Source organism: Lygodium microphyllum, chromosome 18, assembly GCF_053477565.2.
Source record: "Lygodium microphyllum isolate KBCC chromosome 18, Lygodium_microphyllum_v1.1.10, whole genome shotgun sequence".
Taxonomy (NCBI): Eukaryota; Viridiplantae; Streptophyta; class Polypodiopsida; order Schizaeales; family Lygodiaceae; genus Lygodium; species Lygodium microphyllum.
Genome location: NC_141152.1, coordinates 80919234 through 81063412, shown reverse-complemented (window position 1 = coordinate 81063412; position 144179 = coordinate 80919234). Strand labels below are relative to the sequence as shown.

Sequence of the window (144179 nt, the reverse complement as noted above, 5' to 3'; positions counted from 1 at the left end):
TTCGGGCCATCTTCCGCGTACGGACTCCGATCGTCGGTCTGAAAATTTCTATGAGCTCGTCTCGACATCCCGCACTGACTGGCAACTCCACTGACTGGCACAGGCGCACGGAAAAATTATGAAAATTCTCGAAGTGTCGTACGGGCGCCCGTCAAGCACTTGACGCTTAAAATCGTCCTAGGTCGAGCTGCAGCCTTCGTGGTTGAGCATTTTTCCCCGCATTTCCACATTTTTCTCCTATTTTTAGGCACGTTCCGGGGCCTAAAATCCAGCCTTCATTGGCGACCACGGGATAGGACGACTCAGTCCGTTGAACCCACGAACATATCTGCACATAAACAACCAAAGAAGCATCAAACTGATACAAAACAATTATCATCGTGAAACTCAGCACAATGCTCCCCCTACCCCTGGGCAGAACCAAGGCATAACATCCACAAGGAGTAGGCCTAGCATCATCTAATAGAAGATCCGAAGCGAGTCACTAACCAACTGCTCCAACACAGCCAAACTAAAAAAACCTATCAAAGAGGTTGCCCTAAATGGTAGTCTGCACTACTTACCAACTAAAGACAACACAACTAGGAGCTCTTACAAGGTGAGGTCTCCTATAGCCTGATCAAAGAGTATGTTCCTTCAGTGCATGTCTTCTTTTAGGGTTTTTATTTAATCAATATACTTGGGCATGTAAAAAGGAGGGAGCTGAGCGTAGTGACCCAAGGAGAACAGGGCATCGGTCTCAGGACCCGTCTCGGCACCCAAGAACCTACCAAGCCCTCGCAAGGCGATACTTAATCCTTTTCTAACGCTCACTTTTATTTTCGCTCCAACCATCCTTGTTTTGTCATTATTTTTCCAGCAAGAAGCCACCCCTAGGAAGACAAGGTATCGGCCCCGGGTCTGATTCGTCCCCAGGAACCTACCAGGCCTTCACAAGGCAATGATCAACTGCTTATATCCTTTCATTTCTTTACTTTTCTTTGATAGGGGTTAGAACCCCTTTTTACACACCTTCGCATTTATATTCATCTTTTAAGATGTACAGAGTTTCTGGCATCATCATTGTTATCTTCTGTCAGGCTTCCCTAACTGCCTCACTACTAACAAGGACTCCTAGAACGGCTGCCTAGCAAGCTAGCAGAACAGGGCCATTAGGGCGTCCTTCTAAAACAGGTCTTTCAATGTCTAACAATGTCGTTGCAGGAGGTGATGACTACTCCGACCTCCCTCAAACATACTCAACCTAAACCTGGGACTTCATGCCTTGGTTGCCGGTCCCCAACAAAAATGCGTCCCCTCGACAAGTACACATACACATATAGCAGGAAAGAAAGGTACTCATGAAAGAGAGATATCACCTGGATTGGCCACAAGAAGCTTCCATTGCAGCAAAGGCTCCTCCAGGCTCCACAAAATTCCACGAACCACGAAACCTGTCCAGCACAACACTTAAAACAAAAACCCGATTAAGCGCACCCGCACTAGACAGGGAAATGGCCCTCTTGGCCTAATGAAATCAGACATGACTTTGCTACAAAACTGAATCGGCCCTCTTGGCCTAATGAAATCAAACAATACTATGCATAACATCCTCCTGGAAACAACCATGATAGACAACAAAGCATACTATTCCCAGGGGAACAGAGGCTCGTAGCCCTAAACTAGGTGCATTAAATTATGACCTATCCCTCCTGCGTATATCGCAAGAGGTGTTCGCATCACATGTCGTCGAATCAGTCTGTGGGTACATGATAATAAAGGCAGATGAGTCTCGCTTACCCTTTGCATCACCCAAAGCAACCATCGTCTGCCAAAGAGAGCATGTTCAGAAAGCATACCCCACAAACGACCGGGTCCTGTCTCAGCATCAATAGATATATCGGGACAAGGGCCACAATTAAAGAAGAGGTCTTCTTTATACGCAAAATTAGCCAAAGAATCGGCAAACTGATTCCAATTCCGTGGAGTCAGCTGAAAAGACACTCTATCGAATTCGTCTAGCAGGGCTATGGCATTATGATGGTACATACAAAGGATGGGGTTCCGTACCATGTACGTCCCATTGAGTTGATTTAAAACCAACTGAGAGTCCCCTTTCACCAATAACTGACGGATACCACCCTTCTTTGCAATATTCAAACCCATTATCAGGGCTTTGTATTCGGCCATATTATTGGTAAAATTCACCCCGAGATAAACAGCTAACTTCATGACAATGCGTCGTCGGGGGTCTTGGATGACAACTCCTACACTTCCTTTTTTGCATGGACCCCTGGACGCCCCATCAAAGTACAAGGTGTACGTCCATAAACGGTTTACATATCCCGCCATCTTGAACTCTACTCGTAATTATGGTAATCGAAATTCAGCATTTTCAACGGGTGGACTGTAGGCTCCATCCCTCCATCATCATTGAATTCAACAGGGATGCTCGTCAAAATTTGTAGGCAGTGATGGCAGAAGACCTTGATCTCCCAAATAAATGTCCCGCCTTCTTGCTCAATCACCTTGTATCCTTTGCTCCACCAAATGAGCTTTCCCTGATGATACCTCTGTTCCAAATATGGGTGTTCTAAATAAGGGATTAGATGACCCATCAACCTTTATCACGATTTCCTTACAGATATTTGATCGATCTCGCCTAGACCTGCAAGGCAGTCATAGCATTAGTGCAATCAGAAATAATAAGGTTTAATCTTATTAAGATTAACCTTATTTTTAAATTCTGTCCCCTCAAGGTCAGCTAACAAGACTGTGGATTTATTCTTTCCTATCCTAACAATCCTATAGGGCCCATCCCATTTGGGCTCTAGCTTGCCTGGAAATAATTCACGTCGTGCATCATAATACAGAACAAGCTGTCCTTTCTTGAAGGTGTATTTCTTGGCTTTGAGGTCGTGTAGCTGCTTCATTCGGCGCTTCGCCACTTCTTGGTGTAATAAGCTCTGCAACTTAAGCTCATCTAAATGTGCCAGTGTCGTCAAGCGTTCAAAAAGTGCGTCTTCATCGCTCAAAGAATGATTGATGGCAAACCGAATAGTCGGCAGCTCAATTTCTAAAGGCAAGACACACTCCTCCCCATATACTAACTTGAACGGGGTATGGCCAGTGGCTCGTTTGAAGGTCGTATTATAGGCCCACACTGCCACGTATAACTTTTTATCCCAATCCCGTTTCTTTTCCGACACAATTTTGGACAGGATGCCCACAAGCTGCTTGTTGGTACTTTCAACCTGCCCATTGACTTGCGGATTATAGGGGGTTGTCTTGTTATGCTTGATTTGCCACATCTCTGTCAAACCTTTGATCACCTTATTCAGGAAATGGGTTCTGCGGTCCGACACTAATTCTTTCGGCGGACCAAACCGGCATATTAGCTGCTCTAAAAGGAAACTAGCAGTTTCTTTAGCATCATCTTTCCTTGTTGCACGTGCTTCTGACCACTTTGTAAAGTAGTCAGTTGCGACAATGATATACCTCTTTTGCATAGTCAACGACGGAGTAATAGGACCCACAAAGTCTATTCCCCACTTCTCAAATGGAAGTATCGCCATAATAGGGGTGAGTGGCCGTTTCCTGTTCTCTCGACTATCATGTCGTTGGCAAATATCGCATCTCTTAACATACGCAAACGCATCCTGGAAGATGGCAGGCCACCAATAACCTGCTCTTAAAGCTTTTTGTGCTGTAAGCCGTCCAGCAAAATGGCCACCGCAAGCAGAATCATGGCACTCTTCCAAAATGAATGGCACCTCGTCACGCATCACACATCGGCGATAGATGTCATCAACCCCTTGCCGATATAATGTACCTGCGATCAAAGCAAACTTTAACGCTTGCTGCTTAATTTTCCTTCTCTCAGCTTTAGATAATTCGGATCCCGCCTCTCCTGTTGATAAATAATGCGTTATTGCAGCATACCAGGAGGGAATAGATGCCGTATCTATCTTAAGTAACAACTCCATGTCACTACCTTCAGCCACAGATTCTTTCGGCTCCCCAAAGTCCACTAGACATTCCACGATGCCTTGCAACCTTGGTGGCTTACTCTTGATTTCATAATCAAATTCCTGCAAAGTGATTAACCACTTTGCTAGATGATCAGGCGGCTGAAGCTTATTCATCAATAGTCGAAGGCCCTCCCCCTTTGTATAAAGCACGACTTTCTCATAGAGAATGTAATGCCTGAATTTCTTGGTCCCAAAGACCATCGCTAGACACAGCTTCTCCATGTAGGTATAATTAATTTCAGATACCCCTAGCTTCCGACTAGCAAAAGCAATCGGGTGGTACCACTTCTCTTCCCACATTTGGGCTAAACAGCAGCTGATACTATACATGGTGGCTGCCGAAAATATATAGAACACCTCAACTCTTTTAGGTGCTTTTAAAACGGGCGCTCTTGCTTCACATCCTCGAATGCTACCTTACAAGGGTCACCCCATACAAACGAACAGCTAAAGGACAATAAATTTGTAAGCGGCAACGTTCTTTCTGCCAAGGCATTTATGAATCTACGATAGTAACCAACCGAAGACAGAAAGCTATGAACCTCCTTCGGAGTGCGTGGTGGACCCATGGCAACTATAACTTTGACCTTCTCGGGGTCTGTCGCAATTCCTACCGAACTGACCACATGACCCAGCAATAGCCCATAAGGTACTCCAAAAACACACTTCCGTGGGTTTAAGGCGATGCAGAATTGTCTACAGCGCTCAAAGCATTTTCTTAGAACGCTCAACTGCCTTTCTCTCACGGTGGCAGCCCCTAAGTCATCAATAAACACCTTCAACTCCTCAGGGGATATGTCACCGAATGTCTTATCTGCTGTTCATTGCCACGAACCAGGCGCATTGCATAAACCAAAGGCCATCACATGGTACGCAAAAGTACCAAATACAGTGATAAAAGTTGTTTTCAACTTGTCTTCTTCTGCAATTGCCATTTGGTTGTATCCTGCAAAGCAATCCATAAACGAATATATCTCCCTACCCGCTAATTGATCCAAAATCTGGTCAATAAATGGCAACGGGTAGTAGTCCTTAACTGTCTACTTATTCAGCTCCCTAAAATCTACACATAAACGGATTTGATTATTCTTCTTCTTTCTAATCACAACCGGCGAACACCATTCCGTGTGTTGCACAGGAAAAATCAAACCCGCTTTTCGAAGCTTCTATAGCTCTTCAAACAGGCCGTCCCTCAATTCGAAAGGCATACGCCTTACTTTCTGCCGTACAGGACGACTGCCCTCTTTCAACGGAATTGTATGAACAGCAAGGCTAGGAGGGATGCCTCTCAACTCATCATAACTCCAGGCAAAGATATCACGGAATTCCTGGATCAAGGCCACATAGTCCTTCCTTTCTGCTGTGCTGAGCATAGAACCTAATTTGATTGGCCACGAATCATCAAGCGTACCAAGGTCTAGCTCGATAACATCTGCATCTCTTATACGATCTTGGCTCTCTATCGGCTCGTTCAAAGTAATCTGATAGATGTCCTCCGTGGTGGATCCCTCTTTGGACTCATCACTCGATGATGTCTCACTGGCAGATAAATCTTCTAATGTCTCCAATTCTGTAGAAGATAGAGGAGCTCTCTCACTCTGCGGGGACTCAGGATAAGCATCAACTACCACACGTTGGGCACCTCTGCCGAATATCAGTCGACCGGCGGGTATATCTACTTGGCAATCCGCTTGCAAGATCCAAGGTCGTCTGAGTAATACTTGGTAACTTGGCCGCCCTGCAAAACGAATCACCCTAAAGTCCAACATGCATTCTACATTTGCAACAGTAACACGGACCTTAGTAATGCAGCCTTCTGGCTGTCTCAAACTATCATCTGCCATTCTGAGAATTGTGGAGGTATCTTTCTGGATCGCAAGACCCAACCTTTCCATCAGTTCAGAACTCATAATGTTAACAGATGATCCCGTGTCGACAATGGCATAATCTACTAATATCCCATCGACATAGGCTGCAACCCTTGGGCAATGCTTCTCAGCATGCTCGAACCAGTCATCACCAACTCGCGCAATACCCAAAGGTTCTACGATATACCCGGTACGTAGGATCTTTCTAAATTCCTTGCGTACTCCTGGGAAAAGCTTAATAAGCTGTAAAAGATTCATATCCGGCTTGACTTCACAGAGAGAGCTCGCCAAATCGAATTCATGATAGTTCGATAGAGCTCGCTTTTCACGCCAAACCATCCGCTCTTTAGGTCACTGAACCGGCTTTATTGTCTCTTTCTTAACTTTCACCTTCTTCTTTGGTAGCTCCTTATCGGCTTTACTTTCTACGGGCTTCAAAGGTTCCCCTTCCATGGAAGGGTCCAAAACTTGCGTTCTTTTGTCGCCTTGTTTAGGGTTTCCATCGACAGGCTTATCCTTATCGGCTTCTCTACCCTTTTGACCTCTTGTAAGGACAGCTCGCAGATTAGAGGTTTCAGCATCATTAACGCGTACAGCCTCAATCAAACTAACCCCACTACCACTAGGTAGCTCCTCCACTGTAGTCTTTGGTCGTTGAAGTATTTGTTTAGGCCCGTCCTCTCGCTAGGAATCATTTCCTTGGGCACAATGATTAACAGGCCCTGGTTGTCGACTTCCTCGCTGGAGGGAACTGATCTTACTCCAGCAAGTGGCTGCTAAATGGCCAGATTTTCCACAAATGTCGCACTTAACATTTGGGCAATTTCTTGGATAGTGTTGCCCGCCACACCATTTGCAACTAAACCTCGAAGGTGCACCCTCATCTGGGTATCTACTTCCTATCAAATTTTGTTGTTTTTTAAGGAAGTTGACATCAACGGCTATTTGTCGATACTGCTCCGTAATCATGTCGGTATAATGCTTCATCATGTCCTTAACCTCGCCAAGAACATTGGAAGAACTCGACTCATAGCCTTGGTCATTACCATGTCGTTCAATCGGCCTAACAATTCGATTAGGCACAGGTTGTTGAGCCACAGGCATGGTATTAGAATTAACCGCCTGGCCTCCACCATTTGGAGCCATTTGACTGCCCGTAGGCATCGACATGCTAGGGGGAGCTGGTAATAAAGGAACATTCTGCATCATGTTCCCTCTCCCATTAGGGTTAGCCATTGCTATCCCTTGGCCACTACTGCCATTGGCCATTGCCAGATTATTTCCCAATACTAAACCCATGTTCGAATTGCCTCGAGAAGCATAGGCTGCTTGTAGTCGGGATTCCACCTCTTGTGCTCGTGTAATGGCAGTATCTATATCCCCCAAGGGGACACTACTCAACTGCAATTGGATATTAAAGTCCAAACCATGAAGGAAATATTGCAATTGGGCAGCTGCGGGGATAGGAATAGAGGTGTCCAACTTACGGAAAACCTCTTTTATCTTCTTCGCATAAGCACGAATATCCTCGTGTGGATCTTGGCGGGTCACGTTGAGTACACGCAACCAATATTGCCCACCCCTTTCAGGGGCAAACTCCCTTCGAAAAGCTCCATAAAATGCATCAATGTTCAATATGGTTCCGGCTTCTAAACCATGATACCATATAGCGGCTCTTCCTTTGAGAGTCATGTTGAAGAACATCATTAAATGTCCTTCTTCTTGAATGCGACAGTTAAACATCAGCTTTTGAAACTCCCTAATGTGGAGTTCCCCATCTTCCTCAACTAACCCATTAAAAATGGGTAGCGGGTAACCTAGAGCCGGCAAATCCGTCGTTCCTGCTGGAATTGCAATAGGCTGTGCCATGACAAGGATTGGATTTGCACTAGGAATAGGGGACGATGGGGTTACACCTCCCGTACTTGACGTGGACTGGCTTATAGAAGGAACGGGAGCACTAGAGCTTCCACCTTCTCCTAACTTACTGCTTGTGGCCCCAAGACCACTAGATCCACTCCCTCGTAAGGGTTCAGTGCCGCTACGCTTAGGAGAGTATCTCCTAAAAATTTCAGCACGTCGCCTAGCTCTTTCGTCTCTTTCTTGCTTTTGGATTTCTGCTAGACGATGCTTATCAATAAATAACGGATCAATCTCAGTATCCTTTGGCATAAACTGCTAGTTGGTCCCTAACAACCAGGATTCGAGAACCGCCACTTTTAAGCGGCTCCCGGCAGACGCACCACTGATGGACCTAAAAACGGGCCGGCGCTGGCTCATGCACTAGCCAGGCCTCGTCACTACGCACAAGACAACCCCTCGGCCTCGCGGCCAGGAGCGTCTATCGGAATCTCTGCCTTCCTAAACATTACGTTTGTATACGTTGTAGTCCAACTGATCCTAACCCAATATTACTCCTCAGAGGGAGTCCCTTTCACATAGCCAAATAGGCTCAAATCACATACACATGGGGTTCCTCCTACGGCTGAATGCCGTCAACCCTCTGCGACTCTCCTACACCTTGGGGATTGGCCCCTCAGTGCGTCGCTCAACAAATAGACATTTCGCACAAACGTCGCTCAGGGTACCAAATAAACGTGTCCAGGCATGTACCATTGTCCTTACTTGATTTCCCCTTTAGGATCCCACGACTAGCCTACAGCACGGGTATCTCACTGCCTCTCAACGTAGGTCATGTCCTCATAAACCAATTGCAATGCATGTCCAGGAGCTGATCACACTGATACTTTTAAAATCTTTTTCATGCTCCATGCAGTTGGTGGATGCCTAGTGCTCAAACATTTAGCAAAACAGTATCGTGCACAAGTGCAAAAACATCCCTTTCATGGTTTCTTTCTAACGATTGTATGCTTCGTTGCATGGCATTTTACGGCTTTTTCCATTATTTTTCATATCAAAAGCGGACAAAACCGAACTAAAACACGGAAGCAAGGATGATCTGAAGCAAATCTTCATGCCTCAGCCTCACTATACATTCACGGACATTACTCATAATTTTCCTAATTTTCCGAAGCCCAAAATATAATTTTCCCCTATTTTAAGGGGTTTTTTCCACCATTTTCTTGCAATTTTCCCCATTTTTCAATTGCTGAAAATTAAGTTCAGTTTATGGGATGTGGACCTTAGTTCATTTCAGCAGAAAAAGAATTTTAGTAGGTGTGGATTAATTTATTGCATCATTTTTAGCCCAAAAAACCCTATTTTCCTTCATTTTTATGGTTTTTCGTGTCTCGGTTTTCTATTTTCTGCTATCCCACACATGTTTTTCTGATTTTTAAATGATGAAGAGCCAGAAAACAACTCAAAGCACAACATACTCATAACTCAATCCATATGAACACATTTTTATCAACCAAATTTGCACCAAAAGGCCATTTTCTTTGTAAAAACAATTATTACCGTGTCTTGCGGGTTTTTCCATTAAATTTGGCACGTCCCATGACTGATTTCCAGCCATGAATTCTACTTGGAATCAGCAATCTACAATGATTTGGCATTGCCCTTCAGTCTCGTCAAGAATCGGCATCCACCCGGCCATCCATTTCCATTCTACTCTTCCACGCACGAACGGGGGTTAAGAGGAGAGAGAAGGAGGAGAGAGAAAGACTGATTTTCTCTCTCTCTCTACAGTCCATCATTGCGGGAGCGGAGACCGGCGATACGGAGCGTAGGATAGATGTAGAAGCCTGGCATAATAATCTTCATAGCTTGCTTGTCAAGCCTCATCATGATTGGGGGGGGGGGGGGGAAGGGGGGGGGGGGGCGCGTTTTTTTCGGCGGCTGAAAACAGCCGCCGCCCCCCCCCCCCCTACATCACATTTTTTGAAGGGGGCGGGGTGCCAAAGGTCACCCCCCTCTCTTACACCTTTTGGAATTTCAAATTTCGGCCCCCTTTTGGGCACCCCGGCCGGTTTCGGGCCATCTTCCGCGTACGGACTCCGATCGTCGGTCTGAAAATTTCTATGAGCTCGTCTCGTCATCCCGCACTGACTGGCAGCTCCACTAACTGGCATAGGTGCACGGAAAAATTATGAAAATTCTCGGAGTGTCGTACGGGCGCCCGTCAAGCACTTGACGCTTAAAATCGTCCTAGGTCGAGCTGCCGCCTTCGTGGTTGAGCATTTTTCCCCGCATTTCCACATTTTTCTCCTATTTTTAGGCACGTTTCGGGGCCTAAAATCTAGCCTTCATGGGTTAATCTCCTCCTGCCTCTAAAGCTGCCTCCACACTGGCCCTATGTATTTGTTTCATGCCAGGCATTCTGCTGATGTTGTCCATAAGCATTTCGAGTGTCTCCTCGACCTCGAAAAGAGCCACCGGCTCTACCACACTGGCTAGAGTAAAGAACAGTGTCTCTCCTTTGAGATGTACTAGAACCTGTATTCAACCCAAGCTTAACTTCCTCATGTAGCAGTAAAGCAATCAGTTCATCCCAATCAGGGGATTCAACTATGATAGAAATAGACGTATCAAATGCTTTATTGCCAAGTCCATTCAATGTCACTACAATCATATCATCCTCAAACACTGAAGATCCAATGGTAGCAAGCTGATCCGCTATATTCTTGATCTCTGTAGTGTAGGCCAGAATGCTTCTGCCATTCCTAGACATGTTATTGAATTGTTGCTTTAGCTGAATCTTTTTTGCATGTGTTACATTTTCATGATTCTTCATAAGTATGTCCCATGCATCCTTTGGGGGACTGCATCCAGTAATCTGTATAACCATAGCATCTAATATACATAAGGAAAACCAATGTAACACCTTGCATACTCTCTCAGTCCATAGCTTATGAGCTCTTTTCTAATCATTTGTCGAATTCCTTTCATGTATTTCAGGTTCAGCCTCATCACCTGTACATAAGTCCCAATGACCTCTACCAACCAAAAAATTCTTCATGCAAAACTTTCATAAAGGAAAATTTTTGAGTGATATTGTAAGTGCCTTGAGCATTTCCCATAGTTGTAGCTTAGGTATTCGGTGATGTATATAACCTGTAAATATCTGACTCCTTTTCCTACAGTTTAAGACCAATTTCTTGCTATTCATGACAGTTTCCTGCAATTCAGGACAGTTTTGCTAACAACCTACTTGTTGTAAACTACATTCCAACAATTAAAAAACACAGTCAAATGAGCATAAACAAAGCTCAAATCATTTCAAAAAATTCTATGGTAGTGGCAAAACATCCCAACAACAAAGTATGTCCATACAAGTATCAACGTTTGTACTATATGCAAGTAGCAGTACCAAATACAGCCAGCCCACTACTATAACCAGCAGTATTTTCTCTATTAAAACAAGATTATTCAGACCTCAAAATAGTCCCAAAATATCTCATTCAGTTGCCACTCTATGCAAGAGTTGATACATGTCCAACCGGTTAGAATATATTACATGTATGTCAAGTGAAGATGATAGGTATCCTTCCTGCAGACAATAACCAGTCAATACCCTGGTATAACCAGCAACAAATCAGTCCAAACTTTGGACTTTCAGCACTCACAATATCCCAAAAATCATCTACCACTCAAGTGGTATGATCCAAGCATTTGTCAATAGTAAATAAGCATCATAGATACTTCAACCCTGTATGTATATTGTTTCCAAATTCAGGACAACAACCGGTTCACTATTTCCATCCTACAAATAAGCTCCAAAACTGAGCATTTAACACTCCAATATCATACTCAAAAGCATGATAATAAGGACATATACATTGTTAGGATAAAAGCCACCAGTGTCCTGAAATCACCTGCTGGTTATTCTAGTAAACAACCAGTCTGCACACGTCTGTGCTGAATATCTCAAAATCTGTGAGGAATTTGAAAAAACTATCTTTTGCAAAGTTGTAGAGCATGTCGAAACAGTTGAGGCTTTAATGGGTTGTTTCTCCAAAAACCATTTTTGTAGCAAGATATAGCTTCTGCAAAAAAACGAACTGCAAGCACAGTCTCCTTTGATGATGTTTTCTTCAGATCTGATGTCTTGATGTCAAATGGCCACTGCCAAGCCTTCAAGCTTCAGGCGTTCAAGCTCTAATACCATATTGGAAGAGAGGGAGAGAGACAGAGTGGAGTGAGATGAGCCTCAACTAATTGTTGTTCTTCTTTCATTATTCTTCCATCATACTAACTGAAAGAGACTTACACACATAAGTATGACTAACCAAGACTAATTGTGGTTAAGTCACTGACTACACTGATTTATTGAATGCCACACATGTGTACAGTTGTATCCAGCTAATGTCGGTCACACACATAAAGATAGACTGACTGAAGAGTAACGGGAGCTTGATATTCTAACAAATGAGACTTGCCTTATCTTACTCAATCAAGTCATCGACTATAAAGATAGGTCGTGGGGTGTTCCCTTTCCTAACTAAATTGACCTCTTTGACCTTGGCGGGCCCCTCGATTGGTTCACTTGCTTGCCCCTATCGTTTGGCTTCCATCAAGATCCCCACCCTATCTCCCTTTTTGAACTTTGTGAATTGCTTTGGCAAGTCTTGTAGTTTTTGTTGTTCTTCTATATGTGTTTCTCTCTTAACCGTCGTTCCTCTCTTAACCGTCCACGTCTTAGGTGGACAAGTAGGTCCCCCTTAGTGCATCTAGTCTTGGGAGGTTGAGGCATCTCAGGATCACTATCTGAGCTAACTTCTGACTCTGAATCAAACTCTCTGTCTTTGCTAGAAGAGGGGCTCTCTCCTGGTGGTCGTAGCTCAAAAGGTGAGTCCATTTGCAGTAGTAGTGCATCACTCGGTTGGGTTAGGTCTGCCTGCTTGTAATCGATTGCGCTTGTGTGCTCCAACCAAGTTCTTCGATCATAGTCCTTGTGTCTAACTCCTTTCTCTACTCTAAGGGTGCTCTACTTGCATGATCTGGAGTCTACTCGTATTTTTTCAATTATACGCCCCCCAGTGTCGTATTCTATAGTATCAATTTCCCTTTCACTCTCATCACTGAAAGGACAACAGTCCTCATATTCGTCATCAAAGCTGTCTTTGTCTGGTTGCTCATCATTCTTCAAGTTTTGATATATCTCCTCTTGCTGGTCAAGGATTGAAGCCCAATTGTATCTCAAGTTTAAATCATGCACCTTGGACTATCGCCATTCAGGTTCGTCGAAGAGATCTTGGAGAGGCTTGAGATTCATTGCTAGATTGTCTGTCAGATATCCTAGGATCTCTAGGAGCTCTCGTTTATTGTTCGAGACTCAAAATGTGAAGGGGTTGGGTCTTCCAAGTCGGCTTCCAGCCATCATGCAGACTAGTACTAAGGGTGTGTCCTTGGGTTTTCCAGTTGCCTTGATGGCTTGCTTGTACTCCTCATTGTTCGAGAATGGCAGGTCAATGGTAGCAAGAATATGCATCCAATCTTGCTCGTCCTTTGGGCATGGGATATACTTGGTAAGGGCCCCATAGGATCTCCTAATCTGTCCATCACCCTTCAGCATGGTGGAGATGGCATCTAGATCAACCGGCGTAGTCTTCCAAGTGTCCATCTCTACTCTTACAGCCTTCATTCGATTGCTTAAGAAGATTAGACCATTGCCCCAATCTTCTATGACTCTCGCATTGCGCATCTAGGGTTGGCCTAGCAGGATGTTGTATTCCACTCCCTTCATGACTATAAAGTCGACAGAGAATTGAATTTTTGTGATCTTTAGTGGAAAATTTTTAACACTCTGAATGGTCTCACCTTCATTCGGTTAGCCAATCTGACGTTGAACCTAACAATCTCGACCAGTGGGTTACCCCAAGTTTGGAGTACTGCATGGCTTAGCACACTCACTCCTGCCCCTATGTCTACAATCCCCTTTCTTGTGACATCCCCCAGAGCTAAGATTGGCAGGACTGCATGCATTTTCGTGCCTTCCTAAACAAAAAGCATTGACATGCAAGGATTTAGGCAAGGAGTGCAACGTTAGACTTCGTAGTTGTGGTTCTATGTCATGCTCAAGCAAGTCTATGGTAATTGGCTCATCTAATTCCTCGACTCACTATTTTAGCTCCTGCCATAGCATTGGATGCTGCCTAAGTAGGTCACCTAAGCTTAGAGTCATAGGGGTGGTCACCAATGTATTAAGGAGGTTGCTAGCCGCTTGCCTTTCTCCCAACAACTCTGCGGTTCTTGGCCAATGGCCCTGACTGGTTTGCTGGCCTGGAGCATTTAGACTTTGTCTAGGCGGCCCTACTTATGGTGCCATCGCCTCCCTTGATTTTGGTCATGGGAGAGAGACTTGGCGTGCTTATGCTTGAGAGATCATCAATCTTGTCTTCTAGTATGGCCTCAGTGTCTTCTAGGTGCTCTTAGGCCTCCTTTACCCACTTTTTCACCTTCTTGATGGCTTCAAGTTGGAGCTTTGGGTTGGGGTACTCCCCGGCCTTAGCACTTCCCTTTTCGGCCACTCATGGAGCCAACGTTTCTTCCTCTGTGTCAATGACTTTCCTCCCAACAGGCAATGTTGTGGCACTTTCAGTTTTGAGGATGACCTTAGCATCTAGCCTTTTCTTCCTTCGTCTCTGACTCTTCTTTCCAACCGAGGTTGCGTCAAGGTTGCTAGGCCCTGGCAATGATATGCCGGCCTACTTTGTCTACGCACCAATCATGACATGCAATGGGGTAGGCATGGCCTCCCCATCGAGTGTCTCAACACTAAACAACCCCAATGGAACCAATGGCTCATTTGCCGAACTAGAGGATGGCCTCTGTCTAGGGAAATTGACAAAGAGATGAGTGATTTTACACTCAATGCATCTCAATTCAGCCTTATCTCTATTTGCTTGCTCCCTCTCGGGGCAACATGAAGAAATGTGTCCTAGGTGATCACAAGTCCAACACACAATTGGCTCTTGGGTCTGTGCTCCTAGGCCTCTGCCTCGCCCTCTACCTAACTCCATCACCAGTACTAGTTAATAGTCCATAAGGACTCCGTTGCCTTCTTCATCGTATGATACATATGGGTTTACATAAGGCTCATCACCATTCGGCTTCTCCACATAGTGGATTGGAGTATCACTTGGTGGATGGGTTACGTAGGGTCCCAATGGTCTAGGGATACATGTAGGATTTATCTCCATTCTAGGGATGGATGGCTTAGCGTCATTAGGTGCAGGAAGGGCCAATCGGACTCCCCTTCCCAAGAAGTTTGATGCCTTGTTTGAAAGGTAGGGTTGACCATAAGGCGCAGGGGTAAAGGCTATAGGTATGGGAGTCTCCAAGGTAGTCGACAATGCATGTCATCATGGCCGAACCTACCGCAATTAGCACAAGGTCGTGACCTAGGGTCCTAACACTCGGCTATAGGTAGTTCCCGCCACAATGCATGCATTGGACATGTGGACGAGTTGCTCATCTCATCATTTCTTGTAGTTTAGCTATTTCCATCTTCATCTCTGCTAGCTCTTGTCTTGAGTCAGTGCCCTTCCCTTTGTCTTGAGCACTTGGGCCTGATCTCTCACTCGACATTGAAGCCCTCTAGAAATCCTTGGCAGTGAACTCTTTCCGACTCAAGCTCCTGGAGCTTCTCTCTTTGAGCTGGTCGTCCACTTGAATAGCTTCTTCAAAGACCTTTGCCAGTGCATCTTACTACAAGCTCGAGTTACCGACCAAGGATTTGTAGAGCTCTTCACTTCGTATTCCATTGATAAATACCATCACTGCTCTTTTGGTTAGTCTCTCACCCATAGGGATTCTCTTGAAGAGGCTCCTCACATGGGTCAGTAATCCCGGATGTCCTCTTTCTCTCTTTGCTTGATGCCATGAGTCATACTAGCAGGTTATCAAAGTATCCAGGTTTGGAAAATCTCTTAATGAATATATTTTTTAGGCCGTTGAAATTAGCTCACTCCGCAGCATCTAGACTTGTGTACCAGGTCTGGCTCTTGTTGCCGCCTAAGCACAGTCCAAAATCTTAGGAGTGTTGAGTAGGATCAATGAGGCTGTTGGCCTCACAAACCTGCTCAAATTGCTCCACAAAGCTATATGGGTCATCAGTTGCTTGGTATTTGTCCAGCTGCTTTGCTACGATGGGGATTTTTTATTGGCTCTTAGAGCCTTGGTTGACTCCAACACTGCCAATAGAGATGTAGCCAATGCTGCAATGCTCTGTTCTACTACCGTGTTATCTAGCAGTTGCTTTGTTAGAAGCTCGCTCAGTGTGAGGTCTCCTTGTAGTGCTCTCTCAATCTTTGATTGATTTCTACCTGCTAGGGCTAGCACTCTCTAGATCTCTCGCATTTCCATGCTTCACGCAAGCTCCTAGTTTGTTGATCTTGGTTGTATGTGGTTAGGCCTTGCAGAGCTTTGCTTGCAAGCTTCCTCTCCTCCTCAAGGTCTGCTATGGTATCCTCTATAGGTCAACCGCGGTGTTCTAGCCAGGTTTGAGCATTGTATTTGTTCACTAACTATTGGGCGGCCTCAAGAAAATCTCGTAGGTCCAATTTCGTCATTGCTTCTATGGCGTGAGCTGCCCTCTTCCATGTCCAAGGCTTCCTGTTCTACCAAGTTGTCGATCAAGTCGATAAGGCCGGGTAGATCCACTTCCATGATAGTGTCCGTCCTTGTTGCATCTAACTTTTTTGTTGTGTTCTTCACTTGGTCCTACTTTTGGGGATTCAATCACCCTTCCATGTCTTTGGATCTTCTCTTACTGGTGGGTTCCTTTAAGTTATTATGTTTGGGTGAGTTCCTTGTTAATTACAACCAGTCCTCAACTTACCCTCACTCTATGCATGTGTGCATGTGTGTGTTCTTTTTTGTGCACTATGCAAAATCAAGCTTTTAGCTCTTCTCAAGTATGTTTTAAGGGCTAAAAATCAGAGTGAGTGAGAAAACAAGTGACTGGACAACTCTAGCACTCTCGTCATGGGTTTAGCCTGACAAGCTTGTACACTCGGTTTTTGGATGTCCTCACTGGTTCATAGGGTTCTCCGCTATGCCCTCCACTCAGTCATGATTCATTTGGGCTCCACAACTCCGCTTGATATTGCTCACAAACCGGATCACTAAAATGGTCAACTAGTGTTGCCTCTACGCCGCCTGCATCATCTCACTGATTCCTTTGTTCCTTGCTCTAGCCGCCCTAGCTCTAGGACCTAGTGGATATAGTGGCCGGACGGGCCTTGTTCTAGTGAATTCAAACACCTTGAGAGGATGGCTGGACAGGGGTGAAGGTTCAACCCAACAGGTCCGAATTGCAAGGGCCGAGTGACTGATTCGGACGAGCCGAGCAGTCGAAGGCCGAGTACCTAATCTAGTCGAGTGGATGACTCAAACAGGCCAAGTCTAGGTGGGTTGAGTGCCAAATATCCAAATGTGCATGGGACGAGTGCAAGTTGGTTCGAGTGGTTGATTCAGATGGGCCAAATAGTGTCTGAGTCGAGTGGGTTGAATGGCCAAATGCAGGAGGCCGAGGGCTAAATTTTCATGCGACCGAGAGTGAGTAGCCGAACAGCAGAGGGCCGAGGGCCAATTATGGGACTCAACCCAGAATCTGCATCACTCGAACGAACCGAACATGGCACGTTTTTTCTGAAGTGACGAAAAATTCATCACGCCAAGCAATTGTGGGCTTCCCACTACTTGAGCACTTCCAAATCCTACCTATGCATGAAGGAGAAGGTGTGGGTATACCTATAGTGGGCAACAAACTCGTCAACGATGCAATTGAAGCGCATCCACGCAATGGATCTCTCTCTCTCTCTCTCTCTCTCTCTCTCTCTCTCTCTCTCTCTCTCTCTCTCTCTCTCTCTCTCTCTCTCTCTCTCTCTCTCTCTCTCTCTCTCTCTCTCTCTCTCTCTCTCTCTCTCTCTCTCTCTCTCTCTCTCTCTCTCTCTCTCTCTCTCAATCGGGGTTTCAAATGAACTTCCCCTTCGTCTCCTGGCTATTAAACCCCTCCCCCACAAGGTTCTTGCAACTCCGGCCCCCTCGCTTGTCGACCTCAACCCCCTTTAGCATTCCTTTTTCCCTTTTTTTTCTGATTTGTGCCCTGTTTAGCCTATTTTACAGCAGCAAACCCTACACTTTTCCAATCGACCTCTTAACCTTGACCTACTCTAAATGCAATAAAAATCGAAAGCAAAGTACTGAACTGATTTCTCCTACTCAACTAACCATCAAAAACCAAAAATACTTACTTGTAGCATGGATTAAAGACCCAAAACCTCCTATCTATATCTCAAGCTCGGGTTCGGGGATGAAACCCTTACTTTGATGCTTGATTTGAAGTGCACAAGCACTCAAGCTTGAATCCCTTGGTCCCGACAAACATAACCAAAATGTAGAGGTGAGCTTAAGCAGCTAAGACCCATGAACCACTTATTGTTCAAGTGTTTCAAGAAACCACTAATGGCTACCTCTCACATAACCGATGTGTTATCCCTCTCTACGAGTGTAGTGAGCTTACCTTGATTCCTGATTGAGTTGCTTCCTCTCTCAAGCACTCCGATAGCTCCACAATTCATGATGCAAGCTCAAGCATCCTCGAGCCTCTTTCTCCAACCTCCATCCTCCATAGCCACGTGCAAGACGAGAGAAGAGAAGAGAAGAAGACGAGAGGAGATGGTGGAGGGCTTCACCTCCAAGATACCTCACCCTCACACACTCCCTCCCTCAAGCACTCACAAGCAAGCAAGCAACAGTAGAGAAGAAGAGAAGAAGAAGAGTCTACTTTGCCACATACCAAAGAATGAGCTCTCATTCACTTTTTGAACTTTATATACATGCCCTAAAATTCCATGGGCATCCATCTCCTTTTTACATGGCTGAATCTTCCTAGCTTCCTTCCTACTGCCCATCTACCTTTACAATTTGCACGGGTGAGAGTCCAGCACTCTTAAAATAATTCATGATGCGCCTGGTGCTCTTTTACAAAAGTATTGACTTGCGCTTTTCCTTGTGTGCCTTTCTCCTTAATTTAGGACTTTTTTGCACTTTTTGTGTTTCCATATTTTTCTTGGCGTGCCTTCGTCTTCCGTTTCACTTTTACCTTGGCCTTGTCTTCTGCTTTAGATTTTCTCGATTTTCCATCTTGTTCATCTGAGGGGTTAATACTCTTACAATTGCACCAATCTTATGAGCCCCAGACTGTAGCATCACGTTCCATGTGTATATAGATACATCTAAATTTTCTATTGGAGCTGTCTTGTGCCAACCTAGTGAACATAACTTGGATTACCCCTTGAGTTTTGCTAAGACACAGAGATGAATTACTCCACCACAAAAAGGGAGGGGTTGGCCATGGTATTCGTTGTAAAGAAGTTTTGACACTACCTCCTGGCCATGCCTTTCACCTTTTTTATAGACCATCAAGCCTTGATATATCTTGTAAATAAACCTTTCGCTACTCGATGCATCGCTAGATGATTGCTTCTTCTTCTAGAATTTGACTTCTGTGTGGTGGTACGCAAGGGCAAGCAGCACTACATTGCTGATCACATGTCCCGAATACCCACAAGAGAAGCTACTAGATAAGGTATTGCTAACAATTTTCCAAACACTCACCTCTTTGGCCTGTCTAGTGAGAAAGATTTATTTAAAGCTGACCTAACACCGTACTGGGCGGATGATATGGTCCAAGTGCTAGAGCATGGTCTAGTCGAGAGACATATCGAGAAGGCCAAGCTTAGGAAACTTATTCTAAAAAACCAACCTTACCACTTGTTATCCGGTCAACTTTATAGATTAGGGCAAGATGGGTTGCTACGATGATGCGTGTGCGAGCACGAGATGCCCGACATGTTGGGCGAAGCGCATGGTGGGATTGTTGTCAGTGGGGATACAACATCCCTCAAGGTGCTACAATCTTAGTTGTGGTGGCCCACCCTATTCTGTGATGCTGCTAAGTTTGTAAAGCATTGTGATGAGTGCCAAAGGACTAAAGTTTCTACACAAAAGGATAAGATGGAGTTGACCCTTGTCATTGCACGACAACTCTTTGAGAAATGGGGAATCGACTTCATTGGACCCATCAATCCTGCAGCACAATACTTACAGGCTAGACACATTATCGTAAACTGACTAACTTACAAAATGGACCGAGGCATGAGCCACTAGGAAGAATTATGCTATGACCACAATGAAGTTCTTGTGGGAGCATGTTATGTCACGATTTGGTTGCCCTATAGAATTAGTAAGTGAGCAAGGCACTCACTTCATCAATGAGATGATTGCCCACCTACTCTCAACCTTCTTAATCATCCATAGGAAATCCTCACCCTACTATCCTCAAGCTAATGGCCAAGTAAAATCCACAAACAAGATCTTATTCAATGTCCTTATGAAGGTAGTTTCCACCTCACAAAGTGACTAGGACAACAAACTTATGGCAACATTATGAGCCTATCAGACAGCCTATAAAATGGATGTAGGACAAACACCCTTTAAGCTGACCTACGAGACTGAGGCAATCTTGCCATTAGAATTCTTTGTCCCTAGCTTGAGGATAGCAGTATGGGAGAGATGGGAAAGGAAAGAAGCTTGGACCGACCATCTCATGGAATTGGAACGACTCATTAAGACTTGGCTCCACCCATACCCTAATTTGTGAGAAAGCACAACGGAAGATGTGGTTCGACAAGCATGTCAAACAATGCGACTTTGAGCAGGGAGACCTTTTTTGGCTCTACTTAGTAAAGGGCCACAAGCAAAAAATTAAATTCTGAGGATTAGGACCTTTCCAAGCGCACACCATTAGTAGGATGAGCAATGTAGAACTTGAAACCCTTGAAGGTGAGGGCATAGGCTTCTTTAATGGCAGTCGCATGAAGAAGTACTACCCTCCCACACATCCACTACATGAGCCCCCTATGTTAGAAGCCCCTATCAATGTCTGCATAGCCACCATCACTGAATTAGAGGATGAGGATGAGGAGGTAGTAGTGCCAACATACCTACGCATCATGGCCACCACCCAGTGCACACACACATTTGATGCTTTGATTGAAGAGGAAGCCGACTTCAATGTCTTGATGTATTACCAATTACAAAGGATGCATGTCAAGAATCGCTGTTAGGATGCACTTTCAAGAAGCAAGCACACTGCAACATGGACTACAATCTACAGCATATTGACCTTTCCATTGGCAACGTTCGAATTGTGACAGCTTTCAATAAGGGCAGCAAGGCTCCACCAAAGCCTGCTATGCCACCGATAGAGCTACCTAGGACCAAGCCTAAGGAGAGCGGTCCTGAATCATCACAACCCAACCATACTACAAAACTACCACCAACTAAGGCCATCCCCAAAGCCACAGAGCCCGTGCTTAAATGGGTGCCAAGGCACCAAACGCAACCTACTCGTAGCAAGCAAACACAACTTTGCAAGGCTAACAACTATCATTCAAAACCTAAGAGACTAACCCGACACTATCGATGTAGGTGCACAATCAATCCGTGATGAATCCCCAAAGATCTGTTGCGAGCCCAAGGATACTATGAAGGCAACACTTGGATATGGATGCCCAAGAAGGGAAATCCTAGAAGCATAGCCCAACCACAACCATCGCTTGCCACCCCATCTCCAAGAAGCCCCACTCCTGGCTAAGGCAGTGACAACCCACAAAACCCAAGTTGCAAGACCCATGGAACCCACAACAATTGCGGTCATCAAACCCCAACTAATATATTGACCGAAACAATAACTTAATACACCGGAGTCATCTAATTCCAAAGAGCTTGGCACCCCAATGGCTGCGCAAGAGGAAAGTAATGCACTATCTATGCCACTGGAACCACCCTCAATACCCCCAAGTAGCACTGGACACACAAATCAAACTATGGAGCTACCCTTAAAAACACCACTATCTAGTCCACTACCACTAGAACCATCACTGTCTAGTCCAATTCCACCGCAACCACCAGCAGGTCTTAGGCCTTCCTACAAGCGACGTTCATTTCTATTGGTCTCCAAAGACCTTGCTAAGAATATGGGAGATGACTTGGTGACTTGCATCAAGCTCTTAGACAACACTTTCACCACGTTTGCTAGGAGTTATGAATGATTGACCTCGGCCTGCTTGATGAGCCCCTTGCCCCTGATGTTCGTTCCTTATTCTGCACTTGGAAAGAATATGAATTCATGATCGTAAAATTCCCCAAGGTCTCAAAGGAGTTGATCAACAATGGTGAAATTTTGAAAGAGTGCGCGCTCATCAGACAGCTAATAACATCATACTGCAAGCCCCAAAGTCATTATGTCTCCAATGGGAGAAATGGGGTTGCCAAGTAATGACTAATGCTGAGCAGCGATGTGCAATTAAAACAACCAAGTATGATCCAACTTATGTAGTACCTGTCACTAAATTGATTGCTTATTACACATTCTCTATTTTTTTTAAAATGATGTCAATAAATTAATGACTCACTTTTCTTTAAGTGTTGATGATGATCTAGCATGGCCATGAGACCACTTAAGACCAATATTCCTAGTGCATCACTTAATGGGGTGATCAGAGCATTGTGACGGGGATATCTGGTACATGCAGTACAAGTTATGAAGGGGGAAAGAAGTGTCTGCCAAGTGTAAGAGTGTACACAAGAACCAAGGAGTTACACATAAATGAAGATGGATTGAGGCTTAAAAAAGGAAGTGCATTAGCATTGTATATATGTATTTATGTGTGCATCCGAGAACGCCAAGAAAGTTTACTTGCGTGTGTAATGAGCATTGTATTCATTCGGGGTCATCTACTCCCTTACAAGTCAAGGTTTAAGGTCTTTTCTTTCATTAAGAAAGACAAAAGAGGTAATTCTCTCACTAAGGAAGACAAGAGGCATAATCCTCTGAAAGTGATTTTCTCTTTCTAAAGTCTAAAATGACACAAGCTTTTGTGTGGAATCCAATCTTAAGATTGGGGCTCAAGGCAATCTAATGAACTCTCCTTATCTATGACTCAAGGTGGTTGCATGGACCACAACTTAAGAGTACAGTTTAAAAAGTTGTTTTTTTTCTTTTTAGACATGAAAACTTCATTTTTAAAATATCTCGCAATAGAAAAATGATCTCTAAAAATGGGTGACATAGGTTATCGAAAACAGCGAGATCTACAATTTCGTGTTGGACGTTTTTTCATCCGAACAATGCATAGAGAAATATCTTGAAATTAGTGCTATAGAGTAGGTCCTGGAACAGCCACATCTTGCATGAAGATCAAATCAAGTCTATCTCCAAGAAGAGAAGCTCTTGAAAGCCTATAAAAGAGGAGGCTCTCCTTGGGTGTGAGGGAGAGGTGGAGAGAAGCATCACTTTGCATGCATCTAAGAGAAGAAGAGAAGGTGCAACTACTGCAAGAAGCTCTGCTGAAATCAAGTGCTGTGAAAGCTCTGTTGAAATCAAGTTCCAAGAGAAGAAGAGAAGGTACAAGTGTTGTGGAAGCTCTACTAAAATCAAGTTCCAAGAGGAGAAGAGAAGATGCAAGTGCTGCAGAAGCTCTACTGAAATCAAGCGCCAAGAGGAAAGCCCTACACATATTGTCTAGGAGAGAAGGAGACTCAAGAAGGATCAAAAGGTGCCAACTTCCAAGTTATGCAATTTCTAACCGGTTGTATATCGTGCAAGGAACCGTGATCTTATTTCCAATATCTACAAGTAAGAATTGGTTTATGTGTAATAGAGGAGCTTGCTCCTTGTCAATAATATAACTCCACAAGGGGGAAGGACTGGCCCATCTTCCAACCCCTAGTGTGTTGTTAATTTCTCTATATATATATCTCTCTCTCCAACTTTCTTTTCTCTCATCTCTTCTCTCTCTGCACCAGCATAATATCCACCATATATATGTTAAGTATTTAAGAAAGTCGAGTGTGTATCTCAGACCTTATAATAGCACCAACCTATTTCAAACCATGTCTCGGCCCATACTTACATTGATCACATCCTTACAGAAGATGAGCTACATGTGGCTAGCCGCATTAACTCGGTAATTTTCTAAGTGATGTCCTAACCTATATTACCCAAGTATGCATTAACCGTGGTAATCTTGATCGTCATGCCAACTTGGAATACAACCCTAATTTCTATGATTGGCTTATGCCAAAGTAGATAGCACCATACTGCACTTAAATGCCCTTGCCTTTCCCATGTCCAATCCTAGGAAGGATTCTCATCACTTCCTGAGGGGAGGAGGGGGTAAGGTGAAGGTGACTAAGAAAGTATAGGAAATAAGAAGGAAACAAAAAACCTTAATCAAAGTTAAAAGCAGGAAAGAATAAAAAGGGTTGGAAAGAAAATGTCGAACATGTTTTGGAATGAATAGGCTGTCGCTCTAAAAATTTCATGTCTTTAATTCAGCTTGTTCATTCTCTAAATGGAAGCAAAATCATTTTCATGCTTACCGAAAAGCCATCTGAGAAATACTAATGTTAGACTATAGTAAATGACAAGTACCCATAATGGCAGGGTAGGATAAAGGTGGCAAACTCCCCTTCACGGAGGAAGAACAAACGAGATATGGCCTAAGTGCAGAAACAAGGGGCCTCAGTCAATTCACCTTCAAGCACACACTAAACTTGGACAAAGCCATCTTGGAGGAGTTGATTGTGAAGTAGCTAGCAGACAAATGTGCCCTCTGAAAGTACGTGGAGAAAGTAGGACAAGCAGTTGATTATAGCATGTACACATAGTTCTTGAGAAGTGTTGATGATGCAAGGAACTGCGACACAGTAACAGTCCGGACAAGAGAAGAAGAATGACAAGTGGAGATACCACTAAGTGCTGCAATGATCGAGAAGGCCCTAGGCTTGGCCATCAAGAAAGAAAAACGCCCTCAAAGAGATGTATATGCCATTCTAGGAGTAAATAAGCATGTTGTGCACACGGTAGACAAGATAAGTCTGGTAGACATCCCAAATCCAGAAGTAAGGATGCAAGCGAAGATGGCCCATGCCCTCTTCTCAAGATAGAGGTACAACGCATTGATGAATAGAATTGGCATGCCATCGCTGGAGAGCATAGCCATAGGGTCCTCTAAAGAAATGGACTGGAACGGTTTCGTCCCGAAAACCATCAATAACTCGGCTGCCATCCTAGCCACAAGTGCAACACCAGTAGGAGGGGAATCCCTAGCCTCAACGGCTAGATCAACACGAAAGAAGCCCACTTCTAAGGCATCCATGATCAAATTTGGTGGAGTCTTAATGGCCATCATCCAAGAGGCCATAAAGGAGGCTAAAGGAGTTGAAGAGGAGGTAGGAGAGACACCCCAGTAGTCGCCATGCCCTGACATAGAGCAATCTAGCGAGAGAACCATCAGCGAGCGACGACTGGGGAGAGCAAGAAGTGCAGACAAAAGAAGGCCACAAAGCCTCAACAACAAAGGAGAGAGGAGATGACAAAGGAAGAATGGACGGAGCTGAAAAGAGCCCAAAAAGAATCCAAAAGGGCAGAAGAAGAATGAACGAGGAAAGAGGAGGAAGAAATGAAGAAAGTGAGAGAAGAATCAGAGAGAACCAAGGAGGAGAGAAGAAGAAGAGCAAAAGAAGAGGTTGAGGAGCTAAGGAGAAAGGAGGATGAAGACATGGCAGAGGCCATGCACAAGTCTATGTCGAGGAGACCCATGGTGCTGGAGAGATGAACCCCCTAAGCCCACGATAGAAAGGCAAGCTCAGCGGCAATGCGGGAGCAGCCCCTGTTGTTGCAGGAAAGGGCAAGGCCCCACTACATCCCCTCCCTTCGACTTTCCACCTCAAACCACCACCGTCACCCCGCTGCCACAACACAGGAGCCAGAGCCTGCCATGGACGCCACTAAACTTATGTCCATGATGCAGTTCTTGGTCACAAAAGTACAGGAAATAGTGCCAAAAACAAGAGGCCAGCTGTAGCTAATGCTGAGTTTTGGCAAGATCCAAAGAGGCAAAGGTTGGAAGCATCCACCACCACAGCACTGCCAGTAATGCCCCTGAACTACAGACTATGATGCATATGTAGCTGAACTTCTAGCCCACCAGCTAGAAAAGGCTAAGGATGAAAAGAAAGCAATAGCGGTAAAGAGAATGAAGATCACCAAAGGCAAAGGCTAGAGGATGAAGCCCAAGACCTAGTGGTCGAGCAGTGGGGCCACAAGTTGCTCATCCAACAATACGCTAAGCTCCAACAACGAATGTCACGGGTGGAAGAGATGAATGTAGAACTATGGGAGAACCAGCGGAAAAGGAACCAGGCATCAAAAGAACAATGCCAAGAGTAGGAGAATCCCTTGGTATTCAGACTATGGTTAGCAATGGAGGAGCAAGGAAGGCTAGAGAGAGAGAGATAGAAGTTTTGTCAAAGGAGAAGGAAGAGGCCATAGAAGAAGCCACCAAGAGCCTACAAGACAACCTGTGAGACACCCAACAGGAAGTGGAGGGATTGATGGCCATGGCCATGGCCATGATCGAAAGAAGGATGCACCAAGCAGAAGTGCAAAGACAAGAACAAGTCAATGAAGATCTATTAGAAAGGCTCGTAGAAGCCCACTAGCAAGAAATCCATGGCTGAGTAAGGTAGAAGGATAGCAGAAGAGTAGTTGAATCGCCGAGACAAAGAGAAGACCCAAATGTTGGAAGTGTAGAATGAGCAACAACAAGTGGTAATGATGATGTTTCAGGAGATGGAAAGGGGTAACAAAGATTTGGAAGACAAAGCACAATAGTGGGAGAGGCGTAATTTTGAAAGAGTGCGGGGATTGAGAGAGTGTCTAGCAGTGGCGGAGTGTGAGAGAGTGCTCACAGAATCCAGGGCTGAGGCCGTTGAAGTGTGCTTTGACATGCAGAGGCAAGACTTTCTAAGCAGAGTACTTCACGTCACACAAATTGAAGGTGAGGATTAGGTGGAGAGAGTGAAAGCCTTAAAGTATGGCCTATAGGAGCACACTCTCCCAACCGGCACAAGCATAACCAAGGAGCAACAATGCAACTACTTATGACAAGCCGATCTCTCCACTGATGAGCTCAAGGAACTTGGATTCGAAGAGCAGGAGCAACCTCGACCACCCCTAGTTCAACCCACGATGGAACATGACATCAAGGAAGGGCCAAACTTCAAGCAAGAACTAGAAGAAGAACAACGGCATAGAGAGCCCAATCCGCTCTTGCCTGATCTACCCCCAAAAGATCCAAAGGGTGCCCACATTCCTGAGCACATTATTGTTGCAAGAAGAAGAAGATGGAAACTCGTGGAGCAAGCCTAGCAAAGAGCGCAAGCACAGCCACAGTAGCTTCCTGACGAGCCCATGCCACTATGCGAGGATCACCATCCCATCAACTAGCCGCAGGAGCTAGCCATCTGGCAATAGCAAGAACTCCAATCCCGACCCTTCAAGTTCTCCTTCCTCTATCCACGAGTCTTGGACCGAGTCTTACCCTTGGAGGTAGTGGAAAGGATCATTTGACTTTAGCAAACCGATGAGTTGAGGAGTGGAGCATCGTAATCACACAAGTGGAGGCGGAAACCCACGAGCTACTGGTAGGATAAGGTTTATTAGATTCCCAAAACTGCCCGAGGCTATGAGGTGTAGCCAAAGTGGCAGAGGAGGATTTGGGATGCCAATTTTGATGTATGGATGGCCTTTTGCAGCACACTACCTGAGGAATGGAATGATCCTATCTACATGCCCTACCCGCACAGATATGGAGTAGATTATGACAGGAATGTGCATGGAAGATACGATTTTCCAAAGATCTACAACGTCAACGCAGAGACTCTTGAGGGATGCATGACTTTCAAAGCAAGGGATTTGCGCCCATCCATCAACTGCTTCCTTGAGGATTTCTCTTCCTGCTTGGATCCAACCTTCATAACTGTTGAGATGTTTGCAATCACACCTACTTCAGTCTCTTTGGAAGGAGTAGTGAGGGCTCATGACTAGAATCCCATAAGCACAGTAGGAGAAGTGATACCATCCAGTTTCCTATAAAGCATTGTACTTGCTCTCTTTTCAAATGCAATATCATAGTACTTTTGTCCTTCAGTAAAGTCTTTGTGTCATTGTCAGTCTACAAGGTTGTGTTCATGAGTCCAAGATTCCATCTTGGAACCTAGTTCACTTGTGTAACAGTCAGTCATGTCAATGTCTTCATGAACTCACTCTTTCTCTTCCAACCTCCATAGCTTCCACCTCGAGCCATGTTCTAGATCCATGTTTTTTACATGGTATCAGAGCCCAGTTGGGCATGGCTCAGCTCGGCTTAGTTGTTCTTTGCTCTCTCTCAATCCCTTTTCAACTCGAGTCAGCTTAGTTCCAACAGATGACTTCATCTCTCAACTCTACCTTCACTTGAGCTTCCATGGGAGCCATAGCCAACTGCACCCTATCAGCTTAAAGCTCTTATATCTCACTCCACAGGTCAAATCTCCTAGAGCTTCCTTCTAGAAAACGTTCCCCTGCTTCCAAAGCTTCTTCTTGTCACCTCAATCACTGACATCAGGCAACCATAGGCTCAACATTGTCAAAATTCTCAATCACTGCCATGGCTTGCAACTGACCTGCAAGACATACCTTGCTTGGAGTACCTGGATTTCTCAATACAAAGCATATCTCCTCTTACTTTCTTCTAGAGGATCATTCCTCAACTCAACACGCAACCTGTCATCACACAAATCATTGACATTACTGCTCCCTGGTCATGGCATTATGAATTTTTCAAATCGCTGACAAAAATGTGCATGCCTACGTCTCACCCTTCTACGCATGATGAGCTGTAAAAACCAATCTTCAAGATGCTCATAGGGCTTTGATAGAGCATCAAGTTAGCTTCATTTTCATTAAAAAAGTTTCAAAAATCATCAAGTATAGCTCCTGCAATGTCATAAAAAAACTAGGTCACTGTTAAAAACCCTAACTGTGACTCCATAGCCATTTTCACCTAAGCTCAAAAATCTCATTATTTTCTCTCTCCTAACTCTCAAACCAAGCCTTTGTCACTCTAATCCATTGAATATGAAGTTGCCCAACACTTTGTTCAGTATCAAATCAAGGAGGGGAGATTTTGAAGGTCTCAAGCTTTGAGCCACAAGCATCAGTATCTCTTGATACTATTCATCTAGTGTCTTTCAGCACTCGTGCTTATCAAATACACTCAATATCAAGTCTACTATTGCTAAAATCTGAGAATTTTGACATTGATTTGTTGCTGATCCTCCAACTCCAATATGGGCAAGGACTCTCTGACAATTCGCTTCAAAGGGTTCAAGGTTCACACCTGGCAGACCCACATCAAGCTCATCCTGATGAAGAAGGGTCTTTGGGCAATCACCAATGTCAAAGAGAAGAAGCCTCGTGATGCAGACCTTGCAGTCACTTGGCAAAATAATGATGATCAAGCTCATGCCATTATCAAACTGGAGCTAGACAACAGCTATATCTAGCATGTGGATAACTGTGATACTTCACATGATACATGGAAGAGATTTGACACCTTGTTTGGTGCACAGTCTAAGTCATCAAAATATAGTCTCTTGATTGAATTTTTCAGGCTTGACATGAAGTCCAACACATCACTTGCCACACATCTAAATTACATGGAAGGACTTCTAACCCAGCTTACAGGAATCAACATTAAATTGGAAGAAGATGTTTGCATTGGTATTCTGCTTTAAAAGTTTGCCTCTTGAATATAATAATGTATCAACAACCTTCATCAATATGCCAAACCCTAAGCTTGTTGATATCCAAGCATCACTGTTAGAGGAGGAAAATAAGCTAAAAACTAAGGAAGAACCAAGCACCTTTAGAGATGAACAAGCATTATATGTTGGCAACAGGTACAAAGGCAAGAAGGACCAGCTTTTCTGTAATTTTTGCAAAAGGACAGGACCCGCCAAGAAGTTCTACCACACCAAAAAAAGGTCCCATAAGGTCTATCTTGCTGCAGTTAAAGAAGAAGAAGACCATGGAGCAAAGGAAGAAGAGGAAGAAGAAGACCACCAAGAGAAGGACAAATCTCATCAGTCCTTCTATTCGGATATAATTTTTTAGCCTTGTATTGCCTAGCCCTAATGCTTCGGACATAAACTTGTAAACTCCTCATATAGCCTTGTACTATAGCCTCTGTACACTTTGTGAGGCCCCTATTATAGCCTCTAGATATCCACCATGTTTGTGGTACTCACACTTAGCCTTTTCTGCGACAACCTCTGGTGTTTTGCCATGTTTATGGTGTGCCCACACTTTGCAGGTGTTGCTTTCACTAAAGCCTCTATACGCTTCGTACTTCTGGTTGTGATTGAGGAGAAGTGTTGAGATGTTTGCAATCACACCTACTTCAGTCTCTTTGGAAAGAGTAGTGAGGACTCATGACTAGAATCCCATAAGCACAGTAGGAGAAGTGCTACTATCCTGTTTCCTATAAAGCATTGTACTTGCTCTCTTTTCAAATGCAATGTCATAGTACTTTTGTCCTTCATTAAAGTCTCTGTGTCATTGTCAATCTATACATAAGATTGTGTTTATGAGTCCAAGCTTCCATCTTGGAACCTAATTCACTTGTATAACAGTTAGTCATGTCAGTGTCTTCATGAACTCACTCTTTCTCTTCCAACCTCCATAGCTTCTGCCTCAAGCCATGTTCTAGATCCATGTTTTTTACAATAACCACCTGTAACTACCTTAGGACCATTAGGTTTTTACTTAAGCAAAAGCTAATAGCAGCTGAGGAAGCCCACCTTCCCCCACTCTTTTTTGACATTAACCTAGGAATAGATAGCTGCAAGGCTCATGATGACGGCAACCCTACTTCCCTCTTTCTATTTTAAGATCCTTGAGGACATGAGTGATAGCCATTTTACAAGGTGTGATCATCCTTTCTTGTCAACCACACCTCTTAATGTAAATGCTAGTATCAAGGAATACCTCTGCAAAGCTGCGTCTTTTTTACTGTCTCTAAGACCACCTCGCCCAAATCATCCGAGGAAGATTGCTCAGAGGCATAGACTGAGCACACCCCTATATCAGAATGCCTGCTGTAATCATCTAATTTTTTAAAAAAAGTAAAAGGGAAAAAAAAGAAAAGAAAAAGTGAAAAGCTAGATCCCTTGATGTATAATGAGTGCCACAATCACTGCACTTAGGGTTTTTATACCTAGCCATGTTCCCCACTACACATGCTTAGGGCACATCAAGGGCAAGACATTCTCCCAGACATGTCTCCCTAAGCGACGCACCGCACTTACAACCATGCACGAACTGGGCCCTCAAGTGTGAGGCAACCCCCAGGCTTGTTGCATATGGTCCCCGAACTCCTAGTCCCACTAGCATGATCACAATGCACCACACGGCACACCCCCAAGAAGTGCACATTCTTTTCTTTTCAGGTACAAACAAAGGCTCCAAACCCCAGCTTCAAAGGCCGCATCATCCATGCAATGCACTCCTGGTCTCCACCACCTTAACCGGGTGAATTTATTTCCAAGCCCAATTCCTCTGCGGCCCCATTGTCATCGACTCACATGTCTGCCCTTTCTCATCGAACTTGCATTAACTCAAAACCTCAATGTCTCGGAACAACTAGCACCCGCCTAGGAGAGGGGTAAGAACGGAGGACCAAAAGACAGATCCGTCTAACACTATTTTCAATTTCAAAGACAGATTCGGTGACCCACATGCATCTGTCTAACACCATTTTCAATTTCAAAGATGGATCCGCCCACCAGTCTATTTCCACACACGAATCTGTCCAACATGATATTCAATTTCAAAGGACAAATCCCTTCAAGGATAGCATCAAAGAGGGACCCACCCCAACCTCAAGGACCGGTCCAACCCCCACACAAGCTTGAATAAAACTCAAAAGAGCCATCTGGCTACACCCATCCCACCTTTCAACCACTCTGCATCAGTGCCATGGGACTGGCACTCGTCTAGGAGGGGGTAATGTTAACTCTCTTGCAAACAAGGTGGACAATCTGGAAACTCTAAAGCAAAATACAAGGCCAAGACAAAAGTGAAATGGAAGATGAAGGTGCACCAAGGAAAATCTGGAAACACATAAAGTGCAAAGAAGTCCCAAATCAAGGAGAGAGGTGTACAAGAAAAAAAGCACAAGTCGATACTTTTGTAAAAGAGCGCATGGCGCACCATGATTTATTTTGTAAAAACTGCCAACATGCAAATTGTAAAGGTAGACGGGTAGTAGGAAGGAAGCTAGGAAGATAGGAGGACAATGGAAAAAAGGGCTTAGGCCATGGCTGTCCATGTAAAAAAGGGGATAAGGGGATGACCACCCAAAAGGGATCTAGGGTTTTGTATATAAAGTTGAAAAGTAAAGAAGGAGCTCATTCTTAGTGTGTGACAAAATACGTATTTTTATTCTTCTCTTCTCCTTGCCTTCTTGTTTGTGCTTGAGTGAGGGAGTGAGTGTGTGAGAGTGAGGGATCGAGGAGAAGAAGCTCCCCATCTCCTCTCTTCATCTTCTTCTCTTCTCTTCTCTTCTCTTGTCTCATGCGACTATGGACGATGGAGCTTGACGGAGAGGGATTGAGGTTCTTGAGCTTGCCTCAAGGATCGTGGAGCTACCGGTATGCAAGAAAGAGGAGAGTACTCAATTGAGCATCAAGGTAAGCTCACTACACCCCATAGGTAGGGAGAGCGTGTTGGCTATATGAGAGGTAGCCATGGCTGCTCGACTTGAAATGCTTGACCAATAAGTGGTCTGTAGGTCTCGAGGGTTGAGCGAGAGAGCTCCCTTCAATTCACCCCATCTATCTTGAGTATCTTTGAATCTATGCAGACATTTGAAATCACCCTACATCCACAAGAATGTGTATGACTTTGCAATGGTACTTCTTGTTAGAGAAACTTATATGGTTTTTTAGGATCAGCAATATCCTCATATGAGGTGTCCAAGAAGGTAGTCACAAGACTGCCAACACTGCAAATGGAAACATGTAACTAAAATAGACAATCAAATAAAATAAATAATTAACCAAAAAGCAAGCAATATTCCATTCAATGCACATTCTTGCTTGGCCATGAATACCACTTAGAGAGTTCATGAGGATAATTTCTTTGGTGAGTGTATCTGATGTAAGGAAAAAAATATGGTAGTTTGTGATGGAATCAAAAGCTTTGAAAGAAATTGCTATGTTTAAACCAAATCTCAAAAACAATTCCATTGATAACAATGGATCAACAATACATATAATTTTAGAGATTTCTTGGCTAAGAGATGCAATCAATGTCCTAAAGCTAATAGAAAAAATAAAGGAGTGTTATTTGCAATCAACAGCACAATCTATGTACTAAAAAATTTGAGAGTCAAAATGCCTTACCTTATGCAACAATAAACTACAGAATCTAATAATTGAATATCATTTTTAACAACTAGTATGGACTTGTCCTTAAGAGATATGCTAAGATAGTCCTCTTCCTCAGAAGTGCAAGAAACATTGATAACCATTTGTCCATACACCTCACCCATTCTCTTATAATTAACAGGGCCAAGCACATCAATTTTTCTCTTGCAAACATCATCCTTGATTTCTATGACCTCTTGTGTTTTTTCTTCTTGGACAAACTCTTGGTGGGATGCAATCCTTGCTGGGTATAGATGCATCACATGCTCAATATTTGGCCCTTTCACATTCCTAGACAATTTTGGGGAAATGTTAAGGATCTCAAATGCTTTTTTATCAATAGTGGACAAGGGCCTCAATACATTGTCGAACATGTACCTTATTCTACTGACAATACTAAAATCTTTGTTCATCAAGGTGGTCCTATGAGCATGAGCAGTAACAATATAAGCATCATTTATAAAGTCAATAACAAAGTCTTCAACTGCCTCCTAAAGACAAAGAATCACTACAAGCTGCCATTTCTTTTGCAAGCTAGTTTTAGTCAGCACTCTTAATAATCTATCAAAAATATCCTTGACAACTTTGATAAAAGTTGTATTTGAAATGATATGTTAAGCTCTCTAGGCCTTCCTTATCTCACTAAAACACTTCTATATATAGTAAAACCTCGATCTTCTCTTTCTTCTTGGCTTGGAAGGCTCACTTCCTTGAGCAAAAGAGGGTCTAGATTGATTTGTTAGCTGATTAGGTACTCTAGGAAATATTGGAAGCTTGGAAATTGTTTTCTTTGTCCTTGCCATCACTAGTGCTTGAGAGAAAATGACAGGAAGAGTAATAAAAAACTATTTGCTAGTATCGTCAATACGATATGCATAGGATAAGTTGATACGAAGTGAAAGTAGCGAAGCCAAATCTCCGCATGGTCATATTTCCATTGTACCGTGGAGTGTGACAAAGTGTAATCTTGGCACGATCCTTTTTACTCAATATCGTGGACGAGCTAATGTGGCACGAGAGTGGCACAATGAAATCTCCGTAGGGATCCTCCTCACTTTGTATCGTAGAGAAGCAAGTAAACGCATGCAACACAACCCCTATTCACAGTTATGACCTGCCCCCCCTCCATTCGCACCATATCATGATAAGCTATTTTTGGGTTTTTTTGTCATTTTTAGTCCTTTTTGTTTAAAAACAGTTTTAAAATAGCAAACAAACTCTTTTTTTTTTAATTTTCAATTTTTTTTCAAAGTCTAATACTTTTATGAAAAAAATTTAGAATTTTTTTGATAGGTGTAAGGTCTTACTAAAAATAAAGATCATAACATTATCATAGAGTCACATGTGACCATTATCCTAAAGCTTAAAATTTTTCAAGCTATTCTTTTTTTTTTCTACCTAAGATTACATAATTTGGATCCAAAAGATACTATCTTTTTTAATATATATTACATCTTATTATAGCTTGATTTATAAACGCATCTTATTGTGGATTAAGGGGAAGCATCTTGCCATGCTTTATAGCCTAATGCCACGGCTTAGATGTCTCAACCTAGTTGGGACGTATGTTGAAAACTAATGAGCTGATCTCGTCTCAAGTCCATGGAGGACCATATCTCTATAGCTCAATCGGCAAGTAAGTGGTGTTGGTCCTCAATGTAGAGACTCTTTTGATTGTTAATCACCTTCTCAAGATTTTGTGAAAGGAGACAAAGGGAGACCAATGCAGACTACTAGTAAGAACCAGACATGATTTTGGTGAGAAATTTTACGATAGAGTAAAATCTGCTTTAAGAACTAAGAAACAAAGAGAAGAGGAGAGATCAATGGTCCAAATGAATGTAGACAAAAAAAGAAGCATGATTTTGGTGGAAAATGTGATAGTAGAATATTTAATCATTCAAAAAGAAAGAATAATGGTTGAAAAGTGACCCATAACATGAGTTAACATCCTTAGGCATTTAGTGTCCGACCTCTTAAATGAACAATATATTCTCTCATTAATCATGTCTAAATGCCCAAATTTGGAATGTTCATTCTTTTAAAACTTCAACTAATTAGCAACTTAAACATTTTCTTACAAGTGTCGTTTTTGAAATGTTTCTTAGTTGGTGTGCACGCATAGATCATCGACAAAGACTTTCAACCACTTTCTGAGCATATACTTAAAGATGGCACACATGAGGCGTTGGAAGGTAGCAAGAGCATTGGTTAGTCCAAACGGCATGACTATGTAGGCAAACACCCCCCATTCGGTGGCCAATGCCATCTAGTACCTATCATTCAGATGGACTTGCACTTGGTTATAGGATGAGAAACTATAGGCTTCCTTTCCTGCCACTCTCTCGAGCATGTGCTCCGTGTATGGTAATGGGTAGTTATCTCTCTTGGTGGCTACGTTGACCTTATAGTTTATGCACACTCAAATCTTTCCATTCTTTCTCATAAATGAATCTTGCCTATGGGTGATACCCAGTGTGTGTGCTCTATCTCATAAATGAATCTTGCCTTCAATCGGCTGCACCAATCTCCTCCTTTACTACATATGCATGCTTAAGATTCATTGCATATGGTCATTGCTTGACTAATACTGCTTCAAGGGTCATGGGAATATTGTGAGTCACCATGCACGGATCTATTCCCTTCAGCTCCTCTAAGGACCATGCAAACACATCGGCAAATTCCCTTGAGAGATGCTTTCTCGCAAAGTTGACCTCTTTAACCTTGGCTGGTTTGATGGGTTTGCTTGCTTGCCCTTTCTATTTGGCTCCTACTAACACCACTATTCACTCACCCTTCTTGTACTTTGTGAAGTGCTTAGAGGACAAGTCCTGGGGTTTCTTGTGTCATTCAGCTTCTGAAGACTTTGACCGCTTCTTTCTCTCCTCCTTTAACCTCCTGCACCTTAGGTGGATTGGAAGGTCCCCTTTGGTACGTCAGGGTCAAGTTATTTCAAAGTCACTATCAAAGCTTACCTTTGACTTGGAATTGTACTTGTCATCCTCATTAGAAGAGATTGTCTCCCCTGGTGCTCACAGCTTTGAAGCTTACTCTGCTCCAAATAATGGTGTGATGCAAGGATGAACTAATCTTGCTTGCTCATAATCTACCACCTCAAGGCATTCCAACCAAGCTTGATTGCAATCTACCTTGGCAACTCCTTTGCTCACTCAAAATATATTGACCTCTAAGGGTTTATCATCTGCTTTGATTTTCTTCGTACTCATTGTTAGAGTCCTCCTACTAGGACAGTGTGTCACTTGCAAGGTTCCTACTTTTGAGCTCTACCACACTTGTCATGAGAGTCTGGTTATATGATAAGTTTATGTCATGCACCTTAGTCCATTGCCACTCTTTGCTTTCCAGAAGATCCTTGAGGGACTTTAAATTGGTGGCTGGGTTACGTGTGAGCACACTGAATAAGTACTCTTGGATTTTGTGAAGTTCTAATTTGTTCATTGGAATGCGATAGGTGATTGGCATTGATTGGCTAATGGAACACTCATCCATCATACACAAGGGCACTATGGTTAGGTTAGAAGTGATGGCATTGTTAGGTTTGTTAGAAAGTTGAGTCTACAGCTTGCCTGTATTCATTTTCATCCTCCGAGAATGGGAGATTGCCAATATGTGCATCCACTCTCACTCATCCTCAGGGCAAGGAATGTACCTCATTAGAGGCCCATAAACACTTCTGGGCCTTGAGTTACCCTTTAGCAAGGTGGAGATGGCATCTAAGTCCACCGGTGAGATTTTCCAAGTGTCCATCTCTACTCAAACTGCTTTTGATCTATTTCCCAAGAATATCAGGCCATTACCCCAGTCTTCAATCACTCTAGCATTCCTCATCTAAGGCCTGACAAAGGCTATTGCCAAGCAAAGGAATTTGACAAGAGAATTTCTATGGTATATCTGCTCCGTTGAAGGTTTTCATAGAGAATCATCAATTTGAGTGTCATTAGAAGTAGCCAACTTTTCTAGAGAGGACCATTGGTTTTGTATGTCCCATATTACCAATCCTAGATTGTGATATTACATCCATTGACTGCTAAAGAGAAGGTTTCCTATACATCAACCAATGATTACCCTTTTGAGTATCAACATTCCTTCACACACCTCTCAACAGACCAGGGACTCACAATCTACTTTTAAACATTCGATTTGAGTAGCTACCTAAAAGCCCTTGCTTTATAAATGTTTGTGCTCTGGGATAGCCCAACATGCTTATCGGTCATGTCTTCGATGGGCTATCCTAGCACGACGAGCAGCCCAACCTCAGGCCATGTGCTCCATCAAGAATTGCAAATGCATAGTCTTGTCATGCTCATCATCTTGATCACTTAATAACAACTCAAACATGGCCAAAACAATGATCACAAATCCAATAGCGCAAATTTTTATCACACTTTTGTCATCCACTTACTTGTCAAAAAATGCAATAGCATTTTATGAGATGCTTGTATGAAAATCCTAGCAAATTAGACTTAAAAACACAAAACAAACAAGGACTCAAGATGACAGAAGTTCATCTTTCATTAATCATTTTTCAAACTCTTGATCACATCCAATAGACCAGATACAAAGAGGAGGCAAGTGTGTCCATGATAGTGAGCTAGCATTCTTCAAATGCTTTCTTTTTCTCAGGTGTTGCTTTTTGGTTGGCCAACATTTGTTAAGCAATGCATTAGTTTATTATCGAAGCATTTGGTGTGCATGATTTGCCCACATAAGCAATAAATCTAGGGAGAATTGTTTGCAACAACAAAGAGTAAAATGACCTGTAAATAGACAATGGTAGAAGGTCCTTCCCTCCTAGAAGAGAAAAATGAGCAAAATGAGGAGTAGTAGATTGCGCCTACAGCAAAACATTTATGTTTGTAGCAAAATGAGGAAAATGAGAAGCAGTAGATTGCACCTCAAGCAAAATGAGTAGCAATCTTCTTCCTATTGTGCCTCTTCTTCCCTCTTAGAAAACAAACAACAAAATGAGCAATAGATTGCGTCTCCTTCCTAATAGCTTGCAAAAGGACTAGCAACGAATGATAGATGTAGCATGCAACCATGAATGGTAGTTCCAAATGGATCCTTGCTGCATGTATAATAGTCCTATGCAACGGGAGGAATAGGGATGAATGCACAATGAGAAGGAAGAGGCCCACATGTGAAAGGTGATTGGAGGAAGATCTGGTGGACAAATCAAGGGAGGGGACAAGGAAAACATTGAATGCCCCCCCTTATGCCCTCAATTTTCCATGGCCCAAAATAGCAAACCCTCTTTTCTCATTGGCCCATTTTGAAGGATTTGGGTAGGCACAACTTGGTGTGTAACCAGCCTTAGGTGTCCACCACCAACTGCGTTGGCCTTGAAGACAACGAGGAGTGGGCCATGAGGGTCAAGCATCATTTCTATCCAAGCGAAGGGGTCCAAGGCTCACAATTTGGTAGGGGTCAAGGCCTTTGCGGGCCAAGGCCTCAATGGTGTGATACCTTTGTTGTCTTGGGAAACAGTCAGAACAATGGGTGATGGGATTTGACGAAGAGGGTTGAGGAAAAGCCCCTATGCTTAAGAAAGCTTTATCGTGTTCCATCCAGATAGATCAAAGCAATGACACCAAAGAAGAAATAAGCCTACCTCAAACCATAGCCAACAAAACCAATAAGAGGGCTTTGCATTGTACCTTCAAGAAGGGTGGGTAAAGCTACATTCTCCTTCTTCTCTTCTACTAGCAGCTACCTTCCCTTGTCCATGGCAAACAACAACAATCATCCTTCCTCTCCTTCCTCTTTACTACCTTACTTTTCCTCAAACTCGATAAAGAAGGGAAGGGGAAAAAAAAAAACCAAGTTGACCCCCCTTTCTTTTTTTTTTAAATTTCTTTCTTTTCCCCACAAAGGGGGGCCCTCCTTCCTCCTTTCATGCAATGAAAGCAACCCTTTTGTGCAACTGACCTATTCCCACCTCGAAAACAATTGTTTGGGCACTAGTTGGGAGTCCATAAAGACAATGTCAGAACAATTGTTTTGCAAAATATTAAATATAATTTCTACAACATTTCAAGCTATGCTAGCCAATAGAAATATGCCTACAAAAATTAAAAACATTCGCACATGCAAGCTAGAGGCAAACTTCTTCAAGTGATACTTTCATATTTGACCCAAAAAGTTTTGAGATTCAGCTTTTGGTTACAAATTGCAAAGCATGCAAACTAGCAAGTTCAACAAGTACTACACATCCTAATTTGCGAATCTTCGCTTGGTGGAGGTAGGTCCTAAAGCAATATGACAAGCAATAGAGAATGGTTTCTTTGCAAGCTCTCTTAACCTTAGACCTAGTTCTCTTGATTTCCATTTCAATTCTAACCTATCCAACACTAAGGAAAGAAAGAAAAAAACACTCAAACACAAATTGATCTTTGCTCAATTCACTTCACATAAACTAATCTAAGCATTGTTTCAGAGTACAAGCTCCTGTCCTACCGCATGGAGAAGAGATTGTACATGTCATCGATTGACTCGGTCAGTCTTGGTAACAACAGAATCAAAATGATGCCACTTTCACCAAAGCTTCATGTGCAATGTGGGACTTGACGGAACACTTATTCTTTCAAGTGCTTCGAGAGAGGTAGTTTGGCTATCTCTCGCCTAACCCTTACACATTCTTCCTTGTCGATCCACCCTTCCATATCTCAAATGCGAAAGCATAAAATATCGAATGTTGATGACATCACTAATACACCTTCTAATTGCTCCTCAAGCATGCTCTCTTTCCATTGCTTTGATCTAACCCATGCAAGCTCTACACGTCAAAAGGAACTGAGAAGAAGAAGAAGATAGAAGATAGAAGAGGAGAAGAGCTTCTACAATCGGTCTCTCACTCTCCCTCCCTCCCTCCCTCCCTCCCTCCCTCCCTCTCTCTCTCTCTCTCTCTCTCTCTCTCTCTCTCTCTCTCTCTCTCTCTCTCTCTCTCTCTCTCTCTCTCTCTCTCTCTCTCTCTCTCTCTCTCTCTCTCTCTCTCTCTCTCTCTCTCTCTCTCTCTCAAAGCAATGGCTTTCACACACTCAAATGAACTTATCCATTCACTTTTTGAGTCCTATAGTTGGGCATCCCTCCTCCTTCTTGCACAAGTTCAACCTTCTTGCTTTTATACATATGGCCTAGATTAAGACCAACTTGTCCTACAATGAACATGTATGCCATCCTACGACCTTTTGACCATTATGGATCTTTTTTTGACTAATAATGTTTTTATAACTTTCACGAGAGTGAGCCCAACCTCAAAGTTACATAAAAATATTTTCTCTAAATTTGCGAATGTCTAGAAAAATCAATGTTGCACGTGTTGTTGCACTTGCTACCTTATAGCCGCTTTTGCTTTTTTTGGCTTTTGAGTTTTTTTTGTTTCCTTTTGCCATTGAGATTTATGTGGGACACATATGATAATTAACAAGAGATCAATAGAAACTTCAATGAGTGGGTAAATTGAGAGTTTTAAGGCTACAAGGTTCGAGTGCTGGATCATAAGAGGAGCTTCCAAGGGCATGCAACGAAAGCTCAACTCATGGAGGAATGGGCAAGATTAAGGGGAGGAAGGTAAAATGTGTCTTTGATATACATTTGGGGGAGAGAGGAAGGGAGCTATAATGCTATCTTGAACAAGGAAGAATAGAGAATCCATGACCAACAAGGTCACATCTTGCTTCATCTTCATTCTCAGAGCTTTTCTTGATGCCTAGAGCTTAGTTCTTGCTCCGGGATCTAGTGTACCACTTGGGACAACCAAAGGTATGATTTTTCTTGGTTTGTGGGCTGTTTTGGACTGTTCAAATTTGTCATAAACAAGGCAGCCTATAGTCCATAGTCCACTCAATTTGGAAGAGCTTGTTAGTGATCTAAGTGAATGTATGTATTAGGTACGATACCTAAATAGTAGGGCAACCTTAGGCATTCATTAGAGAGGCTTATGATTGGATTTGTATGCATTTTGGAGCCTTGATTGAGGGTTGGAATACATTGCTATTGACTAGGCTGAAGTGCCTTTTTAGCTTTGCCAGGAGCATTTGATATATGTCTTGGTTGTAGTGGCTTCTACCACCACTAGTTTGAAGTTTACATGTCATTTTGAGGTGAATACCTATAGCACTCAATGGATGGCAATAACATGGATCATGGATTATGATCATGGGTTATGATATGTATTTGTGAATGAGCTGAGCTATTGTCTCAGTGTGTCTTGGGCTTCAACCCACCCTTATTTGGATGTATTTGGCTATGGGATGATGTCTTCCATGTATGATAGGATGCTGAAATAAATTGGTAGGCTTCACCTCTATCAGTTTCTTCTCTACATTTTCTATTTCTTTAAACCCCTTCTCTTTCATCTACTCCTCTCCTTGAATCTCCCTTCACCCTGCTGTTTCTTACCCTTGTGGTAGACTTTCGACAAAAGGGTAGCCATAAGTTTATTCTGTGTGTGTGTGTGTGTGTGTGTGTGTGTGTGTGTGTGTGTGTGTGTAAACACATCTATGCTAATAATTCTTTCCATCTTCAATGATTAAAGGTTCAATTTTAAATGTACTGATTTTACCCTATTTGAATGTTATGGGTTAAGTTTTCCTAAGTACGCTTGTATTTAATAATGTCCAAATCTATGAATATGACAAGTATTTGAATTTCATCAATGAAATCACTTTTACAACAAATTTTTCACATAAATCAACTTATTTCAAGAAATGCGGAATTGTTGGATATTATTTTATTTAAGCGGAATGTGTATGCACATTATTTATTATTATATCCAAGTAATGGGGAACACACACACACACACACACACACACACACACACACACACACACACACACACACACACAAAATGATTAAGGGTGGGTTAGTTAATTATTAATTTATGTAATCAACTATTTAGTATTGTGTTAACATATCACATCTTCTAATCTCCTCTCAATGAACTAGTACTTAATTAGAGTATATTAACTAGAATCTACCCATATTTTAATTAATGTGTGTTAATTAGTGATTCGTAAAAATAGTTCTCTCAAATAAGGACTAAGCATAATTTCCACTTCTTCTATTACAATTTTCAATTAACTTAAAGCCACCCATGCTCGTGTTCTCATTTCCTTTCCTAGACTTTGACAAAACTTAGTGATATAATCACTGATTATTGCATTTAATTCTCTTTAATTCTAGTAGCTCATCTACATGTCTTCTATCTCTAATAATTGTTTTGGTGGATTTTCTTCTTGAAATCTTCACAGTATATTCAAGCTCATAAAATAAGGTGGTTTTGAAAGGTCAAAAGCATTGCAAAGATTCCAAAAACAAAAATCACCAAAACCTATCCCAATTATTATTCTTAATTTTATTGTGTAAATCTCAAACTTCCCTAAAGCTTGTACTAAAGTTCAATGCATGCTCTACATAATGTGTTGATTATATAGCCCACATCTTCCAATCATGATTTATGTGGTTATTTGATACATTCAAATCCTATAAGGGCAATAGAGCTAAGGAGAAGTAGAGAAGTGAAATGAGATAAGGACAAACAAAGTGAATATGAAAAAGAATTGCTACATCAAAACAATTTTATTTTAGTAGTTTAGGTTTGAATGTTGATAATGTTAGTTAAGTAAGTGGATAGTAGTTTAGACTAGGTAAGTAAGTAGTTTAGCTCTAGATTTGTAAGTAGTTAAGTACGCAAATTAGGATGTAAGTAAATAAGTAGATTATTAAGTAGTTGTGTCAATATGTTAGATTGAGTAAGTAGATTAGTAAGGAATGTAAGTAAGTAGGTGGGCCTATGCATTAAGTTGATAGATTAATAGCTTAGATTACCAAGCCAGTAGTAGATCAGTAGATTAGCAAGTTAGGTCTGATCATGTTGGTAGAATAGTGTATGGGTAAGTAGGATATAGGTCAATGAATTAATAAGTGGACTTGAAATGTGTATGGAGGGAAAGCTAGTAGGTGGGGTTGATAAAAAGACTAACCAAGAAACTAATTGTTTATTCTATTAGTTCTATTTTTTTAAAAAATTACCAGAATGTATGGGAAGGTGAGGGTGTTTCGAAGGCTTGACTTTGTTGCCACTAGCATCAGTGTCCAAGTTCTATGGGTGGCTCTATGCATCCATAATTCTTTACATCCCTAAACTAACTATTATCTGGAGATGCATATGAGCCACCTACTATGGGGAACAAATCACATTGTGAGCAAAGATTGTAGAGAAAATTCAATTTGTATTGCCAACAAGGAGCCAAACAAGTGGAAGTAGGAGGACAAAGTAGCATGGGTTGATCATGGGCTCAAGGGGCAATGTGATCATTGTTGCACCTAGGGTTTGACCATTCAAGCAATGGTGTGTTTATGAAAACATTGTGATCAGCATGTTTATACATTCATCTAGATAGCTTATTTAATGTGTAAGATCTAGTTGTAATTGAATTTATCTAATTTCATTCAAACTACATCCTAGTTTGGATGGGTAGTAGTGGGGGTTTGGTATCTCCATAATATGAGACTCTTGCTAAGTTTTCTTTCTACAATGAGAGTTTGTATATGCCTCAATAGTTTACTAGTTTTAACATCAATATGTGCCTCAGTATACATTAAGGTTCATACAGAGGCACATCCTACAACATAGATCAATATATCCATGTTGACGCTTCTTTTGATGCATATAGCATAGCCTTGATAATCACATAGACCATATATGTTAGGAAGGTTGTCAAAATACCCACTATTTCTAGTAGTCTTGGAGATAGTTTTTAAAATAGACCATATATCAAGCTAGTTGTCAAGGGTATAGAGTGCACCTTGACAAGAAGTCCATGATGTAAACACCAAATATTCAATTAATACAACAATCATTTTATGTTTAAAGAAGTCACTAGTAGAACCATGGCATTCCATAGCACATGTTTAGACAATTCACTATATAATGTATATTATCAACAAAATTACCAAAAATGTTTTTATTTTCCTAAAAGTTTCTAAGATGCTTCTCAAATTTCAAAATCACCTAGATATCCTCACTTCTAGCCAAAATTCCAAAATGCTTCTCAAAGCTTGCGAAAATTCTCAAAAACCCTCTCTTGATATTCATATAACTCTCTAAAATACTAGTTTTTACAAGTTTTAGAGGATAATTGTATTCCATCAACACAAGATGCTAGAATGAGGATCTCTAATCACATTTTATGGTTCCTTATGTAGAATGATTAATGATTTATAGGGGCAAATTAAATATAATGATGTATGAGGGTAAAATATTCAAACGTTAAATTCTTAGCTACAATTTATAAAGATTTCACTAGAAGTTTTTTTTTGGGCAAAATATACTACACAAAGATGACTTATGTGATGCTTTCATAGAAGTATTTTCTAGTGTTTTTCATTGAATCGATAAGTCTAAACAATTGAACTATGTTCTCTAATAGCAAAGTTGGGCACATAACTTATTTTTTTTATCACATGCTATCATCCTTCTACGTATTTCAATCTATCACTAGAACACCTCCATAAAACAACTCCTTGCCATCCATTCATAGTAGATCTCTTCTCTTTTCTACAACCACAATGTGGGAAGTGATTTAAACCTACATTGGTAATTGCTTGAGTATACAATACTCTCCATCTTCACTTATATTATTGGTATCACCATAAAGATCATCTCCCATTTATACCACCCAATTTTTTATCGTAATTGTAGCTTATCTATATTTTCTCATTACATGAACATCTTCATAGTTATAGTCTCAATATTTTTGTAAAATTATAGCATTTTTCATCTTAAGTATCTCATATTCTTCTACCACTAGATAAATCTTGCAAAATGAAGCATTTTTATTTATATAGCTCCTCAATCCATGTTATCATTTAAGAGATATGGTATTTTTGGGGGGCCTTAAGATGATTTTGCAAGCAAAATGGCATTTTGTATAATAACAAAACTTGTTCAGATGTAAAACTTATAATTTATTTTAATATATAAATATAAAACTATTTTATGAGTATAAAATTTCATGAGTTTTTAAATGCATATGAGTCAAGTTGCCTATATCTATACATTTCTTCTTATTTGAAGAAAGGAAGGTTCAACGCGGCCTATATCAAATACTTTTCATTCATATTTGTTAAATAAATATAAAATTCAACACTACCTTGTTGAGAAATTAGTTATTGTAGAGTGAAAAAAAGGTATTTCACTTGGTTTGGCACATTTGACATTAACCTTTGTCAAAACTCAAGCCTTATTATTGATGGGTTTTAGGTTTTTTTATTTAATTGTGAAGTGATTTTTTTTCCCAAAAAGTGGATGGTTGGTATGAAAAAGGAGTAAGCGAATTTTAAATGCGGACAAATAGTGCGATTTACGCGCAAACCAAGGTTTGAACTCATGCATCCACTAAATCTAACCCATGAGCTAACCACATGGGCTAGGACCCCATTCGACTGACCATACAGGATTTAAAATAGCATTTATGAATTTCCACAAAATTCAGGACGTTATTATATATAGAGCCCACTCGAAGTTGAATTATGTGGCTCAAAAATTATACCATATCCATTTGCTACTTGGTTCACAACCGGTATGGCTGTGACGATGGGAGGCCGGACACCGCTTTGGGAGAGGGACGCCATCTCTCGTCCCTCATCATCGTCATCGTCATCATCACTGCTCTCTTCTTCATTATCGTCGTCTTCCTTTTCTTCTTCTTCTTCTTCGTTTGGCAGTGCAGTCAAGGTAAGGGCAGTGAAGCACAAAGACGAAGGAGAGTTCAGGACCACCCCCATCGATCCCGCCTCCATCGACGTTCCTATCCATACCGTCACCGTCCACGACAGGAAATGCGGCATCGTGCACCAATTTCAAGTGCCAGAGGTATGTGCTCGATTTTCTTTCGCCCACTCATGAGAGAGAGAGAGAGAGAGAGAGAGAGAGAGAGTTTTAACTTGTAGTGAAAGCCAACATGCCCTATGGGCCAAATGATGGATTCTACAAGTCCATTATGTATCGTCTTGGGTAAATAAAATAGAATAAGCAACAAAGGAAATAGTCATTTAGTCATGGCTCTCCTAGCACACATACATGCCTGTATGAGCATGCTCGCGGGCACACATAGAGAGAAGCCAAATTGGCCTATGAGACAAAAGATAGATGCACCTCAAAAGGTTTGCCAGCTGAATAAGATAATAACAATGAGGTTGGCTAGCATAAAATGACCAAAACTTCATAAATGAGGCATAAGAAAAATACCTAAAATAGTCTACGGTGCCTAGTCATTGGGATATGCATAGACTCACACATGAACTGACATTTCTGCTTACACCCTCTCTCAAATCATGGATGATTTGGTACAATGTAATATATAATGATAAGGACTCATCATAGTACATACAATGATGACCATTAGATAGGACCATGGATACCCAAGCAGTGGGTGCGCAAGCCACTATCAAGGTGCCTCAATGATAACCCGATGTTGATATTGATCATACCAGCTTTTGAAAATAGAGAAGAATCATAGCAACTCTCTATGTCTGCCAACAATGTCGTTGAAGTAGCCCATGTGATCATCTTGTCACTATAATCAAGAGAATGCTCTCGCCTACTAGATCTATTTGTTGCCTCATTGAGGCTAGTGTGAACATAGTCTAGATCCATTGAAAAAGAAATGCAAAAGTTGGAAACTAACCTGCTAGTGTGAATATACCTAAAGCGGATTGCAAAAGAAATGCATGCTCTAGAAAGAGCTGCCTCCTCCATCAAAATACATGATAGACAGAAATTTAGAGCTAATGTCCCTATCCGATTTAGATTGTGTCTCAGAGGTAGGAGATGATTATGTATGATATACACAATTGTTAACACCCCCTTGCAAATCTTGGATGTCGCTAAAGGCCAAAGAAGATGGAATGGATCCAAAGGGGGCAGAAGAAGTGCCAAAGCTGAATAAGTTTGTTGATGAAGAAGCTTCTCAAGATTTGGGAATCCCTCTCTTAAACATAAGGGGTGAGGGAACCAGAGCCACATCATCAAGATTTTTCCCCTTTGAAAGGGATGGGAGTTACAAGGAAACCACCAGAACAGGTCATGGGGGATGGTATGGAACTTGTAGAATAGATGATGTGTAGTTGGGAACGGGTGCGGATGTGGAAGACTGCCACTGAGAACCATGTATAAAAGGAAAATGGAGCCTGTATGGCCCCCTCTCCTACCAACTTGTTGCTAAAATGGCTCTTAAAGAAGAATCCTCAATATAGATGGCTTGTTTGGTGAAGACAACCTGGGTACCAAGTCTAGTAAGGCCATGAACAAAGAGGAGTGGAAAGCCCAATTCTAGAACATGTAGGACTTCTACAATGGAGCTCGATAGATGATTAGCCAATATTGGCAAAGTGTCAATCCCACTAATACACTGAACAAATGTCACCAAAAGTGACTATACCTCATATAGTTGATCAAGATGTAACCATATTTTCTTGGCAACTATCATATGCTTGTTGGTGTAAATGAGAGGAATATGAACGATGAATGCGAGCATTCAATTTATCCCAATGTGTTTGGGCCTTCTACAATTGTGATTTCTTGGCTTAAGAAATGGTTGAAGTCTTGTTGACCATTGGATGGTCAATGGCTTCAGTCATGAGTTCATCTATATCATAAGACTCTAGAAAGGCCTCCATCAGCACTCCCTCCCTAAATTTTAAAGTTCTTTCCATTGAGCTTGTGATATTAGAGAAGAGTTGGTAGAATAGGGACCTTGTGGTCCAGGATGGATTGAAATTCCATGTCCACCTTAGAAGACATCCTATTGTGCCTTAAATGATATCGCATGTGTTGGGTAGCCCCTCCCAATGCCAAAAAAGCATACAAACCTTTATTTGGAGGCAATAAAAATTCAAATTTACTTTGAAAGGCTCAATGTGAAGAGATGCTCTAAATATAGAAAACACAAAATTAATTGTACAACAAAGCACAAACTGATAACACAGATTACAATTAGGGTTAGGGTAACTTAGAGACAGTGAACACAATGAATAATGAAGTGAATGACTACTATATATATGATGCTCATGCAGCAAAGTTCAAACACACTATGCAATGAATATTGAACCTCGAACTCTCGTATCTCTGGGATCAAGGCAGAGGTTATGAGTTGGAGAATGTGTCATACTCCAAAATGGATCCCGAAACATAGCAAGGTAGTCTTTGTGTGTCGAACACTAGAAAATGCAGCCAGAGGCTAGATTTGATGTAGATAGGAAGTGAGCAGAGAGAAAGACTAAAAACACAGGTACTTGAGGAGAGAGAAAAATCGGGCGACAACAAATGAGTGCAAATGTAGCCACCAGGCCAGGCGACAGGCAAAAGAGAGAAAATACCAAATGGATATGCTAGATGACCAAGGAGAGTGATAGCGATAGCTCCAATAGGTGGCGACAACAATAAATGCAACTCTAGAGGACTAGGCGGCAACAACTCTAGAGTGATGGTGATAGCCAACAGGTGGAGATGGAGACGAGAATCAGGTGTCAGATGGTAGCATACAATAAGGGAAATGTTTGACCGTGGTGTCCTCTGTGAGTGGGGTGTGGGCAACAAAGATACAACTCCTGAAACTTGCAAAAATGAGATAGAGGGAGAGTGGTGAGTTGCATATCTATTTATAGAAAGTTTGGGCATCCAAAATTAGGGTTTGGCATGTGGGACACAATTACTCTCTAGGATCACGTTTTTTTAAAAATAATAAGGTTTCTTCATTCATTAAGCGTGTTTTGGAGTTGTTTAAGTTAGGCTAATGCCTGTTTAGCTCAACACCCCCTCTCCCTCTCAAACCTAAAACTGAGCCATGAGAAATAAGCCCTTGTGTTTATTTTCTTTTACCCCAAGGCATCCCACCCCAAAGTAGCCAGGGCATCGAGCAAAGGGTGTGTGTTAGTTGCCCAATGACCTACCAAGACCACAAAGGCGATGGTTATCTTACTAAGGGAGGCCAAGTGATTACCCCAAGGAGGCCAGGGCATTGAACCAAGGGTGCTTGTGTCAGAGTGCAGCGGTGCGGAAGCGTAGGACTGAGAGAGAGAGAACGTAGAGAGAGAAGGGAGAGAAAGAGACAGTGTACACTGAAGATCTGCTGTATAAAGAATGCTGAATACAAAGATATACACGGGCGCAGTGCGCTGGACTGCGTGTCTCCACCTCGACGATGCGACCTGCTGTCCACCTCGAAGTCTGCTGCAGTCTGCACTGTCTGCTGTCAGAAATCTGCGAACAGAGACAGAGATCTGCACGGCACCGGTCTGTAATCTGCGACAGAGAATGAATGCCAGACTGCTGAAATCGTCAGCAATAAATAGGCGAAAATCTGTCTAGACTGGGGCGCCAAAATAGGGCGCAGCCTGATAAAAATCAGCTGCAGGCAGTCGGACTGCCACGACTGCACAGTCCGACTGTGCAGCTGGACTGTGCAGCTGCTGCCTGCTGCTGCCTGCCTGAAAACAGGCTATGATCTCTGACACCCCCTCTCAGAGCCTGGACAGGGCAGAAGCCTGAGGGATCTGGAATGTTGCCGAAGTAGAGCCTGAGGAAGCGCCTTCGTAAACAAATCCGCAAGATTATCCTCCGTCTTGCAATACTCCACAGTGATGGTCTCATCCAAAAGCTTTTCTCGGATGAAGTGGTACTGGATCTCAATGTGCTTCGTCCGGGCATGAAAAACAGGATTCCTCGCCAAGGCAATGCAACTCTCATTGTCACATCGCAGCAATGTAGGATGAGTCTGGGGGCACCCAAGCTCCTCCAACAATCTCCGAAGCCACACAACCTCGCATGTGGTGGAAGACGCGGCCCGATACTCCGCCTCAGTAGACGAAAGGGCTACCGTGGGCTGCTTCTTGCTACTCCAAGAAATAACACCTGCACCCAAAGTAAAGCAGTAACCTGTTGTAGACCGCCTGTGGTCCACGTCACCGGCCCAATCCGAGTCGCTCCAACCTGCAAGTACAAGATCTGACCCATCTGTTCCTGCGGGGTAATGAATCCCCAAATCAGACGTCCCCCTCAGATACCGAAGTATCCTCTGAGCAGCCTGCCAATGCACCGTCTTAGGTTCACTCATGAACCCTGCCAAGAGCCCAACAGCAAAACATAGATCAACCCTGGTGTTGAGAAGCCAAATCAAAGACCCTATCAACTGTCGATAGCGGGAAGCATCCGCCAAAGGAGAAGCTGAGTGGGAAGTGGCCTTCCAGTTCGGATCCATAGGAGTAGAGAGGGCCCGACAATCTTCCATCTCAAAAGACACCAAGAGCTCCTGTACATATCTCTGTTGGGAGAGAAAGATCCCCCTCTGAGACTGAAAAATCTCATGTCCTAAAAAGAAATGGAGTAGCCCCAAATCCGTCATCTCGAACGTCCGATGTAAAGCTGACTTTGTCTCCTGGACCTGCTGTGCATCATCACCTGTGACAATCAAATCATCAACATATAATACAAACAGCACACAACCATCCTCGGAAGTGTGAACATACAGCTGCGGATCGGCCTTGGACCGCCGATATCCCAACTGAGTCTGGAGGAACGAATCAATCTTCTCGTTCCAAGGTCGCGGGGCCTGCTTGAGACCATACAGGGCCTTCTTCAACCTGTAGACTTTCCCATCTGAAGAACCAAAGCCAGGAGGCTGCTCAACGTAGATCTCCTCCTTCAAATCACCATTCAGGAAGGCCGACTTCACATCCAGCTGATAAACAGGCCATCTCCTATGGCCAGCCAAAGCAAGAACAGCTCTAATGGTTGCCATACGAGCTGTAGGGGCAAAGGTGTCATGACAGTCAATCCCTGGGCGCTGGGCAAAACCCTTAGCAACAAGGCGAGCCTTGTGCTTATCCAAAGTACCATCACTGAGATATTTGGTCTTGAAGACCCACTTGACTCCAATCACCTTCTTCTTCGGGGGGCGTGGCACAAGTGACCAAGTGCCATTCCTCTCAATAGCCTCCAACTCAGCTTCCATAGCTTTCTTCCATGGGGCGGATTGTAAAGCCTCCTTCACGGAGGTGGGCTCTCGAGCCTGCATAACTCGGGACATCAAACAATAATTGGAGCACACAAGCTCCGAAGAATGCGCCTGGTGCCTCCGTGACCGCCGCGGACCATCCTGCGGTCCCCACTCCTCAGGAACCCCCTCGATCCCTGAATCACGGAGTGTATCACGGGCCCAGCGAGGAGGAGGCCGAACCTCCCCTCGTCGTTCTCCATCAGTAGAAGACTCTGGAATGTCCACCGGTGGTAACTCCTCAGAAGGATCCGGTGGAGCAGTAGACTCTGTGTCAGAAACAGAATCATAATCAAACGGCACAGGCTCCAGTGGAACTGTAGAAGGAGCCAAACTCTCCCCTGGATCTCCAAGAACGGGATGCTACTCACCCGTTGAAGAAGCCGGAACCTCCACAAACCGCACATCACGGCTAGTATATACATCCCGCTTGACGGGATCATAGAGTCGGTAGCCTTGGGACTGGGAGCTGTAGCCAACAAATACCTGTTTGCGGGAAGCCGCTTCGAATTTGTCACGGTGAGCTTTGGGAATGTGAACATAGGCATCACACCCAAAGACCCGAAAGTAAGAAACATCTGGCTTCGACCCAAAATACGCCTCAAATGGAGTCATCCCTTCCACGGCCGAAGTAGGAGATCGGTTAAGGATGTGAACTGCAGTAGCCACAGCCTCGGCCCACAGAACCTGAGGGGTCTGTCGGTGCTCCATCATGGTGCGCGCCATCTCGATCACACTGCGGTTCTTCCGTTCGAGAATACCATTTTCTTGTGGAGTATTCGTATTGGCAAACTCCTGGTGAATTCCTCTATCTGCACAAAACCGAGCAAATTCATTAGAGACAAATTCACCTCCCTTGTCGGATCGCAAGGTCTTCAACTTCCGGCCTGATCGGTTCTCCTCAAAGAGAAGCCAATCCTTGAAGTGCGAGAAAGCTTCTGATTTTAGTGCCAAAAAGTAGGCCCATGTCATCCTGCTATAGTCATCCACGATCAGCATGAAGTACGAGCTCCCACGCAGGGACTCATTCCTCATAGGGCCACATAGATCCGTAGATACTAACTCCATCGGTGAAGTAGACCGCCGCGAAGCGGTGTGGGGAATGGCATCTCTATGCTGCTTCCCCCGTATGCAGGAGACACATGGCTGCTGGCTCACCACTATATCCGGCAACCCTCGAACAAGCTGTCCCCGTGACGCCTTCCGAAGATAGTCATAGTTCAGGTGACCAAACCTAGCATGCCATAATTCAGACTGTGACTGTGAGGTAAGAAGAAGAGTAGAGAGGGCAGTGGAAGACTTCAGTTTGTAAATGCCGTTCTCCTCATATCCAGATGATAGAACCTTCCTCGATTCACGATCAAGGACTCGCACTGTAGAACTGTCAAATTCCACCAGAAGACCAAGGGAACAAATCTTATGGACTGAAAGGAGATGGTACCCCAATCCTGGTACATGCAAAACCTCTGAAGTATGGGTGCCACCTCGTCCATCCGGAATAAGCTGCATCTTACCCCAACCTGCAATAGAAACTGAAGAGCTGTCTCCAATGAGAACCTGCCCACGCGAAGGTCGCAGCTGGGCAACACCATCTGATGAAGGAGTCATGTGCCGTGAGGCACCACTATCAATAATCCACTCTTGAGATTGGGAAGCCGCCATCGCAGCATCAGAAGCATTCGGTGAAGCGTCCTCAATGACAACTAGATGTAGAAATGCAGCTGATGAGGGTGCAGCCACCGCTCCAGAATCCTTGGTTTCCTTCTTCTTGGTGTCCTTCGAGTCTTTGTCAGGGCAATCCTTCTTCCAATGGCCAGTCTTTCCACAAATATGGCATGTGGAGTCTTTGTCCTTGTCCTTCTCCTTGTCCTTCTTGGACTTGTTATCCCCCTTCTTCTTCTTTTGGTCCTTCCCCTTCTTCTGAGAGGCTTGACCCGTCAACGCCTCCGTCTTGGAAGCATTCTGTCCCTTTAACTGTTCCTCTTGGTCCAAGACCATAGGAACCAACTCCTCCCAACGAAGAGTAGACTCTCGCCCTGAAGCAATAAGGGCAGAGTAAAATGTACCGAATCGTGGCGGCAACTGGGACAAAAGTGTAATCGCCATGTCTTCGGAGGAGATCGGCTTCCCCGCATTCTGAACCTGCATCTGTAGCTGCCTTAGCTTGTTAATGTGTTCCCTTAGCGAAGAAGACTTATTGACGGACAAGGTCCGCATCTGTACCTCCAAAGAAACCCTCTTCATCAGGGTCATCCGATTGTACATTTGATCAAGCTCCAGCCATATCTCACGAGCCACCGTCAAGTGCTCGATGTGAGCGATCACGGCTGTAGTGCATGATAGAAAGAGAAAGGATCGAATCCTGGCATTCAGTTTGTCCCAATGAGACTGGGCCCTGGCCAACTCAGCACGAGCATCGGAAGAGAGTTTGGACTCATCTCTTACCGAGGGCCGGTCAATATCTTCCTGTACCAACTCGGCCAAATCATAGGACTCCAGAATGGCCAACATCATAACGCGCCAAATGCGGTAGTTGTCGCCGTCGAGCTTCTGATCTGTAGGAAGAGCCGGTAGGACAGGCACCTTCCGGTCCATAATCGCCTGGAACTCCAAGTCCATCTCTGCAGACATCTTCACCTGCAATGCCTTCTCAAACGCAAAAGCAGCCCCCTCTGACTGAGTAGACTCAGCCTGCTAAGGCTCTTCAGCGTCCCGAAGCTCCTTCACCCGCCGGAGGCGATGAAAAAGCAAAACCTGCACTTTTAGGTTGAAAACTCAAACTTTCTCCGCGACAAACAGCAGTAAACAGCAGCAAATCCACCACCTGTACTCCTTTCCTGTGCGCCCACACTCGTTTCAGCCTTGTTCCAAGGCGCAGCCCTCCTGTCTGCCCTTAAACGCAAAAAACGCAAATTTGTGTCGCGATGGAAACTCCTCTTCAGGTTGATTCTGCGCTCAGTCAGCCCTCAAACACTGCTCTGATACCATGTCAGAGTGCAGCGGTGCGGAAGCGTAGGACTGAGAGAGAGAGAACGCAGAGAGAGAAGGGAGAGAAAGAGACAGTGTACACTGAAGATCTGCTGTATAAAGAATGCTGAATACAAAGATATACACGGGCGCAGTGCGCTGGACTGCGTGTCTCCACCTCGACGATGCGACCTGCTGTCCACCTCGAAGTCTGCTGCAGTCTGCACTGTCTGCTGTCAGAAATCTGCGAACAGAGACAGAGATCTGCACGGCACCGGTCTGTAATCTGCGACAGAGAATGAATGCCAGACTGCTGAAATCGTCAGCAATAAATAGGCGAAAATCTGCCTAGACTGGGGCGCCAAAATAGGGCGCAGCCTGATAAAAATCAGCTGCAGGCAGTCGGACTGCCACGTGGCAGTCCGACTGCACAGTCCGACTGTGCAGCTGGACTGTGCAGCTGCTGCCTGCTGCTGCCTGCCTGAAAACAGGCTATGATCTCTGACAGCTTGTCGGCTACCCAGGGGCCTACTAAGTCCTTCAAAGGTGGATGGAATCAACAATGGGCTTTTTTTTTTTGTTGAGGGCTTTGATTTAGTTCGTCACAAGATTTAGCATTAAGTAAGGATTTTAAGTTAGTGTTTGTCCCATTGAGTCACTATGTCCCAAGGTACGGAAAATAAGGATGGGTAGCCCCACTACCTTCATAAAACAAGAAAAACAATCCCACATACGACTAGGATAAGTGCCTAGGGATTACCTAAGGGTATATGTGTGTCAATCATATATAGAGAATATGTTGAGAGACAAGCACAACAATGTAGTAGCAAGCAAGACAAGCAAAGCCATCATGCAAGTATAGGGAAAAAATGCCTTTGGAGATTGCCATGTGCAATGCCATGAGTATGGTGGATCCAACGTCGATCATTTCAAGGGTGACCGAAAAGGGACAAATGTCCATAGATGCATGTTTACACGAACAAAATGCCAATGCATAGGATAATGCAAGGGAAGATATAAGGTTTCATGCTCATACAGAATGTGATGCAACAGTGCCACTTGGACAGTGCTCTCATAGGGGAATTATTCACTTTCCCAAGCGTCCTTTTATAATCGTGGCATACTAATAATACAGATAAAGTTACAAATGTCCATAATGTACACTATAAAATGTCTAAGAGTGAAAAACTGAAAACATCATCATTGTCACGACTCACTATTAGGGAAGAAGACCGCCCCCTCTCAAACTGGAAGAAGTAAGAGAGAAGCAGTCTCTCCTTTTGAATCTAAAGAAGTAGAGGATGTACCCAAGCTGATCCGTGGTAGAAGATATTGAAGAATCAGCTTGTTGACTGCCTTGGTCAAAATATTTACAAAATTGTCATTGGAAGGTACAAACTCTAGGCGAATAATGCCTAGCTTAACCTGCTCTTTGGTGAAGTGGAAGTGAACCGCCACGTGCCATGTCCGAGGTGTGATGATCAGTTGCCTATAAGGGCAATGACACTTTGGTTGTTATAGTAGACAACTGTAGATGCCTCGCAAGGAAACTAAAGTGCAGCTAGCAAGTTTCTCAAATAGATGGCCTTAGTGGTACCATCGAAGAGAGCTTGATACTCTGTCTCAAACGTGGAAGTTGTCATTGTCTCTTACTTATGACTAGCCCAAGAGATGGGTGCCATGCCCAAGGTATAGAGATAACTGCCATGGAAACATCGGGTGTCAGTATCTCTTACCCAGTCAGAATCAGTGTACCTTTGTAAGTATAAACCATGACTATAAGTTAGTTTATAATTATAAGTACATCTTAATATCTTAGCACATGAAGATAGCAATCCAATGAGACATTCTAGGTGCATTAAAATACTAACTAAGTAAACTAATTGAGTATGTAAGATTTAGCCTAGTATGTATCAACCAAAGTAGTTTCCCTACACTAGAGCAATAGGTGTGAGCATCAAGGGGCTGGCCCGAGGTATCCTTATGTAGATGGAGGGTGGGATCTAGAGGTGTGGCCACTGGCCATGTTTGATTGGTGCAATACTGTTCCACTAGTTGTAGGGTATACTTTTGCTGTGACAGAAAGATACTTCCCTCCAATCGAACAATCTCCATCCCCTGTCATCTCAAATGTAGTGCAAAGCTTTGCCTTGTTTTCTGCTATGGTTGTAGAATTTGAGCCAGTGAGAAGTATGTCATCAATATATAGCAAGTTATAGTTGAACCTTGTGTTTGCAGTGGTCACATGTAGATTTGGATCATAGGGGGTAGAATATCCATGAGTCCATAAGAACTTGTCTATCCTATGGTACCAAGACTTTAGTGTTTGCTTCAGCCCATAAAGAGCTTTCCGCAAGTAAAATACCTTGTCATTCTGGTTAGAGGAAGAAAAGTTGGGAGGCTGCTCCACATAGACTTTCTCCTCCAAATAATTGTTTAGAAAGGGACTTTTGATGTCCATCTAATAGATCGGCCAACTTGATGAGCGGGGAGCACAACCAATAGACGAAAAGATGTCAACCGAGCGATAGATGCGAAGGTTTCTTCATTGTCAATGCCATGCGTTTGCTTGAAACCTTGCACTACAAGGCGAGCCTTGTATTCGTCTAAAGTACCGTCAGCCTTTAGCTTGGTCCTAAAAATCCACTTACTCTCGATTACCGGCTTGTGACAAGGATGATCCACCAAGGTCCAAGTCCCATTTCAGTTGATACTATCTAGTTCTTTTTCCAGGGCCTCACGGCACAAAGGGTTGTGGAGTGCCTTATGCCAACTATCTAGCTTGGAATGTGCAATGTAATTAGCTATAAACAACGATGCATTGGAAGCTTGAGGGGCCAGTTGAGTAGACCTTCTAGGGCCCTGCTTGTTAGAAGTGGTGCAGTTGGAAGCATAAATATGTGCTGAAATAAATTGTTGAACAGAAGACAAAAGAAAAGAAAGAGAGAACACAATACAAATGAGAATTTAGATGTATGGTCGAGAAATGGAATCCATATACCAAGACATGAGACAGTACAGAAGCAATTTGAGTCACCAGCTGTGGGGGCAGTGACACATGCTCCCTCTCCTCTCCCCAAGAACTGTCAGGTGATAAAAATGAATGTGGAGGAGTGTTGGGATAAAGGTCCGTTTTCACCTCCGTGTAGTATAGTACACGCACATTATTTAGCTGTACATGTGAATGCACCCTTATATGCCCTAAGCATAAATACATTCTATTCTTTGTGTACCAACATATTGTTGGTACACTCAAATCTAATCGTACTTCCACTCCCTCTCTGACTCTCCGTCAGTCTCACTCCTTGAACTGCTGCTCATCCCCAGTTGAGATCCAACAATTGGTATCAAAGCGGTTGGTTTTGCAAGCTTCCCGAGACTAAGGTGTAGGCAGCTCGAATCACAAGGCCTGTTTAGCATAGGTTGTGCTGAAGACTAGCAAGGGTGACTAGGTAGACTAAGGCGACTCCTGCAGTCAACACATAGGAGCGTGACCAGGCAATAGGTGAGTTGCAGTCGAGCGTGACCAGGTGACAGGCAAGTTGTAGTCGATGGGCTCCAGGTCAGCGTGAGGCTGATTTCTGTGACGACATGATATGGCAAGACGTCGTGACTCCAAAGGGCTGTAGGCGCATATGGCAGACCAACTGGACGTGATGGGATAGTGGCAACCAGCCACGTGACTGACGTGACAGGCCGGTGGGTCCCTCCCCCCACCCCCCCAAAAACACACACACACACACATACACACGCTGTGCGCCTCGTCGTCAATTTTTGATCAGAAAATTTCTTTAATTTCTCTCGTTTCTTTCCCCTGATGGAGGTTTATGCGTGAAAGCACAATCATCAATTTTGTGCAACTTTGAGCCCGAAAATTTGGGACTTTTCTTGGATTTGATCTCATCCATGCTCGACAGTGACATTCAGGTCACAAATTGCAGACATTGTGCATGGTGACCTCAATCAAATTGGGGATTTTACCAAATTTGTTAGAATTTCCCTCTTTTGAGTAAAATTTCTTAACATTGGACCCCAAAAAATTGGGGCTTTTCGTGCATTGTTAAAATTTTGCTCAGCTTGGTCAGATTGGTTGACATCTATGCACTATTGGACCTGAAATTTTGGGGCTTTGTGCAGAATTTGGTAAATTTCTTCATCAGAGATTTATTATTGTTTGAGGAAGAACAACAGTGTGTTTGCTGGCTCAGCTTGTGCTTCTGCAGTTGAGGGCATTTACTCTTGTGTTCGTGATAAAATGGCTGCAACTTCTTCCACTTCAGACACCAAGAGTTTGATGGAAATCAAACAATTTGATGGTCATGGTTTTGACCTTTGGAAAGACCGTATGCAGGGCGTATTGTTCTTAAAGGATTGTGAGGATGCTTTGCAGGAAGATAAACCCGCACAAATGTCTGATGCAGATTGGGCCAGAGTCAACAAAAAGGTTGTGGCTTACATTAAGATGGGTGTTTTTGATGACATTTTGACAGACATTAAGGGTTTAGATACATGTTATGCAATATGGGAGAACTGAAAACTACCTATGAGGTCACCACACCTGTTAATTAGGTGCATTTAATGCGCAAGTGGGTGAATATGCGATTGGATGAGTCAAAGCTTGCAGCTGAGAACTCCAGTGCATTTATAGGCGTTTTAAATCAGCTTAAGGATGCAAATTTGGATTTTGATGATAAGTTGAGGGCGATCTTTTTGATCATGACATTGCTTGATTCTTGGGAGATCTTGGTGGTTTCTCTCAGCAATAACCCCAATCTCTCATATGATGGGGTGAGGGGTTCAATCTTGAATGAAGAAATGAGACATATGTCTAGTAGAGAAGGCAACAACTCAGCTTATAATATAAGAGTCAGGGTTGAAAAGAAAAATGCAAATGCAGGACAGAGAAATAGAAGCAAAAGCAAAGGAAAGGAAAAGAGTGACATTACTTGCTATTACTGTGGTTGGAAGGGCCACAAGAAGCATGATTGCAGATATTACAAGAAGGAACAAGAGAGAGAGAGAAGAATATAGGAGACAAAAAGAAAAAGGAGGATAAGACAGATGTATTTGAGGCAGCCAAAGGCAAGGAAAAGGCCAATGTGATCTTTAGTGTAGTCATAGAGGAGCTTTTGGATACAGAGGCTAATGTATTATGTGCAGTTGATTATGATGCCCTTGTATGTCACATGCAGGATATGAAGATTACCAAGGCTGATGTGATTGATGCACTTTTGTCAGTTGATGATGGTGTCACTCAGACTTGGATTGTAGACTCTGGTGCCTCTTTCCATGTAACTCCTTGCTTGGAGTGTTTTGCTATGTTCAATGCAGATAGTTATGGAAAGGTGTATCTTGGAAATAACCATGCTTGTAGCATTGATGGGATTGGCACTGTACATTTGTCTTTAGATAATGGGGAAGAGCTTGTGTTGAAAGATGTCAGATATGTGCCTGGCATTAAAAAGAGTTTACTATCTGTTGGTCAGCTTGATTTGCATGGTTACACTACGCTGTTTGGTGGAAGTTTGTGGAAAGTGAAAAAGGGTTCCATGTTGATTGCAAAAGGAACCAAGAACGACACTTTTTATTGCTTGCATTGTAAAGCTTTGAATGGCTAGTTTCTTGTAGTTGTTGAAATTGGTTGTCATTTGGAGTTATGGCATAAGAGATTAGGCCATATGAGCCAGAAAGGACTTGATGTCCTTATCTCTCTGAAGAGGTTGATGGAAAAGGCTCTAAACTTGACTTTTGTAATGAGTGTTTTGGAAAGCAAATAAAAAATTCCTTTTACTTTGGTGTCTCTTGTAAGTCCAATGTCTTGGACTTAGTGCATTCTAATGTATGTAGTATGCCCGTGAAATCGCTGGGTGATGTTGCATATTTTGTGTCCTTTATTGATGATTGTTCCAAAAATATTTGGGTATATCTGTTGAAAAAGAAAAGTGAAGTGTTTACTGTTTTTAAAACTTTTCATGCATTTGTGACCACTCAGATAGGTAGAAAGTTGAAATGCTTGAGAAGTGATAATGGGGGTGAGTTCACATCCACTGAATTCAAGTCCTTTTGTGACTTGCATGGAATTAAGAGGAAGCTTATAGCTCCTTACAACCCTTCTTCAAACGGGGTGGTTGAAAGATATAATAGGACATTATGTGAAAGAGTGCGGTGCATGCTGTCCATTGCTAATCTCCCTCATGAATTTTGGGGGAGGCACTCAAAACCGTAGTTCACATTTGCAACCGCTCTCCAAACAGGTCCTTAAATAATGGCATCCCTAGGGAGGTTTGGTCTGGCAAATCGGTCTTATATGACCATTTACGGATATTTGGTTGTGATGCCTTCGTGCATGTTAGAGATGAGTTGAGAAGTAAGCTTGACCCGAAATCCACCCGAAATCCACCAAAGACATTTTCATGGGCTATGGTGATGAGGGTGAATTTGGCTACAGAGTGTGGTTACCTTAGTCCAAGAAAATTATTCGCAGCCGTAATGTCATGTTTAATGAGACAAAATTGCTGAAAAGTACTTTAGCCTCCAATGAAGACATGAAAAAGGTCAAATTTCAGAATTTGCAGTCACCTATTGCTTCAAATGATGAGCCTCATGATGCTGTACCATAGAATGGAACTGATGATCAGCTGGCTATTTTTGAGCCAGATGATGATGGACAGCAAATAGAAGCACAAGGAGGTCATGGACAGCAAAATAGACTTGCTGATTATGAGAATGTAGGTGCTGGTAATGAAAATGAAGGTGCTATATAGCATGAATAGCATGCTGAAAATGGCTTACAGTAGCCAATAAATGCTGAAAATGATATATCTCTAGAGGTAGATCCAATTCCTGAAAATGTTGATCATTAGGTACGAAGGTCTACATGCGTAAGAAGGCAATCACATAGGTTTGACCTCTCCTTGCATTATGTGATGCTTACAGATGAGGGTGAGCCTCTTACATACAAAGAGGCCAAGTCATGCCAATTCAGTAGTAAGTGGGAGCTAGCTATGCAGGAAGAGATTAAATCTCTGTATGCTAATGATACTTGGGATCTTGTGTCGTTGCCCAAAGGGAGGAAGCCTCTTCCAAACAAATGGGTTTACAAAGTAAAGACAATTGATGGGAAACCCAAGTACAAGGCAAGACTGGTTGCTAAAGGGTATGCAGAGAAGGAAGGGATTGACTTCCAAGAGGTATTCTCACTTGTTGTGAAGATGACCACATTACGTGTGTTTTTTGCTCTCATTGCTGTATTGGACTTAGATCTGTACCAAATGGATGTAAAAACAACTTTTCTGCATGGTGACATTGATGAAGAAATCTACATGAAACAGTCGGAGGGCTTTGTAGTTCTTGGAAAAGAGCAGATGGTGTGTAAACTAAAACGCAGCTTGTATGGGTTGAAGGAAGTACCACGACAGGCACAAAAAGTTTGATACTTTTATGCTATCTCATGGGTTTACATGTAGCCATGTAGATCATTGTTTGTACATGAAAAAGGATACAGATGGCAGCCCCATCATACTTGTTTTGTATGTGGATGATATGTTGCTAGCTGGGAAAAGAAAGACTAGTTTGGATGCTCTCAAAAATTAGCTGAAATCAGCCTTCTTCATGAAAGATTTGGGGAATGCAGAGCATATTTTGGGCATGAGGATTCTCAGAGATAGAATGTAGAAATTGCTGTTTTTATCTCAAGAAAAGTACATTGAAAAGGTACTGCACAGATTTAATATGGCTGAAGCTAAGCCTTTTGGGGTACCCTTACCTCCTTATCTTAAGCTTAGTAAAGCCAACAGCCCAAAAGATGACGTGGAAGCAAATGCTATGAAGGGAGTCCCTTATGCATCGGGTTGTGGCTCTCTTATGTATGCTATGGTTGCTACTCGTCCAGACATTGCTCATGCAGTGGGAGTTGTTAGCAGGTTTATGTCAAATCCTAGCAAAACACATTGGGAAGCTATCAAGTGTATTCTTCGATACCTAAAGGGTACACAAAGAAAGTGTATTTGCTATGGGCAAGGTGCACTTAGTTTGTAGGGTTATTGTGATGTAGACATGGCAGGTGACTTGGACACTTATAGGTCCACCAGCGGGTATGTCTTTACAGTTGTTGGTGGGGCCGTTTCTTGGTGTTCCAGGTTGTAGAACATTGTCGCACGAGTACTATTGAAGCTGAATACATACCAAGTAGTGAAGCTTCTAAGGAAGCTATATGGTTGAGTAGACTTGCAGAGGATCTCGGCATGTCTATGGGTACTGTAGTATTGGGATGTGATAGCCAGAGAGCTGTATATTTGGCCAAGAATGCCATGTATCATTCACGCACAAAGCATATAGATGTGCGATATCACTTTATTAGACAAATTCTGGAAGATGGTCTAATCACATTGACCAAGATCAAAACACAAGACAATCCTACAGAAGTCTAAGCAAAGCTCAGCATGAGCATTGCATATGACTAGTGGGAGTTGGTTGACCTCTAAGTGGGAGATTGTTGGGATAAAGGCCCGTTTTCACCTCCATGTAGTATAGTACACGCACATTATTTAGTTGTACATGTGAATGCACCCTTATATGCCCTAAGTATAAATACATTTTATTTTTTGTGTACCAACATATTGTTGGTACACTCAACTCTAATCGTACTTCCACTCCCTCTCTGACTCTCCGTCACTCTCACTCCTCAAATTGCTGCTCAGTTGAGATCCAAGAGATGAGGAAGCATGAGAATATATATGCCAAATAAATGCCATAAAATATGACTGGTTGGCCAACATTAAATGTTGCTGCAAATAATGCCAAATCACAATAAGTATTGACAAATAAAATGCCTAAAATATCTTTGGTGTCCAACATGTTGTACCACATGCACAAACTTAGCCATGAATTGACTAATCTGCTAATACCCTCTCTCAGATCATTGTTGATTTGATAATGATAATGTCTCATCATAGTATAAACAACAATGTCTATCAGAGTAGAACCATGGATACCCAAGTAGTGGGTGTGCAAGCCACCACCAAGGTGCCTTGGAGAGAACCTAATGTCGATATCGATTGTACCAGTTCTTGAAGATAGAGAAGATCATAGCAGCTCTCAATGTTTGTCAATAATGCCTTTGATGTAGCACACATGACCATCCTATCACCAATGCCACAGTGCATAAATGACCATGGATGCCCCTTCTTTGGCTAGACTGCCAAAGTGTTCCCTCATGTGAGGTTCAGATGAAAGCCACCCGCTCTCTGTCAAATAACCAATCCATCATGAACTTGGATGTCAATCCCAGCTTCAGGATTTGAACCTGCTAGACTTTGGTCAATGCGTCAAGGACATCTCTCTCTAGATCCTGTGCATCTGTATAGAAATATAGATGAGGCGCGGTTGCCCCATCTCACTATCCTCTCACACTCCCTCTCTAGCACAGGAAAGTCGTGAGGGATGACCTCACCACCACCACCACTAGAAAGCAATTGAGGAAGGGGCCACCAAGCCCTTTCCATGATCCAAAGAAGAGGATCTCTTCTATGCCTTGGATTTCACCTTGGCCGGAAGATGTGAGTTGGAATCTGAGGCAGATGAGGACTCGTCGAAAGCACTGCTTTCTCATGGTTGTCTTCATCAAAATCAATTGGAACAGGCGAAGGCCGTTGAGGACGTGCAATAGCTGTCAAAAGATGACGTACCAGCGAGACAATAGGGTTTGTGGGGAGGAACACGGAGTGAACTCGGCAAACATGGAGAAGAGAAGAGAAGAGAGAAGAAACTTTGATGAATGGAATGATGAAGATCTGAATCATGGAGTGAATGTGATCCAAGGGAACAAGGGTGCCGTAGCACAAGGAAGATGATGATGACAGCCACAAACCACGAACCACAATGTTTTCTTGAAGGGTTGTGAGGGTAGTGGAGAGGCTGGAGAGAAGAGGTGACAGATTGAATGAATCAGCTGTGAGGAATGAATGAGAGAGTGGCCTATAAATAGGCATAGTTAGTCTAGGATGGCGCCCCTTTTTGGGGCTACAAACCCTGAACGCAAAACGCAGAAACGTAAAAATGCAAACTGCGGGTGAAGGGTTTCTCAACACCTCCCCTCAGACCCAAAAAGGGGAACAAGAGAAGAGTGAGGTGGAGATGCAATGCTTATGTAGTAGGTGCCACTTGGACAGTGTTCCTTGTGGGGAAATTGTTCACTTGCCCAAGCGCCCTAGTACAAAGATGATGAAAACATGCAATGCATAGGAGGAATGTCGGACTTTGTGTGGTGCCGAGAACCATAAGGATATGCGTGTACTTGATCTTGAGAGGTGGCTCCATGCTGACCAAGTGACCAAGGCAAGAAGAAGAGAAGGAAGATGTAGAGGATCCCGAAGATCCAAGATTTCCACCGAATAGGGACTTTGCAGTAAAGAACACTAGATAGAGTGAACTGGAGAACCCAAAACTCAACCTCGGGAGAGAAGCCACTAGCTCTGTGCATCCATCGAAGGCCTTGTCACCAAGTCGTGGCTGAACCTCCAAGGTTCCATTCTAGGTGGTACATGAAGATCCTGGGTATTAGTAGAAGAGATGACTGGTCAAAGACAGCCACCCCAAGAAAGTAGAGGATGGGTGAAGAACTTCATGTGGAGTAGGTTCTCCCTCTGAGGTGGGAGGTGGAGGGCCCCCCACTGAAGTCGAAGAAGAAGTAGATGCCTCCTCCGAGGGCAAAGAAATAATATCCCCCTTTGAAGTAGATAGGGAATCCAAAAACTCATGGATCACGAACTCCGAAATGTTTGATGACGAAGGAAGTGTCGCCGGTCGTGCTGAAGAAGGTATATGGGGTGCCGAAGAGCTCCTAGAGGTAGCCTCTCAAACCTGAGTAGTCGAGGGTGGGGCTCAGAATGAGCAAGAGGTGGGCAACAGACTGTCTCTCAGTGCAGCAGACTGGGTAGTTGAAGAAGAGGAAGGAGTTGAGCAGCCACTGTCTCTCGAAGGAGTAGACTGAGGAGGAGACGGTATCAAACAATCACTGTCTCTTGGTGGAGTGGATGGCAGAGCCGTAGGTCGTTGAAGCCACTATACCGGAAAATAAGTGGGAGAAGACTGCCGTTGGCATTGCGACGATCTCCAGGAGGTCATAGCGCCAATCGGTCCTCCATGTGCTCGAAAGGACTTAGTGCACATCGGATGCGTCTTATTGCCTTGAGCATAGTACTTTGATAGCCGATGCAAAATGATCTCTGTGGCCTAGAAAGGAGAGGTGGCACAAGGAGTGCCTAGTGGAAGATGCATATACTCCGGGGGGGTGGGGAGCAAAGGTCGAAGTCGGAAAGCATCGGTGGTATGTCTAGTGGTGCTACAGTAGGAGCACCTAGTAGTCTGGCCATCTGTTGGTAAAGAAGCCATGGATACCAGTGTGCCTTGCTGAACCACGAACCGCAATGTCCGCCTCAAGGGGTGTGAGGGTAGTGTGAAGCACGAACCGCAATGTCCGCCTCAAGGGGTGGAAGGGCAGTGGAAGGGCTGGATGTGAGCTGCCAGGGGGGGGAGGATTCGACCAACAGTAAGAGGTTGCAATGCATGTGAGGAGAGAGAAAGACTAAAATGGCAGGCAACAGGTGGGCAATACAGCCTGTAAGAGAGAGAAAGACTAAAAACGCAGGAAAAAACAGCAGCAGCAGTCAATATGCTGAAATCAGCTCTGAACAGTGTGTGATAGCCTGGAAACAGGTGCCAGACTGTTGTAGACAGCAATGGCGAGCTTGGACTGCGATGTCCTCCGTGTTTGGGGTGTGGGCGGCAAGCTGAAATACCTGAAATCTGTAAAAACGAGATTGTTTTCTGAATGGAGAGTGATCAACAACAGTCGTTCTGCTGTAAACAGCTGTAAACTGCAGGTGGAAGGCTGGAAATAGGCGCCAGATTGTAGATGACAGCAAGGGACAGCTGAGACTGTGATGTCGTCCACGAAAGGGGTATAGGCAGCAAGCTGAAAATACATGAAACTTGCAAAAACGAGATTTTGATGCAGTGGAAGAAGAAGAGAAGTGGATGCCGAACCTACCATCGGTCTTTCCCTTCACTGGAGTGGAGGATCTTTGCCATTGTTTGAGCAGAACTGGCTCTGATACCATGTTAAAAGATGACGTACCAGCGAGACTGTAGGGTTTGTGGGGAGGAAGACAGAGTGAACTCGGCAAACATAGAAAAGAGAAGAGAAGAGAGAAGAAACTCTGATGAATGGAATGATGAAGATTTGAATCATGGAGTGAATGTGATACAAGGGAACAAGGGTGCCGTAGCACAAGGAAGATGATGAAGACAGCCACGAACCACGAACCGCAATGTCCTCCTGAAGGGGTGTGAGGGTAGTGGAGAGGCTGGAGAGAAGAGGTGACGGATTGAATGAATCAGCTGTGAGGAATGAATGAGAGAGTGGCCTATAAATAGGCATAGTCAGTCTAGGATGGCGCCCCTTTTTGGGGTTGCAAACCCTAAATGCAAAATGCAGAAACGCAAAAACGCAAACTGCGGATGAAGGGTGAAGGGTTTCTCAACAATAGCTTCGCAAACCATGTGCCACAACCACTTTTGGATGAACCAGGCCTTCATTACCACACTCCATGTGTGATAATCAGGTCCATGGAGCTTGTTATCAGTGGATGTGCATGGAGGAGCCATTTATAGAGGATTTAGATTAGAAGAGAAGTAAAGAAAAGAAGGTATTTGGAGAGGGAACACAGCCAAAACACAAGCACAGACTGCAAAAAGCAAGACTTCACATACAGTATAACCCAAAATTTGACTGAAATAAGACAAAAGCTGCTGCAAAAAATCAGTAAAAAACTGCCAAAATACCAAAAACGGCCTAATAATGAGTGCCCAGCCAGGAGGAGACGCAGAGGGACCATAACGCAAGCTGAAACGGACATGTAGGCTGTACGGATGCTGATGTTAGCAAAAAACGCAGGTAAAACAGGTCGCCTAGTTGGAGCAGAAGTCTCATGATTAGCAAGGGTGAAAACAGTCCTGAAATCAGCAAGAAATCATAGTGAAGCACTGCTCCTAAAATCTGATACCATGTCAGAAGTGGTGCAGCAATGGAAGCATAAACATGTGCTGAAATAAATTGCTGAACACAAGACAAAAGAAAAGAAAGAGAGAACACAATACAGATGAGAACTTAGATGTATACTTAGGAAATGGAATAAATATACCAAGACATGAGATAGTACAAAAGCAATGTGAGTCACCAACTGTGGGGGCACTGGCACATGCTCCCTCCCCCCAAGAACTATCAGGTGATAAAAATGAATGTGGAGGAAGCTAGAGAATATATAGGCCAAATAAATGCCATAAAATATGACTGGTTAGCCAACATGAAATGCTGACCGATTGGCTGCAAATAATGCCAAATCACAATAAATATTGACAAATAAAATGCCTAAAATATCTCCGGTGCCCAGCCTACTGTACCACATGCACAGACTCAGCCATGAACTGACTAATCTGCTAACACTCCTGAGCGGAATCCAATGGAACGATCCTCGAATCCCACATGGTTTGCTGGTACCAATGAGGTAATGGATCTTGTGGAGGGGGCTTGGGAGCTGAAGTGTCTACAGGAAGGTTAGGAGTGGGCAGTCGACATGGCTCAAAAGGCACGATTCCATGAGATGTGAGCGGAGGTGAGGCTGCAGAGTCCGTTGTAGAGGTGCACGATGTCCCTCTCATCAAAGGTGATTTTTCTCCTAATGATGACCTTGTTTACAGAGGATTGAACAAACAATAGGCTTTCACTTCGGAAGCATAGGCCACAAAGATCAATAGATCAGCTCGAGGGTGAGCTTTTCTATCTTGTCATTAGGGGTGTTCATATAAGCATGACTATCGAAGACTCTAAAGTGAGAAACAATAGGTTGAGAGCCAACGAATGCCTCATACGGAGTTTTTTTAGGGACCACCGTAGTTGAATATCGGTGAAGGATGTACATTGAAGTGTTAATAGTCTCAATCCAAAGGTGTTTGGGGAGCCGTGCTGCGAATAACATAGATCATGACATATATTCATGATTGTTTGGTTTCTACGCTCTCTGACCCCATTCTATGTAGGGGAGTTGGTAGAGGTGAGTTTCCATCATGCAATGCCCTGCTCTTGTAGAAACTTAGAGAACTTGTGGGAGGTAAACTCGCCACTAGAATTACTCCTCATAGTACCCACATGATGTCCAGTCTGGTTATGAACTAGTAGCACCCAAGCATTGAAATAAGTGAAGGCATCTGACTTGTGCTCAAGGAAGTACACCCACATGTACCTAGAGAAATCATCCACTGTCAAAAAGAAGTATAATGCGCCATTCAAGGTGACAATGGATGTAGGACCACAAAGATCTACATGAATAAGTCTAAGGGTTTCTTTAGCACGTGTGGTAGATTATTGAGGAAAGGGTGTACAATGTTGCTTACTTAGCTAACATGCTTTATAGACTTCTTCTGCTAGTTTTAGGTGTGGAAGGCCCTCAACCATCCCTTGATGCAACAGTTGATAAAGAGTCATATCTAAGACGTCCTAAGCAAAAATATCAAAGATGCTCAACGTCCATGGGCTCTTATGTGGTGGCCAAGGCTTGGAAGCGATGAAAGTTTGAATTATCAGTAGTTGGCTCGGTAAGAAAATGGATCATGTGGTAAAGGCCATTAAGCTGTGCCTTGCCGTGAGCAATCACTAAATTAGTCTGAGAGTCTAGGACCTCGTTTGTGATCGCTGTGAAGAAAACTACTCATCCTAACTAGCAAATTGTTAAATGGACAACACGTTCACCCTAAGGTGGGAAATATGATAGACATCATCCAATGAAGCCAAATCCGGATTCTAGTAAGTGGGAAAATTGATGTGACCTTGGGCCTGAATCTTGACCGAGAATTATTTTCTATGCAGATTCTCTCGGCTATAGGGTCTTTGGAACTAAAAATGTTATCTATAGGAGTCATGTGATAAGTGGTTCCACTGTCATAACCCTGCTACATGTGAGCCGAGAGTTAGTAGGGATGTTGTTTTTGATAAATGAGTAGCCGGTACAACAATGTGTAGAATGCAGTTGGGGTTGATAAGTATGAGAGTGTAGCTGTGCAGAAAATAGTTCAGTAGTCATAGACATTAAATGAACCACGAGAGTCTCCTAATCCTGGTTCTATTGATAGACCTTGGAGTGGCAGATTGAGGTCACAGATTATTCTACTAAGTACATCATAGATATCAAGAAAAGATAAAGAGAAAGTTGTGAATTTACCTATTGTGATAGATATATCATTAGGTTTCTCTCATGTTGATGTTGATTTAGATGGCTCTGAGTAGAGCTTGGATGAGGGTTTTGGGATTTTTTCTATTAAAACACTTGGTGTGCGGAAGACACAAGAGGATGCTAAAGCACTTGATAGTGTTCTAGATCCACGTAGGTCAAGTAGAGTGAGAAAGCCAACGCAACGATTGATATATGATAGCTATATAGCTTATCACTATGCATACATGGCTAAGGTTGTAAAGGATGTGGAACCCACTTGTTTTGAGGATGGAGTGGGTAATGAGTATTGACATTGTGCTATGGATGAAGAGATTGTTGTACTTATGGATAATGACACATGGGAGTTTGTGCCTTTATATGGAGGCAAGAAAGCTATTGGTTGCAAATGGGTTTACAAGGTCAGCATAAGTCAGATGGATCTATTCAACTATCATGAGGACATGTATTTTTGAAACCTCACTTAACATGTGGATTAATTTTTAATCACATGGTTAAGTAAATGTTGCACATGTGAGGTGTAATTGGGTTTAGAGTAAATTTACAAGTCTGGGATCCGAGGAAATCGCGGGATGTCAAAGGCAAAAGTTGCTATAAGTTATGCTGCAGAAGTACTTGGCGTTATTTGGTGCTAGTTGTTGGCCTAGGTCATTCATTTGGCCATAAGTGTCAGTCGGTGACACTAGAGAAGTGGCGTTTAATGGTATCTAACGCCAATATGATGGTCAAAGATGGCGCAGAGACTCAAAAATGGAAGTTGCATAGCCAATTTAATTATTGGTCAGTCAGATTATTTTTCAAGGCATTGAAATAATTATTAGATTAATTTTTAGTATTTAAAGACTGAAAATTAATATTTAACTATGGATAATACTGGAAAAACCATTTGGGAAGACTGTCACTTGTCAAAAATGCCCATGCAAGATTGAAAAACGTCTTTAGAGGCTGGAGAGAGGCATTTTAGTGTATTTAGTTTGCAAGAGAGAGGGAGGAGATGCTGTTGGTCTAATTTGCAGCCATTGGAGGACCTTCTAAGGCAATTAGGGGTAGGAAAATACCAATCAACAATAGGTGTCAGCACCTACAGCCGTTGAGACAGGGCAGTAGCAGTAAATGACAGATTTTCTTCAGTTCTTCGTGAAGAAAGTCTGAATTTTCTTTCTCCTCAGCATTCTCTTTCATCTCCTAGCCTTGCTCCAAAGGTTACAGCATTGAGATCACGAGAGGTTAAGAAATTTCAGATTTCTCTACTATAAACCCTAATCAGTAGAAATTAGGTTTCTGCAACAGCCTCGGGAAGCGTCCCAAAAATTGGAAGCTCCAAGACTTGGATTCAATAGGGCTGAAGCTGTTTTCAGTCAAATTCAGGTGAAGGGATCAGCAAATCAATGAATTTGGGGCATTTTCCATCTCCATCAAAGCGCATGAAGGCCAATTGATTGTCGGGATGAAGGGGCAAATCAGATTGAAGACTTGCTGGTCACTTTGGACAGCAAGGGGAGTTGGAATATCGAAAAGGATTGGGAGAATCCCATTGTACATCAACTTCTTCAATTAAGCTAAATAAATATTGAAAGGGGTGCTAGTTTTGGGGCCAACAAGGTGTCCAATGTCCAAGATTATATGGTAAAGTGTGCATTTCAGTTTTGTGAATTTGTTAATTGCTGTAAATAGTGCTTAATCAGGTTATTTACCACCCTATCCAAGGAGGAAGACTGGTTTCATTAAGCGCTATAAGGCACGATTGGTTGCCAAAGGGTATGTGCAGACTCATTTAGCACAGAATTCTGTCTTTCACGCAAAGACAAAGCACATGCAGGTGAAGTATCACTTTGTTAGGGATGTACTTGACAACAAAGGCATTGAGCTTGTCAAGGTACATACAGATGATAACTCTACAGACCTTACGAAGGGTCTTCCAACTGAGCGGTTTGCTTATTGCCACTAGATGATGGGGGTTGGATAGTATATGTGTCTCTCAACTTTGTACATACATAGACTTAGCCGATTCTTTCCCTTACCTTCAGGCACATTGCCTTTAGATGGAAGGTTGTTGGGAATAAAGGCTTATTATGCCTTTTACCGTGTTCGGGTGTGCACGCACCCTTCACTTGTTGTACTTTATATATATTCAAAACCTAAAAGTGGTACACTAGTCTTTGGTACCGAACATCAAGTGTCATACTCACTTTTCTCACTACTGCTCTCAACTCTCTATGCATTCACTCTTAGCTCTGAAAATTGTCCATCATGGCATGCAAATGGGTATGGTTTTTATCCCATCTTTGAAACTGCACATTTGCATTGATCAATGATCATCGAGGACTGATTAACAAATGCTGGTTTTCAATGTATGATCATTAATATTCAGTGGTATTCAGCTGGTTTTGTGGAGGGCAGCATATGTTATGATGCCATTGATGTTTTAGCCATGGTTTATACTTGGTTTATGCTATGCTATAGTTTGGTTTTGCTAGATGAGTTGAGCTCATGAGAAATAGACATGTCACATGATAATTTGGCAATGTTTTTGAGATTCTTTATGAGTATTATGTTATGTTATGAGTGGCTGGTATTTTTTAACATGTGTTGGGCATATGGAATGGTTGAGCAATAGTACACAATGTTGTGCTAACTATGATGCCTTGTAGAAATTCTAGTCTACTATTTTGCTTTTGATGCATCTGGTAGTGCAATCAAGGACGATTACAAGGATTTTAAGGGGAAGAATTGTCATGAGAATATGTATTTTTGAAATCTCACTTAACATGTGGATTAATTTTTAATCACATGGTTAAGTAAATGTTGCATATGTGAGGTGTAACTGGAGTTAGAGTAAATTTGCGAGCCTAGGACCCGAGGAAATCATGGGATGTCAAAGGCAAAAGCTGCTACAAGTTATACTACACAGGTACTTGGTGGTATCTGGTGCCAATTGTTGGCAAAGGTCATTCATTTGGCCATAAGTGTCAATTGGTGACACTATAGAGTGGCCTTTAATGGTACCTAACGCCAATCCGATGGTCAAAGATGGCGCAGAGACACTCGAGAATGGTAGTTGACTAGCCAATTTAACTATTGACTAGTCAGTTTTTTTTTTTTTTTGGCACCGAAATAATTAATAGATTGATTTTTAATATTTAAAGACTTAAAATTTAATTACGGATAATGCTGGAAAAACCATTTGGAAAGGCTTCCATTTGGCAAACTTGCCCATGAAGGCTAGTGGGAGGCTGAAGAAGAGGAAAAACGTGACCATTCTACTGTTGTGAATCGTGGGGAGTTGTTGGAGCTGATTGGGACTGTTTTTCCTCCATTTTCCAGTAGGAAAGAGTAAGTTAGCTGCAAGTGACAGCTCTTGGGGACCTCCAAACTGCAACTGACAGCATCTACGCTGCTAGTGGAAAAGATCTCTTTGATGAGCCTGAATGGCGATGATCCAAGGTGCACGATTGGAACTTGAAGTATAATTGGCCTTACTTCTCGACCAACAAGAAGGGAATAGTCAGAACCAGGAGAACCAGGAGTAATTGGACAAAGACAGCTCCGATGACAAATATGAGGATTGTTGTTCCTTCAATGAAGAGAGAGAAAAGAAAGTTGATACCCTAGAGTACAACATTGGGGGACATATGATTGAACAAATACGAGTAGACCCCAGACCACGTAAGCAGAGTGCACTTAGAGTAGGGAAAGGAATCAAACACAAGGACTACGATCAAACTTGGTTGGAGTACACGAGCGTAATCGACTACGAGCAAGTAGGTCTAGCCCAACCAAGTGATGTATCACTGCTGCAAATGGACTCACCTTCTGAGCTACGACCATCAGGAGAGAACCCCTCTTTCTAGCAAAGATGGAGAGTTCAATTCCGAGCATTTATTATAGGTGACAATAGGGAGAGGGTTTCCAACATCAGGCGATAGCATTTACAGGCTGTTGAGATAGGGCAGCAGCAGCAGATTGACAAATTTTCTTGAGTTTTTCGCGAACAAAGTTTGAATTTTCTCTCTCCTCAGCATTCTCTCTCATCTCCCATCCTTTCTATAGCCTTGCTTTAAAGATTACAGCATTGAGATCACCAGAGGTTGAGAAATTTCAGATTTCTTTGCTGTAAACCCTAATCTGGCAAAAATTAGGGTTTATCAATAGCCTCGGGAAGTTGCTAGAAATTGGAAGCTCCAAGACTTGGAATCAACAAGGCTGAAGCTGTTTTCAGTCAAATTCAAGTGGAGGGACCAGCAAATCAATGAATTTGGGGCATTTTCCATCTCCATTAAAGCGGGTGAAGGCCAATTGACTGCTGAAATCAAGTAACCACTGGTTGACCTTCTGTCATAGGCACAACCAGCCCAATTAGCATCAGTAAACCCTATCAAGTCAAGAGATTTTCCATATGCATAAAACAACCTATAATCTGTAGTACCCTTTACATATCTCAAGATCCTCCTGACTGCATCTAATGTGGTTTGCGAGGCTTCTGCATGAATTGACTAATCAGCCCCACTGCATAACATAAGTCAGGATGGGTAATATATCAAGCTGCCCACCATCTGTCGATACATGGTCACATTCTGTATGTCATTCCCAACATCAATTTGCAGCTTGACATTTTGATTAAGAGGTGTCTCCATAAGTTTTCATTCAGCCATACCATACTTCTGTAACATGTCATGAGCATATTCCTTTTGTAGCGTTTGCATTCAGCTATACTATACTTCTGTAACATGTCATGAGCATGTTGCTTCTGTAGCAGCCATATAGCTTGAGACGTAGAGACTACCTCAATCCCAAGAAAATACTTTAGTTCACCAAGGTCTTTGACTTTGAATTCAGCCTGTAAACATGATTTAATTTCAGCAATGCCCTCTTCATCATCTCCAATGATGATAAGATCATCTACATAAACCACTAGAAACACATATCCACGATCTGTCTTCTTCGTGAACAGACTGTAATCTGCATCACCCAATCTAAATCCATGTTACTGTAAATAACTGCTGATCCGAGCATTCCATACTCTAGGTGCCTGTTTCAGTCCATATAAAGCCTTTTTCAGCTTACATACATGTGTAGGAAAGTCCGGTGAACATAGCCTTCAAGCTGCTCCATATATACTTCCTCAACCAAATCACTGTTCAAGAAATCATTCTTGATATCCATTTGCCATGATATCCAGCCTTTGTATGTTGCCAAAGCAATAACAGTTCTTACTGTTGCCATTTTAGCCACTGGACTGAAATTCTTCTCATAGTCAAGGCCATATTGCTGTGCATACTCTTTTGCAACCAGCCTGGCCTTATAGCGTTCTAACGAACCATCTGACTTGCACTTAACCTTGTATACCCATTTGCAACCAATGGGGGCTTTGCCTTCAGGCAACTCAACCAATTCCCATGTCTCATTTTCAGCCAGGGCTGCATACTCCTCATCCATGGTAGCACATCAGTTATTATCTGTAACTGCATCATCAAACTTTGTAGGTTCTTTGTAACCTATCACACTGGCCATATATGCATAATGGCGGGCTGAATAACCAGTGTATGTAAATTTGTCAACTGGTTTTGTGACTCTCTCAGATCTCCGTAATTGTGGTTCACTTTGAGCTTGCCTCTCATGAGGTGATATATAACGACTTTGCCTTGCTCCAGGCGTCATAATAGATGAAATGCCCAACTCACTATCCAAACTGTTGCTGTTAGATGACTCATAATCTGCTATAAGTGGACCTGTCACATCCTCAAGCACCTTTTCTTTTCCCTTATCCAATCTTCCTCTCACTGACATATCCGTGTCAGTGGACGTAGGAGTATGACTCCACAAGCGTCCTGACCAAGGACTTACTGTAGGTGACCCATCACCTCTAGGACCACTCATAGATGTACTCACTGTAGGTATATTTTCAGCATTACTAGTGTTGGCTGATCCATCAGTAGCCACTGCAATAGGATTACCATACCATGATGCCAGCTCATCAAAAATAACATCTCTGCTAATCAATGTCTCATGTGTAGACGATACATAACACTTGTAAGCTTTCCGGTCTTGTGCATAACCAATGAACACACTCTTGACAGCTTTAGGATCCAATTTCTTCCTATTTTCATCAGGAACATGCACATATGCAATGCTGCCAAATACCTTCAAGTGTGAAATGTCAGGCTTATGACCATACAACCTCTCATATGGAGTTACATTATGAATCCCTGCTGTAGGAGTTCTATTCAACATATAGACAACAGTCACTACTGCTTCAGCCCAATAATCATTTGGCAAACTCTTCTCATTCAGCATGGCTCTTGCTGATTCCATCAATACCCTATTTTTTCTTTTTGCTACACCATTTTGCTGTGGTGTATAACTGCAAGTTAACTGTCTTCTGATCCCATGTTTAGGAAGGTACCTGTCAAAGTAATTAGAGACATATTCTCCACTTCCATTTGATCTAAGACATGAAATTTTACAGTTGAACTAATTTTCAGCATGCTTCTTGAAGTCCTTGAATGCATCAAACACATCATCCTTATGTTTCAGTATGTAAAGCAAGTATACCTGCTGAAATCATCAATGAAGGATACATAGTAACGAGCACCACCAAACGAAGCATTATGAGACAGACCCCATACATCTAAATGTACCAATTGCAAGGGTCGTGAGCTATTCTGTACATGTCTCATAAATGGAAATTGTGCTTGCTTTCCAAACTGACATGCATCATATATATGTCCAAAGTCATGATACTTGAACTTAGGCAATCCAAGCACAATCTCCTTCTGTTGCATAAATTTCAGCTTTTGTACATTCACATAGCCAATCCGCTTATGCCATATCTTAACATCCCGTATAGTACCATTATCATGTGCAAATATGATTGCTTTCAATTCTGGAATTGATGCATCAAGAGTAAACATTCTGCCATCTCTTTGGCCTCTAGCAATTAATTTGTAGCCATTACCATATTCTTCACAAAGCATCCATTTCTATTAAATCTCACCTGCAGTTGCCATTTGTCCAATTGACAAAAGATTCTTGGTTATTGTAGGTACATGTAATACATCATGCATGCTCTTTTTCTTGCCATCAGGCATCAACGGCGGAACAATTCCTGTGTGCTGCATGTCATGCTGGGTGTCATCCCTAGGACACACATAACCATGTGAACTTGCAACCATCTCATCAAACCATTCTCCATGGGATGTCATATGATTTGAAGCCCCTAAATCAATGTACCATCTCTTATCTCTGTTCTGCTTAGATGCATTCTTATACACATGTTGCATGGCAAACAATCTGTCAACTTGCTCATCATGAGCACCGCTAGAAAATGCATAGTGTCCATGATGTTTGCCCTTTGCCTTTATATCTCCCTGCTTCTTGTAACAATCCTTTGCAATGTGTCCATATCTGCCGCAATAATGATAGTCATTATCTTTGTTTGACTAATCATTTGACTGCCATGAACCAGATCCACCACCTCTACCATGGGGTGATCACCCCCTGGCTCTAAAGCCGCCAGCCGGCCCTGTGTATTTGTGCCATTCCAGGCATTTTGCTGATAGTGTCTATAAGTGTTTTAAGTGTCTCCTCGACACCTCGAAAAGAGCCACGGCCTCTGCCGCCTCTACCACACTGGCTAGAGTAAAGAATAGTGTCTTTGCTTTGAGACGTACTAGAACCTGTATTCAGCCCAAGCTTAACTTCCTCATGTAGCAGCAAAGCAATCAACTCATCCTAATCAGGGGATTCAACTCTCATAGAAATAGACGTATCAAATGCTTTATACTCTTTGCCAAGTCCATTCAATGTCACTGCAATCATATCATCCTCAGACAATGAAGATCCAATGGTGGCAAGCTGATCCGCTATGTTCTTGATCTTTGTAGTGTAGGCTTGAATGCTTCTGCCATTCCTAGTCATGTTATTGAACTATTGTTTTAGCTGAATCTTTCTTATATGTGTTACATTTTCATAATTCTTCATGAGTATATCCCATGCATCCTTTGGGGAACTACATCCAGTAATCTGTATAACCATAGCATCTGATATACATAAGGAAAACCAATGTAACACCTTGTATGCTCTCTCAGTCCATAGCTTATGAGCCATTTTCTGATCATTTGTTGGATTCCTTTCATGCATTTCAAGTTCAGTCTCATCACCTGTACATAAGTCCCAATAACCTCTACCAACAAAAAATCTTCATATGGAACTTCCATAAAGCAAAATTTTTGTTGTCTAGCTTTTCTCCCACAATTTGAGTCATATTGTGAGTGCCTTGAGTATTTGCCATAGTTGCAGCTTAGGTATTCAGTGATGTATACAACCTATAAGTATCTAACTCCTTTTCCTACAGTTCATGACCAGTTTCTCGCTATTCAGGACAGTTTTGCTGACAACCTGCTTGCTATAAACTATATTCCAACAATGAAAAAACACAATCAATTGAGCATAAACCAAGCTCAAATCAGTTCAAAACATTTTATGGTAGTGGCAAAACATCCCAGCAACAAACTATATCCATACAAGTATCAATGTTTGTACTGTATGCAAGTAGTAGTACCAAATACAGCCAGCCCACTGCTATAACCAGCAGTATTTTCTTTGTTAAAACAAGAGTATTCAGACCTCAAAATAGCCCCAAAACATCTCATTCAATTGCCACTCTATGCAAGAGTTGATACATGTCCAACTAGTTAGAATATATTGCATGTATGTCGAGTGAAGATAATAGGCATCATTCTTGCAGACAATAACCAGTCAATACCCTAGTATAACCAGCAACAAATCAGTCCAAACTTCGGACTTTCAGCACTCACAATATCCCCAAAAGCATCTACCACTCAAGTGGTATGATCCAAGCATTTGTCAGTAGCAAATAAGCATCACAGATACTTTAACCTTGTAGGTATATTATTTTCAAATTTAGGATAGCAATCAGTTCACTGTTTCTAGTCTGCAAATAAGCTCCAAAACTAAGCATTTAACACTTCAATATCATGCTCAAATGCATGATAATAAGGGCATATACATTGCTAGGATGAAAGTCACCAGTGCCTTGGAATCACCTGCTGTTTACTGCAGTAAACAACCAGTCTGCACAGGTTTGTGCTGAATATCTCAAAATCTGTAGGGAATTTGAAAAAACTTTCTTCTGCAAACTTGTAGACCACGTCGAAGCGGTCACTTATAGCTGGCCGTTTCTCCAAAAACCATTTCTGTAGCAAGATATAGCTTCTGCAAAAAAACGGGCTGCAAGCACAGTCTCCTTTGATGACATTTTCTTCAAATTTGATGTCTTGATGTCAAATGGCCATTGCCAAGTCTTTAGGCTTCAGGCGTTCAAGCTCTGATACCATGTTGGAAGAGGGGGAGAGACAGAGTGAAGCGGAATATGAGCCTCAGCTCATTGTTGTTCTTCTTCCATTATTCTTCCATCATACTAACTGAAAGAGACTGACACACATAGGTATGACTAACCAAGACTAATTGTGGTTAAGTCACTGACTACACCGACTTATTGAATGTCACACACGTGTATAGCTGTATCCAGCTAATGTGGGTCACACACATAAAGATAGACTGACTGAAGAGTAACGGGAGCTTGATATTCTAACATCGCAGGTACAAGAAGTGAGAAGACTGGTGTAGAACACATCATATGTCGGTGATGGAAGATGTGAGAGAAGTGTCATAGCTAGGTGCTCCTATAAAATGTCTGTACCAAGTAATGAAAGCTTATCCTGAATCTCCTCTATATTGTGGATGTGATCCTTGATTGTAGGGTAATCTGCAACGATAGAGAGTTGTTGTGGCTTCGACTCAAGAGATAAATGATACCCAAATGTCTGTATTTGGAAGAGACGCCAATCTCCTCTATATCTCTATAGCAGTGCAAATATGTCTAACATGCATGAGCACAGAATCTGCACAACTCAAAAGGAGATAAGAGCGGGCTCTAGCATTCAACCAATATCCTAAAGTTGCCGAATCTGCGGTTGCACCATCATTAGGATCCACGGTAAGTCGAGGTATAGGGACAATAACAAAATCCCAAAGGTCACAATCATTGAGGAGACACTCCATGTGGCATGGCCATAGAGGGTAGTTCTTCCCATCTAGCTTGTCAGATGTTGAGAGAGGGGGTGGGACTGGCATCTGCTTTGGAGATGCCATTAATGCTAATCAGGGACCAGAGGCATTGGAAGAATATAGCGGGAAAGAGAGATTGGATGGTGATTGGTCTAAATGATCGCGAACCACATGATCCCCCAAAGTAGACATGTCGGCCATACATGTCCTTCGATAAAGTACCAGTAAGAAAACAAAAGAAGATGCTGCCATTGGAATAAATGGTGACATAAGAGGTGTCCTCGCAATAATTGGGGTCCATTGAGCCATGGTACAGAAGAAGACTGACTGAGGCAAGGTAGACAGGGGAGTATTTGATGTTGAAGGGAACACACAAGGCCGGGTAGAGAAAGGGGCCAGTAAATGTAGACAAAAACAGGTCTTCAACCTGTAAACATAGACAATCCAGGGGCTGGTCAAGTACTTGGAGTGCTCAGAAAGCAAGTCCCTGCATAGACACAAATTGGCCCTGATGTTGGCTTGCTATGGAGGCTGTGTGGATGAAATATGACGTCACCTAGGTCAAAAGAACCTGTCTAGTGTGAAACATAGCAAAACTACTCGCTTGTCTAGCCATGAAGTTGCTGCCCAGGATTGTAATATGCCTGCCTGGTCTGAATAAGGACTCTGTCCAACACAGAAAACAGGCTGCCCAACTGAGAAAAGGACCACCCAGCCTAGAGATTGCCTTGTAGGATCAAAATGCAGATGCGGTAGCAGTGCACTTGCTTGAAAACAGGCCGCCCAGGTTGTGTTGTGCCATCCACGTATGTAGAGTGGCGGCCTTGCTGAAAACACAAGTCTGCACTGAGTAATGGCCGCCCAGCTTGGGAAGAAGCGCTCTCATGCAAAATGCAAAATGTTGATGCCAAACACAGCCTGCTATGGGATGGAAACAGGCCACCCTGCACTATTGGATGTCAAACGCAGGGACTACAACATGTGTGGATGGTGCCTAGCTGGTTTTACCGCGGATAGCATACTCCTCTTTGAGATCTCCAACTCCCACGCGTGGCTCTGATACCATGTAAGAGTGCGCAACGGAAAGAGGAAAGTGAACACGGAGAGAATTAGGAGAGAAAGAGAATGCAAGAGAGAGAACAATGTGACTGCAATGGCTGAAGGTACAAGGTTGTAACAGTCAGCCCCAACATGCAGCTCTATGTGTCAATGTGGGCGCTAGATGGTAGCAGGGGGATGAGAGAATGAGAAGGGCTGGCTGATTTACGAAGGATCAATGATGGATAATAAAACTGGGAGGGTAGGTTGCCTATATATAGGCGAAAAAGAGGGAAAACCCTAAATGTGGTCAAACCCCTAAAAAATAGCCAAAGGTACACAAAAGGAAATGCACTAATGTGCACTCCATCTAAAGTGTCTAAAACACATAAAATGATAGATAAAGACAACGTTAGAGCTCCTAATGTCCTTGTTTGACTCAGACTAAGGAGGAGATGACCGCATAAGACACACATGATTGCTAACAAAATCATGTTATTATCACCCTATTCGAGGAGGAAGGCTAGTTTCAACTTATATTTTTGTTCTATAGTGGATGTTTGCGTGGATCAAAGTATTTATAGAACTTGCTAAGTATGATACTATCTAGCCAAGCCTCAAAACATGGTAGATTTGCACATGTTGATTACACAAAGGATCTCTTGTTTCACCACAAGCCATAAATGGTCCCCCCCCCCCCCCCCCCCCCCCCCCCAACCAACACACACACACACACACACACACACACTCTCTCTCTCTCTCTCTCTCTTTGTGGGATACTGAGTGCTAATATGTCGGACAGAGGCATGGTTATGGCTACATGGATTACACATGAATCACCTTCCACCACTACAGTACAGCTTGGATTGCCCTCACATGGAGCTTAGCCGACAGGAGCTGGAACCGTATCATCAGGATGGACATTATTTAGATACACACATGCAAGACATGGGTGACGCCTATTTAGGAATTTGGAGATAAAGATGGCATTCATCTTTTGCACGTACCCTTGATGGCTTCGTTATCCTCTCGGGATATAAGGATGTACGCTTGTCTCATGGTGTACGATGTGCCATTGAACAACTTGTCATGGGGACGTGAAATTTTAAGATGCTTTAATCTTGCCGATAACATTTGATTAAATTATCAGTCAAATGTGCAAGGTTGCTTAGCACATGTGACGCACATGGCAATTATTTCATGGTAACAAGCCAAGGACCCCAAGGATGCAATGGGTATTAAAGGCAAAAGTTGTAATAAGTTATACCTGATATATACTAGGTGGTACTCAGTGTAAGATTTTGGCCTAGACCAATTCATTGGCCACTAATGTCAGTGGTGACATTAGAGACTAGGCATTAATTAATTAATTAATGCTGATCTAAGGGCAAGACAAATAATTGACAAATCGGTTGGGCCAATTTATCAATTATTTATCTTCCAAGTATCCTTGAGCAGTTATTAGCCTTTATAATTGACAAATTGGTTGGGCCGATTTATCAATTATTTATCTTCCAAGTATCCTTGAGCAGTTATTAGCCCTTAGATCGGCATTAATTAATTAATTAATGCCTAGTCTCTAATGTCACCATTGACATTAGTGGTCAATAAATTGGTCTAGGCCAAAATCTGACACTGAGCACCACCTAGTACTTGTCAGGTATAGCTTATTATAACTTTTTCCTTTGATACCCACTGCATCTTCGGGGTCCTTGGTCTATTACCAGAAATATTTGCCATGTGCATTACATGTGCTAAATAACCTTGCACATTTGATTAATAATTTAATGAAATGTTATCGGCAAGATTAAAGCATCTTAAAATTTCACGTCCTTGTGATAGCTTTGTACATTCTTACACTTGTCACTAGCTACGAATCCAGAAAAGCAGATACAACACAAACTCCCTCCCCTTAGAGGATAGGATTTGCTAGTTCTATCAGCTCGAGCTGAAGACAGAGGAGTACTACATATGTATATGTCCAATTTATTATGAGATCAGAGGGTGTTTCCATTGCCTGTTTAGATAGGGATTCGGGGCACTATCTAGGGTGATGGACTTCCCGGATTAGAGATGCCTTGAGCTCTTCTTATTGGAGCTACACTATCACAGAGAGCACCTCTTAGATAGGGAGCTGCACACCAGCGTACACTTAAGAGTTCTACTGAGCATTGACCACTTCCCCCACTATAGAGCCCTCCTTGGATTGAGTGGCGGCCCCACCATAGGGAACCACCCTAGACATAGCCACAGAGAGGTGCAAAGTCCGTTGACCACGCTTAGCAACTCCTTGCCCTTGCAGGAGGCATCATTTGTAGTTATAGAGGATACTACACCGTCATTGGGGAACCATACCTTGCCACTTAAATTTCTCTATGCTAGATAGACCCATGAGAGAGATCTTGGGATGAGAGTGCCTCTTGAGTAGTTCTACATTGTATCTGGCTTAGACATCATTTTATACTTATCAGCTATGTATTTTTTATTGTTTATTTTCCACTTAGTAATAGGATTAGATGACAGCTATCTTGGGACTTGGGAAAGTTCCATGACTTTTTAAATGTAACATTTTGGTCTCAAGGGCCAATTTGGCCTTTTGTAGATGTTAATGCAACTTTGTTTGTTTGTTTTTTTCTCTCTGTGTGTCCCCCCTCTCTCTCCAAGCAGCCTTATATTGTTTTTCTTATCATTTTGGTTGCTGTTATGCAGGATCAGTATATATTGCACACTGCAGAGTACCAGGATATAAATTTACCTTTTTCATGCAGGCATGGTATGTGGTCCTGGTTCTGACATTCATTTAATAATGCTTTTATCTGCTTATTGTTAATTTTGTACTGGTTTGAATGATTGTAAAAGTGGTGTCGAACTAACAGGTTGCTGTACTGCATGTGCTGTGCGTGTGAAATCTGGAGAACTCTATCAACCACAAGCACTTGGCATATCTCCTGAACTTAAAGCACAGGTTTGACACCCTATCCTTCTTTGCTGCTGCTCCTTGCTCCATCTCCCTTTCTAGATGTACCAAGATATAATCCTGCCTCTTAGCTCCCATCTATGACAGTTTCTAGTGGTCCAATTTGTGTAAGAGAAGTCTAGGGTGGGGATGGCTGTCTGTTGCTGCTGAGCTGATATTTCATTAAGGTGTGCTCCTTTGGAAGTTCTTGTATCCACAAACAAGCACTCTATCCATGATCTAGGCTATGCTCGCTAGATCATTATCTAATTTCTTTTGGTGAAGTAAAATGTGGCGAATCATATTACTCAAAAGTCAAGTAGTGGAGTGCATGGGCTCAACAATCACCCAAGCCACATCAGGTGGAGATTAGGGTTTTCAGACTTGCTCCCTGCTGCCCATGGCTATCTAAGTCCTAGCCCGTCTTTGTCCTGCAGTCCTTGTGGTGTTTCACAAGCAGGCGACTTCATTCCTTGCATATCGTGCTCACTTCCCATGCTGCTGGACAGGGTGGACATTTGCAGGCTTGTGCGACCACTTTCTGGCTCAGTTGGCAGTATTTACTACATTCCAACCAGCATTTAAAGCTGGTCGACAGATTGGAAAATTTCCTGTCTAGGAGGACTCAACCCTTACTGATCATTGCAATCAGTCTCCCTCTCCTTACTGGTCATGATCACATCTGCTTGTACAGTCTTCTCTCTTCAGCCATCATTTTTTCTCTCCTCAGATCTTCTCTCTCCTGCTTGCAATTTGGAACCCTTACTAACTCTGTCCTTGTTCATGTCAAATGCATCTACAGCACTGCTGAAGTCTAGATCAGGTTATCTTATACTAGGTCAAGAACTTTGCTCATCGAGTGACCCTCAAGATGAGGCTACATTGTTAACACTTATTGTGTTCCTCCACTGTTCTGGTGTGAACACTCTCTTATCCATGGGTACTTCACCTTGTAGCCAGAGAAAGGTTTTTTCCCCATGTGAACACCCACTTTAGGTGTGGTACTATAGTACCTTAGGGATTGCATAGTCATCTATCATTCTCACATTAGTGGATGTGACCTTCCAGCAATCTCTTCTTCTCTCTTGCTATTCACTGCCCACTATCATCTGTGTGTGTGTGTAGTTGAGCATTGTCCTTGTATTTTAATGAGAGTTCCATCTAGTTTGTGAGTTGCCATTGCCATTGACGCCATTGAGTTTTGAGCGTGGTTTTCTCTCTTGCTCTGGCTTTCTGTTCAGTTTCCACAGGTTTGCCTTGGTGGGCACTTAGTAATTGGGCCTCTTCTACCCTCGAGGAAGTTTTCCTTGCTTGTATGCATTCACGGACAGTGATTGGGTTGGTTGCTTTGACATCCGAGTGTCCACTACTGGTAATCGTTTCATTCTTGGTGACTCATGCATCTCTTGGCTGAGCAAGAAATAGTCTACATTGCCACATTTACTTGTGAGGCTGAATACGGGGTAGCATTTACATCTATGTTGAACTATGTATGGGTTAGAAGGCTTTTGTTGAACTGAGTGTGGGACAGGAGTCACCCATTCCTATCTATATTAATAGTCAGACTCCAAAGTGCCATGGCAGTTGCGAGAATCAAGTGTTTCATGCTCACACTAAGTACATTGAGGTGCATTATCATTATGTCAAACAGAGGTTTCATGCAAGGGAGATTGACTTGGTTATATCCATATATAGTACAATTTGGCAAATGTATTTACTAAGGCTCTTTTGAGAGAAAAGTTTCAAGCCTTCCACAAGGCTCTAGGCTTATTACAATTTGGGGATTGATTTGCCATTCCATGTATAGGTTTACCATTGACTCCAAGGGGGGTTTGCTATACTTATTGTGTTCCTCTATTCATGGGTACTTTTTACCTTAGCTAGAAAAGGGTTTTATCCCTCTGTGAACACCCACTTTGTGTGTGGTACTATAGTGCCTTAGGGATTGCACTTTCATTCTTTCTCACATTAGTGGATGTGACCTTCCAGCAATCTCTTCTTCTCTCATGCTATTCATTGCTCATTGTGTGAGAGAGAGAGAGAGTGTGTAAAATTTCAAGGAGCCCTTGACATTGCCGCCCAGGGTTTCCACCCTACAGGATTGTCTATCTTGCACCTGCAGACCTGTCGTGCCCTGTTTGTTGGCCTGTTAGCATTAGGGAGCTGGCCTGGGAGTTTGCCCTTGTGTAGGGAGCTGCCCTGCCTCCTTTCATGTTTGTGGAGCCCACTTGTCATCTTGTTTGCCCAGGTAGGCCGTCTTGCTTGCATGGGGAAGCGCCTTGTTACCTTGCCCGTTTCTCTAGGCTGCCTTGCCTGTGGTTGGGTATTGATCCTTCTATGCAACCTATCCCTTAGTGCACGCCAAAGGAACCCTGCGATGCCTGCTTTGCTTGCTATGCGCAGGGGCAAGGCAGCCTATGGGAGATGAGGCGAGAATGAACTGACGGCCTTGTTCATTCATGAAGGTTTTGAATCAGGCTACTATGGACCAGGAGATGCAGTTGAAGAATAGGACATGGTAACCTGCATCGATGAGATGGCTTCACCCGATCTTGATGTTCAGCCATTTGTCGAACGTAGCAAGTATCTTTATGAGGATTTTATTGTGCTCTTGAGGTCCGTGACCTAGGTGATTCTTTGCCTTGCTTGTATGCTCAGGTTGCTTCTGCTTCTTCACAGGATTTGTAGGAACTGAACTGGGAATGATTCCTCGAGTTCACAAATTCCATTGTGGAAGAATATGTGGAGCATAATCATGGAGCTATCCTTGCTTGCGTGGAGGAGGAGCTTTTGGATACACAAGTGCCCACTCAAGAGGTTCTTCGTTCCTTTTTAGCTTTTCATGAGCAAGGCGTCATTCCCGTGCTTGCTAGGATTTGCCATTGGCTGATGTCTATTTGTCAGAAGTAGATGCAGTGATGGAAGTTTGGAAAACTGTTGTAATAGACTGCTGAACACAAGGGACAAGGGAAATAAGAAAAGAACACTACACAAAGAACTCAAAAGCAAAGAGATGCTTGGGAAATGGAATCCATATACAAAGATATGAGATAGTACAGAACTAATGTGAGTCACAAGCTATGAAGGTATTGGCACCGTCTCCTTGTCTCCAGCAGAACTTGTCAGATGATGAATAATGATACAATGTGGAGGAGGGAGTGTTGGAAATGTAATCCACACTTGCTAGACAAAACTAGCTCACTATTGGTGCAGCGGGGATGGGTTGAGACTAGGTTTGAATCCTAGGCCAAATGGAGGAAGATTTCCATAATTGGATAGACCGGAGGTCATCCATCACCTTAATGTTTTGGGGGCTAGATGACTAGTCCAATTATGGAAAACTTCCGGTTAAGCGTGTAGCCACATGAACAATACTAGGATGGGTGACCTCCTGGGAAGGAGAGGTACAAGGGCCTCCACCTAGTTTGTGACTTGGTATGAGAGCTTAGGTTATTGAGCTTGGGTGGCACTAGGATCTCAACCAAGGTGTGGCTTGAGGGGGGGGTGTTGGAAATGCAATCCACACTTGCTAGAGAAAACTAGCTCACTATCGGCACAACAACGATGAGGTGAGACTAGGTTTGAATCTCGGGCCAAATAGAGGAAGATTTCCATAATTGGATAGATCGGAGGCCATCCATCACCTTAAGGTTTTGGGGGCTAGATGGCTAGTCCAATTATGGGAAACTTTCGGTCAAGCGCACAGTGGCGTGAACAATATTAGAATGGGTGACCTCCTGGGAAGGGGAAGTGTCAAAAGATGATGTACCAGCGAGATAGTAGGATTGGCGGGGAGGAACATGGAGTGAACTCGGCAGACATGGAGAAGAGAAGAGAAGAGAGAAGAAACTGTGATGAATGGAATGATGAAGTTCCGAATCATGGAGTGAATGTGATATAAGGGACCAAGGGTGCCGTAGCACAAGGAAGATGATGAAGATAGCCACGAACCACGAACCGCAATGTCCTCTTGAAAGGGTGTGAGGGTAATGGAGAGGCTGGAGAGAAGAGGTGACGAACTGAATGAATCAGCCGTAAGGAATGAATGAGAGAGTGGTCTGTAAATAGGCACAGTTAGTCTAGGATGGAGCCCCTTTTTGGGGCTGCAAATCCTAAACGCAAAACGCAGAAACGCAAAAATGCAAACTGCGGGTGTAGGGTTTCTCAACACCCCCTCTCAGGCCCAAAAAGGGGAACAAGAGAAGAGTGAGATGGAGATGCAATGCTACATGTGGAAGAATGCTCAAGTAGTAGGTGCCACTTGGACAGTGTCCCTTGTGGGAAAATTGTTTACTTGCCCAAGCGCCCTAGTACAAAGATGATGAAAACATGCAATGTATAGGAGGAATATCGGACTTTGTGTGGTGGTGAGAACCATAAGGATATGCCTGTACTCGATCTTGGGAGGTGGATTCATGTTGACCAAGTAACAAAGACAAGAAGAGAAGAGGAGGAAGAAGATGTAGAGGATCCCTAAGATCCAAGATTTCCATCGGAAAGGGAACTTGCAGTAAATAACAGTAGATAGAGTGAACTGGAGAACCCGAAACTCAACCTCGGGAGAGAAGCTACTAGCTCCTTGCATCCATGTTGGAAGGAATACAAAGGCCTCATCACCAAGTTGCGATTGAACCTCCGAGGTCCCGATCTAGGTGGTACCTGAAGATCGTGGGTATCAGTAGAAGAGACTGGTCGAAGACAACCACCCCAAGAAAGTAGAGGATGGGTGAAGAACTTCATGTGGAGTAGGTTCCCCTTCTGAGGTGGGAGGTGGAGGGGTCCCCGCTGAAGTCGAAGAAGTAGATGCCTCCTCTGAGGGCAAGGAAATAACATCCCCCTCTGAATCCCCCTCTGAAGTAGACAAGGAATCCAAAAACTCAGGGATCACGGACTCTGAAATGTCTGATGACGAAGGAAGTGCCACCAGTCGGGCGAAGGAGGTATCTAGGATGCCGAAGAGCTCCCAGAGGTAGCCTCTTGAACCTGAGTAGTCGAGGGTGGGGAAGGGTGGGGCTTAGAATGAGCAAGAGGTGGGAAACAATTGCTCTCTCAGTGGAGCAGACTGGTTTGTGAGTTACCTCACAACGAGATGAGTGGAGAGGCCCACTCGTCACAGCGGAGTACTTGAACTACTCCTTAGATTATGGACATTGGAGCTACTCATCATATAACCTCTATCGAGGACATTTTAATCTCTGGAGCCCTTGTAGCTAGAAGAGTCCAAATTGGAAACAACTCCTCGGTTAGATTCAGGCTCATGGTTGCGTCAGCTTTGCCACTAATGAGCAGGGTTGGGATCACGCAATGCTGGATGGTGTATACAATGTCCCTCAACTTGAGGCGAACTTGTTATCCGTTTAGCAGCTTTGCCGGTTGGGATGAATCGTTTTCTTCACAACGACCACAGTCGAGGTCCTTGACTCTTAGATTGGTTTACTGATTTCTTGTGGTGAGGCACAACTTAATGGCTTGTACCACATGGCATAGTTTCTTTCCGAGCCGAAAGTTGAGGGCTTTGAGTTTCATTGCTTTTAGGCTTTAGCCATTGTATGGGAGTCTTTGAGCATTGAGCATCTTTGGCATTTTCGCTTAGGACATGTTGGATACGATTCTCTTTATGAGTTGTCACGTCGATAGATGGTTGATGGCCTTCCATACGTGAAGCTATCGCGGGATATTTGTAAAGCTTGTTAACTCAGAAAGTTGAACCATATCCCATTTCCTTGGCAGTCTTCACATAGAGTTAAGGTGCTTGTCAGATCGATTCATGTCAATCTTAGTGGGTTGACATCCATCGCTGCCCAGAACGGTGTACTGCATTTTTTTTATATTGTGGATGATTATTCTAGGTATATATGATTGCACTTTCTCAAGCATAAGTTTGATGTCTTTACATTTTTCTTTGGTAAGGTGCTGCTGGTGCATAATTAGATTGGTTGTCGTGTAGGATGCATGAGGAGTGACAGTGGGGGCGAATTAATTTCCCACAAGTTTTTCGATTTTCATAGGAGCATAGCATTTCACTCCGGCTTATCTCTACCTATTCCCCTTCATAGAATGGAGTCGTAGAGCGTTGGAATCGGACCATCATGAACATGGCACGCTCTATACTATTTGCAATAAAGCTCTTTGAGCGCCTTTGAATCTAGACTGTTAACACTTCGGTGTACATTCTGAACTGGTGCCTGCCAACTGTGGCTATTCCTCAACAGACTTCATATGAGGCATTTTTTGGCTCTTGACTTGTAGTTTTCCACTTTAGAGTCTTTGGGAGTTGTGCCTACATGCACATCCCTAATGATAACATAGGTTGCACATCCCTAATGATAACATAGGCAAGCTCACTCCTTAAGCTGATCTCCTGATCTTTGTAGGATACTTGTGCGATGTGAAAGCCTATCGTTTGTTCGATCCTCGAACAAGTAATGCGATCATTAAGAGAGATGTAGTGTTTGATAAGAGAGACATTGTGCAGTTTTTTGCTCTGGATTCCGAGCCCTTTTCTCACATAATTTTTTCGGAGATAGTGTCTTTTAAGGTGGGTCTATTGCCCACTTCTAACCCACCTTTGAATTCTTTAGCTCCCAAGCTCTCTCTTGGAGACCCATTGCCTTATTGATACCAGCAGACCATGCGGGATTTGGGGAATCTCCCTCTCCCACCAGATTCCACTATGGAGGACCCTAGAAGATCTATCCAGCTTGCATCTCAAGTATCATTTGCGTCATTGTTTAGAGGTGATTATATAGTGTGTTTTGGGCTGGATAGTTGGCGTGAGGCTTTTTAGCATCCCAATGGTGAGAGGCTATGGAAAAGAAGCTAGAGAGTATTAACCGAAATGAGACTTGGGACTTGGTGGATCGTTCAAGCCACAAGAAAGTCATTGGAATAAAGTGGATTTTTAGGACTAAGCTAAAGGCTGATGGGACTTTTGCGAAGTACAAAGGCTCACCTTGTAGTGCCAGGGTTTTGATAGAAGCAGGGCATTAATTACGAAGAGACCTTCGCTCTTATTGTGCGGTTGACATCATTTTGTTTGTTGGTTGCGCTCGCCACTTACTATGGTTGGCCGATCTATTAGATGGACATCAAAAGTGCCATTCTAAACGGTTATTTGGAGAAAGAAGTCTATGTGGAGTAGCCACCTGGATTTTCTTTTGTTGACAGGAAAGATAAGGTCTTTCGCTTGGGGAAAGCTCTTTATGGGACGAATTAAGCATGGTGGTCTTGGTTCCAAAGGATAGACGAGTTTCTTTGAACTCATGAATACTATTCTACTTATTGGGGATAAAGGTGCTTGTGTCTAGTTGCTTATGTATTACTACATTGATAGTATCCGCATACTTGTACACTGCAAGTGTTGGGCGCCTATCACTATCACTTAATTCTTTATTGTTTCAGTGACATTTAAATAAAGGGAAGGCCAGTCATACATTGTGACTGTTGGAGTTCCCACATCTTCTCTTTCTCTCTGTCTCTCTTGCTCCTTCCACTATAGCTTTTACTTCCGCTTGTGTGCTTTCACTCCATGCTCACTCCCTTCTATCCTTTATGACTTGAATTTATATGTCCACATCACTTAAGAGGGGGTCAACTATATCGTGCAATACGTTGATAATTTATTTATCACTGGCTCAGACTCTATTGCCATAGCAGAAAGTAAGGCCAAACTTTTTGCTACTTTTGAGATGATAGACCTTGATTTGTTATCTTGCTTTTTGGGGATAGAGGTAGTTCGATTGAGGGGAAGTATTTTTGTGTCATAGCGGAACTATGCTCTTCAATTAGTGGACCGGTATTGCATGGGATCAAACATGGCATGTGGCCATGCGTCTCGATACCATTGTCCATCTTTCTAACGGTATTCTAGGTTAGCACTTTGCCGAGCATACCTGTAGGTCTTTGGTAGGGAAACTTCTTTGGTTGATTGACACTAGGCCAGATTTAGTTTACTGAGTTAGTTTGCTTAGTCAGTATTTCATTGCACCTAGGCTATCACATTAGATTTCATGTCTTTGTCTTTTGAGATTTTTGCGGTGTACCTATTCTTATGGATTGACTTATGGTTCTAGTTTATGTTTGCAAGGGTACTGTCATGAGGACATGTATTTTCGAAACCTCACTTAATATGCAGATTAATTTTTAATCACATGGTTAAGTAATTGTTGCACATGTGAAATATAATTGGGGTTAGAGTAATTACGAGCTCGGAACTTGAGGAAATCACGAGATGTCAAAGGCAAAAGTTGCTATTAGTTATGCCGCATAGATAGTTGGTGGTATTTGGTGCCAGTTGTTGGCCTAGGTCATTCATTTGGCCATTACTGTTAGTTAGTGTACTAGGGAACTGTCGTTTAATGGTATCTAATGTCAATCTAATGGTCAAAGATGATGCAGTGACACTCGGGAATGGAAGTTGCCTAGTCAATTTAATTATTGGCTAGCCAATTTTTTTTAAGGGCACCGAAATAATTATTAGATTAATTTTCAGTAATTAAAGACTGTAAATTAGTATTTAATTATGGATAATGCTGGAAAAACCATTTGGAAAGACTGCCACTTGTAAAAAATGCCTATATAAGTCTGGAAAACATCTTTAGAAGTTGGAGAGAGGCATTTTTAGTGTATTCAGCCTGCAAGAGAGAGGAAGGAGATGCTACTGGTTTGATTTGCAGCCATTGGAGGACCTTTTCAATAAGCCAAGGGTAGGAGAAGACCAATCAATAGCAGATGACAACATCTTTAAGCTGTCGAGACAGGGCAACTATAGTAAATGACTTATTTTCTTCAGTTCTTTGCATCTACAAGCTGTTGAGACAGGGTAGCAATAGTAAATGATAGATTTTCTTTAGCTCTTCGCGTAGAAAGTTTGAATTTTCTTTCTCCTGAGCATTCTCTCTCATCTCCCAGCCTTTCTATAGCCTTGCTCTGAAGATTACAGCATTAAGATCACCAGAGGTTAAGAAATTTCAGATTTCTCTGTTGTAAACTCTAATCTATAGCAAAAATTAGGGTTTAGCAATAGCCTCGGGAAGCATACTAGAAATTGGAAGCTCCAAGACTTGGATTCGGTAGGGCTGAAGTTGTTTTTAGCCTATTTAAGAGGAGGGACCAGAAAATCATTGAATTTGGGGCATTTTCCATCTCCATCAAAGCGGATGAAGGCCAATTGATTATCCGAATCAAGGGTCAAATTAGATTGAAGACTTGTTGGTTATTTTGTGTTAGATATGATCAATGTCCCACCCTCATTAGGTGCTATCAATGATCCATGGTGCTCAAAGTTGTAAGGCCCCCATTATGAGGAGAAGCCAAATGTGAGCCCGGACATTGGTTGAGTCCTGACTTGTATATTAGATGAGGACATCTTTCACCCAGTCAGAGTTGTTGTTCCAGCTAGCCTTAAGCTCTTCACCTATCTTCTGTCTAGATCGCCATCTAACCTTCACACAGTGGAAGCGCACGGGTGGACAGAGCCATCTTTGTATCAGTTGTTTGAAGATAAAGAATTTACTGATTCTCCTCTTATCTGTTGTGTACTCTCTATCTCTTTCTCAGATTCTGTTCGTTGCGCCGTGTAATATTTTACATTTTGGACAGCAAGGGGCAGTGGAATACTGAAAGGGATTGGAAGAATCCCATTGTTCATCAACTTGTTCTTCAATCAAGTTAAATAAATACCGAAAGGTGCACCATTTTTGGATTCAATAGGGTGTCCAATATCCAGGATTATATGGTAAAGTGTGCATTTCAGTTTTGTGAATTTGTTAATTGCTGTAAATAATGCTTAATTAGGTTATTTACCACCCTATTCGAGGAGCAAGGCTGGTTACAGGTACACTGACTTTGACTAGGCAGGAGATTTTGACAGTGGTGTTTTCATGGTAGCTAGCTCTTTAGCTTGGGGATGGTACTCATCTCTTGGGCTAGCTGTGAGTAAGAGACATTGGTGACTTCCATAGTTAAGGCTCTCTTTGGTAGTACTATGGAGGCTATCTACTTCAGGAGCTTACTGAAACTTTGCTATCATTGTCTACTGTGACAACTAGAGTGCCATTGCCCTTGCGGGCAATCCGATCATTACACCTTGGACGCGGCATATGGGAGTCCACTTCCACTTCAACAGAGAGGTGGTTGAGTAAAGTACTATCCACCTAGAGTTTGTGCCTTCATTAGGTAACTTTTTAGATATATTGACCAAGGTGGTTAATCGGCCGGTGCTTTAGTATTTGCTACCCAAGACTGGCTTGGGTATATGCTTCCCTGCTTCTTCAAATTGTCAGCAGGGAGGATGATTCCCTCCAACTTTCCCTTTCTGTTTGAGAAGGGGTGACTTTCTTCTCTTGGTGGTGACGGGATATTGTTTACAATTTCTTTTCAGACATGATGTATATAGTACTTTGTATCTTCATTTGCACCATTAGGATATGATTGTAAAAGGACTCTTGGATAAGTGAACAATTTCCTTGTGAGAGCATTGTCCAAGTGGCACCGTTGCATAGCATTTCACATTTCGCATGATTTACACTTGCATTGCCTCTTGCATAACTCCAGTGCATTGACATACAATTCTTGTAAACATGCATTTGTGTGCATTTATCTCTTTTCGCTCTTTTGAGTGGTTAACTTTGGATTCACCATATTTGTGTCGTTGCACATGGTAGTCTTTGAGGCAGTCTTCCTTGCTTTCTTAGCTTGTCTAGCTTGCTTTTTGCACACTTTTTTGCCTCTCCACATACCCTCCATATTTGCTTCACATACCCTTAGTCTATTCCTTCATCATTGACACCTAATAGTGGTAGGGATAGCTTGCTTATTTTATGAAGGTCTTGGGTTTGACCATTAGTCTCGTGTAAGTTGCTTAATTGCCCGCAACCCATATTTTTTTCAACAAACACTTGAAAAAAAAAGTCCATTGTGGTTCCATCCACCTTTGGAGGACTTGGTAGGCCACTGGGTAGTTGATGTGCACCCTTTATCTGATGTCATGGCTTGTGTGGAGTGACCACTTGGACTTGCGTGGTAAGATAACCATTGCCTCTGTAGTCTTGGTAGGCCATTGGGCAGCTGATGTGCACCCTTTGTCTGATGCCATGGCTGCTTTGGGGTGGGATGCCTTGGGATAAAAACAAAAGCACACAACACTTCGGGTTGGCTTTCCTTTCCAGCTCAGTTCTTTGGGTAGGGGGTGTTGAGCTAAAATATGCATTACCTGCTGAATTAGCCTCTTGAATAGCCCAAAAAATACTTCATTAATAACAAACTCTAAAATAAGAAGCGGTTTGAGAACGTTAAGACGGGGAGAGGTTTGAGGTCCTGAAACTTTCTATAAATAAGTACGTTGCCCTCCATTCAGGGCCAATCTCATTTTTGCAGGTTTAGGCTATGTAGCTTTGCTGTCCATCACCCCAATCGCATAGGACATCTTAGCCGAAGCTGTGTGACATTGACTACACCTATCTAGTGCTTGTTTCCATCCTTCTCCACAGGGTCTACACCCTCCAATTGTTGCGAACAGCCAAGCTAACTCCTCCTACTGCTGTGTTTGCTGCAGCCAACTGCTGCCTTGCTGTCCACGACCGTTTGGAGGCTGCGTTTGCTGCAGAGCAGCTACTGCGAGGCTGTTGCCACTCTTCTGAGTGCTGCATTTTGCTGCTGCTGCTTGGCAGTCCTGCACTCCCTGGAGGTTGCGTTTTGCAGATTTCTTTCTCTGTGCTGACATCACTGTTTGGTGCATTTGCTGCTGTTTGACATTTGGAGGCCGCCTTGCTGCGTTTCAGGATCCGTTAGGAGTATGACACACTCTTCACCTCATTACCTCTCCCTCGGTCCTCGAGACATGAGAGTTCGGGGTACAGTTTTCATTCCTTGCACAGTTTGTTTGTTGCACGAGCATTGTATTATATTTATTCATTCATTCAGATCTTCACTGTGTTCATTGTCTTTGAGTTATCCTAACCTTAACTATGTTTTGTTGAGTTTATGATTTGTGGTATGCATTCATTTATGTTATTTCTTTACACACCCAGCCATATGTTTCACAGCTCTCCTCCTACTTTATGCCCGATGTCAATCTTCATCCTACTCTGCTGCAAAGGCCAGCACATGTTTTATATCTTTTGCAAATTCTTGATTTTGTAGTAGGATTGCATTGTACTAATTGAGACCATTATGCAGTTTGGGTCCTGGTAGGAGCATGCATCTCTTGCCAGTAATCTAATTGATGGTTTGCATATAATAGTACTGAACATTTGGCTACAAGATATAGCCAGTTCATGCTCATGTAAGGTTTGTTTATCTCAAGGAGACCTCAAACCTTAATGTTTAGTTGAGGAAGCTGAAGTATGATAGGACGCTGGTCCCAGTTTCTGGCTGATTTCACATTATTAGTACATCAAAATCTTCCTCATACCACTAACACAATGATGCAACCAGCTGTGAATCCAGTTGCCTTTGAAGGTGGCTGGACACTGCTTGCTGCTGCTGATCTGACCTGCTTTGAAAACGATTTTCTGCTTGGAGGGTGTGCCTATGCTCATTTGAGTTATGTGACTGCATAAATGCTGTCTGGAAATGTCTTGTAATAGTTCATGCTCAAGATGTTGATTGATCTACTGTAGATATATACCATTTCTGTGTCTGCAGTTTAATATAGAGTATGTTTTGGCATGTTTGTCCTCAAGGTCATGCAGAATCTGTTATCTCAGTGTTTTTCTGCTATGCTTTAGGGATATGCACTTCTTTGTGTTGGCTATCCACTATCAGACCTTGAAGTAGAGACACAAGATGAGGATGAGGTAAGCCTCTGCTATTTGGAAATGGTTCTACAACAATGTGGTTCAAAGAAATGAGAATTGTCATTTCTGCAGGTTTACTGGCTCCAATTTGGACAATACTTTGCCGGTGGTCCAGTGGTAAGTACAGACTTTCATTCTCGTGTCAATATTTTACTGCAGTCTTTTCGCTTTAGAAAAAGGTAAATTCTATGAATGAAAACATCCTAACATTTGACATGGGAGATATTCTATTCAATACTCTTAGTTCTCACTAGGTGTATATGCCAGCTAAATGTCTTTGGCTCTGTTCCATAACTTTGTAAATCTGTTGATTCAAGATACTGTGGATAAACCAAGAATATTAAGCTGGATAAAAAGCTGTGACTTGTGGCTGAGATGCTTACAAGGATTGCCTGGCAAACCAGTAGTGGTAGAACAATCAACTTTTAACTGCATGAAAGTCTTTGACTTTGGTGCAAATATTGAGGTACATGATATAACTGCCTGAGATTCTTGGACGGCTCAGTGCAAAACATTGTGGTACATGACATACTGAATGTACTATATGATAGGAGAACAGGTGTGCAGGCCATTGATCAATGTGTGGCTAAGATGATTGCAATGCCCTACTGGGCAAGCCAGAATTGGTCACCAGAGATGGAGCAGCATACCGAGAAGAAGTGACAATGCCACCACATATGCCATGAAACTATTCGTCATGAGTGAGACCATCTCAGAGACATCTGAGTCTGGATCTACTACCATCTGCTTCTGAAGTGTTACCTCAAGACTTTAATTGCCTTGGCAGAAACAACCTGGCCTCCAGAGAGCCCTGCTTAACCTTTGATGATGCCAGTCGTTTGGCTCCATTACAACCTTGTCGCTTTGCTTGCAGGGAACCCTTCGTCAAAATTGCCTTGGTTGCATGGCCAACCATTGAGTAACATAGTTCTGCACATAATGGCTCGAGACTTCTCTAGCTTTATTTTGAACTGAAGGCTACATTTCAGGTCTCCTATGTTTTCAGAACTATATGTTTTGCAGATTGCACACACTTTGACTTTACCATTTTGGTCAATATTGTAATTTTCCTATTTGTGTATTTTTTCTCCGCTTAGTGCTGGCTTTAGACTTCTGGTGGGTGTAAGTGGCAGGCCTGATTCTTTTGCTTTATTGAACAACATTATAGTCCAATCATGTGGGAAAGATCCTGTTTTGTTTTGGATACATATGTTTTGTAGAATCAGCTCATTTTTGACAACTCATTACACAACCAATTTAAGCCTACGCACAAGTGAATGATCACACGAAGCAGAATTTATAACTAAATTTTTTTTTACCTCTAGAGGGCAACTCATGGTCTTTCATAGAGGCTGCTTTTTCCACTGGTTTCTGGTGCTAACATATCAAGAACAAGGATAAATATCAAGGCATTATTTCGAAACGAAAGATACATTAATTATTAAGAGGGTTTTTTGTGTCCAACAAGCCTCAAAATCCTGAGCAATTGTAGCAGCTTCAGCATGACAAAAATATTGACGACAAAGAAGCTGCTCTAGAGCATTTTGTCCGTCTCCATGCCAGGTGTTTCAATGTGGTAGATCTGCCTAGTTCCATGTGTTTTGGCCCTACCTAAAGTACATCTGCTTTATTCATTATCATGACTTGAAAAATCAAGTTAGCTTTTTTTCCCTGGGTGTTATATAATCAAGCAGAATGATATGCCGAACAAAAAAGCCTCAATCTCACTGGCTTCAGTAAATGCACTTTTTACATACAAAGCTGAGGTTGTGGCACAGATCAGCCAATTAGGGGGGAGTACAGCCAAAGTGCTACCATTCATTTTGGTTCTCACCTTAAGGGTACTGCTATTGCAAAGCAATCCAATACTCTTGGAAAATTGCTCAGTGTGGATAAGGCCACACTTATACTTGAACCTCCAAAAGGACGTTTGATGGTGACAGAAAAACCTTCAAATGAATGTTTCATGGTGACAGAGGCAGAACCCTCGAGATGGTCTGTGGCAGATTTTGAGCTCAATCATGTTAGCATGTTGATTAAACTGCTGACCCTCCTAAAGAAAATGTATCCTGCTGACCCTCCCAAGGAAAATGTATCTCTGCCTGTAGCCTATGATTCTGCACCTTCTATTCAGAGTGGATTCATAGATCCTCGATTTACCTCCCTAAGCATCTACTCCATAAGGTCCCTAATCGATTACTTGAGATTGAGACTGGTATCAGATAACTAGATCTTCTGTGATCCATCAGGAGAGCTGACTTCATCCTTTGAGGACCGTTACTTCCATGCTTTGTTTCTATGTGGTGATCAGCAAGGCCTCCAGCTGGGCAACTGCTGTTTGGAAGGCTTTGATTTGTGAGCAATGGGCATGGAGCCTTTGAGGTATCATTTGTTGACTTCTAATCTGTCCACACTTCATCCTTCATATGTGGACAGCCCTGTGTCATAAACATCAAACATGGGTTGAGCTTTGTGGTGTATCTTCATCAAGAAATAAGCACATGTATCTGTAAACTTTGTAGCCCAGGATGTGTACTTAAATGTCCAAGAGGCAATGATACTGGACATCTGCATATGTTTCCCATGTCTGTCTTATATTGTGGCATGTATGTCTCTCATAGCTTACACTTTCTGGGATTTTCTCTCGCTTTATGATTGACTAAGCTTCTGCAGGTGATCCATAGCCTGGCTGATCTGGTCAGGATCTCAACTAACCAGCATCCATAGAACTTAGTTTTAGCCTGAATGACAGATTCTTGACATAAAAAGTCGTAATTGCTATGACATGGCTGTTATTAGTCTCAAAGTTCCCTCTTATGGTTCAGTTTTCAAACATTCTTTTGATGCTTGATTTTAAGTTCTCAATAACCAGAAGATGGCTCATTATTCTGTGCATACACAATTTATTTTGTCTTTGCTGTCTATCAGGAACGGGATGATTATGCACTTGAGCTTGCTGTAGCAGATGAGTAACTGCCAAGGCTAAGAATTCAGTCACTCCATCATGCCATGCATCTCATCTACATGTTGGTAAGTGCTATAGAGCTCTGAATTATTTGCTCAAAGCTGCCTGGTCAAGTTTTCCCATCAGTGTTTGGTAACTGAGAGCAAGATGGATGGCAAGCTTTGTTCCCGTGATCAGATGGTTTTCTTTGTTTGAGTGTATTGTTGGTGCCAAAATCATGGTTATGTAGGGTATAGGAGCCAATGGAGTGACATTTAAATGTCCGCCTTGGATCTTTTTAATCCAAATGAGCTATATGATATTTTTAAAATAGTTAGAATGTATACATCATATTATCTCAGATAAAATAATTTGGGGTGTTTTGATAATTTTATCAAGTAGAGATAGTTATAAATGAAGGCAGAAAAGAGTGAATGAGGAGCCAATAGAGTGATGTTCAAGGATGCTTTTGAAGTCTTACAAAGTCCAGAATGTAAACAAATTTACATGACTCAATTATTTGGCTCATATTAAATGTTTAAAAAAGATACGTCTTTTGTGCAAAAGTGTTACCAAATTGGGTTGGGTACGCTTTGCTTTTAGGATTGCTAGTTTATTAACCCTTTTACATTGAGTAGACTTCATTTTGTTGCTTTGCATGTCATAGAAACATGTGGAGTCTTGGAAGAGTGTTCTTTTGTTTGTTTATTTGTTTTTTTTTTTGGGGGTTGATTTTTGCAATTTGATTTATGTGATCAAAGAGGACATCTAAATATGTACTATTGCATTTTGTGTCTAATGCAAAAATGCCCCTTATCACACTTGTAAGGTGAAGAATGTTCACATGATACGTTTTGTTTAATAGTTCTAAAGTTAGAGTTGGTCCAAATTCAACAATGTTAGATGATCCACAACCCAAAAGAACTTGATTTGTAAAAATTCTACTCTTGTGAAGTATGACACGAGTTCATTTGGTATATGAAATATGAGATGAAATAATTTTGAAGTTTGTGATCAACCCAAAGTGGTGAAGAGGTCCTAGGTATGAAAGTTAGCCATTTAAAGTGCATTAAAACTCTTGTCTAATTATGTCACATAATATATATTTTCATGGTTGAAGAATGATAACTATGTTTCAAAAATTTCAATGATAAAAGATTCCATGTAGTGTTACCCTTGAAAGCTACGTAGAACCTTTGCAAATGCCAAGATTTAACTTGGCCTTGGGCAATTGCTTGGTACATAGGACAAGATAGTAGACATGTATAGGTTTCTCTTAGGGCTTTACTAGTACAACACATGCTCTACTTGTACAAGCATAGACTTCAATATTTGCATTGGGGATGACCTAACAAATGACTTGTGTAGGTGCCCATTGATAGGGTGATGTAGATCGTGTAATGCCATATGGCATTGTTGCCTTGTTGTCAAAATGCTCGTGTGTTTATGTGAAGATCTTGATTATCATCTCCATAAATATTAGAGGGACCCCTTGAAGCTACCATTCTACACGCATTTGGATCTTTGTATCATAATTTCATATTAATAACTTTATATAGTAGGAAGGCCAAGAACTTCATCGTACATAAGAGACTTAAAAAAAAAAGATGGGACAATGTGATGGATCGATTGTAGTCGCCACATTGATATTCATCATGTTGGCCTTCATTAAGCTTTAACAAGGCTTTGTTCTGCCTTTTCTCCTCTCTATCCCCTTCAAGATTTTGTAGAGCTTTCATAGTGGACATACAAGAATCTTTCTTGCTCAGAGAGATCACTCTTTCTCCTCATCAAATCCCTACATTATTACCTCCCAATAGAGTAGTGGATTATCTTATTCACGCCAGACAATAAGCTACAAATTTTTTAAATGTGAGCATGAAAAAGTGGCCAAGTAAATCAAGGAGCTTCTAGAGATGGGTGTCATTGAGCTTAGTTCTTTATTGTATGCTTCATCGGTCTTGTTAGTAAAGAAGAAAGATGGATCCTTTAGGATGTGTATAGACTATAGGGATCTAAATGAGATTGTAGTGAAGAAGAAGCACCCAAGTCCTAGAGTAGATGGTTTACTTGATGAGCTCAAGGGGACTAAGTTATTTACGAAGATTGACTTGAGATCAAGATACCATTAGATCTGCATGCGAGAGGGTTATGAGGTTAAAATAACTTTTAGGATTAATTGTGGGTTATACCATTTCTTGGTAATGCCATTTGGGCTAACCAATATCCTAACCACATCCTAGAGTTTGATGAACAACATTTTGTAGCATTCCTTGATTACGTTTATTCTAGTATTCTTCGATGACATAGTGAGTTACAAGTTATTGGAGAATCACTTATCACATATGAGGAAGGTCTTTGATGTATTAAGGTACTATAAACTCTTTGCTAAGGAGAAAGAGTCAATGTTTTTTGGCTTGCACATAGATATATAAATAGTAGAGGTGGTATTTGTGAGAGTACGTAATAGAAGAGAAACATGAACATGGAGAGAAGTGAAGTGAGATATTGTAATGAAAAAAAAGTATGGAAGGAGAAAATTTGCAATGGATTGAATGAGAGTTGAATATAGAAGAGGATTGATTAGTACCTCCCTACGTGTAACCAAGGCATTAGTGAGGGCATTGGAGTAGGCTGATGATGAATGGTAACCTGAATGACAAAGAAGAGTCCCTATACACCCTAGTGTGTTAAAATTTGCTAAGGAAGAACCTGTGAATGACTAGCCATGTGTAGAGGAGTATATATAGCTAAGAATAGCCAAATCGAATCAACCTACTCTAGGAAGCCCAAAATAAGGTAGCCACTTAACATAAAAGGAATACAATAATATTGGTGAGAATAAACAATAGACCCTCTGTAATAAATGCAAGTTGTTCATCCCATTAGTAATTGAAAAAGAAATGGAGGGCTAGAAATAAACTTTAGGCAATGTGAGCATACTTAGAATTGATTGGAAAAGAGATGTATACTCTAGAAAGAGTTACCTTCTTCGTCATCAAAGCTCATGATAACAGGTTGAACGTTAGAGCTTCTAATATCCTTGTGTGACTTAGGTTGAAGATCATAAGTAGGAGATAATTATGCATGATATGTATGATTACTAACACCTCCTCTTAGATTCTGGATATGTTTGAAGGTTGAAATGGATCTAAGGATGTCAGAAGAAGTACCAATGCTAATGATGTTTATAGTTGAAAAAGCTCCTCATGATCCTTGGAATTCTCCTTTGAAACATAAGGGGCTAGGGAATCCACACCGGCATCACTGGTAATGTCCCCATTTGAAAGGGATAGGTATGAGGGAACCACTAGAGGGATGGTGGGGGATGGGATGCTTGTGGGATAGAGAGTGCACAATCGGAAATAGGTGTGGCTATGGAAGATTGCCTCAAAGAATTGTCAACAAAGACGGCCTACTTGGTGAAGACAATTCGGGTATCGAGTCTAGGAAGGCCATGAACACAAAGGAGTGGAAAGCCCAAGTTTGGAACATATAGGACTTTTGAAATAGAGCTCAACAGACAATTAGGAAATAATGACAAAGTGCCAATGCCAATAATAGACACCTATGAGATGCCACCAATATTGACTATACCCTATGATGGATGAAGATCTTGTAATAAATCTCCTTAAGGAATCGTATGGCTCGAAGCAATGTTGTCAATAAGCCAAGGCCTCTCTAAAGTTGAGGTAGTCCGCTAAAGAAGGCTCCTCCCTCACATGGATATGAAGGAACACATACTCATGGGTAGCCATTGGTAAAGTAGAGAGCTCAGATGATTAATTTGCATCCTTTACTCTCGGATGAAGGTGAGTGTATTTCTGTCAACACTTCTCCTTGGGATGGGTACCCTTTCCATAATGTGGGCATTTAGGCTTCTTTGAATATGTGTTAGAGCTTGAGAAAGACTCCAAATGGTGAACTTGCTTCTCTTCTTGTTCTTGGCTTTCTTGTCCTTGTTGTCCCCTCCTAAACCTGCAATAAAGGATTACATAGAGCCAGATCCATCGACTCTAATCTCCTTTAAGGCACGCTTCATACTCCAAAATAAGTGATGTTAACTCATCCCAAAGAATGGTTTTCTAGACCTTGGAGGTCAATGGTTTGGTGTAGAAAACATCATACTTGGGAGATGGTGAATGAGTAAGAAGGATTATTGCCATATCCTTTGAAGATAATGTTTGACCTAGGGATGCAAGCTCATCCCACTTGTCCTTCATTCGATTGATGTGCTCCCATATAGAAAAGGAATAATCAAGTAAGAGCATTCGAAATTTCTTCTCTAGAGTGGTGCGATGGGCAAAGGTCTTTTGATGGTAGAGAGAGGCTAACTTTGTTCACACTTTGGCTACGGTATGAAATCTGCATACATGGATAGAATATTGTAAGCTCATGAAAAGGAAAGATTAGGCTTTAGGGTTGAAGTTATCCCATAGAGTGACTTGGTCCATTGTAGAACCAATGCAGGGATCCTACTTGATAGGAAATAGGGAGTAGTTTGATATATCAAGTTGATATTCTTTTGTTAAGGAAGGGAGCATAGGCACTTGAACAAAACGACCCATCATGACTATGTGAAAGGTAGAGGTACGAGCCCTATGGCAAATATGGAGAGAAACAAGGGGGAGAAGCTATTCTGATCTTCTTGCTCTAATAGAGTGAGATGCTGGCTCTGAATGTGGATTTGGACACCATTCTTCGCAATGAGCTAACTGAGATGATTGCCTATTAGGAGAACAAGGAAGAAGCTCCTCTTTGGAATTGTCAAAAGCATCAAATAAGTAGTGTTCCATCTATGAGAACTTGCAAACACATTAGAAAACTTGCGTTTTGGTGTTGGGATGCTTGAATGGAGGGAAAATCAGCTATACCCTACAAAGAAAGTTGTAATTGCCTTGTACACCTCCTAGAAGGTCTAAACAATCTAGAAAATGTGCACTGTTTGTAATAGATTTGCTCCATATAGTAAGCTAAGTATGGTATTCTCTTTGTAGAACCTTCGAGTTCTCACTTTGGCTTTCTTGTGAAAGTGTGTGATGGAAGAGACACGAACATGGAGAGGGAAGGGAAGAGAGAGATTGTAATGAAAGAAGAGATGAAGGAGAAAGTCTGCATTGAATTGAATGAAAGTTGAATATGAAAGAGCATCAATCAATCCTTGCACCACATAGCCCAAGGTGCCAACAAGGGCATTGGATTAGGTGAATGATGGATGGCAACATTGAAAGACGGAGAAGGGTCCTTGCACATCAGAGTGTGTTGAAACCTACAAAGGAAGAACATATGAATGACAAGCCAAGTGTGGGGGAGGACTATAAATGGCCTAGAACCACCAAATCTAGTTGACTTGCTCTAGGGGGCCCAAAATGTGCTGGCCGGCTAGCATAAAATCAATAAAATAATGTTGGAAAAAATAAACAATAGGATGCCCATAATACATGTAGAGTGCCCACCCCACTAGCCACATTAAGAAAGAAATGCAACGTTGGAAATTAATCTTAGCTAGTGTGAACACACCTAAAGCCAATTGGAAAAGAAAAGTATGCTCTAGAAAGATGAGGTCATCGTAGTTTGCATTATAAACCATCTAGGATTCAAGGCACATGTACCCTCTACTTAGTGGAAATAAAGAAAGCTATAAATTATTGTAGTTTGACATTGGAGGACAAAGGGAAGGGTATTGTGAATTTGATTGTTAATGAGGACACTAAAGGTGATCTCATGCCAATAAGAGAATGGGACTAGTTGAACATGTATAAGAAAATATGAGAAAATGAAAGTAGAAGAAAAGCATAAAAAAGGTAAGTCATCTTCAGAATAAGGATGATTTAGAGGTAGATATTCACCTTGATAGATTTAGGGATGCTGAATAATTGTTGACTAATCTTGATAAGGGTATGTGTACAATAAGGGCAAATATTTTCTTTAGACTAATGAAAGTGATGAGGTAGGAGTTTGATGTTATAATGAAGGGGTTTTGTATAGTTCCAAGAGGAAGAGAGGATTACTTTTCAAAGGAAAAAAAGAAAAATAATGTGGCGTATATGCCATTCTAAGATCAAGCTTGATGATCAAGAGTGGCAAGGTACCCTGAATCTTGATAAGGAGGATCAACTTGAAGATAGAACTTTAGGAAGGTTTCATGAAGGAGGTTCAAAAGAGTTTTTTCAGGCACTAGCAAGATGCTCTTTGCAGTTAACCTTAGATCAAATTTTGGATTTGATACTTGAGTTCAAAGAAAAGTTGCTCTTGAAAATTTGACAAAATCAACATGAGGTTCTTGAAGGCAAATCATTGCAGTTAGGCAGTTCCTAAATGTCAGGCAGCCATAGGCACACAAAATAAGGTTGTGGACAATCAAGTCCCCACTACTCAAGTAGAGTATGCAGGAAGGAAATATGATGATGTTCTTCTTGATGGCATGCAATCTTTGACGTGAAGGGCTCGGGGAATTCAATTCATATTTTTGGCACGAGGATTATAAGAGATAGACATAAGAAGGTTCTCTTTCTATCTCAAAAGTACATTGAAAACATACTAGAGTCTTTCAATATGGAGAGGAGAAAGGTTATTAGTGTTTCAAAAGGAGTACCTTGGCAATGTACTTTAGTGTTTCAATATGGAGAGAATGAAGGCTATTGGTGTTCCATTATCTCCATATATGAAACTTAGACAGGAGGACAACAACCCTAAGTTAAATGAGAAAAATCTTGAAATGTCCAAGATACCCTATGCATCTATGGTTGGTAGCTTGATGTATGTTATGGTAGCTACATTTCTAGACATTGTTTATGCATTGGGAGTGGTTACTAGTTTTATGGAAAATCTTGGCAAGAAGCATTGGAAAGTAGTGAAGAACATCATGAGTTACTTAAATGGCACTAGAGCAATGTGCATTTGCTTTGCAAGGAAGCATGCATCTCTTCTAAGGTAAGTAGATATTAATTTTGTAGGGAATATAGACTCTAAGAATTCTACAACAATTTTTGTTTTTGCATTCACAGGGGCTGCAATCTCATGGATCTCTTGATTTTTAGCCATGCATGGTCGTGTCTACCATCGAATCCAAATATGTTGCAACCTTTGAGGAGTACAAGGAAGATATATAGTTTACTCATTTAGTAGGAGGTGTAGGAATTGTGGTAGAGGTGCCCATTTTGCATTATGATAGTCAGAGTGTGGAATCCCATCTTTCATGCAAAGACAAAGCATGTTGGGGTGAAGTATCACTTCATTAGCGAGGTGCTTGAGGACATGTAGATTCATCTTGTTAAGATTCATATGGACAAAAACCATGGAGAATTGCATGCCAACCAAAAAACCTCCATGCCTTGCTCTGTCTGCGCGCGTGCGTGTGTGTGATTCCCGTGCTCTCTCATTCCATTGACTTTGATACCACCATTGCTTCCTCTAAAAGAAATTCCTTTGTTTGTGAGATGAATAGTGTAAAGATTCTTGAGAAATGTATATGACATTTTGTAAAATTCTTTGTGAATTTGAGCTTAAATATGTTGGTTATCAATTCTAGGGTTTTGGAGGTTGAAGTTTTCAAGTGGAAATTTGAATTGGTTTGAGACCAACAATGAACATGACAAAGTTGTTGAGCACCTATGCAGCATCAATTGTATTGCAAGAAACTTTTGGAAATCTAGCTATTTATAACTTGGAGTATTCTTAGTAATCTAAGAAATGTTAAAGGGAGCATTAGGCTTTGGGAACAATAAGTACCCCTTTTGGTGTAGGAGCATTCTACCTCTAGTTGTGTGTAGAACTAAGTTGTTGAAATTCATTGTTGTGTTTAACTAAGTGTTTTCTTAAATGTGGTTTACTACCCTTTGGGTATCTGGAGGCTAGTTTCAATGATGTATATAGCACAAGTTGGGTCTAATCCTTGTTCTAAGGCAATGAGTGTGGCCAAGGAGTTGGACATAAGGCCCCACTTTGATGGGTGGAGTAGAACAACATTGCTCAAGCTTGGGTGAAGCAAATAGAGGGGTAGAGGAGGTTAGACAATTGATAAACCCAAAATTATGGGTAATGTGATATATACTAATGATAAATCCAAAAGTAAAGGGGTAGAGGAGGTTAGACAACCCAAAATTATGGGTAATGTGATATATACTAATGATGGTGGAGCATGATCATCTCTTCTAACCAAATTACTTTGATTCCACAGAAGTATTCGAGTTGTCCAAAAGTGGAACTTGATATCTAAGTTTTTTAATTGTAGAAAGTGATTCAAGAGAGTCTACTATAGTTGAAAATTTCATTAAAAAAATATGATTCAAGACTAATGAGACAATTCTTATGATTGAATATCTAAACATTTCAAGTGGAGCTAAGTCTTTGGAAGTCATTGATGCATAGATAGCCATGCATATTTCAACCTTGGGCTTTGCTCTCCATAAATAGACGTTCCATTGTTGCATATGCTTTGGATAACACCATGTCTTCTACCTCAAACCATATTCCATTCAGGTGGTGGAAAGGGGATAACAATCAAGGTGGTTTTCTAACACTTTTAACCCATTAATACCTATCGATGCTTACCGTTCCATGTTATTGGCTAGTTTGCAGATAATAAAAATGCCTTTGTACCATGTTTTTGGTATTTGTGTATTTTTTCAAAGTTGTGATTAATTTATTACATCGATCCTATGTATTGTATTCAGCATTTATCAATTTGATGATGGTTTGATCTAACTTGTATAATCTATGCATGATTTGGCAATTTTTGTACAAGTATAGATCAATACAAATTTGAAATCTCAACAATCTAATGTTCACTTTATTCATTTGTTGCTTTTTTAATCCTTTCGATAATGTGCAGATCATTCTCATAATGTTAATGAGTAGCTATGCTCTTTATTGTAAATTATGATTGAATAGATTGTGGATGCTTCCTTTTCAAAATATGTGGCATTTTGACTTGCTAGTTATGGGTTATGTAGATATTATTTTCTCAATCCCTACTTTTGTGGCAAGGTTTATTCACTCATATTAAGGATGCCTAGCTCCACCATGTGAAGCTTGACTCTTCTACTCTTACCAATGATCCAAACTCTAAAGCTCTACTATTCCTACACTTCAACAGATTTGATTAGAAAAGGTCTATAAACTCACCTTTTGGACCCAAAAGAAACCATTTGTTGGGTGTTAAATATTGTATGTGCCTAGCCTCCTATATTTAATATGTATTCAATGCGTGCACACCTGTACAATGCATATGTTGACCACCCATCATCACTATCATCGTTATTCCTTATTCTTTACAACAATATAATAATAAAGGGTAGGCAGGTCACACATTCTGACTATCAAAGTTCCCACACACTGGTCTTTTGTCTCTTGAGTTCAAACCTCTATAGCCATTTCTCTTGCTTCCACTTTTGATCTTCTCTCTCTCATCTTGCTCACTCTTTTAACTCATATTAGAGCACACATTTGAGGAGCTTCAACCATTCCACTTCAGCTCAAGAAAGAGATTTTCAACACTAGCTTCCATTGTAGCCATACCTTCAATCATCTAAGAAAAGTATAATCTCCCTACTTCTCTAGCTTCTTCCTTAGCTTCACAACAACCCTTGATCAATGCCTAGTGACCTTGGAGGGTCAAGGAAAACATGAGAAGCCCCAAGTTAGTAGGCCACAATTTGTGGCCCATTTTTAGGGGTTTGCACTGCTTGGTTCCCCTCAAGCAATTGGCTCTAGCACTCCTAGTTTTTGCTCATCTATTGGGGACTTTCTAGCACTTTTGACTCTAACTTGGGTATCACTCGAGGAAGAGATTATTAGCCATTGATTGTCATTTGTGGATAGACCTACGGTTCATAGTTTGAGATAAGAAGCATTTGAATGTTTATGCTCCATTGATGCTTATTCATTGAATTTTTAATGCTAGGATGATGTATTGATTCTTGGGGATGCTCTACGGATTGATTAGATCTAATTTTTCTTAGCCATTGGAAGGATCTTTGCTTTCATAAACAGCGGTCAATAAACATTGCTTTGAATACTAGTGAAATCTATACTTATATGTCATGCGGAAACGCTCTTTGATCATATATATACTTGACACTCCTAGTCATGTATGGATATGCTCTCCTTTGAGCCTTGAGCTTTGATTTTAAACTCTTTTAAATCCATATTGGTGGTAGATGTTGCACGGTTTAGGGATATCTTATTTACATGCCTAGATGCTTATGCTATTAACATGCTCTTGGATGTATCTTATTTGGTATATTTGGGCTTCCAGATGTTATGACATATATATATTGAGCTTGCTTTGTTATTTGATACTTGGGTTTGCTTCTAGTGGGAGTACTTGTTAGATTTATTTATCCTCATGTGAGAACACACATTATTGTGTGTAAAAGTGTGTTTTAAAGTGAGTATACCTTTTACACCACTTAGCATTAAATAAGGATCAAAGGTGTAGGTGGATATCTTAGCCTATCTATTGAGGCCTATCACTTGTACTTTCATCACACTTCTAACAACTATCATTATCAATCTATTTCTTTCAATTTGTGTGTATTTGCAAGAGTGCTCTCTCTCTCTCTCTCTCTCTCTCTCTCTCTCTCTCTCTCTCTCTCTCTCTCTCTCTCTCTCTCTCTCTCTCTCTCTCTCTCTCTCTCTCTCTCCATAGAGTTCCATCCACCATAACTTGCCTAGTCATGTGTGAGCTCTATAATACGATAGTGGTATTAGAGCAGGAAGTAAATTTGTTGACTATTGTTGATCGACACCTCCATGCTCCCTAGTAGCTCTAGCACCTTCATGTTGCCTAGTAGCTCTAGCATAAGAAGAAGAAGAAGAAGAAGAAGAAGCCTGACCCATCGAGAAGCACTGATAGCCCATCAATATGTGTTTTCCCATCACATTATATGTCGATTGTCATCCAACATATAAGTCCACAATTGAATTTTGATTAAACTTTAATTAACTAAACTTCAAAACATTGGATTGTTAGGGGATATCATATGCAATTTGGGGCTTTTCCAATCTAAGCCAAATTTCTCCAAATTTGTTCATTGAAATTTGGGGATTTTAATTCTAGAGCCCTTGGCCACCATTGAATTAAGGCCTCAAGTAATGTGTTGAATAGTACTTGTGTACTCACCTTTGACGTTGGGCAAAAAAAAAGAAAAGCGCCAAATGTTCAATGCTTGGCGACACCCGTCACAAGCAATTAACATTGATTATGATGTCTTTGACATCAACATTGAGGGGTGATTTTTATCCCAAAAAAATAAAAAATTAAAAAAAATTAAAAACCATAAATTTTAAAAATATATAAAAATGTGATTGAAATTAGACACTCTCTCCATGCTCACACGACTTTTCCACCACTTATTAAATAATTGTGTGGGGTCCTCTTGTCAGCTTTAAATCCAAAATGACTTGTATTTATTTCTATTTTATTTCTTTTTGATTCACAAAGGAGCTCATTTTAGAGGGGATTGTAACAACTTCCCAGATGATCTTTGAGTTGAGCCTGAAAGCTATACCTGCGTATTTGACCTCTAGTCGTGTGCCTAGGGCCTCTGAGCCATGCTAGCTTTTGGTCAACCTCTGAGCCATGCACATGCACCTCCTTTGAACCATGTCTTACTTTGGGTTCCTAAGCTTCTTAGTAGACCATGTCATCCTCATGTTGCACCTCTCTCACTTATGTATCTCCTTTTCCGGAAGCATTGTAAAGGATTAGACACTGCCTCTTCGAGGTAAGATCTTCCGTTTTTCTTTTTCATAGGTTTTGTGTCACATATTCAATCACACATTCCTTTTTCATATGTTTTGTGTCATAGATTCAATCACACATGACTCGAAGGGGTTTTTTAAATATTTATTTATCCTTGTGTGCGAATACACATTATTGTGTGTAAAAGTACGTGTTTAGGTGTGAACATATTTTACACCACTTAACTTTAAATAAGGGTCAAAAGCCCTAGGTGGATACCTCAGCCTATATATTCAGGCCCTATCACTTGTACTTTCATTCCACTTATCATAACTATTATTATCAATCTATTTCTTTTAGATTGTGTGTACTTGCAAGAGTGCTCTCTCTCTCTCTCTCTCTATCTCTCTCACATCCATGGAGTTCCATCTATAGCCTATTGGCCACACATGAGCTCTGTACCTAATAATACTTTTAGATTCTATTGTAGACCTTAACTTTAAAGACTATGGGAATCTCTTATCCATGTTGATTGGTTTATGAAGTCACTGACTTGGCAATTGTTAATCATTGTGGGCCGAATTTTCATTTGATTTTTGGTTACCTGGTACTTCCTTGTATTAGAAAGGTTAATCATGGATACATGCTTTGTCATGTATACTAAGCTTCATTGTTCATGAGTAGTGAGTTGATTATTGCTTGGTAGATCATACTGTTACTTGGAGATATCCCATGCACAATTAGCTCATGTACTTTGTTACCCCTTGGTTTGGAATGCATCCATGTATTAGACACTTTTGGGTTTTCTCATAGTATTTGGTCCTTGGAGTTGTATGCTCTTCATTGGTCACTACTAGTTTCATTGTAAGTCACATTACTATTTGGACCTCCCCAACAATGGGAACATTTTATCTTGGACATCTGCCTCAATTGAGTTCTCATTTATTGCAGTTTAATTGACATCATTACTATTCTTCATCTTTGAGCTATTTTATTGAGGGCATACACATGTTTTGGGCACTTTAATGCTTTTATTTTCTGGAAAGAAACACTTTGCCTTGTACTTCTCCTTTTGCATACATTTTTGGCTAATTTTTGGGGATATTTTACTAAAATTAAAGGAGCCCATACTCCCTTTATCTAGCAGCCATTATGGCAAGTGCTACTAGTGCTATCTTTAACATTGACAAGTTGGATGGCAACAACTTTAACTATTGGAAGACACATATTTAGCAAGTCTTGGTCCAAAAGAAGTAGGTTAAGCCATTGAAATGCAAAGGCATAAAGCAAAAAGACCTTGATATTGACACTTGATGAGCAATGCAAGTCCATGATTATTTTATCTTTGTCTCAGCAAGTTTACTTTAATGTCATTGAGATTGTTGGTGATGCATGACAATTATGGAAAAAGGAATATGATTTTAATGATAAGAAAAGGCTGGATTCACATTTATACTAGCTCAAGAAGCTAGTGGGTCTTTGTGTCAAGAAAGGAACTCATATGTTTTCTAATTTGGATGCATTTCATTCTATTTGTAGCTAGCTTACATTACAAAAGATTGTCTTTGATGAAAATATTAAGTTTGTGTTCTTGCTTGCCATTGTCCTTGAGTCACGGGACACATTTCATAGTACCATTGGCACTAATGCTCGTGATGGTGACTTTACATGCTCATACATAAAGGGAATTTCACTTACACCGAAGAGGTTTATAGGAAGAATGTTTATGTAGCCCATGCCTCTCATGCTCTCACAATTTGAGGCAAGAATGATGTTAAAGGTGGTTATGACTATTGTGGTAGAGACCCATAGCAAAATAAGTCCAAGTCTAGATCTCATGGATAGGCTTGTACTAGTAAATCCCGTAGGCTTAAGTCTTCACTGACATGGCATTATTGCAGGCAGCAGAGATACATACGGCCATTGCACCAAGACATGTGTGATAAGGGAAAATGTAGGATAACACTAAGTCATTGGATGATCAATGCATTGTTATATCCACTATTAAGATTAAAGAGATTAATGCATTGGAGTATAGTTCAGATGACCACATATTAAGTGCTCCTTCTCTTGGTGCCACATAGTTGATTGATGGTCACTCCTTATTCTCTTAGTGTTGGTACTTGATTTAGGGGCTTCCTTTAATGTGACCCTACATTGGAGTTGGTTTTATACCTATTGTACCATTTTAGGTTGGAACTCCCCCCACCCCACTTGTGTGTGACAAGGGGATCATGAAGAAAAAATTAGTAATAATAATAAAAGAATAAAAAAAATAGACCTCTTCCTACCATCATTGCATAATCACCATCAACACCTATCACTCTCACTTGAACTCCTTGTCATCTTTGCCATGATGAAAAAAAGGGAGAGGTGTCTTTCCTTAATCAACTCGTCACATCATCTCATCGCATCAAAATACGTTGACTCCAGCTTGAGACTTGCTATCATCCACATGAATTGATCAAACGAACTGATCAACTAGTAGCATGACTTCAACTCTATGATAATGGTTGTTGAAACACTATCACTCCTTGTGATTGATCAAATAGAGGATGATGCTAAGAAATATAGAGCTAGTTGTTGATGATCATCCCAAAAGGATGATTAAGGATCTATTGAATCCCTTTTTGGGCTAAGGGATTTTTTCTTTTTGGATCATTACCAATTTCCTGAGAGAGAGAGAGAGAGAGAGAGAGAGAGAGAGAGAGAGAGAGAGAGAGAGAGAGAGAGAGAGAGAGAGAGAGAGAGAGAGAGAGAGAGAGAGAGAGAGAGAGAGAGAGAGAGAGAGAGAGAGAGAGAGAGAGAGAGAGAGAGAGAGAGAGAGAGAGAGGGAGGGAGAATAGAAGAAATCAACAAGAAGATAAGAGAAGGATTCATCTTGTTTCCTCGGAACATCAATTTCTTTTTCCTAGTCCATCCCTTCCTAATGAAATCTATTAACAATTGTGAGTTGAGGAGTGCTCTTGCAAAGGACAAGAGCCTAGAGACTCAATGTCTGTGAGAAGTGCTAACAAGCTCTAAAGTCCTCAACAAATGTTTTCATTCTAGTATTCAATTGGATGGGCAATATTGACCTTGTAAATTGTAGTGGACACTAGGTACTTATCATGCTCCCACTTCCATTCTTTATCTTCTCAAACCCAAGTGTAGTCACAATGGTTTTTATTCATACAAATTTGACCTACTAGTACGCTCCTATTGTGCTATGAATAAGAGATGTAACTCCCATTAGAAGTGAATTGCTCCTTGACAAAGGTACTATGCTCAAGCATGCACTTATTAGGAGTTGGATTTGCCCATGTGATACTTTCACTAACTAAAGAGAGTTGATGACCGATGAGGAGCCGATGAGTATTCCTGAATTGCAAATTCCCCAAAGTAACTACATTATAATGTATTTTCCTAAGGATGACCCTACAAGGGGCCTAATCATCTCTAGATTTTATAAGATGTAAAGATAGATGCCATGTGATGCTGTAAACGAAGTGACTATGCATGATTAAGAGTTGCACCTTTCTAAGGGAAAAGATTTTTGCAATATGGAAAGACTTGAAATTCATTAACTTGACTTGCAACTTAAGTATAATTGGTATTGCTATGTATGCATATATTATTTCTCAAGTCATAACACTCTTTAGAGGGTTATGTTGGCAAGTTTATTGATGCTTGTGGGATACCTAAGGGTATTGTTTGAGTTCTATTTTGTCTTGAAGAGATATCATACTTGTCATTAGAAAATATTTTTAAAGAAAATGATAGGTTGCTTGCCTTGTTTTTCTTTGGATTGACACTTGATTTTGGTCACTTACACGTCCAACATATGAACTGGTACTTTACATTATGTTATACATTGACTTACTCTTGATAGTCACATGAATCACTAAATAACTTATCCCATAGGCACACACTAAAATCTTGTTAACCTTGAAGAACCTGTTTGTTTTCACACTTTAGACACAGTGTGTATCGACATCCATCCCCTCTAAACCTGCACATCCCCTGGCATGTGCCAATTACTCTTTTGCAGGTTCGAGGTCTTCATAATCGTCCATAAGCTTTGAATCCTCTTCTTCTTCAATATTTTTCTCTATCTCTTCATCTTCAATATCTGGCTCTTCATGTTTCTCAGATTCTATTCTCTTGAATATCTTTATTCTTTTTCTTACAATTGGAATTATAAGCTCAGTCTTGTCTAGTTCACACAAGGCATATGCAACACTGTAAAAAACTTGCATCACAATGTATGGTCCAAACCACTTGTATTGTGTTGATTATCTAGACTATTGTCATAAACCAACACCCAATCACTCTTTAATAGCCATGGGCCTTAAGTTGTGTATCCTATCAAATCTCTCTTTGTTCTTTAGTCTTGCCTCTTTTAGATTATGCATTACAACTTCAATATCCTGTGGTCTCCTTTCTAGTTGCTGGATCCTAAGAGCTAAAAGCTCTCCTTTGATCAAAACCTCTTCCCATTGAATCATGCTCCATGTAGTGGTCATTGTCTCTATAGACATAATTGGCTTCCACCATATATGAGCTCAACCACATTGGCATATAACATGTGGTAGCACTATGTGTGGTACAATACTGCCCATGAAGTAAAAGGCAATAAATGTGGCCACTTTCTGCTTCTTCATCTGCAAGCCTTTGCCTTAGCCTTCACTATAGGTTGGCTCCCTCTCTTACTCTTTCCATTACCCTCTGGATTATAAGCTGAAGTTAATGCCAAATTTATACTCAGTCGTGAAAGTAACTCTTTGGCTTCTTCTGCATCTAACTCTCCTCTTTCTGCAATTAGTTTTCCTACACATCCATACCTGTAAAGACATTTTCAAGAAGAAACTTACATACTACACTAGTAATCTTAGTTCTTAATGCTCTCCCTTCAACCTCGTGAGATAGATATTCTCTTGCAAGCACTTTGTATCTCATTTGCCACAACTCTATAGGCATAGTAACAAGGTTAACAACCCATCTATGTGATGTATTGAAGAGTACATCGGGCACTCTCTGCAAGACTCTACAAACTCTAATGCATGATTGTAAATCCCCTTCCATGACTAGCACTCTTTAATGTTCTCAAATGTAGCTTTTACTCCTTTGTATCCTACCCACAAGCTTTCATGGAAATCCTTCATAACGTGAACTTGTGTATCTTTGTCATCATAGACTACCCTCTATAGTGATTCTCTTTTCTTTTTTGGATACTTCCATAAGAAACCATATTTGAGGAAGCATTCATGAGCCTTTCTTCTAATCCTCTTGAACTCTGCATCTATCCATTCATCTTTCTTGGTCAATGTACCCAAGTATTGGCCAATCTGTTAGCCATTCACCCTCATACAATTCTTGTGCAAAAGAGTATGTAGAAAATACCTAGCATTCATGATCAACTATGGTGGTTGAAAACTCAGCCATATCATCCTTTACTAGCATATCCTCTTGATCCTCATATTTGGATCTAGATAGCACATTTACTACTAGGTTTTCTTTACTTGCAATATGTTTGAATGTGGGGTACACTAACTTTATATAAGCAATCCATCTAAACATGGCTATCTCTAGAGTAGAGAAATTGGTAATCATGTGTAGCAAATGCAAATAATCTATCGCTACTATCACTAGAGCATCGATGAAGTACTCTTTATCACAATTTAATATAGCCACAACACCCCATAGCTCTCTCTTGACTTGTGGATATCTCGTTTATCTTTCATTTAAAACTTTTGCACCACACCTCACTGCATATCAGTCCCTTTCTTCATCGTTTTGACCTATAGCCCAACCAATTCCAATTGGGGTAGTGTCCATTGTAATAATGATAGGCTTTCCATTTTCATACTTTGCTTTTCTTAATGTTGGTGTAGTCCTCGAAAGCTTCTTTAGTTTCCTTATAGCTTTGGTACGTCTCTTGTCCCAAAAGAATTTATGTTCCTTTCTTTACAACTAATACAAGTCATCTGCAATGTGAGCAAATTGGGGAGTCTAAATTAAGTAAAACAAACATGCTCCACCTACAAAACACAAATTCCAGTGGCATATTTGCATAATGATTGTGATTATGAGCTTGTACTTGATCAAATGAACATTATGCTTCTCTCTTCTCTACAACCATTTTACACAAGCAAGGAGTAGCAAAAATGACTAAGATTGATCTATTTCACCAGAACGAGTGCAAAATGCAAAGTCTGTAGAACAATTAACAATAGGAATCAATGATTTAACTAGGTCGTGATTGCCAATGGAAGCTTATGTTTGCTCATCATTACAAGAATTGGTCATCTACAAGGCATAATAGAGGCTCCCTCCATCTGGTTTATAGTGACAATCAAGTCCATTGAGCTTGATGCAATGTCAATTCTATATCTCGATTATATGTTTTTTTTCCTAGAAAATGTCTTTGTGTGATAATCTACTATCAGATGTTTGAAAGATCTTAGTTTGCATATCTCCTATCATTTCATATTGGAGAGAATATTCTTGTTAGTGTTGTGCTTCTAGAATAGGTGCTTGGCATGACAACTGTAGTGAAATGTACCCAATGAAGATGGGCTCTACACAATCCATCATTAGTGCAGAGTGTAAAAATTACACGGCGCAAGGAATAGAATCTGAGAAAGAGACAGAGAGTGCACAACAGATAAGAGGAGAATCAGTAAATTCTTTAGCTCCAAACAACTGATACAAAGATGACTCTATCCACCCGTGCGCTTCCACTATGTGAAGCTTAGATGGCGATCTAGACAGAAGATAGGTGAAGAGCTTAAGGCTAGTTGGAACAACAACTTTGACTAGGTGAAAGATGAATGATAGATGGCTGTGAAGGGGTTTAGCTTTTATAGTCCGCGAAGGCCGTTAGGTTGGCTTGACCGACCTACCATATAAGCCTCCACTAGTCGGCCATAGAATATTCCAAGGAATATTCCCTCTACCATCGGGCTAGGGGCGCTGCCCCCGAACCCCCGCCAGGGGGGCTGCTAGTCCCCCCTGGGACCCCTCAACCAGGGGCCACTTCTACAGCCCCTGGACCCCAAAATAGGGGCCCCTTTTAACTCCCTTACCCCGCAACTCAATGCAATGCGCCTTGAGTTGCTACCAGCTTAACCACTCCATCTAACCCAAAGATTAGACCCACAACGGTCACCTTTTTGCCATTCGGTCACATAGACCTCATTTGATATACAAGTTAGGACTCAACCAATGTCCAGGCTCACATTTGGCTTCTCCTCATAATGGGGGCCTTACAACTTTGAGCACCATGGATCATTGGTGACACCTAATGTGGGTGGGGCATTGATCATATCTAACACCCCCTCTCAATGTCCACCCATAGGTGAACTATCTCCTCGGTCCAATGCCGAGTCTTTGAAGATGAACTTGACACAGATTCTTCGTAAGTGCTTTGGTGAAGATATTTGCTCCATTCTCCTCTGTTGGACAGTAGATTAGTTCCACTATCCCATCCTCCATCAAATCACGCACATAGTGATACGAGATCTCTATATGTTTGGTGCGTGCATGAAACACTGGATTTTTTTGCAATGGCGATGCAACTCTGATTGTCACATCTCAGCACAGTTGGTTCTTCATCATGCACTCCCATATGCCATAGAATCCTTCTCAACCATACTGCTTCACATGCAGCAAAACAAGCTGCCTTGTACTCTGCTTCGGTAGAAGACAATGCCACTGTTGGCTGCTTTTTACTAATCCAAGAGAAAATTCTTGAACCCAAAGAGAAAAAATTACCAGCAGAAACTGACTTTCTGGAATCACTGTCTCTTGCCCAATCTGAGTCACAGTTCCCCACAAGAGAAGTTCCGAAACTGTATGTGATACCATAGTCAAGAGTTTCCTTCAAGTATCTGAGCACCTGCATCCCAGCCTTCCAATGACTCTCATGAGGTTTGTTTGAGAACCTGCTCAAAACACCAACAGCAAAACTGATATCTAGTCTGGTGTTACACAAGTAGATCGGACTTGCTGACCAACCTCCTATACCTCCCAATGTCTGCTAGTGCTGATGTATCCTCGACGGATAACTTTGCATTCACCTCCATAGGTGTAGCTATCTCCTTGCACTCGGGCATGCCAAATGCCTTTAAGATCTCCCATGCATACTTCTTGTGAGAGATGAAGATCTTTCCTGGATCTTGTCAGACTTCAATCCCCAAACGATAGTGCAGCAAGCCCAAGTCTGTCATTTCAAACTCAGAACTCAAAGCCTTTAGAGTTTGGTTGATCATATCTTCATAATCACCTGTAATAAGAAGGTCATCCACATATAGGACAATCACTACAGACTTTTTACCATTCCTGTAAACATACAAGTTAGCATATGAGGCACATCTTTTGAAGTTTAGGTTTAAAAAGAACTTATCTATCCGCTGGTACCATGCTCTGGGGACTTGTTTCAGCCCATACAATGCCTTCTTTAGCTTACACACTTTGTTCTCAGAATGGGGGGCCTCAAACCCTGGTGGCTAAGCCACGTACACCTCCTCCTTGAGGTCACCATTTAAGAACGCTGACTTAACATCCATTTGGTACATTGGCCACTTCTTGTGGGCAGCCACTGCAAGTACCGTGCGAATAGTGGTCATCCTAGCAGTTGGGGCAAATGACTCTTGAAAATCAAACCCTTCAACTTGTGAAAATCCTTGGGCAACTAGTCTAGCTTTGTACTTTTCTAAGGTACTATCAGCCTTGTACTTTACCTTCCAGATCCACTTCGTGCCAATAACCTTCCGCTTTACTGGTCGATCCACTAGCTCCCAAGTGTCATTCTTCATTATGCTGTCATACTCCGCTTGCTTAGCAGCCTTCCATGATGGATCTGCAAGTGCTTCTTCTAAGTCAGTTGGCTGCTTTACTTCTCTCATAATCTCAACCATCAAGGCCATATTGACTATGTGAGCAGAAGCCCTCCTTTGCTCCTCTATTCTCTGAGACCTCCTTGGTCCGTCTGCCTTCTCCTCAACAGATGCAGGCATAGGATTATTGTGGTCATAGAGCTGCTTCACCCAGCGTGGCAATGGCTTTTCTGGTGGGGTGATGTCAGGTTGGTGAACTTTTTCCTCATCATCTGAAGATGATGCTTCCTCCTCCTTAAGGATAGGGATAGCTCTCAGGATAGGTTCGTAGTGGACTACTTCTTTGCTTGATGATAAAGTGGAAGAACTTTCCTTCTCCTCCTCCACTGTATGTGGCTCCTCCTTGAACACCACATCACGGCTCGCGATGATCTTCTTTGCCTCTTGGTCATATCATTTGTAAGCCTTCTGCTCATCACTATAACCCAAGAAGATACATTTTCTGCTTTTTGGTTTTAACTTGTTTCTCTTCTCATGTGGAACATGTGCATAACATTCACATCCAAAAATTCTAAAATATAAGACAGATGGTTTCTTACTAGTGTAAGCCTCATGAGGTGTTTTTCCCTTGAGAGCCTTTGTGTAGCTCCGATTTAGAATGTAGACTGCAGTATTAACATCTTCAGCCCAAAAATGGTTAGGCAATCCCTTGCCCTTTAGCATGCATCTCGCCATCTCCACAATGGTGCGATTCCTGCGTTCCACAACACCGTTCTGCTGAGGTGTATGAGGCGTCGCCAATTGACGCTTGATCCCTTTGCTCTTGCAAAAGTCTTCAAACTCCTTTGAGTTGAACTCACCACCACCATTTGTTCTAAATTTCTTCACACTTTTCCTTGTTTCATTCTCAACAAGTTTTAGCCATTCTTTAAACTTACCAAAAGCTTGAGCCCTATCACGAAGGAAGTACACCCACATCTTCCTATTATAGTCGTTGACAATCAACATAAAATAAGAAGATCCCCCCAAGGCCTCTGTAGGCATCTTACTACACAAGTCAGCATGCACCAACTCTAGAGGAGCCTGTGCTCTATTCTTGCTTTCTTGTGGAAATGCCTTTCTCTGTTGCTTGCCCATCATACAAGCTTCACATGGTTCCTTCAATTCAGTTATTGTAGGTAGGTGAGCAACCATACCTTGCTTTTGTATCTCCTTCAACACTGCAAATCCAATGTGTCCAAACCTTTCATGCCAAAGCTTACTTGTGCCCACTCCAGCGGTGGCTGTAAGAGCACTTAGCTCATACAGGTTGTTCCTCCTTTCTCCTTTGCCAACAATTGTGCCAGCACTATAAAGAATTTCTGCACCTATCCTCTTGAACCTCACTTCATGACCAAGGTCAGTTATGGCAACTGATAACAGATTTCTCCTGATTTCGGAAACATACAACACATTTGAAAGCTTTTTAACTTCACCATTTGCAGCAACAAAAGAAATAGTACCTGTGCCTGCAGTAGGGCATTTAGCATCATTTCCAACCGTCACAGTGATGGATTCTTGTAGAGGCTGCATAGAACTGTATAGACCTTTCTTGTTGGTCATGTGACGGGAGGCCCCACTATCCAACACCCATGAGTCAATGGTCGCCATGAATAATTTGACGTTACAATCTGCAATTGCATGTCCTTTCTTCTTGCAGTAGAAGCACTCTCCTTGAAACTTCTTCTTGCCGCCCTTTTTATTTTTGTCACCATCATTTTTGGTGGAGGAACCATCTTTGCCTTTTGCATTGGCAGAGAATGCAGAATCTCCATTGTTGCTTCCTTCTCTGGCTTTTAGCCTCAACTCCTCCTCCTTCAATAATGCACAAAACTCCTCAAAAGTCAAAGCTTAAGCTCTCACATGAGTATTAAGGGCAGTTACTAGTCCATCAAACTTTTGTGGACAAATCTGAAGACACCTCCGAGCTAGCTCTTCGCTAGTCTTTTGTATCCCAGCGCCAACCATCTGGTCGCTCAGATTCTTAATTCGAGTGATGAATGCTTCAACCGTCTCTCCTTTAGCAAACTTCTCCACTGCTTGTTGATTCTCCAAGTTTTGAATCCTTGTTTGGTTTCATGTTTCATACTGACTCCTCAGTACATTCTAAGCCTTTGACGCTTTGGTTGTATATTGAATCAAAGTCAAAACACTCCCATAACAGCTTGTAACTAAGACACACAATGTATCTGCATTCCTTCGTTTCGAAGCTCGAGCTGGCTGCCTAGGAGTGAAACATTATTCTCGTGGTTGGCCTTTGCACCACTCGACCTTCGGCCCATGAATTGAGCAGTGTCCTTTTTGAGTTTATCTATTGTGCAATCATGGAGGTGATCCACCCGTGCAAAGAACCTTTCCTTATTTAATTTATTTAAGAATCAAGCATAGTCAAGGTAGTCAGCCCTAATATCATCTTCCAAGAAAACATTCCTTTATCCTCATGGCAATTTGTCATCACACACCCCCGCCATGAATTTACCATCAATCACAAGCATTTGGAATAGTCATCCAAACGACAATCCAACAATCAGATGAATGTAAAAGCATTTAGGATATTGTTAGATCAACCAACAAAACCAATTGCATTTTTGCAAATAATGCAAGAATAGGCGTGATAACATTTTCATCCGCCACTTAGGTGTAGATGTGTTTATCATACATGGATGAGTGCAATTTTCTTTTTCATAGTTTTAGTTCTTGCACTTGAATATGCATCCTACAACTATAAAGATTGATTTTATCCCTTTCAATGACCTATCCTCATGCGGCATAGTAGGGGACCTAATGTATCTCATGAGAGAATTAAAGCAAGCATCTAACAATTTGAAAATGTATTACTCATATCTAGTATCGTAGTTGTTTTGATAGTGATACCCTCGTCCGAAGCTTTGTTGCTGGTTGTGGGATTGCCATCTGCATGCGACATTCTTCGCTTAGGGGCCATCATCCACAAGTAGATTCCAGAGATAAAGAAGGAGGAATGAATTTGAGATGGGAGAGCGTAAGAGAAGATGGCGTAGTCGAAGACCGAGATAGGGGGAATTGAGCTAACTCTCTTCCTCGCAGCCTGTCAGGGTAACTTCTCTCTCTCTCTCTCTCTCTGTGTCTCTTTCTCTCTCTCTCTCTCTCTCTCTCTCTCTCTCAAGCTCCTCCTCGCAATCTCTTGGAGGGGTATCCTTCTACCTCTCTCTCCTAGCTTCTTGGGTTCTCCTTGTGCTTCCTTGTGCCTCTCTAATTGCTCTCCATGCCTCATATGTATAGGTAAACAAGAGAAGAAGGGTTGTGGCCGAGAAGAAGAGCTCTTTGTGAAGGGGATCTTGGAAAAATCAATGATCTGATGCTCAAATAATAGATCTGATGGTTTCATTGGCACTGAAAGGGGGGTAAAACCCCAAGGCACTTACTTAGAAATCCTCCAGGTCACTCTTTCTTTTTCTTCCTGTTCGAAGTGCTGTTTACTGCCTGTAAACTACAATCACAGCACATGCGATTTTTCCCATTCCTCTATTTTTTGTATTAAATATCCAAAACTAGCTAAAAATCACTTGTTTTTTTTTAAAAATCGTGACATATAGTTCTAGAAAATTTTATATTTTTTAAAGATATTTATAATAAGTAATATCTAAAATATGCTAGTTTTGCCCAAAAATCTAATATTTTTGGATATCCATACTATACACATTAACACTAGTGATTAATATGGCTCATAAATAACTCTTGTTCACATTGTAACTTCTGTGAAGGGTGGCTACAGTCCTTGTAAAAAAATGTTAGATTACGACTCTCGATTTTTTAAATATATTTTTATGTAAATAAAAATTATTAGTTATTAATGTTTGTTAGTTTTTACTTTAGTTAGTAACCTTACTAACTTATTAATTGACTCACTAACTTTTGAACTAACCAACTAGCTTTTAATTGCATGGAAGTATTACGTCCTCCTCCCCTTTAGAGAAATTGAGATGTCCTCTTCTTGAGAGAAACAAGGGGTTTTGTTGAAGAGCATTCTCATCTATTTATGTAGCATCTTCTTCACGATAATCCTTCCATTGGAGAAGGTATTCTCTAAGGGTTCTACTCCTCAATTCTCTCTCCCTAGTATCTAGGATTTTATTTGGCTGCAGCTCAGGGACTCCTTGGCTAGGCATTACAATTTGTTGATTAGTTAGTACATGACTAGGATTAGGAACATATATCTTTTGTAGACTAACATGAAATACGTTGTGAACTTTTACATTTTTAGGGAGTTGAAGTTTGTAAGAATTATGTCCTATTCTTTTGAAGATCATGTAGGGTCCGCAATACCTTGGACTTAACTTTTTAAAGACGTGGATCTGACCTCAAATCAATTTTTGAGAAGAGTTTTGCTCCTTGCAATTGATTAAGTATCTCGTCTATCCTTGGGATAGGATATTTATTATTGAGCTCTAGGACTTGTGGTTTAGGACCTACCATGCTTCTTTTGCGCTACTCTAGTCACACAAGTACTTGGCTTTAAAACCAGTGCAATTCATATTATGCAAATTACATGTATGTATAAGAGTAGGGTTTATTGGGGTATTCTCAGTACCAAATGTATTACATTTCAGAAAGATATCTAGGGTTCCTAATAATTTTGAAGGGGTGTAGTGGGTTCTAGGTCTTCTTCTTTATCTGATTTCTCTATATTTCCAAAGAGTGCACTTGTGTAGCTTCGTTTTCTTGGAGGCTCAATATCTTCTGGCAGGGTAGTCTACTTGGACATGCCCTAGCTCATTGCAGTGGAAGCATTGATGGTTGGAACATCTCTTACAGATGTGTCCTATCTCTCCACATGTGTGGCATTTCTTGTCTTGATCTCGAGAATCATCTTTGTCACAATTGTGCTATTTAAGTTCTTGGATGAATGCATCTTGTAAGTATGTTGGACGCAGTGCTTCAAGACGATGGATTAGAGAAGCGTTCAGGCCATGGCAAAACTTGGGAACTTGTTGCACAATATCCATAGGTGGTGGGTATTTTAGTAGGGTTACAAACTTTGAGTAGTAGGCTTCCAAGGCTAATTCCAACAGCTTGAGCTTAAAGAATTCATTCATCCTCAAAGTTTGGTAGATTAGCAAAAGGTATCGTTCATGTACAACATCTTTCAGCTGAACCCAAATGATAGTGGCTTTAGAAACACCTTGATCTTTGCACCATTGCTTCCATCATATTCGAGCCTGACCAACTAACTTAAGTTTGGCTATCATTGCTTGATTGGTAGATGCAGTTCTCGCGGCAAAGAAATAATCATTCATCGACTCAATCCATATTTTCGTCTCAACTGCGATGTCTATTTCTTTTCCACCAAAGTCGGGTGCCTTAATCAGCTCGAGAAGGATTTTATTCTCTTGCATGTTAGTATTAGTGGGTGCATAAGCCTAACAATCCATCCTTACAACTTAGGCTATTCTTTTTAGGATATGCCTATGAACCATATATTAATCAATCTCATATCATTACAAAGTTTTGCTATGATACCAACTGTAACGTGCTTACGTATCGGCTATTCGGACATATTTTTAGCAGTCCATCGAGAGTTGAATCTAAGCGACGTTGCTCGGTACTTCCATGGAATGTTACAGGGTTTGTGGCCTAGGTTTCTTGGGTCTGCCTTGCAATGGAACATTTGCGGTCGAATCCACTGGGATCGATCTGAAATGTGGGTCCCTAATGGTCAAGGTCTCCTGACAACATTCTAGCATCGGGTCTTGGATATTCTACTTTAGGAAGAGATACCCAAGCTGAAGCAGATCCGTGCTGCACTTGATTCAAAGAGAATGGGAAACGAGAGGGATGCACTGCTCAACCTCTCTATCGGCAGGGCATAGTTCCATTCCAGTCCCCTAAAACGGCATGAATCAGAGTTCTAACCTAACACTTACGAAGGGTCAGTTGTCGGTAAAACCTTGTGAGAAGCCTCTCAGTTCTCTAGGATCACCCTGCTGTAGGGTGGATCCATTGAGGGTCCTGCCTACCCGCTCCCCTCAATAGGCGTTCTTTAGTTATGTAAATAGGTCCTACTACATTTATGTGTGACATTTAAAACCAGCTTCCTTAATTAATCCTTTTAGGGAATAGAGTCTGTTTGCATAATTTATAGCACAGACATGAATATAGAGCAAGCAATCCTTTTGACAATAAGTTCAAACAAGTTCCCTTAACTTATCTTCAAGTTAATCTTTGTTTCCTGCCTATACAAGAGAAGTTATATGTCCCTTCAGCCCTACAGAAGTAGCTGGTCGAAATCACATGGCACCACAATTTCCATCCTTTATCTAGAATAGAATCTTCCAACGCTGTAGATGTTGGGGCCACGAAGGTCTTCAAATCCATTGCGGACTTGGCAAGTGGTATCCAAAGCTTCACCTGAACCGCAAGCTACCTAGGAGTGAAACATTATTCCCATAATTGGCCTTTTTAACCACTTGACCTTCGACCCATGAATCGAGTAGTAGTGCCCTTTTCAGATTTATCCGCGGTGCGATCATGGAGGTGATCCGCCCATGCAAAGAACATTTCCTTAATTAATTCATTTAAGAATCAAGCACAGTCAAGGTAGTCAGCCCTAATATCATCTTCCAAGAAAACATCCCTTTATCCTCATGGCAATTTGTCATCATAGACCCTTGCCATGAATTTACCATGAATAACAAGCATTTGAAATAATTATCCAAATGACAATCCAACAATCAGATGAATGTAAAAGCATTTAGGATGTTGTTAGATCAATCAACAAAACCAATTGTTTTTTTTCAAACAATGCAAGAATAGATGCAATAACATTTTCATCGGCCACTTAGGTATAGATGCGTTTATCATACATGGATGAGTGTAATTTTCTTTTTCATAGTTTTAGTTCTTGCACTTGAATACGCATCTTATAATTATAAAGATGGAATTTATCCCTTTCAATGACCTATTCTCATGCGGCACAGTACGGGACCTAATGTATCTCATGCGAGAATCAAAGTAAGCATCTAACAATTTGGAAATTTATTACTTATATCCGGTACCGTAGTTGTATTGATAGTGATACCCTCGCACGAAGCTTCATTGCTAGTTGTGGAATTGCCATCCGCACATGACATTCTTTGCTTTGGGGCCATCGTCCACAAGTAGATTCAAGAGATAAAGATGAAGGAATGAATTTGAGATGGGAGAGCATAAGAGAAGATGGCTTAATCAAAGACCGAGATAGGGGGAATTGAGCTAACTCTCTTCCTCGTAGCCTCTCAGGGTAACTCCTCTCTCTCTCCGTCTCTTTCTTTCTCTCTCTCTTTCAAGCTCCTGCTCACAATCTCTTTGAGGAGTATCCTTCTAGCTTTCTCTCCCAGCCTCTTGGGTTCTCCTTGTGCTTCCTAGTGCCTCTCTAAATGCTCCCCATGCCTCATATTTATAGGTAAACAAGAGAAGAAGGGTTGTGGCCAAGAAGAAAAGCTCTTTGTGGAGGGGATCTTGAAAAAATCAGTGATCTGATGCTCAAATCATAAATATCATGGTTCCATTGGCTCTAAAAGGGGGATAAAATCCCAAGGCACTTGCTTAGAAATATTTCAGATCACTTCTTTTTTTCCATGTTCGAAGTGCTGTTTACTGCCTGTAAATTGTGATCGCAGTGGCGCATGCGATTTTACCAATCTCTCTTTTTTTTGTATTAAATCTCCAAAACTAGCTAAAAATCACTTGCTTTTTTTTACATGATATCCAATTCTAGAAATTTTCATATAATTTTAGGATTTTTATAATAACTAATATTTAAAATATCTAAAATATGCTAGTTTTACTCAAAAATCTAATATTTTTGGACCATCCATACTATACACATTAACACTAGTGATTAATATGGCTCATAACTCTTGTTCACGTTGTAACTTCCATGAAGGGTGGCTACAGTCCTTGTAAAAAAATATTGGATTACGACTCTTGATTTTTCTAAATATATTTTAATTAAATAAAAATTATTAGTTATTAATGTTAGTTAGTTTTTACTCTAGTTAGTCTTTAGTCAGTAACCTTACTAACTTATTAATTGACTACCTAACTTTTGAATCAACCAACTAATTTTGAACTACGTGAAAATATTATATCCTCCTCCCCTTAGAGAAATCGAGATGTCCTCATCTTGAGAGAAACTGGGGGTATTATTGAAGAGCATTCTTATCTATCCATGTAGCATCTTCTTCAGGATAATCCTTCCACTAGACAAGATATTCTCTAAGGGTTCTACTCCTCAATTCTCTCTCCCTAGTATCTAGGATTTCATTTGGCTAAAGCTCAAGGACTCCTTGGCTAGGCATTACAATTTGTTGATCACTTAGTACATGGCTAGGATTAGGCACATATTTCTTTAGTAGACCAACATGAAATATGTTGTGAACTTTTACATTTTCAGGGAGTTGAAGTTTGTAAGCATTAGGTCCTAGGCTTTTGAAGTTAGGGTCCGCAATACCTTGGACTTAGCTTTTTAAAGACGTGGATCTGACCTCAAGTCAATTTTGGAGAAGATTTTTGCTCCCTGCAATTGATCAAGTAACTCATCTATCCTTGGGATAGGATATTTATTATTGAGCTCTAGGACCTAAACCAATGCAACTCATAATATGCAAATTAACTGTAGGTATAAGAGTAGGATTTATTGGGGTATTCTCAGTAGTACCAAATGTATTATATTTTAGAAAGATATCTAGGGTATCTAATCATCTTGAAGGGGTGTAGTGGGTTTTAGATCTTCATCATCATCAGATTCCTCTATATTTCCAAAGACTGCATTTATGTAGCTTTGTTTTCTTGGAGGCTCAATATCTTCTGGGCTTAATTCAGGGCAGTCTGCTTGGACATGTCCTAGCTCATTGCAGTGGAAGCATCGACGGTCAGAATATCTCTTACGGATGTGCCCTATCTCTCCGCATGTGTGGCATCTCTTGTCATGACCTAAGGAATCATCTTTGTCACAATTGTGCGATTTAAGTTCTTGGATGATTGCCTTTGCTCGAATAATGCATCTTGCAAGTCTGTTGGACATATTGGTTCAAGACGATGGTTCAGAGGAGTGTTCAAGCCATGGCAAAACTTGGATACTTAGTACGCAATATCCATAGGTGGTGGGTACTTTAGTAGGGTTACAAACTTTGAGTAGTAGTCTTCCAAGGTTAATTCGAGTTGCTTGAGCTTGAAGAGTTCATTCATCCTCAAAGTATGGTAGGTTGGCGGAAGTTATCGTCTGCGTGTGTCCGTGTACGTCATCTTTCAGCTGAACCCAAGTGACCGCGACTTCAAAAAAACCTTGATCTTTGCACCATTTCTTCCACCATATTCGAGCCTGGCCAACTAACTTAGATTTGGCTATCATTGCTTGATTGGTAGATGCACTTTTCGCAGCAGAGAAATAATCATTCATCGACTCAATCCATGTTTTCGCCTCCCTGCGATGTCTATTCCTTTTCCACCAAACTTAAGTGCCTTAATCTGGTGGAGAAGGAATTTCTTCTCTTGCATGTCAGTATTCGTGGGTGCAGAAGGTGCCTGACAATCAAGCTATACCACTTAGGTTATTTTTTTAAGGATATGCCTATGAGCCATACATTAATCAATCTCATATCATTACGAAGTTTTGCTATGACACCAATTGTAATATGCTTGCCTATTGGCTATCTGAGCATCTTTTTAGCGGTCCATCGAGAAACAAATCTAAGCGATACTGCCCGGCACTCGCATGGAACGTTACGGGGTTTATCGGCCTAGGGTTTCTCAAGTTCGCCTCGCAAGGGAACGTTCACAGCCAAAACCACTAAGATCAACCTGAAATTTGGGTCCTTAATGGTCAAGGTCTCTTGACAACATTCTAGCATCGAGTCTTGGATATCCTACTTTGCGCAGAGATACCCAAGCCGAAGCAGATCCATGTTGCACTTGGCTCAAAGAGAATGAGAAATGAGAGGGATGCACCGCTCAACCTATCTACCTGTAGGGCATAGTCCCATTCCGGTCCCCTAAAACGGCATGAATCAGGATTCTAGCCTAACTCTTACTAAGGGTCTTCGGTAAAACCTTGTGAAAAGCCTCCCAGTTCTCTCGGATCACCCTGTCATAGGGCAGACCTATTGAGGGTCCCGTCTATCTGCTTCACTCAATAGGCATTCTTTAGTTATCTAATTAGGTCCTACCACATTTACGTGTGACATTTAAAACCAACTTCCTTAATTAAGCATTTTAGGGAATAGGGGTCGTTCACGTAATTTATAGCACAGAAATGAATATAGAGCAAGCAGTCCTTTTGACAACAAGTTCAAACAAGTTTCTTAACTTATCTTTAACTTAATCTTTGTCTTCTACCCATACAAGAGAAATTATATGTCCCTTCTACCCTGTAGAAGTAGCTGGTTCAAATCACATGGAACCACAATTTCCATCCTTTATCTAGAATAGGATCTTCCAACACCACAAACATTGGGGCCACGAAGGTCTTCAACTCCATTCTGGACTTGGCAAAGGCTCGTCCAGAACTCCACCTCTAACCTGCAAGGTGCCTAGAAGTGAAATATTTTTCCCGTAGTTGTCCTTTTAATCACTCGAACTTCGGCCCATGAATTGAGCAACAGTGCCCTTTTTGGATTTATCCGTGGTGCGATTATGGAGGTGATCCACCCATGCAAATAACCTTTTCTTAATTAATTCATTTAAGAATCAAGTAGAGTCAAGGCAATTAGCCCTAATATCATCTTCCAAGAAAACATTCCTTCATCCTCATGGCAATTTGTCATCACAGACCCCCTCCATGAATTTACCATCAATCACAAGCATTTGGAATAATCATCCCAACGATAATTCAACAATCAGATGAATGTAAAAGCATTTAGAATGTTGTTAGATCAACCAACAAAACCAATTGCATTTTTCCAAACAATGTAAGAGTAGACACGATAACATTTTCATTCACCATTTAGGTGTAGATGTGTTTATCATACATGGATGAGTGCAATTTTCTTTTTCATAGTTTTAGTTCTTGCACTTGAATATGCATCCTACAATAATGAATATGAAATTTATCCCTTTCAATAACCTATTCTCATGCGGCACAGTAGGGGACCTAATGTATCTCATGCGAGAATCAAAGCAAGCATCTAACAATTTGGAAATGTATTACTTATATCTGGTACCATAGTTGTATTGATAGTGATACCCTCGCTCGAAGCTATGTTGCTGGTTGTGGGATTGCCATCCGCAAGTGACATTATTTGCTTGGGGGCCATCGTCCATAAGTAGATTCGAGAGATAAAGAAGGAGGAATGAGTTTGATGGGAGAGCGTAAGAGAAGATGGCTTAGTTCTAATCATCTTGAAGGGGTGTAGTGGATTCTAGGTCTTTTTCTTCATCTGATTCCTCTATATTTCCAAAGACTACACTTGTGTAGCTTCATTTTCTTGGAGGCTCAATATCTTCTAGGCTTAAGTCAAGTTAGGCAGTTTGCTTCGATGTGCCCTAGCTCATTGCAGTGGAAGCATCGACAGTTGGGACATCTCTTATGGATGTCCCTATCTCTCCGCGTGTGTGGCATCTCTTGTCTTGATCTCAAGAATCATCTTTGTCACAATTGCCCGATTTATATTCTTGGATGATTGGGTTTACTCGAAATAATGCATCTTGCAAGTTTGTTGGACACATTGCTTCAAGACGATGGTTGAGACGGGTGTTTAGGCCATGGAAAAAATATTGAATACTTGTTGCACAATATCCATAGGTGGTGGATATTTTAATAGGGTTACAAACTTTGAGTAATAGGCTTCCAAGGCTAATTCTAGCTGCTTGAGCTTGAAGAATTCATTCATTCTTAAAGTCTAGTAGGTTGGCGGAAGGTATTGTCCGCGTACAACATATTTCAGCTAAATCCAAGTGACAACGACTTCAGAAACACCTTGATCTTTGCACCATTGCTTCCACCATATCATGGTCAACTAACTTAAGTTTGGCTATAATTGCTTGATTGGTAGATGCAGTTCTCGCTGTAGAGAAAGAATTATTCATCGACTCAATCCATGTTTTCGCCTCTGTTGCGACGTCTATTTCTTTTTCACCAAAATCTGGTGCCTAAATCAGCTCGAGAAGAAATTTCTTCTCGTACATGTCACTATTCATGGGTGTAGAAGGTGCTTGACAATCCAGCCATACCACTTAGGTTATTTTGTTTAGGATATGCCTATGAGCCATACATTAATCAATCTCATATCATTACGAAGTTTTGCTTGGATACCACTTGTAACCTGCCTGCCTATTCGCTGTCCAGGCACGTTTTTAGCGGTCCATCAAGAGACGAATCTAAGTGATGCTGCCCGACACTCCCATGGAATGCTACGGGGTTTGTTGCCTAGGGTTTCTCGAGTCCGCCTGGCAACAAAACGTTCGCGGCCGAACCCATTGGGATCGACCTGAAATTTGGGTCCCTAATGCTCAAGGTCTCATGACAGCATTCTAGCGTCACATCTTGGATATCCTACTTTACTTAGAGATACCCAAGCCAAAGCAGATCCAAATTGCACTTGGTTCAAAGAGAATGGGAAATGAGAGGGATGCGTTGCTCAACCCCTCTATCGGTAGGGCATAGTCCCATTCTAGTCCCCTAAATGGCATGGATCAGAGTTCTAACCTTACTCTTACTAAGGGTCGAAAGCCATGTGAGAAGCCTCCCAGTTCTCTGGGATCACCCTGCCATAGGCGGGACCCATCGAGGATCCCGCCTATCTACTTCCCTCAATAGGTATTTTTTAGTTATCTAATTAGGTCCTACCACATTAACGTGTGACATTTAAAACCAGCTTTCTTAATTAAGCCTTTTAGGGAACATGGTTTGTTCGTGTAATTTATAGCACAGACACGAATACAGAGCAACCAGTCCTTTTGACAACAAGTTCAAACAAGTTCCTTAACTTATCTTCAAGTTAAGCTTTGTCTCTTGCCCATACATGAGAAATTATATGTCCCTTCTGCCCTGTAGAAGTAGCTGGTCCAAATCACATGGCACCACAATTTCCATCCTTTATCTAGAATAGGATCTTCCAATGCCACAAATGTTGGGGCCATGAAGGTCTTCAACTCCATTCTAGACTTGGCATCAAGGGGTGTCCAAAGCTGATCCACAAGCTTCCTAGGAGTGAAACATTATTCTCGTGGTTGGCCTTTGCACCACTTGACCTTCGGCCCATGAATCGAGTAGTATCCTTTTTGGGTTTATCTGCGGTGTAATCATGGAGATGATCTACCCATGCAAATAACATTTCCTTAATTATTCTCATGGTTGGCCTTTGCACCACTCGACCTTCGGCCCATGAATCGAGTAGTATCCTTTTTGGGTTTATCTGCGGTGCGATCATGGAGATGATCTACCCATGCAAACAACATTTCCTTAATTAATTCATTTAAGAATCAAGCATAGTCAAGGTAGTTAGCCCTAATATCATCTTCCAAGAAAATATTCCTTTATCCTCATGGCAATTTCTCATCACAGACCCCCCACCATGAATTGACCATGAATCACAAGCATTTGGAATAATCATCCAAATGACAATCCAACAATCAGATGAATGTGAAAGCATTTAGGATGTTGCTAGATCAACCAACAAAATCAATTGCATTTCTCTAAATAATGCAAGAATAGACGCGATAACATTTTCATTTGCCACTTAGGTATAGATGCATTTATCATACATGGATGAGTGAAATTTTCTTTTTCATAGTTTTAGTTCTTGCACTTGAATATGCATCCTACAAGTATAAAGATGGAATTCATCCCTTTCAATGACCTATTCTCATGCGGCACAGTAGGGGACCTAATGTATCTCATATGAGATGTTGGAGGTAAAGGCGCCTCTGTCTAGCCGCCCGTGTATTACTACACTGACAGTCACCGCCACTGCACACTGCACGTGGCGGGCACCCGTCACCGTCACTTTATTCTTTATTCTTTTAGTGACAGTTTGAATAAAGGAAGCCGGTCACACATTGTGACTGTTGGAGTTCCCATTTCTAGTCTCTTCCTTTCTTGCTCTTGCTCTCCGGCCATAGCTCTCGAGTCCAACCTTCGATCCGTCGCTTCCTTTCAACCAGTATCAGAGCTTTGCTTTCCAACTCTTGAGCTTGGTTCGTGGCATTCTCAGCATCCCATCGACTCCCTACTTGCATTGGGTCTCCTTCTCGGCAGCCATATCCGACTCCTTCGAGCTCTCGAGCACTTTCCTGGCATTGTTGGACACCTTCAGGGCATTACATCAGAGGTATTTGATCATTTTCTTCAGTGTTTACTTCAGTTCTCAGGTCTCACAGGCTGTAAACAAGATTGGGGCAGCCACCATTGAAGCTCCCTTGCTTCATATCTCACTTGCCTTTGAACAAGACTTATTGGAGCTTGTTTGAGGCCTTCCTTGGCTTTAACCGGACCCCTTCGAAGCTTAGCCACCATTTTTTGCAGCCCCAGGACCAGCATTTATAGTTGGTAGAATCACGCAACGCTCCCATATGTGTCTTCAGCTTTGACAGTCACAACAGCAGCTCTCCCTCTCCATTGGCACTTGGAAAGGCTCCATTTCGAGCATATGGACATGCTTTGATGCTTGGTTTTGATGGTTGATGTGTTGGCATAGCATTTGGACTGATTTAATACTGTTTTGGGGCTGTCATAATAGTCCACATGCAATATATGACAGTGTTACACTGACATTTGATGCTACAGCTTGTTTGGCATTGTCATTGATGCTCGATTGGTCCCCTTTGATGCCCGGATGTTAGGGGAATGTATGCCTATTGTTTGGAAACCATTTGGAGATGATTTTGGTGCTAAAATTCTCAGTTTTAAACAGTAAATCACTACTGTACACAGTTGGGCTGAAGTCATTTTACTCATGTATACATATGCCTATGCTTTTCGGGTTATGTTTCGGACATATATGGTGATGTATTGACACTTGGGGCTCGACATAGAGCTTGGTTTTGATTCGGGATTGTTGGTTGAAGTTGAGCTCACTTTGCAAAGCATTTGGATCCTCCATCTCGGTTGTACTTATGGCATGCATGTTGCTTATGTCTAACCGGCCTTGACATGCTTAGCCTATGCCATTACTACATGCTAGTTACATTGTTTGGAGCCTATTGCTATTGGAGCTCGGTCTTGGCTTGACCTTGGATTCTCGGAGCTTACTTGAGCTATTTATTGGCTTGCCAGAGTTGTATCTTGGGATGTACTTGATATCTTACATGCTTATGGATGCTACATACGGATGCTCTACCGCCTACATGTTCGAGATGTACTATTGATGTATTGTCTTGGACTTATGTCGTTGGCACTGTGTCTTGCCTTGGTTTGAGCTCTTGAGCTCGTACATACGGCTTTTGTGCTAGTGGGAGCATTCTTGAATGCTTATCAGACATTGAGCAGGCGGTGCCTTTATGTATTGAGCAATTACATACTATTGAGCAGTTACAGACACTTGAGACTTTGGGACTTCTTACTTTTTGGGATGATACATCATATGTCTTGGTTCACTGTATGCTTATGAGCTAAGTCTCAGTTTTGGATCCGTATCTTTGTGAACCGACACCTATTTGTGTCAAGTTTTGGTAGTGGCAGGAACACTTTGCCCCGTTGCCTGGGGGGTGTGCCTACTCACTCTGGCAGATGTTTGTATGATATACTTAGGTGTTGGATTCATGCTTATCGACCGTCATATGCTTATGCTATGCCCGCATGATGCCGGTTTTGGTCTTAGCATTATCTGATTGCCTTGGGATTCGATTCTGGCACTGTTAGCTCTCTTTTACTGAAATCTGAAATTTATTACAGCAAGCATATATGTATGGGCTGACATGGATTTTTCATGCTGAATTACTTTGAAATGATGTACTTTCACTAGTACTTGGTGGACAGCAACTTTGGTTCCACTTTCTTTGCCATTTTTCCTCGATTTTGGTGATTTTTGGGTCATTTTCTGCAGTAAGCAACAAGCAGTTTTGAACTATCTACAGTCTTCCAGCCTGCATTATGGCGAGTTTGTCCACTAATCTTGCTATTTTCAACATCACTAAGCTTGATGGTACAAATTACTCTTTTTGGAAGAGCCAGATTTGGCAGGTGTTAGTGCAGAAATCGCAGATCAAACCTTTGAGGTTAAGCAGGCATCCGCTTGCAACTATGCCAGATGAGGAATGACTTGAGCTTGATGAGTTATGCAAGTCTACTATTGTATTGTCTCTCACAGAACATGTTCACTATAATGTCTTTGAGGAAGAACAGAATGCATGGCAGTTGTGGGAAAATATAAAAAATCTCTATGACAAGAAAAGTCCAGCGAGTCAGATGTATTGGCTGAAGCAGCTTATGGATCTGTGCATGAAGGAGAATGTGACTATATCTGCTCACTTGGGCCAGTTCCATGCTATCCTTAAGAACTTGACTTCGTAGGACATCACTTTTGCAGAGGATGTTACTCCTCTTTTCTTGCTTGGTACTCTTAATGAGTCATGGGATGTATTATGCACTGCATTATGTGCCTCTACTGCTAACTTGAAATTATCTTATGTTGACAGTGCTCTTCTGCAGGAAGAGGTTAACTGTAAGAATTCGGATGCCTCTCGTGTGTCTCATGCTATGACAGTTAGAGGCAGGAATGATGGATATGGAAAGCATGGCAGTGGTAGTGGCCATGGACGGGATTCTCAAAAATCTCGGTCCAAGTCTCGTGGGAAGTCACCTAGCAAATCCCGTGGCAGGAATGCAGATGTTACTTGTCACCATTGTGGGAAAAAGGGCCATATTAGGCCACAATGCCATGAACTACGCAATGAAAGGCGCAAAGATAAGGGGAAAGACAAAGTGTAGGATAAGTCTTTTGATCGCAGCATAGTGCCTGCAAAGTCCAATGTTAAAATTGAAGAGATCAATGTTATGCAGCCTAAGGATGTTGATGACGCTGATTATATCCTTGCAGCTTCTTCTAGTGCTTCGCAGATAACAGAGATATACTCTATGTATGCACAATGTTGGCTCTTGGACTCAGGTGTGTCCTTTCATGTGACACCTTGCCGAGAGTGGTTTCATTCATACCATACTATTTCGGGTTCTGTGCGCTTGGGTGATGACAGATCTCTTGATATCATGGGCATTGGTGATGTTAGGCTGCAGTTTCCTTCTGGCAGTAGTTTTGTTATGCAGGATGTACATCATGTATGTGCTTTGACACACAGTCTCATGATTGCGAGAGGTGCCAAGGCTGGCTTGATTGTATCAGCTTCTTCCCTTGATCATGTTTTGTCTGTGGGTTCTATCCCACATGTATCTCTTTGGCATGCCCGTTTGGGCCATATATCTTTGAAGGGAATGAAAATGCTTTCTGGTTTGCATTACTTACCGCCCCTTGATTATGCATGTTTTGATTTATGTGAGCATTGTCTTTATGGTAGGCAAACTAGGTCTACACATAAGAAGTCTGGTAGGCCACGCATGAGTGAGCCCTTAGCATTGGTACATTCGGATGTCTGTGGGCCCATGCCTTGTCAGTATATGGGTGGTGCAAAGTATTTTGTTACGTTCATAGATGATTTTTCACGAAAAGTTTGGGCTTATCCCATTAAGCTGAAATCTGATGTCTTGGCTATGCTTCAGAGATGGCTTGCATTGGTTGAGAATCACTCTGGGTATAAGCTAAAATGCCTAAGGACAGATAATGGGGGTGAGTAGTCTCATGTGCTTTTGAGCAGTTATGTGATGAGAGGGGTATTAAGCGTTAGTTGACCGCCCCCTACACCCCTCCCCCCCCCCCAGAATGGTCTGGCTAAGCGGATGAATAGAACCATACAGGAACGTGTACGCATTATGCTTAGCCATGCAGACCTACCACATAGCTTTTGGGCTAAGGCAGTTAGTACAATTGTGTATGTCATAAACATATCACCCTCTAGTGGTTTGGATTTCTAGGTTGCAGAGGAGATATGGAGACTGAAAAACCTCCCTCTTATGTGTATCTCCGTGTCTTTGGATGTGAGGCATTTTGCCATGTGCCCAGGGACAAGAGAAGTAAGCTGGATCCTAAGAGTGTCAAATGCATTTTCCTTTGTTATGGGGATGCAGGCGAGATGGGTTACAGTCTCTCGGATCCGCAGGCGCGGAAAGTCATCCGCAGTCATGATGTAGTCTTCCATGAAGACAAAATGCATCGACAGCCTGAGAGAGTTGTTGAGATCCACAGGGTTATATTTTAGGAGGAGCCGAGAGCTCCCGCACAGCTAGTTGGACAGCCTACAGCTGCAGTAGATGCTCATGGTCAGGGTGTTGGACAGGCAGCCGGGCAGGCATCAGAGCCTGCCGTGAGACGGTCTACTAGAGACAGACGTCCACCTAATAGATTTCAGCCCTTGATGCATTATGTCTTGGTTATAGATGTAGGAGAGCCTTTCACTTATGATGAGGCTAGGTGCAGGGGTGACAGGCACTCCTGGGAGAGGGCTATGCAGTCTGAGATAGACTCATTCCATAAGAATAACACTTGGGATTTGGTTTCCTTGCCTACGGGCAAGAAGGCTTTGCCATGCAAGTGGGTGTACAAGCTAAAAAGTACCCCTGGACACCCGAAGCCGGCATACAAGGGTAGATTGGTAGCAAAGGGTTTTAAGCAGGAGCATGATGTGGACTTTGATGAGGTCTTTTCTCCTGTGGTTAAGATGACCACCCTGCACTTAGTCTTGGCTTTGGTTGCTTAGCTTGACTTGGATTTATACCAGATGGATGTCAAGATGGCTTTCCTACATGGGGACTTGTATGATGAAATTTATATGGAGCAGTCTAAGGGCTTTGCAAAACCTGGCAGGAAGCACCTAGTGTGCAAATTGAAGAAAAGTCTTTATGGCTTGAAAGAGACACGTAGGGAGTGGTATCATAAGTTTGATGCCTTTATGCAGTCACAGGGCTACAGCCGGAGTGCTATGGATCCGTGTCTTTACACGAAGAAAGCCGTGATGGTTCTTTATTGATTTTGGTACTCTATGTGGATGATATGCTGATAGCAGGGAAAGCTCATGATGAGCTAGATGCTCTTAAGGCTCAGCTCAAGAAGAGCTTTGAGATGAAAGATCTGGGACAGGCTGCTCACATACTTGGTATGCGCATTAGATGTGACAGGCATCAAGGACTCCTCTACTTGTCACAGAGGGAGTACATTCATAAAGTCCTTGAGCGCTTTCGCATACAGGACGTAAAGCCTATTGGCTATCCATTGCCTTTTTATGTGAAGGTATCATAAGTTGATTGTTCAAAGAGACATATGAGCAGAGGGCCGAGATGGCCAAGATTTCCTATGCATCTGTAGTGGGCAGTCTTATGTATGCCATGATAGCCACTCGTCCAGATATTGCCTTTGCAGTTGGTGTTGTGGCACGCTATATGGCTACACCTGGCAAGAAGCATTGGGATGCCGTGAAGGGTATCATGAGGTACCTGAAGGGCATTGCAGATATGTGCATATGCTATGGCAGCCAAGATATAGGAGTTGTGGGGTACACCGACTCTGATTATGCAGGACATGCAGATAGTAGAAAGTCCACTTCCGGCTATGTATTCACATATGCTAGAGGTGCTGTTTCTTGGATGTCTAGGGTGCAGAAATGCACGACCCTTTCTACTATAGAGGCCGAGTATGTTGCAGCCACTGAGGCTTGCAAGGAGGCCATTTGGTTGGGTCATTTAGTTGCTGACCTTGGTATTGATGCTATCCCTACAGTGCATTCGGATTCTATGAGTGCTATTTAGTTAGCCAAGAATCTAGTCTTCCATGCGAAGACGAAACACATTGAGGTGAGGTATCACTTCATACGTGGGGTCGTTGAGGACAAGTCTGTTGATCTTGTCAAGATCTCGACTGACCAGAATCCTGCAGATTTGCTCACGAAAAGCCTCTCTACATAGCGCTTTGCCTTCCTTAGGAGGTTGATAGGCGTGGGATGAGATGACGTCTTTCCTCATCCTGTTGTACATGTGTACATGTTGTACTATCTTTTTTTTCTTTTTTCTTTTCACGTCTCACTGGGGCAGATTCACCTTTAAGTGGGAGGTTGTTGGGGATAAAGGCGCCTCTGCTTAGCCGCCCGTGTATTACTACATTGACAATCGCCGCCACTGCACACTGCAAGTGGCGAGCGCCTGTCACTGTCACTTTATTCTTTATTCTTTTAGTGATAATTTGAATAAAGGAAGGCCCGGTTACACATTGTGACTATTGGAGTTCCCATTTCTAGTCTCTCTCTTTCTTGCTCTTGCTCTCCCGCCATAGCTCTCGAGTCCAACCTTCGATCCGTCGCTCCCTTTCATGAGAATCAAAGCAAACATCTAACAATTTGGAAATGTATTACTTATATCCGGTACAATAGTGGTATTGATAGTGATGCCCTCGCCCGAAGCTTCATTGTTGGTTGTGGGATTGCCATCCGCACACGGCATTCTTCGCTTGGGGGCCATTGTCCACAAGTAGATTCAAGAGATAAAGAAGGAGGAATGAATTTGAGATGGGAAAGTGTAAGAGAAGATGGCTCAAGACCAAGATAGGGGAAATTGAGCTAACTCTCTTCCTCGCTACCTCTTGGGGTAACTCCTCTCTCTATCTCTGTCTCTGTCTTTATCTCTCTCTCTCTGTCTCTATCGCTCTCTCTCCTCACACACACACATACACACACACACTCTCTCTTTCTCTCTCTCTCTCTCTCTCTCAAGCTCCTCGCAATCTCTTGGAGGGGTATCCTTCTACCTCTCTCTTGCAGGCTCTTGGGGTCTCCTTGTGCTTCCTTGTGTGTCTCTATTTGCTCCCCATGCCTCATATTTATAGTTAAACAAGAGAAGAGGGTTGTGTGACTGAGAAGAAGCTCTTTGTGGAGGGGATCTTGAAAAAAATGAGTGATATGATGCTCAAAGCATAAATTTGATGGTTCCATTGACTTTGAAAGGGGGGTAAAACCCTGAGACACTTGCTTAGAAATCTTCTAGGTCACCCCTTCTTTTTCTTCCTGTTTGAAGTGTTGTTTACTGCTTGTAAATTGCAGGACATGCAGATAGTAGAAAGTCCACTTCCGGCTATGTATTCACATATGCTAGAGGTGCTGTTTCTTGGATGTCCAGGGTGCAGAAATGCACGACCCTTTCTACTACAAAGGTCGAGTATGTTGCAGCCCATTAGGGCCAAAAACGCTTCAAAAAATGCACTTTTGTTAATCACGGGATTAAGAAAAGGGCCAAAGAGAGTTCGCCACGTGTGTAAGAATATGGTATTCTTGTCTCCTCTTTTTTAGAGATAGTGGAGTCCATTTCGTGATTCTCTCTTTTTTTTAAAGCCAAAACCCCTAAAGTCTGACATGTTTTGGAGTCCCAAAGACGTTATTTACTTACAAATATGACAAAATACGTGACAGAGATGTGATGAAATTAATAATGAGTTTTTTGAAAGTCGGGAGATCTTTCAATACTGTTTTTGGCGCCCAATACATACTCATTTGTATTCTTGGCGCTACTTTTTAGTTCATTCACCCCTCTTTGAGCTTCTTTCTCTGCGCTTTCATTCTTTTCATGGCTTCCTCCAGGCGCCCTTCTCGTTTAATACACTCTTGCACAGTCTATAGCCAGGGAGCAGATGGAAATTTTGAGCCCAAAACCTTTGCTGTAAATGATTGGGTTACCATGCTGCCATCTTGCAAGGGCTCTCATAAGGTGAAAAGAAGAAAACGAGATGATATAAAATATCACTGGAAGGGGCGTATCATTGCCTTCAAAATTATGCCCGAAGGCTGGTTTGTCAAGGTGCAACATGTTTACATGGCCAAGGATATGCACTTGCCTCCAAACGAATGTGTTCCCCAACAAACACATTGTAAGTTATTAGTTGAATAATGTATATAATTCTTTTCCATTTATGCAAGTTCTAATAAACGGTTCGTCATTGTAGATATCTTTCCGTCAACAAGTATTGAATGGCAACCTGTGGAAAGCCTAAGTGGGACTTTCCATGCCATTCATAAGGTATTGGCAGACATTATTTATGCCGATCAAACTGTGTCTTTTTTTAGTGAATGCAAGGTTTTTATATATTATGCACAGTATGTGGTTCCCTCTAAAGCGGATAGGTATGGGAATATCGAAGATTTGCCATTGCCAAGTCTTTCATCTCTAAACTGGGAGATTCCTGACAAGGTAACGGTGCAGAGTTTCAAATTCAAAATATCTCAGGATATTAAAAAGTCCATGACAGCTGGAAGGATCTCAAGAAGAATACGTTTATCATGGTTTGTACCCCTCCATATCTTCGTGGCTTGCTTCAAAACAGCAAATTTACAAAGAACGAAGGTATCCTGGCTAAGTAGAAACTTTTCGGAAGAGGAGCCTGCCAGCACTGCGAGAAAAAATGTAACAAGTTGGTAAAAAGGGGTCCCTAAAAAAACCAACAATATGAAAGAGACTTACATTCACTCCATCTATCTTGAGTATCTTTGAATCTATTGTCCTGCAGACATTTGAAAAGCACTCTTTTTCCATAAGTATATGTATGACTTTGTGACTTTGCAATGGTACTTCTTGCTAGAGAGAGTTATATGGTTTTCTAGGATCAACAATATCCTCATATGTGGTGTCCAAGAAGGTAGTCAGGAGCCTGCCAGCATTGCAAATGGAAACATGTAACTAAAATAGATAATCAAATAAAATAAATAATTAACCAAAAAGCAAGCAGTATTCCATTCAACCCACATTCTTCCTTGGCCATGGATACCACTTAGAGAGTTCATGAGGATAATTTCTCTGGTGAGTGTATCCGATGTAATAAAAAAAATTATGGTAGTTGTGATGGAATCAAAAGCTTTGAAAGACATTGTTATATTTGAACCAAATCTCAAAAAAAATTCCATTGATAACAGTGGATCAACAATACACATAATTTTAGAGATTTATTAGCTAAGAGATGCAATCAATGTCCTAAAGCTAATAGCAAAAATAAAGGAGTGTTATTTGCAATCAATAGCATAATTATTCTATATACTAAAAATTTTTAGAGTCAAAATGCCTTACCTTATGCAATAATAAACTACAGAATCTAACAATTAAATATCCTTTTTACAACTAGCATAGACTTGTCCTCATGAGATATGCTAAGATAGTCCTCTTCCTCAGAAGTGCAAGAAACATTAATAACCATTTGCCCATACACCTCACCCATTCTCTTATAATTAACAGGTCCAATTACATCGATTTTTCTCTTGCAAACATCATCCTCGGTACCTTATTCTGCTAATCATATTAAAATCTTTATTCATTAGGGTGATCTTATGAGCATGAGCAGCAACAATGTAAGGATAATTCATAAATTCATAAAGTCAACCATGTGAGGATAAGTTGATATGACGTGAGAGCAGCAAAGCCAAATTTTCGCAGGGTCATATTTGCACCGTATCGTGGAGCAGTTCATACGGCGTGAGCGTGGCAAAAAGCATAATGTTTGGTACTATACTTTTCGTTGCATATCATGGATGACTTGATATGGTGCAAGAGTGGCACAACAAAATCTCCGTAGGGGTCCTCCTCCCTCAGTATCGTGAAGGAGTAAACATGCGCGTGCAAAGTACACCCCCCTTGTAATGACTTATTTTTTGTGAGATCTTAAACCTATCAAAAAAATTCAAAAAAATTTCCATGAGTTTATTAGGCTTTGAAAATTTTTTAGGAATTTTTGAAGATTTTTTTGAGCTCATTTGCTATTTTTAAAAATATTTTTAAGCAAAAAGGCCTAAAAAAGACCCAAAAAATCACAAAAAAACCACCCAAAAATAGCATTGCCGATACGACGCGAATATGGGTATCCGAGACGCCTCGGATACCCATATTCGCGTCGTATCGGCAATGCTATTTTTGGGTGGTTTTTTTGTGATTTTTGGGGTCTTTTTTAGGCCTTTTTGCTTAAAAATATTTTTAAAAATAGCAAATGAGCTCAAAAAAATCTTTAAAAATTCCTAAAAATTTTTCAAAGCCTAATAAACTCATAGAATTTTTTTGAATTTTTTTGAGCTCTTTTGCTATTTTAAAAATATTTCTAAGCAAAAAAGGCATAAAAGAGACCCAAAAAATCACAAAAAAACCACCCAAAAATAGCATTGCCGATACAACGCGAATATGGGTATCCGAATATGGGTATCCGCGTTGTATCGGCAATGCATTGTCGATACAACGCAAATACACTCGGATACCCATATTCGCGTTGTATCGGCAATGTATCGGCAATGCATTGCCG

At 41.8% G+C, this 144179-nt stretch overlaps 1 protein-coding gene across 2 annotated transcripts; it reads left to right on the top strand.

Moving 5' to 3' along the window:
* Positions 1-45716: 45716 nt before the first annotated feature.
* On the top strand, positions 45717-99652 carry FDC2 (2Fe-2S ferredoxin-like superfamily protein). Of its 2 annotated transcripts, none has more exons than XM_087698928.1 (6): positions 45717-46067; positions 83334-83397; positions 83501-83589; positions 96309-96377; positions 96450-96494; positions 97252-98189. In XM_087698928.1, the coding sequence occupies exons 1-6, from the start codon at positions 45777-45779 to the stop codon at positions 97294-97296; spliced, it is 603 nt and encodes a 200-aa protein (XP_087555054.1). In that variant the 5' UTR covers positions 45717-45776; the 3' UTR covers positions 97297-98189. The 2 variants fall into 2 exon arrangements, with proteins under 2 accessions (XP_087555054.1, XP_087555053.1); XM_087698927.1 differs by lacking the exon at positions 97252-98189 and adding an exon at positions 99306-99652 and having other exon boundaries at positions 45718-46067.
* The last annotated feature ends 44527 nt before the right edge of the window (positions 99653-144179 follow it).

Bases quoted from the DNA above. Each gene is read 5' to 3' on its own strand.
- FDC2 (XM_087698927.1), top strand. From the start codon at position 45,777: ATGGCTGTGACGATGGGAGGCCGGACACCGCTTTGGGAGAGGGACGCC. The intron at 46,068-83,333 runs GTATGTGCTCGA...GCTGTTATGCAG, and splicing joins ACCAATTTCAAGTGCCAGAG to GATCAGTATATATTGCACAC. The intron at 83,590-96,308 runs GTTTGACACCCT...GCTATGCTTTAG, and splicing joins CTCCTGAACTTAAAGCACAG to GGATATGCACTTCTTTGTGT.